The sequence below is a fragment of the Oncorhynchus nerka genome, linkage group LG10 (assembly GCF_034236695.1).
Source record: "Oncorhynchus nerka isolate Pitt River linkage group LG10, Oner_Uvic_2.0, whole genome shotgun sequence".
In the NCBI taxonomy this organism is placed as follows: Eukaryota; Metazoa; Chordata; class Actinopteri; order Salmoniformes; family Salmonidae; genus Oncorhynchus; species Oncorhynchus nerka.
This window is the reverse complement of record NC_088405.1, coordinates 80,091,243-80,218,790: the sequence shown is the minus strand read 5'-3', so window position 1 is coordinate 80,218,790 and position 127,548 is coordinate 80,091,243. Positions and strand designations below refer to the sequence as shown.

Sequence of the window (127,548 nt, the reverse complement as noted above, 5' to 3'; positions counted from 1 at the left end):
TTAAAAGCAGCTCTGCCAGTAGCCAGCACTCTCCTGGAGCCATGTGTGATGACAGACGTGCTGGTGAAGCTACGTCACAGAAGACAGGTCTCCAAGTTCATCAACGACAAATCAGAAAAAGACTTAACTGAGCTCAGGGTGGGTGAAACGGTGCGAATGAAGCCACTACCAGGGGACCGGACAGGCCTCTGGAGACTCGGATCCTGTGTACAGAAAGTGGCACCACGCTCCTACTTGGTCGAAGTTAATGGATCACTGTACCGTCGTAACAGGGTTGACCTTCGGATTGCTGAGCCAGCACCTACTCAGAACCCTGATGGCCAAAGGGGTCGCATGACAAAAGACAGAACCCCAGCAAGTCACATGGGGCCTGAGGCACTGGGCGAAGAGCCAGGGGATCACAGGTCGGCCGCTCCCTCGCCCATCAATTCTCCCCTTAGACATTCAGGTGACATGCCTGTGCGGGAACCCGCAGTCCTCGCAGACAAGCCCCCTGTCTTTTCACGCTGCGGGCGTCTGTCCCAGCCACCAAAAATACTTAATCTGTAGGTTTCCCATCATGGATTTTTGACAGAGATAAAAGTGAAGAGAATATCAAAATGTGTTGTTGTTACCTGAGAAAAAAAAGAGGAAAAAAAATTACTAAACTGTTCATGTTGGAAATTGTTACTAGGTTTTTTTTGTTAGTGAATTGACACCTTCTGTCCTATTTTATTAAATGGAAGATGTTATGGGTGTAAGATGGCACAGTGATGCCATCTGTTGGTAAATGTTCATTACTGCAACTCTTGTGTTTTACCGGGGTGCTTGAGATACCCGGATGGGTTGTGATGTACTGAACAAGACTGGTTACTCGCATCAATGCCTCTGTCTCGTCATTTAACATTCAAACAACAACCACCAGCAAAACAGTTCGTCTTTCAATCACCCATGTAGGTATAATCAATGAGGAGATGGCACGTGGGTACCTGCTTCTATAGAGGCAGGACTTTCAGCACGATCTGCGACAGAAATAGAAAGGAGTTCTATTTTAGCTCTTGGCATCGCAGACGCTCGTTGGTGTAACGGATGTAAAACGGCTAGCTTAGTTAGCGGTGGTGCGAGCTAAATATTGTTTCAATCGGTGACGTCACTTGCTCTGAGACCTTGAAGTAGTAGTTCCCCTTGCTCTGCAAGGGCCGCGGCTTTTGTGGAGTGATGGGTATCGATGCTTTGTGGGTGACTGTTGTTGATGTGTGCAGAGTTACATTGATGCTGTTGACCCGGATCACTGGTTGCTGCGGAAAAGGAGGAGGTCAAAAGGGGGGGTGAGTGTAACAGATGTGAAACGGCTAGCTTAGTTAGCGGTGGAATAGTGCGCTCTGCAAGGGCCGCGGCTTTTGTGGAGCGATGGGTAACGATGCTTCGTGGGTGACTGTTGTTGATGTGCGCAGAGGGTCCCTGGTTCACGCGCGAGCAGTGTGGGTGCAATAATTGAATAACATGGATTTCTAAATGTATTTTGCTACCTGTCAGGTCTGGTCAGCATGTTAGTAGTTTATAATTAGTTGGAATACTAGGTTTACATCATGCTTCCCCTTTTTTTTGCCTTGAAGTTGACTATTTTTCAAAAACTGAATCTATGGCATTATTTAGGATGCTTAAGACAGAAGCTTTTACTATACTAAATAAAACAAATGATTTAAACATTTGCATAAACATATTGTTCTCTAACATAAAGATAAATATATAGCCAATTATATATAAAATCGTGAAAACAGTCATAATAAAATGTAGAAAGTAATATTTCATGATCAACCGTGTCCGACGCTTTGGCTAAATCTAGAGGTATTCATTGTTGTTCAGGGCTGTAAAGATTTGATCCACAAGTTGCAAAAGAGCCATATCTGTGGAGTAGTTTTTACGAAAACCATATTGGTGCTCATATAGAATACAGTGTCGATTTAAATGTTTCAACATTCTCTTAATCACCAATTTTTCAATGAGTTTAGAAAAACATGCTAGTACAGATATTGAGCGATAATTTGTAAAAGATCTGGGATCGCAAGATTTATAGTGGTGAATAACTTTGGCAATTTTCAAATATTTAGGAACAATACCTGTTTGCATTGATTTGGTGAAGATATATTTCAGAGGCTCAGTAATCGAGGAAGACACTGATTTCCCCAGAGGAACCAATCTTGTCATGACCTGCTGCTGATATCTTAAAGTTAACAATTATCTCCATCACCTCCATTACATCAGGAGGATCAAACTGAAGCAGAGAAGGGAATGTAATCTTAATGTAATCCAAAGGATTTCCATCAGTTTTTTGTTTGACAGAGAGGAAGGAAACTACATTCACAAAAATGTTATACAATTAACATGAAATAACCTCAGGATCACTGTAGGTCCTCTTTTCAACAATAAATTGAGATGGAATAGTTGTAGATGTCTTTTTATTCAACAGTTGATTGAGGATTTTTGGAATTTGTTTGTAAAATAATTTTTGGGGGATATCCAAAGTAGATGAGTAAATGTGTTCTTATACTTTTTGTAATTTGCAGAATTCAGGGGAGAGGGATTTTGAAAAAGTTTTTATATAGGATTTTAACTGAGGATTTTTAAAAACCGGTTGTAAACCAAGGTTTCCAGCTCTCTTACGTGATTTAACTAAAGGAAAGCTGTGGTAAAATACAGAATTGAAAGATGTGAGGAAAGTATGGTAAGCAGACTATATTATCAATAAGGGTGGCAGATGAACTGGTCACTATTGTGGGCTGAGATGAGGGGATACATATAGCTGGAGTATAAAGTATTAAAACATCAGATGTCAGTGAGTGGTTCTTACTTTTAAATAAGGTATGTTGTAGTCACAAAATAGAAAACAAATCTAACCTTCATTATTAATCAAATCCAAAGTTGATGCGAGGATACCAATGAAGCCTTCCGAGTGGTGCAGCGTTTTTAGGCACTGATCAGTGCTAGAGGTGTCACTACAGATCTGGGTTCGATCCCGGGCTGTGTCGCAGCCAGCCGCGACCGGGAGACCCATGAGGCAACGCACAATTGGCCCAGCGTCGTTCGGGTTAGAGAAGGGTTTGGCCAGGTGGGTTGACCTTGTCCCATTGTGCTCTAGCGACTCCTTGTGGCGGCTGGGTGCATGTACGCTGGCTTCGGTTGCCAACTGTACGGTGTTTCCTCCGACACATTGGTGCGGCTGGGTTAAGTGAGTAGTGTGTCAAGAAGCAGTGCGGCTTGGAAGGGTCGTGTTTCGGAGGATGCATGGCTCTCGACCTTCGCCTCTCCCGAGTCCGCACGGGAGTTGCAGCGATGGGAAAAGACTGTAACTACCAATTGTGAAGAAAAAGGGCAAAAAAATATATCATAATAAATTTATAAAAGGATATCAATGAAACTACCAATGTCAGAATCTGGTGGCCGATACCAGGGAATTTCTACAAAATCAATGTCATCTGTAAGTGCGAGGTCCTCTCTTACAAAGAATTTAAAACATTTATGAACAAAAATTGACACTTCTCTACAGTGGTGAACAACATTATAAGGAGATATGTCATAAAGCAAGGTTGCCTCTTCAAGAGTATCCCAAAGTATTTTGCTCTCATTGTTAAAAACACAGTACCTCATATGGTTGACATCCCTCATTTGCCGTCATTACTGATTGATGGGCATGATTTCACAAGTGATAAATTGCCAAACAAATGAATCCATCAACTTTAAACCAACAATTTATTTCCTATGCAATTGAGCAAAAAATCCATATCTCTAATTTATTCGAAACCCATTATTAGGAAATGTATTAATTACTTGTCTTTTACTGTACCGCCTAAAGTGAAGGAATATATTTAATGATATATATCCCTCGAGAGAATTCCTTAGCCATAGATTCAATTTTGGTCACAATAACTGCATATTTTGTGTCTCAGAATTTGAAACTACAGACCATGTGTGTTTACAGCAATACATCCTGGAGTGATATGTATGACTGGTTAGAAGAAGAAGAAATCTTTCCAATAACCCAGTTTACTAGAGATAATGTTACTTTCAGTATAAAACTTGGAAGATAAGAACATAGAATTTCTATTGAATGTTTTACTTATTTTTGGTAAATGTTATATTCATGAAAAGTAAATATAGCCTTTGCTTATTGTTTTTCAGAAATAATATGTTAATTACTTCAATTCATTGAAATGTGTATGGAAAAAAAGTTGTCTAAAAGACTCTTGAAATGTCACATCTGCTCCTGCCATGCCCTCTGGTGTTCATCCGGTATCTTCTTGACCTGCAGTTACTCCCCCTGTACACACTTTCTCTCTCACTCTCCCTCTCTGTGTGATTGTGTGGTTGGAGACCGGTGTGCTGGAGTCAGAGCAGATCCCTACCAGCTGCAACTTGTTGCATAATCAAGACCTCTACAAACACTCAGTCCTGCCACTTCCACTCTGCCAGATCGTAATCTCTGCTCAGTCAGTTCATGATTCTAGCCATTTATGATTATGCAAGATCCTGTTACACTGCTGTGCCTGTTTCCCTGCCTGACACCGTTTATCCTCTCATTGTAGTTATCTCTCTGTCTCTGGCTCCTGTCTCCTGTTCCACATCTCACCACCCAACTACATTGCTCTGGATTTTACTCAACACCACTACCTTGGATTCCCCTCAGGACCTGTTTACCCTGTTCTACTCAGCTAGCTCCAACCTCAGTCTCCACATCTGTTTTTTCTGCAACTCATCCGAGCTTCCCGGATCTGCACTCCATGTGTAACAATTAATAACAATGAATACTTTGGTTCATTCATCCCAGTTTCCTCATCTGAGAATGCTCTTGGGTTCCCCTGTGTCTCACCGCTTAACATAAAATTGATTAATAGATTAGATTTATTAGAAGACCCCATATCTTAAGTTATGCCTAATTTGTAGCCCTTATTTTATTATGGTTTATTTATTTGCTTTTGTATTTTGGTTTGTTTATTTAGCTGTGATGTAACCCTTGTGTGCTCTGATTCCCACTGATTATTTGAATGCATGTCATGCCTTATTGTATTTGTTCATTGGCAATAAAATACATGTATACAAAAACGTTATCAGAAGCACGTGATAAATGACGTCCAAAGCTTCATTTTGTCGAACAACCACCTGATTGGTTTGGTAGTGATTTGTTAGAAGACAAAAAGCCTTCGATGCACACAAGCTACGGAGTGTGGGACATCATCTATAATGATTTGGCTGCTCTAAATTCTTTTGACCAGCAGGTGACACTCCTGAACACTGTTGATCAAAGCCTTGACTAATGAACCTATTTTAGACTAAATAGAGCTCGCCAGCTTGTGGTGCAAAAATGCAGGTTCATTCAGCTTTTATGAATTATGTGCTTTGTTTTTTATTACGTAAATGCTTAAAAATTCACAAAAAGTTACGTTAGGTGATGAAGGTTATCTCATAGAACAAAATGTAGTAAATCTCCTAAACCTGTGTATGGGGCCACAGTGTCTCCTGACCCCTCCTGTCTCAGCCTCCAGTATTTATGCTGCAGTAGTTTATGTGTCGGGGGGCTAGGGTCAGTTTGTTATATCTGGAGTACTTCTCCTGTCCTATTCGGTGTCCTGTGTGAATCTAAGTGTGCGTTCTCTAATTCTCTCCTCTCTTTCTTTCTCTCTCTCGGAGGACCTGAGCCCTAGGACCATGCCCCAGGACTACCTGACATGATGACTCCTTGCTGTCCCCAGTCCACCTGGCCATGCTGCTGCTCCAGTTTCAACTGGCCTGAGCCCTAGGACCATGTCCCAGGACTACCTGACATGATGACTCCTTGCTGTCCCCAGTCCACCTGGCCATGCTGCTGCTCCAGTTTAAACTGTTCTGCCTTACTATTATTCGACCATGCTGGTCATTTATGAACATTTGAACATCTTGGCCATGTTCTGTTATAATCTCCACCCGGCACAGCCAGAAGAGGACTGGCCACCCCACATATGCTCTCTCTAATTCTCTCTTTCTTTCTCTCTCTCGGAGGACCTGAGCCCTAGGACCGTGCCCCAGGACTACCTGACATGATGACTCCTTGCTGTCCCCAGTCCACCTGACTGTGCTGCTGTTCCAGTTTCAACTGTTCTGCCTTATTATTATTCGACCATGCTGGTCATTTATGAACATTTGAACATCTTTGCCATTTTCTGTTATAATCTCTACCCGGCACAGCCAGAAGAGGACTGGCCACCCCACATAGCCTGGTTCCTCTCTAGGTTTCTTCCTAGGTTTTGGCCTTTCTAGGGAGTTTTTCCTAGCCACCGTGCTTTTACACCTGCATTGCTTGCTGTTTTAGGCTGGGTTTCTGTACAGCACCTTGAGATATCAGCTGATGTACGAAGGGCTATATAAATAAATTTGATTTGATTTGTATACCACAACTTATTTTCAGCGTTTATCCAAAAACCCTACAAGAACGCAATATATTATATTGCACATCAATACAGGGACATTCCTGTAAAAATAAAACAAATTAACAGGTGAACACCCCACCCACACAGAAAATAAATAAATAATAATAATTCAGGACATCATTTATATGTGACAAGGCAATGAGACATTAACAGACGTTCAGAGGCGTAAATTCTAATAATTTTTCCAGCATTTCAACTTTCACAAATTTGAGGGATTTATAAGATTGTAACAGTTAAATGAAAAGAACAATAAAATAGGAATTTTTACACCCCATTTATATTTGTGAATATAATATTTGGCCAAGAGAATAATGTTAATAAAATAGTTATGGTTGGAATTACAAGGATAAGCATAATCCCATTTAACATCATCAAAGATAATTCTGGAGAATTTATACACAGCCATTCATGAATTTCAATCCATAGTTTACTAGAATGGCTGAATGAAAAAAATAAATGCTTTATAGATTCTGAATCAGAGGAACAAAAAACACAAGGCATTTTTCCAAAATTGAATATTTTGTGCAGGAAATCCTTAAAACAGGGTAGATGGAAGAAAATATTTTAAAATTAGTTTCAATATTATTTTTTTTACATAACTGGATAATTAAGGTTAAAGGTAGTCGTTTTTGACCATAGCATGGGTTGGTCACTTCCATAGCAATATATTGAATTATAAATATACTTCATTAACTGCCAATCGTATCCACTTATTGTAGATTTTTATTCATGTGTCATTCATTTGTAAACTTGGAAAAGAGGGAACAACCTCATAATATAACAGTGTTCTTAATAAGTCCAAGTAAAGGATGTGTAATTGCTTTGCAAACCTTCATATATTCTCTCTGAGTAATATTAACCTGAACTGTACCAATTAATTCATAAAACTACAGAAACTCCCCAGTGTTGTCGAACAGATCACATACAAAATTAATACCCTTGTCAAACCAAAGGCCTTTGAAAATGGATTTCCTATTAATTTTAATAACTCTATTATTCCAAATCAATGTTTTGTGCTTGAATATCATTTACCAGAAAAATCTAATTTGCTGGTGAAACTTAAACAGTTTCACAGGTCATTTTGGAGGGTCAAAATCGCATTTCATTCGGAATTTAAGTTCACGAAGTTTATAAAACCAACTGTTAGGGCTATGATACCACCTAGAGGTAGGATTAGACAGACAATTTCAACCATTTAATTCTAAAAGCACCCACTAACGACTCAAAATCAATAGCCTGTAAACCTCCACGGTCATAGTCTTTCACTAATTGAGATTCCCAACTATAATGTGTTTTATTCCTCCAAACAAATCTAAGTATAACAGAATTAACTGTTTTCGATGTTTTTAGAAGAAAGGTAAAGGGAGGGACTTGGGTAAATGATTCTAGATAAACCATCAGTCTTGGACAAAAGAATACGACCCAAAATGTAGATATCACGTTGCAGCCATTGACTTAATGAAACTCTCATGGAATTAATTTTATTACTGACGTTTAAAGATTCTCTATCTGAAACGTTTTTAGTGATAACAATTCCTAAATATTTAACTACCTTTTTAACAGGTATGGAGGCAATGTTGACGGAGTCACAGCAATGAATTGGCATGAGATCACATTTGTTAAATTTGAGAGTCAATTCAGAGGCCATTGAAAATGTCTTGATGCTGTCAAATAGCCAAGGGAATAGCCGCTCTATCCTTTAGGAAAAGGCCAGTAATCATCTGCAAATTGACTGATATTTATATCTTTACCAAAAATACGTATCCCTTTTAAATTCTCCGATTTTTTAAGAAATACGGCTAGTAAATCTGTGGCTAAAATAAATAAAAGAGAGGAGATTGGACAACCATGGTAGAGTTTAAAAGGGATACGCCATTACTATGTATTTCTATTGACAGGAGACACACAGCCAGAACAATTACCTCTTTCTCCAGTAGAGGGAACTAAAGGTGTCTCTCTTCAGATTCAATACATTGACCTACTTGTGCGTCTGTGAATTCTGAACATTAGTTTAATTTTTTGGAGAATATCTACACTTTGACATTACTTAGGTCAGGTTTATGGCTGATACAGCGAAACATGGAAATGCTTTTTCACTGTTTATTTCAGAGCCATGAAAAGCTACATATGGCTCTGGATTATATTAGATATATAAAAACATTGCGTCATAAAATGTTCGTTTTTCTGCTCCTGATAAGCATGATGTGTGATGAATCACAGTTATTCCATTATTCCAGTGTGTTCATAGGTCCTATATTCTCATTTGCATAACACTGGGGATTTTTTTTCATCAATGTGATTGGGAATTGTATTTAGTCATTTGCACAGTATTTCTCCACAACAATTTTTTGTCATCATCTGTAAAATATCTACAAAATGGACTTTTAAAAAGTGTTTTCTTTTGAGAGTTGATTGACTGTTCTTTTAAATTGCGTCACTTCCTCAACGAAGGAGGTGGGTCTTTGAGTGTCACCTAATATTTCCACTATAGTAAATATTACAGCCATAGCTGTAAACTACATCGTAAAATAACTTCTTGGTCTTAATATAAAGTTAGCAGTGTGGTTAAGGTTCCGGTTAGGCTTAAAATCATATTTTAAGAAGAGAAATTGTAGAAATAGGCGGGGTTTATGACTTTGTGGCTGTGTTGTAACTAGTGACGACCCTTACCTAACCGAACGAAAATAACAAACATTCGAAGTGAACGACAGAGAACGGTAAGTGGAATCGAATGTTCTCTCAATGCGTATTCGAAATATATATATTTCAATGGTCTGGCGGCGTAGGTATATTTCCCGATGATTTTTGTTAAGGACCATTGTTTTAGGTTACAACATATTCCCTAAATCATAGCTACAGTAGATGAGCATGGATGTACCGTATAAGTAGCCTACAACCTGTTACTTCACACACATATCATTGTCGCAATCAAATAATAATCTATTGATCTTGTCGATTTATACAGCTTGGTTTCAAAGCAATGTAATTTGATGCATTTTGGGTGTTTTTATTCACTGTCGATTTTTTTTCTTCTGGAATCATTCTGATTTCGAGGAAGGTTTTTCTCAATTCAAAAAATTGGCTGCGGCATAGCATGAAAACCGGTTCAGGATACATAAACGTATAGAACCGTGCAAGTTTTCTATACACATACAAAAAAAAATCCCCAAGAACTTGAGTTTATTCAAGTAGAATAGCAAGTTTCCTAGCAATGTAGGAAATCCACTGCAATTACGTCACAGTCACATTGGCCACGTTCAAGAATTATTAACTAATTGTTATATCTTGTTCTAATGCCCCCCCCATTACGCGTTGGGCCACAAAGGTGTTGTCATGGCAGCTGTGCGCATGACCCCTACCCCCACCTTCTCCCATAGGCCAACCATGTCCTCCGCTCTTCATTAATATACCCTACCGAAAAGAAAAAAAAATACAAAATAATAATAAATATACATACATATACCCTACCGGTAGTCTTTTGTGATGGAAGTCGTGCTCTATCGTTGAGTTTTGTCACATGTAACCTTGACATCCAAAACCTGTTTCTGTTGTGTCCTTATGATATGGCATATGCTCATGTTTTGAGGTAGTAGCCTATGTTTGAGCGTTACAGAATAGTGTTCACATTGTCAACAAACGTGTTAAAGAATTTGAGTTAACTCCAGTTATTATTGACGAGCATATCTCAAGTCTGGCTGACTTGTCAAGGCAAGCAGGCTATGGTTGTGGTTTAGAACCACAAAAATCACATTGCTATAGTCTATTTTATCGGACATACTTGAAAATACCAGCCAAGATCTCTTGGTAATGTAACTATAAACAAATGTTGCACCTGTAGTACCACTGTCACTCTCTTGGCCCTTACAATGAGCTAAAATACCCATGACTATCAGGGCTAATCTTCCTGAATTCATACTCAAACACAAAGTTATCTCAGTGTTAATCCCAGTTTGCCGTCAGAAGCACCTGATCTGGGCTATTAGGAGTCACGTCTTTGATCCCAGGTGTATCGAAGATTGAAACCAGAGGGTCTCTGATATGGGAAACCTTCTCTAACTGGACTTCACACAGGTTCTTGACAGAACCCTGTCTGTATGGTGTCATCATGTTGTCTCAGACGGCTCAGGGCTGGGAACAGAACCACTTGAGATATGCCTACTGGTTTATTGGCTGCTTTACACTCCTGAGCCAAGCTGAACTACGCTGGCCTGGTTACGTATCCACCATAGTGCTGGAAAGGGCAAAGTGAAAATAAAATGCCTGAGTTAGGCTAGTTCTGTATGGTTCGAGTCAGCATGATGGTGTGAAAAGGGTATGTTGTGAGTTCAGATTGGTCCAGGCCAGAGAATCAGTTTGCAGACAGACCGAGCTTAACCCAATCAGATACGGAAACCGATAAGTCTGATCATTTAGGAAGCACTGTAAGAATCCGACACCTGCTCAGACACCTGTGTTCTTACGAAAGGCATTACATATCTCTAACTTCATACCTGGAGAGCCACTGAGAGTGTAGGCTTTTGTTCCAGCCCAGCAGAAACACACCAGGCCTTGATTCAACAAATTGTGGTTCAGAGTCAGACTGAAGACCATCATTAGTTGATTATTTTAAATTGAAACAGTGCTGCCCTTACGAAAAAATATTGAAGTTAGAGTGCAGTATAACTGCAGTATGCAGCAAATACTGCATCCAGAATGTGTAACTGCAATTACTGCGTCCATAATACCACAGTCGACTGCAGTTACTGCCCTTTTACTGCAGTTTAAACACTGAAATCTTTGTAAGCTTTCACTAAAGCCTGTGTACCCAGTAGCACTCCATGACCGTTGGAGAGAGTGTATGGACTTTTCTTTTGACTCAACATATAGACTGTTGCGTAAACCTTATGCAGGCTAAGTGAACCACAAATGTTAGAGATCAGTGATTTCTGTCAGACTAGTATTAAATCAAATGAGAGTTGAACAGGATATGTTAAAGAACAGAGTAGAGTGAATCATTGTTACTTCTATTGAAAAGGTCATTATTATATCTATGGTTACTTCATTGAGATGATGTCACAATGTGGAAGGATAATGGGTTCACTCTTTTAGCTCATTTGACACGCTCTCTTTCTTTCCCCCCTCTTGGGCCCTCTCTCTCCCTAAGCCGCAGTGTACCAGGCCTGTGCTGCGTGAGCCACTGGCACTGCCTCCTCATCCACCAGGCCTGGCCGGTGCCAGAGAGGGCGAGAGACAGCAACCTCCTCACAATACTACAGCCCAGAGGTGTCTGTCTGTGGTCCACACCAACTTTACCCCTAGAGGAGTCATATTTGTGAGTCAATATTTCAAACATTCTCTGCTAACCTTAAGTCAATGTTTTGGTACGTGAACAAGATTTGACTTGTTAGCATGTATGCTAGCAGTAGACAAGTCAGTTGAAAGGGCATGTAACTAAAACCATGTGCTTTATCTGTAAAGACCTATAGCCTCTATATGCTATACCAAGTGTTTCCAAAGTCTGATTGGCATGGACATGTGGTGTACCCAACAAGTCCTACTGTACTTTGTAACCATACCCCTGGGTGTAAGCCTCTCGCTCTCTCTGATCAGACAGTTGGGGTCATGGAGTCCTCTGATGAAGAGGAGGGGCGCACCTTTGTCCAGGTGGTCAGTGAGAAGTACAACCCAGAGAATTTCCCATACTGTCGTGGGAACGGCATGGGTGTCGTGGTAGTGTCTCGTCCACAGGGGTCGCCCATCAAAGGTCAGAAATCAAGGTGTTTGTATCCGTAGCTTATGCTGCCTTCAAATGCTCCTCGCAAGTAGGAAATACGAGGTTCCGTGGGAATGTTGGAGATCATTTTACACTAGTTGTGACGATTATAAAGCAAATACATTTTTGACATTGTCAAACTTATCAATGTAGATAATGTAGCTAGTTTGACCATATTGGCAACGTTTATCATTAGCAACGTTAGCTAGCTCCTCTAGCTAGATAAAATCTCATTGTTTGAGGAATTATTCTGACTTCAAAACCACCTGAACACAGTCATATCGGACTTATGACTTCATAACTTTGAAGTTTTCCAGTTCCGACAAGCATTTGAAGGCCGCATTAGCGCGCTGACTTTGAGTAAAAACTCAGTGATATGGTGGCCTATGCATCTTTTCTCTGTAGCATTTGTTATGTTACGTGCTAAACTGAGTTGGTGGGTGCGATGTGATTTATACTCTAATGAACTGAAAAAGTTGTTATTTCTCAAGGTAGAAGAGTCAAGGGCCATACTTTACAGCCTACTTTCTGTTTTACAAAAACACCTGAATTAAGCGGTAATAACTCCATGTAGGCTTACTTGCATGTGTTATACAGGGAAATCACACAAGTTATCATCTTCTAGTTACCCAGGAATACTGCAAACTCCATGTACTTACCCTATAAGGGATATAGTGTATCTACACATCATGAGTCATTCTCTAATGCCTTAGCGCCCCAAGGATACTGCCTATGTAGTGATGCCAAAATAAGTAATGACAATAAGTGATACCAGGTTGTTGTCCCCTGTAATGTGAATGTGATTCTTATTGACGGTACAGTTTGATTAAATAAAGAACAATTATTCACTAGAAAGATTGTTGTCTCGCTCCAGATCGTCTGAACCTGCCCAGTGTGCTGGTCCTGGACGGCTGTGGCATCAGTAAAGCTGGGGACAAGGCTGAGGTGGCCACCTTTTGTGCCCATGTGGTGGAGCTGGACCTGTCCCACAACCAGCTGCAAGACTGGGGGGAGGTGGGTACTGTAGTTCTCCTCCTCACCCTTGTTACCATGTTATGCACCATTTTATTTATAAGCAGCTTGTTATTAGCACGAAGGCATGGTCAACACATTTCATTTACACATTTTTCATTGTTTTCATAATTTTCAGAGATTGTTAACTTTTTTGATAAAAGTTTGACTTATTTTCTACACGTCTAAGGTGTTGTTTTATCTGGACAGTTTTTACAAAATAACCAACTATTGTACTTTTTAAATGTCCAGCACCTCTTGGCTAGCATTAAAGAAGCATGTAGCAAATGGACCATACTGCCTTGTTCAGGGGCAGAACGACAGATTTTGTACCTTGTCAGCCCATTCCCATCCCCCATATTTAAATTTCTGTCACCCATGAGTTTGAAACCTACAGTTGAAGTCAGAAGTTTACATACACTTATGTTGGAGTCATTAAAACTAGCTTTTCAATCAACCCACAAATTACTTGTTAACAAACTATAGTTTTGGCAAGTCTGTTAGGACATCTACTTTGTGCATGACACAAGTACTTTTTCCAACAATTGTTAACAGACAGATTATTTCACTTATAATTCACTGTATCACAATTCCAGTGGGTCAGAAGTTTACATACACTAAGTTGACTGTGCCTTTCAAAAGCATGGAAAATTCCAGATAATTATGTCATGGCTTTAGAAGCTTCTGATAGGATAATTGACATCATTTGAGTAAATTGGAGGTGTAGCTGTGGATGTATTTCAAGGCCTACCTTCAAACTCAGTGCCTCTTTGCTTGACATCGTAGGAAAACCAAAAGAAATCAGCCAAGACCTCAGAAAAAAAATTATAGACCTCCACAAGTCTGGTTCATCCTTGGGAGAAATTTACAAACGCTTGAAGGTACCACGTTCATTTGTACAAACAATAGTACGCAAGTATTAACACCATGGGACCACGCAGCCGTCATACTGCTCAGGATGGAGATGCGTTCTGTCTCCTAGAGATGAATGTTTTTTGGTGAGAAAAGTGCAAATGAATCCCAGAACAACAGCAAAGGACCTTGTGAAGATGCTGGAGGAAACCGGTACAAAAGTATCTATATCCACAATAAAATGAGCCCTATATTAACAACCTGAAAGGCTGCTCGGCAAGGAAGAAACCACTGCTCCAAAACCGCCATAAAAATGCCAGACTATGGTTTGCAACTGCACATGGGGACAAAGATCGTACTTTTTGAAGAAATGTCCTCTGGTCTGATGAAACAAAAATAGAACTGTTTGGCCATAATGACCATTGTTATGTTTGGAGGAAAAACGGGGAGGCTTGCAAGCCGAAGATCGCCATCCCAACCATGAAGCACGGGGGTGGCAGCATCATGTTGTGGGGGTACTTTTCTGCAGGAGGGACAGGTGCACTTAACAAAATAGATGGCATCATGAGACAGGAAAATGATGTGAATATATTGAAGCAACATCTCAAGACATCAGTCAGGAAGTTAAAGCTTGGTCGCAAAAGGGTCTTCCAAATGGACAATGACCCCAAGCATACTTCCAAAGTTGTTGCAAAATGGCATAAGGACAACAAGGTATTAGAGTGGCCATCACAAAGCCCTGACCTCAATCATATAGAAAGTTTATGGGCAGAACTGAAAAAGTGTTTGTGAGCAAGGAGACCTACAAACCTGACTCAGTTACACCAGCTCTGTTAGGAGGAATGGGCCAAAATTCACCCAACTTGTGGAAGGCTACCCAAAATGTTTGACCCAAGTTAAAGAATTTAAAGGCAATGCTACCAAATACTAATTGAGTGTATGTGAACTTCTGACCCACTGGGAATGTGATGAAAGAAATAAAAGCTGAAATCAATCATTCTCTCTACTATTATTCTGACATTTCACATTCTTAAAATAATGTGGTGATTCTAACTGACCCAAGACAGTGGATTTTTACTCTGATTAAATGTCAGGAATCGTGAAACTGAGTTTAAATATATTTGGCTAAAGTGTATGTAAACGTCCGACTTCAACTGTACATGCCAAGTGTAGACTAATATATTGTGCTCCGTACAAGTTATAAAAAAAGAGCAGAAGTGCTGAGCCTAGCCGTTCAGACCCCAATCCTACCTACTTTTTGCTCTTTTAGTATTTGTTCAGGAGGTTTCTTTGAAGAAAGACCCAAAAAGAGAATAAAATAATAAAACCACTATAGTAAATAATACAGGAATTCAAAACCGGTCAACGTGTGTATAAATTATGTAAAGTATAAGGCTATATATTTAAAGGTGCACTCCACCATTTCAGTTTGTGACAAAACAAGCAATTATAGTGTAGAGAATCATTGTACCATCTAAACTGCTGTAAAATATATTTTCCATTACCAAAAATATTGTATTTTCAGCTATGGTGTTCAAAACCGCTGGTGTACAAAAGTAAAAGATTATAAAATATAAATGTAATAACGGGAAGCATATAAATAGCGCACATAGAAGAAATCTACTGTTTCTTACTTGCGTTCTATGAGCATGACAGATCTATAACTCACATTTGTGGGTCACCCAAAAAGTTACATATTGCTGCTTCAAAGGTTTAATAGAGTGACATAGACAGGCATATGCAAATGAGAAAACAGATGCCTTCCTCTAAGGGGTTCGCAGGGCAGACCTAAACACTTGTGTATTATCTTTTTGTGCTTTCACCCTTCCATGCCTGGAGCTAAAACATTAAATCAAGGATGAGACCTATGGTTTGAATAGACTATACATTTCAAATGTCTTGATTGCTTAAGGACACCATGACCTAGTTTATTGTTCAAGGTCCCAGGCCTTCCAATCGGGAATAATCATCAGAACATAATTCTTAACACAGTACACTACAGTGTATACTACAGTATACAGCTTCTACCCCAAAGCCATAAGACTGCTGAACAGTTAATCAAATGGCCACCTAGACTATTAACATTGACCCCTATGCACACTCACTGGACTCTACCCTCACATTCACACATGCTACGTTGACACTCCAGCGCACACACACACACACATATTATGCACAGTGCATATTGATGCCACAGACACACTTTCACACTCCACATATGTTGCTGCTATTCTATTTATCCTGATTGCCTAGTCACTTTTACCCCTACATACATGCAATGTTCCCTCAACTGCACACGCACCTCCTCCAGAACTGGCCACCGTGCACCTCCTCCAGGACTGCTGCGCAGAACGAATGCCATGCTGCACAGAGACGCACAAGATTGAACTTCACTGAGTTTTCCCCATTAGTTTGCACTATATTATCAACTTTTTTCTGTGGTCGAATCAATGTTATATCAGCCCCTTTTCAATGAAACAAACCAAAACCAATGTTATTTTGTGTTACTATTTGATTGTTTTTTTTGCTCATCCTTCTTCCTTTTTAACTCTGCGTTGTAGTGAAAGTCTACACCTGTTGTATTTGGTGCATGTGACATACAGTGTGATTTGTGCATAATATCTCCAATCTGTCTTTTATGTTGTCAGTTAAGTGTTTTGGCTCCAATCTGTCTTTTGGGTTGCCAGATCTGCACGATTGTGTCTAACATCCCCAACCTGGACTTCCTTAACCTGAGTATGAACCCTCTGAGTGGGATTGAACTGGAGCCAGGCCTGGCTGAGGTGTTCTCCCGAGTCCGCCGCCTGGTCCTCATCAACACGCGTGTCACCTGGGACACGGTACACACACTCACACGCCAGACCCCTGAGTAAGTCATGACAGATAGTGGACTGTGAATCACAAACCAGACACATGGCACACGTGAATACAATTCGGTGCCTTTTAAGAAGTGTAACTTGGTCCAAAATATATTTTTAATTTCACCTAATTTTAACATTGTCATAAAGAGGACATGTTCAACTTCATAAACACGTTTTCAATCTCAAGAGGTACAAAAAAAGCACTAGTACGTGCCTGTTAAGTGCCAAATAAAGTACCAGGGTTGACCTCACCAGTTTTTACACTATGATTTGACTATTACATGTTCAATGTTTGTTTATTTTTTTTATTTTTTTTAAAGATTTAGTTATACAGTATTAAAATGTGAGATCAGTTCACGTAACAGGGTTGACCATAAAACGAGGAACAAATGAATCACTAATCGCATTAAATAAATAGTAATCTTCAGAAATTACTTTATCAAAGCAACACAATAACTATGGCTTTACAATGATGGTAAAAACATGGATACATTTTGGGATTAAGTGGGTTGAAACTTCCTAGAAGTGTCACAGGGTTGACGGTGGGACATGTCAAAATGCAGAATTTGGCCACTTATTAAGTCTTTATATAAAACAAATTATATCTGTTTATTGAATTCTCCATGTGGTCTATATTAAAGGGCACTTCATTTAACATAACAGGCTTTTAAAATTCAATATTGGTGTACAAAGTGATATTTTAAGTGAAAACGGGATGCAAAAGGCACTCTTTGTGGAATGACCCAGCTACCTCTGATACTCATACTATCTCCCCCTGCAGATTGGAGGAGCTCTTCCTTTGTCTGAATGATTATGACCAGGTTGCTGAGTCCCCGGTCCCCTGCCCCTCCCTGCGCCTGCTCCAGATCACAGACAACCAGCTACAGGAGTGGAGTGAGGTCCGTAAGTTTGGGCCGATGTACCCGTGCCTGGACACCCTGGTGTTGTCCAACAACAGACTCAGCTCTGTGGAGGAGGACACACCTCAGGACACACTGCAGCGCCTGTTTCCTAACCTGCGCAGCATCAACCTCAACAACTCAGGTTTGCGAAGGGAGTCTCATACACATGCAAACACACACACACACACAGGTGCGCACACACACACAGCAGGAACATACTTAAGTGATAATGCTCGAGAAGCCTGTGTTTGGAGGATATATTGGCACGTGTGTTGTTAGGCCCAAGTCTTCATCTCTGGCAGGAAAACCGGGACAATATGTCCTCCAAACACCGGCTTTGAGGGCATTAACACTTTTACAATGGGTTACCAACATATTCAAATAAAGATTTGACATATTTTCATATTTTAAAATATTTTTGATTAATTTATTCATACTATTTCATCCTTCCACAAGATATAGTCCCAACACAAATCTAGGGTTGCTACCCAAGCCGGCTGGTCTAACATTCTATTGGTTCGGTTGCCAGAGACGCGACCCAGTCGTTCATTCTAAATGTTCCATTGCCATACTGGCTGCCAACGTTCTTATCCCTTGCTTGCTAGCCAGCCAACCAAGGCTAACTTACAGTCACGTCAAACAGTGCAGCCAGAATAACAGCAAAGTAGCTGCATTTGCGTTTGTTTAAGCTGTTTTCTTGTGACATTTATTTGGATACATCGGTAACAATGAGATAATGATGAGCGATTTCGCCTGGCGTAAAAAATGTGCTCTCTCGTCCGGACACCTATTCAGGCGAGTTAGCCAACAACACAGCTAACACAACCACTTAAACTGAAAATGGAAAGACTGCAAACTAGCTGCACTTTGTGTTTTACCTGTTTTCTATTGATAGTTCTTTGTACAGTCGTGGCCAAATGTTTTGAGAATGACACAAATATTAATTTCCACGAAGTTTGCTGCTTCAGTGTCTCTAGATATTTTTTTCAGATGATACTATTGAATATTGAAGTATAATTACAAGCATTTCAGAAGTGTCAAAGGCATTTATTGACAATTACATGAGGTTGATGCAAAGAGTCATTATTTGCAGTGTTGACCCTTTTCAAGACCTCTGCAATCCGCCTTGGCATGCTGTCAATTAACTTCTGGGCCACATCCTGACTGATGGTAGCCCATTCTTGCATAATCAATGCTTGGAGTTTGTCAGAATTTGTGGGTTTTTGTTTGTCCACCCGCCTCTTGAGGATTGACCACAAGTTCTCAATGGGATTAAGGTCTGGGGAGTTTCCTGGCCATGGACCCAAAATATCAATGTTTTGTTCCTTGAGCCACTTAGTTATCACTTTTGCCTTATGGCAAGGTGCTCCATCATGCTGGAAAAGGCATTGTTCGTCACCAAACTGTTCCTGGATGGTTGGGAGAAGTTGCTCTCGGAGGATGTGTTGGTACCATTCTTTATTCATAGCTGTGTTCTTAGGCAAAATTGTGAGTGAGCCCACTAGTCAATACTGTATCCTGGCCTTCCATAGAGAATGAGTGCTGATCATTTCCATATCCTTGGGTGTGTGCATGCATGCGTGTGTTTGCACATGTGTGTCCTAAAGGACTTAACCGATGGGAGGACATAGAGAGGCTGAATTTCTTCCCTAAACTGGAGGAGGCGAGGCTGATGGGGATTCCCTTACTGCAGCCTTACACCAACAAAGAGAGACGCAGCCTCACCGTGGCACAGTGAGTGTACACACACACACACATTTACATTTTAGTCTTATCCAGAGTGATTGAGTTAGTGCTTCATCTTAAGGTAGCTAGGAAAGGCAACCACATGTCACAATAGCATGTAAACATTTTCTTCAATTAAGCAGCTATCAGCAAAGTCACTACTAGTGGGAAAAGGCAAGTGTACAGGTGTTAGTGCAAGAAAAGTACAATGGTAGGGTGTTAATTATTTCTTTGAGTTTGGGGGGGGGGGGTATTCAACCTGTTGAAGAGGTTCACACAAACACAATTGAATACACACCTGTTTGATTTGTGTAAATGTGTCTCACACACACTCATAATCTTTGTCCTTTTGCAGGTTGCCATCTGTGACTGTGTTGAATGGGAGTGTGGTGACGGAAGGAGAGAGGGAAGACGCTGAGAGGTTCTTCATCAGACATTACCTGGACTGTTCTGAAGAGACGCTGCCTCAGAGGTACTGTTGACACACTCCACACTCTGTTGAGGTAAAGCTACTGTATGTCAGAGGAACTGTAAACACACGCACACATTTTTCTTCTGATATGAACCAGATGGAGGTTGTTCTTAATAGCACTATCATTCCTCTGAGACAACAACCTCAACAGCAGACAGGAATCACTGAGTCAGTACCTCTCAGATACCGCCTACCTCTCTCTGCTTATGTTAACACTCCCCTCAGTGTTCTAACACACCTGACGTCCCGTAACATATTGTCATCTCAGGACTTCCCATGATGGGAATTTTATTGGGGGGGGTTCGGGCCCATGCATAAAAATGAATCGGCCCACGCTTTTTGCCAGCCACATTCCACTTAACCTTAGGAGAATGTGATGGAAGGATTTTCGGGGGGAAAGCGCGCTCCTTGACTGGGGGAAAGTAACCTTTGCGAGACAATGGCACCAGTCACTGCCTACTCAATGACTTCTTTGTGCCTCTGAATACTCAGATCGGAAAACCGATACACAAGGTGGCAGGTAGATTATTTTTTTGACCTCCTCCTCCTTCACTCGTTCATTCGCTCTCTCTTTTCTTTTCCTTTAAGGGGGAGATTGAGAGCTTGACTCATTTCCCTGTGTAACCAGACCTGTTGTAGCTCGGCTCTGTGTGAATATTGTCCTCCTAATTATGTGGAGAAAGTGCCTTTTTTGGTGGGGGGGTGCTTGGGTTTTCTTTTTCTCTGCAGGTGTGTTTCTGCCAGTGGACCAATGACTCCAAACCAACACAGCGTCCCCACAGTGTCTCAGATTAATCAGGGTACTGCAATGGAAGTGTTTCAAAGCCGCAAACCGCTTTCTTGGTTTTCTTTTGCTCACTTTTCCTCTGTTTAATTATATTTCTCTCTCTCCTTGCTTTTTAAACAACTGGTGAACACGGCAGCCTGCACAGATTTGACGGACAGCTGCCTTTGAATAACCGTAGCCTAGTCTTAGTCATAGCTATAGATAAACAGATCACCTAAAAAATAATATATTATTATACTAATACAATTGCTCAGAGAAAGAGATTCTGTTTGCAATACTGTAGCACCCTCTCCTTGCGAGGATAACGACACTGAGTCTTTTTCTACAATGTTTTATGAGATTGGAGAACACGTTGGGAGGGTTCTTAGACCATTCCTCCAAACAGAATATTTCCAGATCCTTGATAGCCTTCGTCTGCTCTTAGACTGCCCTCTTCAATTCAAACCACAGGTTTTCAATGGGGTTCAAGACTGGAGACTGAGATGGCCATTGCAAAATGTGTGTTTTGTGGTCAATTAACCACTTTTTTTGTGGATTTTGATGTGTTTTGGCATATTTTCTTGCTGCAAGATCAACTTGTGGCCAAGTGTCAGTCTCATGGCAGAGGCAACCAGGTTTTTGGCTAAAATGCTCTGGTACTTAAAGTTTATGATGCCGTTGACCTTAAGGGATCCAGGACCAGTGGAAGTAAAATAAAATTAAAATAAAATCCCCATAACATCAAACATCCACCACCATATTTTACAGTAGGTATGAGCTACTTTTCTGCATATGCTTCTGTTTTTCAACACCAAAACCACCGCTGTTGTGCATGGCCAAAGATACTTATTTTCATGTCAACTGATCAAAGCACCGCCTGGAGTTTGATAAACGGACTTGGCACTTGGATTTGAACCAGTGCGATGGTCAGGTGACATGAAAATAGAGCTATTTGGTGGTTGTAAGCAGCTTTCTGAAACAGCTTGGGGAGATTGAAACGATGTGAGAGTGGAGAGACTGGGGAGGCTTGGGGTAAGGAGAGAGAGGAGGGGTTTACAAGAGGGGTGTGGAGAGGAGTGCACTTGAGGTAAGGAGAGAAAGAAGGGGCTACAGAGGGGTCTGGGTAAAGAAGGGGGGGTTATAAAGAGGAAGGGCCTTGTGATATGTAGAGATGGGGCATGGGGTCATTATTAAGAGACAGAGTAAGGGGATTGAGGGCATACCGGGGAAGTGAGGAAATGCAACGTAACACAAACCTTTTAGCACGTCATCTCTCAACCAGGCAGCTGAGGAGGATTAAAGAACAGAGAGTGAGAGTGGCATGAAATGCCAGACGATAAGTCCCTAAGAGATCTCGGGTAGATACAAGGTAAGGTATTAGCCCCAATACTTTTGGCCGTGTATAGAAACACGGGTATTAAATGAATGCCACCGCTTTTTTTCAGGCACCACAGGACCATTAAATATGGCATTTAGCATTACCATACCTCCATTATCTCTCGCAATGTAATTTACAGAGGTGTATGAGTGGTTAGTTACCACATTAAATGAGACCTTTAAGTGAGAGTAGAAATGGGCTTCTCACAGAATGGCACTTTGTGCACTGACTGGGGCCTTGGAGTAGAATTCCCATGGCGGTGGCACACACACACGCACTGAAACCCCGGCCAGGCGGGGTTTTGGGGGTGGGAAGGGGAAATTGCTTTGATTGGCCCAGATGGTATAGTAGCTTTGAAAAGAGAAAGGCTTTTTCTCTGGGATTTTATTTAATCGTTCCTTATCTCTACCTCAGTGTTCCCTTGAGGGGGGAGTGGGGGCTTTCTCACGGCTGAGAGAGGGGTAGAGGGCTCACTGTGTTTTCCAGCACACACAAACACACACTCATTCACTAACACATTTGTCCCAACTTACCCCCACAGTGTCAGAAAAAGCTTTTTTCTTAGATAATGATTAGACTATAAAATACTGCAAACCTTTTCACTATGTTTTCGCTGGTGTTATCGTTCAGATATATTCATTATGTATTAAACTGAAAAATAATATGCTTGTTTGAGAGAGAACAGTTTGTCTCAGTGTACATCACGTCTGCAAAACATGTGGGATTCAAATGGTCTGTTTCCCATAATGTACAATGCTTTCAGAAAGTATTCATACCCCTTGAATTATTCCACATTTTGTTGTTACAGCCTGAATTCAGAATTGATTTAAAGTGAATTGATTTGATTTTTCCCACCCTTTGACACACAATTAGTGAAAATGTGTTAGTATAAACTTTTGCAAATGTATTGATAATTAAATACGGAAATATATAATTTACATAAGTATTCACAACCCTGAGCAAATACATGTTAGAATCACCATTGGCAGCAATTACAGTTGAATGTCTTTCTGAGTAAGTCTCTAAGAGCTTTGCACATCTGGAGTGTACAATATTTGAACATTTATTATTTTAAAAATTCTTCAAGCTCTGTGAAGTAGGTTGTTGATCATTGCTAGACAGACATTTTCAAGCCAAAACTGTAACAAGGCTCCTCAGGAACATTCAGTGTCGTAAGCAACTCCAGTGTATATTTGGCCTATTGTCCTGATGAAAAGTGAATTTGTCTCCCAGTGTTTGTTAGAAAGCAGACTTTTCCTCTAAGATTTTGCATGTTCTTGACTCTATTATGTTTCTTTTATCTTAATTAACTCCCTAATCTTTGGTGATGACAAGCATACCCATAACATGATGCAGCCACCACCCTGCTTGAAAATATGAAGTGGTACTCAGTGATGTGTTGTAGGATTTGCCCCAAACATAAAGCTTTGTATTCAGGACCTAAAGTCAATTTCTTTGCCAGATTTTTAAAAAAGTTTTACTTTAGTGCCTTATTGCAAACAGGATGCATGTTTTGGAATATTTTTATTCTACACAGGCTTCCTTCTTTTCACTCTGTCATTTAGGTTAGTACTGTGGAGTAACAACAATGTTGTTGATCCATCCTCGGTTATCGCCTATCACAGCCATTAAAGGATGATGTCTGTATCTTTGTAGTGACTGGTTGCATTGATACACCATCCAAAGTGTAATTAATAACTTCACCATGCTCAAAGAGATATTCTTCAATGTCTGCTTTTTTTAAAACCCATCTACCAATAGGTGCCCTTCCTTGCGAGGCATTGGAAAACCTCACTGTTCTTTGTGATTGAATCTGTGTTTGAAATTTACTGCTCGACTCGGGGACCTTACAGACAAGTCTATGCGTGGGGTACAGAGATGAGATTGAATTTAATTTATTTTGGCTAACAGACATACAACAAAATGTACAGTGTGGACCAAGGATATCACTTAAATGTATTAATTAAAACACTTGTTTCCAACGTGGTTCTCGATTGGCAAATACAATAACACAAAAAAAATGAATAAAAGGCTAGACAAAATTACAAACTGCCATAAATACATTCATTTATATTGACATCCTAAAAAGTGTCACTATTCACTACACTTTTCCCTAACCTTAAAAATAAACCATATTCATTTCACATTTCAACCTTAAAAAACAATCTTCACTGCACATCATACCTATCATTCAAATAAATCCACCTGACCAGCAGTAGGGGACACAAGGGGCAGTGGAGGGGTTTCTCTTACTTAGACAACCATGTCCAAATGAAAAACCTTTGCCTGCTTTTTAAAGCTTATACTTTTTCTTTGCTTGATCTCCAAGGGGAGGCTATTCCATAGACAAATGCCTGTATAGAAAACGTGCTCCTCGCAGTACTGTTTACTCTTGGGGTTTTACAAGACATCACACTAGTGCTGGTATTGTGACTGTGTTGGTTAAGACCCATATCAATGTGGTTTTTCATATAGCCTCAAGCATGATCATTTAAGATGTCATACATACGATTAAATTTAAGTTGGTCCACTCTGCACTTCAAAGGTAACAAGCCCACCTCCTGTACCCCTATATGGGTCCTAGAGGGGACATTAAGCATATACCTGATAACATTATTTTGCATGACCAGCATTCTCTTTTTCAACTTTTTTCATACCCCACTATACCAAGCAGAGCAGTAATAATCAAAATGAATCGAGGTTGAGACCAGCAGTTTCTTAACTTTAATGTTAAAATATCTAGTGTTATCATATAAAAAATGTAAATTTGTTCACCATTTTAGAAATAATTTTAGCAGGTCTCCAGAAAGGGATTGATGTAGGGACAGACCATGATAAGGTACACTTGTTTTAGATTAATTATCCTGGCCTGCACAGTTTACCTTTTATCTTGTCAGCCCTAAGCAATCTAAGTTTTGTTCCAAACAAAATTAAGTTTTTCCTAAATGTAGCGACAATTTGTTGTCAGTCAACCAATCTCTAACAAAATGCATTTCCTTACTCAGGGTCTCCTCTATGTAAAATGTATCCTTCCCAGATACCACTATGGCTGAGTCATCAGCATAAAGTAGTAGTTTACACTTTACTGTTTCTGCCATATCATTAACGTATATTAGAAATAAGAGAGGCCCTAAAATGAATCCCTGCGGTATTCCACAGGATATTTATTTGGCCTCTGACAGAACATCACCAACATTACATACTTGTGTTCCGTTGTTCAGATAAGACCTATACCAATTCACTGCTACATCATTTATACCCATGCATTTTCAGTTTCATCAGGAGAATATCATGGTCCACAGTGTCAAATGCTTTCTGCAAGTCTAACATGACCATACCTGCATAGTTCCCCTTCTCACTTTCCTGCTTGACGCGGTCAAAAAGGTGTATAAGGCAAGTATCAGTAGAATGAGCTGTTGTAAAGCCAGATTTGAGTTCATAAAGAAGTTTGTGCTCGAAGGTATCCCTCAGGTTGATTTTAAAGACAATTCTCTCAACAACTTTGGATAAGGTGCTGAGGATCGACACAGGCCTGTTTTTTCCTAAATTTGTCTTACTGCTCTTCTTGTGGAGCGTAACCACCCAGACTTTTGAGATCATTGGGAAATGTACCAGCACTAATAGAAAGGTTTACAATATGTATTATCATTTTAGCAGTGACAAGCGCTATCCTTTATGAATCTTGCAGGAAGGTTATTCAGCCCATTTGCTTTGTTTGTGCTCATTAAGCATAGTAGATTGGAAACTTTGTCCTCTGTTACCATGCACAGCTCAAACATACCTTTGCTATGGTAAAAGTTATTAATGAAAGACTGGCCATAGTGTCCAGAGCAGGTGGGTAACTTCTTAACCAGAGATGAGGCTATAGTGGTAAAACCTTGTTCATAGCATAAAACATAATCAATATCCAGGCCAATATTACAGGATTTTACCTAATGGGGAGTTTTTGAGCCAATGTTCTTACATTTTCCACAGTTTACGAGGCTGGTGTAAGTTGTAATTATTAACAACGTCGTTATAATGTTGAGATTTGGCCTTATCTGTTTTGTATCTTTCCTATAGTTAATATAACCATCATAATTGTATTGTAGATTTGTCCTTTTGGCCAGGTAGTGATCCCTTTCCTTATAAGGTCTAAGATCTCGGATGTGATCCATTTCCCTGACCACTGTTTGAGTCAATTAGTTTCATCGGAGCCAGAGAGTCCAGTGCCGACAAACAGATCTTTAAAAAGATACCAAGCTTGATCAACATCACAGTTTAGTACATGAGCCCAATCCAAATTCCCAAGTACTTCTACAAAACATTCCTTTGAGTATTGTTTCATAGACCGTACCTTCATGAAGTTATTACCTGGCTCAAGCAGCATTTTGGATTTCTTACAGGTACAGTAGGTTACCATATGATTACTAAATGCAATATTTAAAAGTCTTGACTGACATATGTTCCCCTGGTTTGACACAATAATCAAGTCCAAAGTTTATTTACTGTCAATACATACCTGGGTTGGCTCAACAATCAGTTGTTTCAGTCCAAATAACTGATTAAAGTTATACAGGGCATTTACTTGTGTACTGTTCTTGGGTGATAACTGCACATTTTGTATTAAAATCACCAAGCAGAATACATTCTCTATCAGCAAATACTTTGATCACACCAATTTGATTCAAGTAAATCATAGACATTATTCTGCTTAGGAGGCCAATAGCAGACACCAACAGTGACAGGATGACATTTAGGAAGAAGTATATCTACCCATGCAACTTCAAGACCTATTTTCAGTTCTAAACAAGGGTTAAAAAACACTTAATACCAAGTAAAAACACACCGCCACCGTTTCTGTGAATTCTATGAATGCTATAACCCCGTTAGCTCAACGTTATTGTCCTCAATTGACCCGTCGAGCCATGTCACAGTCACAGCAACTACTGCAGCCCAGGTGTCAGAAGCGAGGTGTTTTAATTCCGATTGCAGGCTCCATGCGTTCACATGGATAACGTGAAGTCCTCTCCGATTGTAACAGTCAAACATGTCATTGTCTGTCCCCACTACTGATAAGTCGACTATCTCATCTAGATTGCACTCATCATCCCTGCTTGTGTCCAGCATCCCAATGTTTGGCGCTGCGTTTAAACAGCATACATTGCAAACAAGCTAAATGTTACTTTGAGACTTTACAGCTTCATTATATGACATGGGTTGTGTATCTCCATACTTTATGTGAACAAACACATCACAAATGTCACAGGCCACCGCTTTTGAGTTCTTCGGTCTTACCACTGTTTGGGCATAGTTTTTTAGCTTGCTTTGTGGTGTTTGGACCAGGACAGCGGTGTATATTGCCACAGAGTAGCAGACTGAAAGTAGCAAGCAGCTAGAGACGGACATTAAAAAATCATCTTAAAAACTTATTGCAACAGAGTGAGTCAATGCAACTTATTATGTGACTTGTTAAGCACATTTTTACTCTTGAACTTATTTAGGCCATAACAAAGGGTTGAATACTTATTGACATTTCAGCTTTTCATTTTGAATTAATTTATACACATTTCTAAAAACATAATTCCACTTTGACATTATGTGTAAGCCAATGACACAATCTCAATTGAATCCATTTTAAATTCAGGCTGTAACACAACAAAATGTGGAGAATGTCCAGGGGTGTAAATACTTTCTGAAGGCATTTGGAAAGTATTCACACCCCTGGACCTTCTCCACATTTTGTTGTGTTACAGCCTGAATTTAAAATGGATTCAATTGAGATTGTGTCATTGGCCTACACATAATTCCACTTTGACATTATGAGGTATTATGTTTTCAGAAATGTTTGCAAATCTATTAAAAATTATAAACGGATATCACATTTACATAAGGATTCAGACCCTTTACTCAGTACTTTGTTGAAGCACCTTTGGCAGTGATTACAGCCTCGTCCTCTTGGGTATGACTCTACAAGCTTGGCACACCTGTACTTGGGGAGTTTCTCCCATTCTTCTCTGCAGATCCTTTCAAGCTCTGTCAGTTGGACTGGGAGCGTTGCTACACAGCTATTTTCATGATGTTCGATCTGGTTCAAGTCCGGGCTCTGGCTGGACCACTCAAGGACATTCAGAGACTTGTCCCGAAGCCACTCCTGCATTGTCTTGGCTGTGTGCTTAGGGTCGTTGTCCTTTTGACAGGTGAACCTTTGCCCCAGTCTGAGGTCCTGAGTCTCTGGAACAGGTTTTCATCAAGTATGTCTCTACTTTGCTCCATTCATCTTTGCCTTAGTCCTGACTAGTCTCCCAGTCCCTGCCGCTAAAAAACCTCCCAGCAGCATGATGCTGCCACCACCGTGCTTCACTGTAAGGATGGTGCCAGGTTTCCACCACATGTGATGCTTGGCATTCAGGCCAAAGAGTTCAATCTTGGTTTCATCAGACCAGGGAATCTTGTTTCTCATGGTCTGAGAGTCTTTAGGTGCCTTTTGGCAAACTTCAAGCGGGACGTCATTTGCATTTTACTGAGGAGTGGCTTCCGTCTGGCCACTGTACCATAATGACCTGATTGGTGTGCAGAGATCTAGAGTTCTGTCAGAGTGACCATCAGGTTCTTGGTCACCTCCCTGACCAAGGCCCTTTGCCCCGATTGCTCAGTTTCACAGGGCAGCCAGCTCGGGACCTTTTATATAGACAGGTGTGTATCTTTCCAAATCATGTCCAATCAATTGAATTTACCACAGGTGGACTCCGATGAAGTTGTAGAAACATCTCAAGGATGATTAATCGAATAAGATGAACCTGAGCTCAATTTTGAGTCTCATTGCAAAGGGTCTGAATACTTATGTAAATAAGGTATTTCTGTTTTATTTATTTTTATTCATGTGCAAACATTTCAAAAAATAAATGTTTCACTTTGTCATTATGGAGTATTGCATGTAGATTTCTGAGGATTCTTTTATTTATTTTGATCAATTTTAGTATAAAGTTGTAACGTACCAAAATGTGGAAAAGCCAAGGGGTCTGAATACTTTCTGAGGGTACTGTATGTACAAGACTGCCTGTCAAATGACCAATCACCACTATTCTCGAACAAATTACCAATCCCAACCTCCCATCCATCCTGTCCTATCTCAAAAGGTACCACGTCCTGGTGTCCAAGTACGGGCAGCTTGCCCCGTTGGCAGAGGTGGACCTGCGTCCGCCCTGCACGGCCACCCTGGAGGTGCGCTGGGGCGAGCGGACGGAGGCGCTGAGCCTGCGGCTGGAGCAGACCGTTGGGGAGCTCAAGAAGGAGCTCAGGGCGCTGGTGGGGCTGCCAGCCAACGGCATGCGACTGTACTACATCGCCCGCGAGCTGGGCTCCGCGCTGGGACCTGAAGAGATGAAGTACAGCAGCCGGGCACTCCACTCGTACATGATCCAAGACGGGGATGAGATCCTGGTGGTGCCCAAAACCAAGAGCCGCACCATCTCATCCACCTCCTCGGACTCCTAAGAAGTGGTGTGTGTGTGTGTGTGGAGGACTCAGGGCTTAATTACAGACTGACCAGCTTCTGGCCACCAACTTTCTATGCAGTCTCTTTTTTTATTTTTTATTGTTTTATTCTGTTTCCTAAATTATGTTGATTGTAAAGATGTTTATTAGCAAAGCCTCTTACTGTACACACACCTACACACACACACACACACGACTCACGCATGTATGCTACATGCACACTATCACACTGAGGGCTCAATTTATGGCTAGTTGCACTGCGATTTGCCATTGCGTTTGGTCTGTCAAAAGAGAGCACAGAAGAGTCTTTTATCAGAAATATTTATGGTTTTTAAGTCATGTTAACCCAATAGCATAGTCCCCCTCTCTCCCACTCAGTCTTGAACCACGTGCTTCAGATGTCCTGAGATAACCTCTGAGTCCGAATTAGAGGGTGGTGCACTGAGAGACGCTCCATTGAGCTTTGAGGATGATAGAGCTTGTGACACACAGAGACCACACGGAACATCACTGACCTCAACTCACACAGGTGACCTGGCGGAAAGAGGAGGAGGGGAGGTGCACTGCACTCAGGTTGCTTCAGGTCGTCTTGCTGTCTGTTTCCTCATGAATGGAGCAGCTCTCTACCCCCTTGCTGAGGGGAGTGGGGATGGGATGTGAGGGGGAGTGGGTGTTGGAAGGAGAACCCCAGCCCAACCTCACTGGGTAACCACACACCGGCCGCTGTGTCACGGTCACTTCCTCTGTGCTTGGATTTCAATTGGTTCACCCAACAGGAGGTGGCCTTCCTCACCTCTCTCTATCGCTCCCTCTCTCGTCCTCTCTCCCCGTCTCACACCTCCACTGGAACCAGTGTCCATTGTTTTAGTCAACCCTGGGTCAATGATACACCCCTGGAATTTGTGCTCTCCCATTGGTGCATGTTGTCCAATAGGTGTCTTCAGATTCAGAGACTTTCTCCGATTGGTGGATAGATGTGAGAAATGACCAATGGGAAAACACATCTTGTTGTTCCCCAGTCCTATGGATAATTTCACTCAGCGTTTGTTTGCATCAGTTTGCATCTACTCTTATAGATGGGAGAAATCAGTAAACCAAGGTGAACCACATACTGGGTTTATTTACCAATTACTCTACCAATTACATTTCCCTTTTTAATCTAAATTCCTCTATGATGTTTTTTACATTCCATATTATGTGGAAAAACGTAAGAAAAGTACGTTTGCAAAAGCTGAATGAACGTGACTATCTGTCACAGCTAGGCTTTGTTTAAATAACTGGATGACTTTTGTCCTTTGGGAATTATTTTAGGTGAATCTCAGGTGCTTCTTGATCCTTTAATATGTTGTGTTTGCATGATTGGTAATGGTAAAGTGTGTAATATATGGTATGTGGGCTGGGACCATGGATTTTTTTTAAAGTGGGCCATTTAATATTTGGGATTGCATGGACTTTTAACTAATTAGAGGAACCTACACTAAAAGTGTATACTATAGTACATATGTGTTTATCTGATGTTACATGAAGTTATTGGAGGATGATCAGATCGATAACTATTGTTTAGTGATTTAAGATTTTTTCTGAAAGCTTCAATGCCTCCAGTACATTTTTTTAATGTTATTTTGTCTTTGGCTAAAATCAAATTGAATGCACACGTAGATAATTTATGTACCAATGTTTTCCTGCAGACTGTTAAATCTGACTATTTGTAGCACTGTAATTTACTTCTCTCTACAACCTTTTAACCATCGCCTTGATATCTGTAAATAAATGTTTTAGATACTTCTGGTTTTATGAGAATGTTTTGCTTTATTATGGTGGTGTTTTATGGTTTTCTCTTATGTTGGCAATGCTTTATTTTACAGCCCTATTTCAGATCGTATTTACCTAGAACTTCTTGTATAATGGAATTACGGGATAACGATGGATATTTTCTGCAACTTAATCTATGTACTTCAAGGAATTCAATATAGTTGGAAACATTCCACCAAATTGTGGTAGGTGTCTTTGTATCAATGAATGCCAAAGAAACCAAAAGGAAATTGTTATATAATTGTTTGTTTTATATTATTTCTAAGTAAATATTGGACTAAGGAATAAAGCATTGCATTTTTCTTTTACTTTTTCATATTAACTGTATGCTAACATAGAGGCTTAGAACCATATCGTCACATGGCTGTTTTAATGTTGTTGTTTATTTAACCAGGTAGGCCATTTGAGAACAAGTTCTCATTTACAATTGCAACCTGGCCAAGATAAAGCAAAGCAGTGCGACACAAACAACACAGAGCTACACATGGGATAAACAAACGTACAGTCAATAACACAATAGAAGCTCTGTATACAGTGTGTGCAAATTAAGTAAGGAGGTAAGGCAATAAATAGGCCATAGTGGCAAAGTTATTACAATTTAGCAATTAACACTGCAGTGATAGATGTGCAGATGAGGATGTGCAAGTATAAATACGGGTGTGCAAAAGAGCAGAAAAACAAATATGGGGATGATGTAGGTGGTTGGATGGGCTATTTACAGATGGGCTGTGTACAGCTGCAGAGATCGGTAAGCTGCTCTGACAGCTGATGCTTAAAGTTAGTGATGGAGATATGTCTCCAACTTCAGTGATTTTTGCCATTCGTTCCAGTCATTGGCAGCAGAGAACTTGAAGGAAAGGCGGCCAAAGTAGGTGTTTACTTTGGGGATGACAGGTGAAATATACCTGCTGGAGCGCATGCTATGGGTGGGTGTTGCTATGGTGACCAGTGAGCTGAGATAAGACAGAGCTTTACCTAGCAAAGACTTATAGACGACCTGGAGCCAGTGGGTTTGGTGACGAATATGTAGTGAGGACCAGCCAACGAGAGCGCACAGGTTGCAGTGGTGGGTAGTATATGGGGCTTTGGTGACAAAACGGGTGATACGGTGATAGACTGCATCCAGTTTGTTGAGTAGAGTGTTGGAGGCTATTTTATAAATGACATCATGGAGGATGGGTAGGATGGTCAGTTTTACGAGGGTATGTTTGGCAGCATGAATGAAGGAGGCTTTTCTATATGAATGAAGGAGGCTTTTCTAGCATGAAATAGGAAGCCAATTCTATATTTAATTTTGGATTGGAGATGCTTTAATGTGAGTCTGGAAGGAGAGTTTACAGTCTAGCCAGACACCTAGGTATTTATAGTTGTCCACATAATCCAAGTCAGAACCGTCCAGAGTAGAGATGCTAGTCTGACGGGTGGGTGTGGGCAGCGATCGGTTGAAGAGCATGCATTTAGTTTTACTAGCATTTAAGAGCAGTTGGAGGCCACGGAAGGAGTGTTGTATGGCATTGAAGCTCGTTTGGAGGTTTGTTACCACAGTGTCCAAAGAATGGACGGAAGTATACAGAATGGTGTCTGCATAGAGATTGATCAAAGAGTCACCCGCAGCAAGAGAGACATCATTGATATATACAGAGAAGAGTCTGCCCGAGAATTGAACCCTGTGGCACCCCCATAGAGACTGCCAGAGGTCCGTACAACAGGCGCTCCAATTTGACACACTGAACTCTATCTGAGAAGTAGTTGGTGAACCAGGCGAGGCAGTCATTAGAGAAACCAAGGCTGTTGAGTCTGCCGATAAGAATGTGATGATTGACAGAGCCGAAGCCTTGGTCAGGTTGATGAAGACGGCTGCACAGTACTGTCTTTTATCAATGGCGTTTAAGATATCGTTTTGGACCTTGGCGTGTGGCTGAGGTGCACTCGTGACCAGCTCAGAATCTGGATTGCAGAGCGGATAAGGTACTGTGGGATTCAAAACGGTCGGTGATCTGTTTAACTTCGCTTTTGAAGACTTTATAAAGGCAGGGCAGGATGGATTATAGGTCTGTAACAGTTTGGGTCTAGAGTGTCTCCCTCTGAAGAGGGGGATGACCACGGCTGCTTTTCAATCTAGAATTTTCAGACGATACGATGTAAGCACTTCCACTGACGATTTTGTAAACGCTGCCTGCAAACAGTCCAGCCAATGCAGCTCCATGTCATAGGCTGCAGTAGCCTTGTGGGCTCGGTAAGGTAGACACAGCCAGGTCCATTCCACAAACCTAGGTTCTCTCTCTCCGGCATTCATGTTTAAGCTTAGCTGCAGCTATGTTTCCATTCCATAGGTGCCAGGTGTTGGGTTTCTGGGGATTCCCCTCTCTACTCCCCTCCTTCATTTCCCACCAAAATGTATTTAATCCGGAGCCTATGAGTGGTATAGCTATGTCCACCACCACAAGACCCCTTCTCAAGGCAACTCAGTGCAACACTATCCCGGTGAAGGGTGTCAACTGGAACTCAAGACCCATTAGGGACTTCAGATTAGGCTCAGAGGTGCTTTTCATATCCCAAATGGGTCCACATTTAGTGGGATAGAGGTTATACAGGTCTGGGTGTGACTTGACAACTCTGTGGCATCTGAGGATATTCACAGACATGTATCATGTCACGTCATACCTTATTCACTTCTATCGAAATGGGAATCCTTCCTCAGGTGCATTCTCGTTGGCCTCGCACCTTTGTAAATTGAGTTGTCTGGTTCCTGATGCAAATGATGTCTGCACTCTTGTTGGCTGGTGTCTTTCTAACTGTGCCGTGTCTGCAAGACCTATCAAATTGTATTAGTCACATGCACCGAATACAACAGGTTTAGACCTTACAGTGAAATGCTTACTTACGAGCCCTTAACCAACAATGCAGTTTAAATAAAAATACGAATAAGAAATAAAAGTAACAAGTAATTAAAGAGCAGCAGTAAAATAACAATAGCAAAACTATATAAGGAGGGGTACCGGTACAGAGTCAATGTGCGGGGGCACTGGTTTGTTGAAGTAATATGTACATGTGGGTAGAGATATTAAAGTGGCTATGCATAGATGATAACAGCAGAGTAGCAGCGGTGTAAAAGGAGGGGAGCAATGCAAATAGTCTGGGTGGTTTTTGATTATGATCCACTGGCTTTAGGTCATACATTTCATAATTTATAGTTTTGACTGATAGGAAGTTGCTTTCCTGACCTGTTTTGTGGGAGACCTGAAAAAGCCAACTACTGCAGTCACCACCACGGAGCTCAAGTCTTCCAACTGGAGCCAGTCCCACAACCGCCTGGATCACTGCAACAACTTGGCTGCAAAATAATCAGGCTTAATTGGTGTCATCCAGCCTGGAGGTGCTGAAATCTCCACCTCCCCTCACTCCCCATCCTCCAGCCATGGTGTGACTGTGAACCACATGAGACACATTTGGCTGATGCCATCGCGACCTCCCTCAGCCAATTCAGCCGGCCGGCTCTAAATCCCAACTTCCAGCCCCAGCAGAAGCTCTGCCACCAGGCAGGGGTTTGAGCTGAGGTCTCCTTGGCCTGGGCCTTCTCTGACTGGAGCACCAGGCCCACCAGTTCCAGTTCTTCCATAGAGGGAAGTCTAGGCTTCTGGAGACAAACGGGCTGGTGATAGGGTTACCAGGCTGTGAAAACGAGGCTGCCCCGCTAATGCAGGGTCACGCAGAGGTTGGGAGGTGGTGGGGGGTGAGTTGTTGCGTTACCTCTTCACGCCCTTGTCCCGTATCTAAGACCTGGCCGGGCAGGCGGTATCCTGATCTCCCCCATTGCATTATGGAGCTGGACCAAGGGCTGGTTGGGCTGAACGGAGCCCATTGTGTGCCCAGGAGAAGGAGTCTTTTGGGAAGGTGGATTTGGGTTACCACAAGGAGGTTCTACATTGTGGAGGAAAGAAGAGGAGAGGAGGGCAAGGCCAACTGCTGGGCATAGGGGGAGGTTAGAGTGTTGATATGGAGTGGCCCCCTCTGGGGATTGGGTGACTGTTGTGCTGAGCTCACCCAGAATCCATGCCAGGATTATTTTTTTTGGAGGGTTGGTCAAGCTTGATGGGCTCTCCAGAACTTCTGATGTTTGATATGCCCGACTCTGTTCTCACCTGTCACTGTGGTCCCACATAAACGGTTGATGTAATGCTTTTTTACTTATTGAGGTAAATGGATCAGTCCGTTTCAACCATGACTTTTATTTTCTCAACTTTTTTACAATTGAAATGACAATCAGACCATTTAGTCATAGTTCAACCTCCTTAGGAAGACTATGTTCCTGGAAATATCTATGTCATCCTGTCCTCCATTTCGGCATAGATGTGTGCACACATTACATGGGGCAAATATGCAGTGTCACCTCAGCCGAGCTCAGTATGTAACAACCAATTTGATTATACAACACTGTCCCCATTCCCAGTGAGCTAAATGGAGAGGGAGCGACCATTATCCTCTCACTATCATGTCCTTGTTGTCTAAAGAATTTTGTTTGGGCAGATGAGAGTGTGAGTGAGTCCATGCGAGAGAGAGAGGGTTCAAGTGAAAATCCGGCCTATCGTCCCCATCTCAATTTCTCCCACTTCTCCTTGTCCTCGACATTTCCCAAAACACTGACCGTTAGCACAGGAGGATCCCGGTCCCGGCAGGCCCACTGGGATCATGTTGTTTTTTGTCCCCTTTTGTGTGTCGCTCTCTTTCACAGGTTGGTTAAGAGTATGTGCTTTTTACACAACAAGGCATGGGAGGTGTAAAAGAATCCTCCACAGAGAGCCCCTACACTGGTCAATGGGAGCCCCGGGTCGACCCTCAGTCCTGCAGCCTTTCACACATCCTGCTCCCACCTCTCCAGTTACCTCCACTGTCCCCCTTACAACAAAGACCCAAGTGACTCCCCTCTCCTTCCCAGACCCTATCAGCACGGATCCACCTACGATTTCCCTTATGCCTAATCTCTCCAGGATCTATGGAAATAAGGTGCGCTGTGTGTCCCTGTAAATGAGGCCGTCCCTAATTAAAGAGAAGCACACAGTGTGTCCTAAGTGACTCATGTTAATTCTGTAACTCAAACTACCCAAGGTCTTGAAAAAGCAAGGTTTTAGTATGTGTGTTTTTCTCTCTCTTTGTGTCCATAAAATAACCCAGAGTGAGACTGGGCTGCTTTGGCTGGGTCTGAGTCACTCCGGTAGAAAGCTTTAGCCATACATAGACAGACCCTGTCGACAGGGCTGATGGGGGGGGATCAGGGCCCAATCCAAGGGGCTGACATTTATGTCCAAATTCCTATTTGTTTAAACCGTTTTGCCTTCCATGCTTGGAGGGAAATAAGGTCTAGTTTCAATATTTTGCCTTTGCTTGTGTAGTATTTCCTCCCTCATTTCCAGGATCTCTTATTTGCTCTCTCCCTCACTTTCTACACACTCTCTCTCCCTCTTTCTGCACTCTCAAAGTCCCCCTCCCCACTTTCCCCTTTCCCCAAACACTGATTTCTGATTAAGTTGAACACTATCCCCGGTAAAGTTTGCACCTGCCTCTTTTAGTAAAGTTCCTTCCAGAGCTTCGGCAGGGGCTTACACTTTCTCTGCTCCTCTCATTCAAGTATTCTCTTTCTCCCTGCTCCTTTTGAAATCCATTGGATGCCCTAGGCGAGGATTCGGCTGTTTTCTGGGACTCCCATTATTGCAGTACCATTAATCCTGCTGGAAGTGGACGAGAAGTGCTCCTCTGTTTGGATGTCCACCCCCTCCCCTCCCACCACCATCACCACAACAACCACCACCACCCCTCAGTCTTTCTCCAGTCCTCTCCTCACTTCTTTTAAACTCTGTGGATGTTCCCAGCTGGATGGAACACAGCTGTGTACTGGAGGCAGCCTGGTGAGAGTGGTGAGGAGCTAAATGTCCATCTTCTGAAAGCAGGTGAGTGGTCAATCTATCTACCTCTTCCTCTATCTCTCTTTCACTCCAGCAGGTTCCTCACCGACAAGTGGACAGTTAAGGTGCACCTGAATCTGACTCCTGGATAGGTGTGTGTTTTATACTTGTTTATCCTTGGCATCTCATAGCTTTTTGAAGATAATCCACTGATAGACATGGTGTATACAGCATTTAAGGTATCAGGACATTTTATAGCGTCACCCATTTCAGCTCTTAGGAAATATGGACATGAGAGTATAGAGGGCGTCATATTGCTTTATGAGCATGTGTATGGTGATGTCTCACAGGGAAGATGACGGTGCTATCCTTGGCATTTGGTCTTGGAATAATGTAATGCCTTTCTTTCATTAGTTAATACTGTATTAAGATTATATGTTCAGTGTTATAACATTGCTACTGCTGAGCATCTGGCAATATAGTTTGACTTGACAAGTATGTGCTAATGAAGATGTGTGTTGAGAAGTTAATCAGTCTGTCGTTTTAATAGCATTTCAGTAACATTAGCCATCAGTCCCTAATCTACTTGTGTCTTCAGATACATGGCAATAATTATGCTATATTTGAATGTTCTGCTAGCTGTATTATTTCATGAATTGGATACTCCCACAATTGTTTGTGTTCTATTAGTTGTAGCTAGAGTAAACTCCTGATACATTCAGAAGTTTAGGGCACTGGAGTGTGAGCCCAGAGGGGTTGTGTTTACACCATTAGAAGAGCTCTTTCTTTTGAAAGTGCAGTCCCTGAGTGCATTCCCGGGCTTTATCGCCATTGTTCTGTTGAAACATTATGGAGTAAATGTCTGTCAGATAGTGTGGGGGGAACTGAAGGAGTGAAAATAGCAGTTGTGGTAATCTCTGTGTTGACAAAGCATGACGACAGGGCGATGACTGAACGATGATCCCCTCTCACCAGGGTCCACTAACCTTGGCACACCTGAACACAATTTACCATCAGGCTGAATACTGTACACGCATTAAAGAGATGACAGTGGAGATTTGGGAGAGACATACTTCATTCACATCACATTCCCCAGAGATCACAATGAGGATAACTGGGCATACCACATCATTTCAACATGGACATTTGGGTAATATTTGGTTGAGACGTTGTTCAATGAGATTTCAACCTTTATTCACCCACTCAAAAAGACTGTCAGAAGTTTGTTGAAATCCCATTGTGTTATCACTGGGCTTTCAACCATTTAATAGCACAACAGAGTTAAAATGGGAATACATTTGATCACTGTGCTTCATCTCATAGCACAACAGAGTTAAAATGGGAATACATTTGATCACTGTGCTTCATCTCATAGCACAACAGAGTTAAAATGGGAATACATTTGATCACTGCTTCATCTCATAGCACAACCAAATGACCTGAATTGCAGTTGAGATTGCATTACATAATGCAAGTGATCCAAGCTGTTTGAGATTCTGCGCATATTATTATAGCAGTTGTGAAGATCTCCACAGACCAGCGACCTGCATGCTATCTTGATTATGATTACATAAGTAGTTACTGTAGGCTTAACTCAAAATGTGGCCATGGATGTGTTACTCATTTTAATGTTGAATAAATACTGTTACATTAGTTTGTTAGCCTTAACTTTTTATGTGACTCCAACATCAATTATTAATTTGTAGATTAACTGAATATTGATTTCTGTTTGGTTGACAACGCAACCAAATATAAACATTTGAAAGGATATCCAACATATCAATTATTAATTTGTAGACTACCGGTAGATGGAATTAAAGCCAGACTAAGTCAGTGGCACAGATGGAACTATCCAAGCAGAAGATGAATCTCCTTCAAATGTTGGTAATTGGTTGTCTTGACAACCAAACACAATTCAATATCAAGTTTGTCTACAAATGAATCATTGATGTTAGATTCCTGTCTCCATCTCAACCAAAATCTAAGTGAAAGAATTGGACTACATTTAAGGACTAAACTTACATTGTTGGTTGAGATGGAGATGTGAATCCAACATTTTAATAATTAACTTGAAGATAACATTTGAAATCAACCAAAGCTTGAAACTCTAGGCCTATATGTATTGTCTGTATTCAGTTGAAATGAAAGCTGTTGATGACTTTGCAAATGCTATAAAGGCCTAATAAATAATATCATCGATATGAGACTTATAAAGTATGGTAACATTTCATTTGCTTTGTTAAACCCTTTGGAATGACTTCGATAGCTGGTGGTGCCTCCATGCATCTCACTTCAGCCTCTCGATGGACCCACTCTTCTCACGTAGAACCCCCCAGCCGCTATACATAAGGGTTAAACGGCAACATTCTGTGCATTACCTTGGAATAATGCTGCAGGACGAGGTGGAGCCCAGTCCCTTTGCAGAGTTAATTTTTTAAAGATAATGTACAGAACAGAGGCGTTTATCGTTAAATAAAGGTACAAATGTATTTTACTTTTTTTTTTTTTATAAATCGTGCTTATTCCACATTTGCATAAGAAAATAATATGAAAGCACTAATTTACCAGTATAAATATTTTTTTTGTTGATATTTTCATAAGCGACAGTGGGGACCAGAGAAATTCATGTTCATCACTCACCATGTTAGGTCATCAGATGCTCCAAAAAAAAGTATCTGCAAAAATAAATGAATGCTAGTTAGCTAGCTACGTTTTTTCCTTGTTGGACCTGCATTTACAATATATCCAATTTTGGTTTGGGTGGTTGTTGGTTTAGCTTTCTGTGACTTTGAAGCAAGTCCGGCCTGCATGTGAAGGTGCTTATTGCGTCATGATTGCAAGGTGTCCCAATGTCTTTTCCAACTGTCCCGATATCTTGTTTTAATGTCCATTCTAACCAATCAAAAACAAGCATTCAATAATGCTGTGGTATGATTTAATTTAATTCACAAGGTATTACAAACTGGCCACAGTATTTAACTGTCAGTTTTTCTCCAATTCATTTACAATGACATAATCCACATATTTTTGGTATGTTAGGGGAGGAGTAGGAGCTTAGAAGCCCTAAAAAGGCATAGCGCCTCAAAATAAAAAATACAGTTGAAGTTGGAAGTTTACATACACTTAGGTTGGAGTCATTAAAACTCATTTTTCAACCACTCCACAAATGTCTTGTTAACAAACTATAGTTTTGGCAAGTCGTTTAGGACATCTCCTTTGTGCATGCTTTTTCAGCTACTTTGACATAGGTAATTTTTCCAACAATTGTTTACAGACAGATTATTTCACTTATAATTCACTGTATCACAATTCCAGTGGGTCAGAAGTTCACATACACTAAGTTGACTGCCTTTAAACAGCTTGGAACATTCCAGAAAAGTATGTCATGGCTTTAGAAGCTTCTGATGGGCTAATTGACATAATTTGAGTCAATTGGATGTGTACCTGTGGATGTATTTCAAGGCCAACCTTCAAACTCAGTGCCTTTTTTGCTTGACATCATGGTAAAATGAAAAGAAATCAGCCAAGACCTCAGAAAAACAATTGTATACCTCCACAAGTCTGGTTCATCCTTGGGAGCAATTTCCAAACACCTGAAGGTATCACGTTCATCTGTACAAACAATAGTACGCAAGTATAAACACCATGGGACCACGCAGCCGTCATACCGCTCAGGAAGGAGACGCGTTCTGTCTCCTAGAGATGAACGTGCTTTGGTGCGAAAAGTGCGAATCAATCCCAGAACAACAGCAAAGGACCTTGTAAAGATGCTGGAGTAAACAGGTACAAAAGTATTTATATCCACAGTAAAACGAGTCCTATATCGCTGCTCCAAAACCGCCATAAAAAATGCCAGACTACGGTTTGCAACTGCACATGGGGACAAATACCATACTTTTTGGAGAAATGTCCTCTGGTCTAATGAAACAAAAATAGAACTGTTTGGCCATAATTACCATTGTTATGTTTGGAGGAAAAATGGGGAGGCTTGCAAGCTGAAGAACACCATCCCAACCATGACGCACGTAGGTGACAGCATCATGTTGTGGGGGTGCTTTGCTGCAAGTGGGGCTGGTGCACTTCACAAAATAGATGGGTTCATGAGGAAGGAAAATTATGTGGATATATTGAAGCAACATCTCAAGACATCAGTCAGGAAGTTAAAGCTTGGTTGCAAATGGGTCTTCCAAATGGACAATGACCCCAAGCATACTTCCAATGTTGTGGCAAAATGGCATAAGGACAACAAAGTCAAGGTATTGGAGTGGCCATCACAAAGCCCTGACCTCAATCCTATAGAAAATTTGTCAGCACAACTGAAAAAAATGTGCGCGAGCAAGGAGGCCTACAAACCTGACTCAGTTACACCAGCTCTGTCAGGAGGAACGGGCCAAAATTCACGCAACTTATTGTGCAAAGCTTGTGGAAGGCTACCCGAAATGTTTGACCCAAGTTAAAGAATTTAAAGGCAATGCTACCAAATACTAATTGAGTGTATGTAAATGTTTGACCCACTGGGAATGTGATGAAATAAATAAAAGCTGAAATAAATCACTCTCACTCTCTCACTCTCACTATTATTCTGACATTTCACATTCTTAAAATAAAGTGGTGATCCTAACTGACCTACGACAGATAATTTTTACTCTAATTAAATGTCAGGAATTGTGAAAATCTGAGTTGAAATGTATTTGGCTAAGGTTTATGTAAACTTCCGACTTCAACTGTAAGTATTGCTTTATGTAATTTGTTTTTTATGCAAGAGCTACACCTCAAAAAATGATAAATGTAATATTGAAAGATAATCTTGTTGGAGAGGCCTATGCTGCCACCTACTGTAGTAACAGAAGAGGTGTAGGCATCCTGATAAATAGGAATACACCTGTTTCCATTACTGTATATCCCAGCATACGGACCAAGAAGGACATTTTCTCATTTGAATTGTACCTTACATGAGGAAATATACACATTGATTTATATCCTCCCAGGTGCAAACCTGGTGTTTTGAGATATAATTCAAGCTATATTAGATCAACACCAGACTGGAACTATTATTTTAGCAGGTGATCAGCCATTTAGCAAGTTAGACAGATATGGCAATAAAAAAAAGTGAAATTCAAGGAACCTCCAAAGAGGCTGAACATTTTCATCTCTTCAAATATTTTACAGGAACTCTGCAGATTATTATTACCAACTACAAAATACTTTATTTTGTCTCAAAGTAAGGAAAGCTATTCAAGAATTGACTACATTTTGATTTACAAAAATGCACTCAACAATATACTGGGTTTTAAAATATATGATACGGTGCCTTCGGAAAATTTTCAGACCCCTTGACTTTTTCCACATTTTTTTTCTCTCAGTAATCTACACACAGTACCCCATAATGACAAAGCAAAAACAGGCTTTTAGAATTTTTGCTAATGTATAAAAAATGAACAGAAATACCTTGTTTACGTAAGAATTCAGACCCTTTGATATGAGACTTGAAAGTGAGCTCACGTTCATTCTGTTTCCGTTGATCATCCTTGAGATGTTTCTACAATTTGATTGGAGTCCACCTGTGTAAATTCAATTGATTGCACATGATTTGGAAAGGCACACACCTGTCTATACAAGGTCCCACAGATGACAGTGCATGTCAGAGCAACAACCAAGCCATGAGGTCGAAGGAATTGTTCGTAGAGCTCCGAGACAAGTTTGTGTCGAGGAGAGGCACAGATCTGGGGAAGGGTACCACAAAAGGTCTTCAGCATTGAAGGTCCCCAAGAACACAGTGGCCTCCATCATTCATAAATAGAAGAAGTTTGGAACCACCAAGACTCTTCCTAGAGCTGGCCACCTGGCCAAACTGCGCAATCGGGGGAGAAGGGCATTGGTCAGGGATGTGACCAAGAACCCAATGGTCACTCTGACAGAGCTCTAGAATTCCTCTGTGGAGATGGGAGAACCCTCTAGAAAACCATCTCTGCAGCACTCCGCCAATCAGGCCTTTATGCTAGTGGCCAGACGGAAGCCACTCCTCAGTAAAAGGCATGTGACAGCCCGCTTGGAGTTTACCAAAAGGCACCTAATGACTCTGACTAAGAAACAAGATTCTCCGGTCTGATGAAACCAAGATTGAACTCTTTGGCCTGAATGCCAAGCATCACATCTGGAGGAAACCTGGCACCATACTTATTGTGAAGCATGGTGGTGGTAGCATCATGCTGTGGTGGGAATGTTTTTCAGTGGCACGGACTCAAATCAAATCAAACTTTATTTGTCACATGCGCCTAATACAACAGGTGTAGACCGTACCGTGAAATGCTTACTTACAAGCCCTTAACCAACAGTGCAGTTCAAGAAGAGTTTACCAAATATTTACCAAATAAACTAAAGTAAAGAATAATTAAAAGTAACACAAAATAACAATAACGAGGCTATATGCAGGGGTGCCGGTACCGATTCAATGTCCAGGGGTACAGGTTATTCAAGGTCATTTGTACATGTTGAGATAGATGTTGAGTGACTGCATAGATAATAAACAGTGAGTAGCAGCAGTGTATAAAACAAATGGGGGGGGGGGGGGTCAATGTAAATAGTCCGGTGGCCATTTGATTACATTGTTCAGCAGTCTTATGGCTTGGGGGTAGAAGCTGTTAAGGAGCCTTTTGGTCCGGACTGGGAGACTAGTCAAGATCGAGGCAATATGCAAACATTTCTAAAAACCTGTTTTTGCTTTGTCATTATGGGGTATTGTGTGCAGATTGATGAGTGGGGGAAAACAATTTAATACATTTTAGAATAAGGCTGTAACTTAACAAAATGTGTAAAAGGTCAAGGGGTTGGAATACTTTCTGAATGCACTGTATAGTGATATTGGATCATTCTCCTGTATCGTACCCACAGAAAATACACTTAGTGACAGAATATGGAGAATGAACAGATTGCATCTTCAAGACCCAAAAGGTATTAAATGTGTAAATGAAAACAAAAATGAATTTTGTATTACAGATGTAGACCTAGAGGACAGAGAAAAGCTGACCCCCTACATAATTTGGGATGCATTTAAGATGTCCTTTAGGGGAATGATAGTCTCATACTCTGCAAAAGTTAAATCTGAGTTAGTTATTGATTTGTATTCATTTCTATTTTAGAAAAAAAAAAAAAAATCTTTACATGGTAAAGAAGATAATACCAATTCTGAACTTAAACAGGTACAGTGGGGCAAAAAAGTATTTAGTCAGCCACCAATTGTGCAAGTTCTCCCACTTAAAAATATGAGAGAGGCCTGTAATTTTCATCATAGGTACACTTCAACTATGACAGACAAAATGAGAAGATAAAAAATCCAGAAAATCACATTGTAGGATTTTATGAATATATTTGCAAATTATGGTGGAAAATAAGTATTTGGTCAATAACAAAAGTTTATCTCAGTACTTTGTTATATACCCTTTGTTGGCAATGACAGAGGTCAAACGTTTTCTGTAAGTCTTCACAAGGTTTTCACACACTGTTGCTGGTATTTTGGCCCATTCCTCCATGCAGATCTCCTCTAGAGCAGTGATGTTTTGGGGCTGATGCTGGGCAACACAAACTTTCAACTCCCTCCAAAGATTTTCTATGGGGATGAGATCTGGAGACTGGCTAGGCCACTCCAGGACCTTGAAATGCTTCTTACGAAGCCACTCCTTCGTTGCCCGGGCGGTGTGTTTGGGATCATTGTCATGCTGACAGACCCAGCCACGTTTCATCTTCAATGCCCTTGCTGATGGAAGGAGGTTTTCACTCAAAATCTCACGATACATGGCCCCATTCATTCTTTCCTTTACACGGATCAGTCGTCCTGGTCCCTTTGCAGAAAAACAGCCCCAAAGCATGATGTTTCCACCCCCATGTTTCACAGTAGGTATGGTGTTCTTTGGATGCAACTCAGCAATCTTTGCCCTCCAAACACGACGAGTTGAGTTTTTACCAAAAAGTTATATTTTGGTTTCATTTGACCATATGACATTCTCCCAATCTTCTTCTGGATCATCCAAATACTCTCTAGCAAATTTCAGACGGGCCTGGACATGTACTGGCTTAAGCAGGGGGACACGTCTAGCACTGCAGGATTTGAGTCCCTGGTGGCGTAGTGTGTTACTGATGGTAGGCTTTGTTACTTTGGTCCCAGCTCTCTGCAGGTCATTCACTAGGTCCCCCCGTGTGGTTCTGGGATTTTTGCTCACCGTTCTTGTGATCATTTTGACCCCACGGGGTAAGATCTTGCGTGGAGCCCCAGATCGAGGGAGATTATCAGTGGTCTTATATGTCTTCCATTTCCTAATAATTGCTCCCACACTTGATTTCTTCAAACCAAGCTGCTTACCTATTGCAGATCCAGTCTTCCCAGGCTGGTGCAGGTCTACACTTTTGTTTCTGGTGTCCTTTGACAGCTCTTTGGTCTTGGCCATAGTGGAGTTTGGAGTGTGACTGTTTGAGGTTGTGGACAGGTGTCTTTTATACTGGTAACAAGTTCAAACAGGTGCCATTAATACAGGTAACGAGTGGAGGACAGAGGAGCCTCTTAAAGAAGAAGTAAGTTACAGGTCAGTGAGAGCTAGAAATCTTGCTTGTTTGTAAGTGACCAAATACTTATTTTCCACCATAATTTGCAAATAAATTCATTAAAAATCCTACAATGTGATTTTTCTGGATTTCTTTTCTCATTTTGTCTGTCATAATTGAAGTGTACCTTAGATGAACATTACAGGCCTCTCCCATCTTTTTAAGTGGGAGAACTTGCACAATTGGTGGCTGACTAAATACTTTTTTGCCCCACTGTATATGATATTTTACTTTTGAAGAGAGCCAACAGCTTCAGGTTAAACTAAAAAAAGCATACTATTTTATGCCAAATAAACCTGGTAAACACCTCACAGCCCTCACAAAATGAGTACACACCAAACCAGTTTATAATTTTTAAAGATACAAATGCTTTAATTAGAAACAACAATGTCAGAGTCATGTCTTAAGTGTAAAACTAACACTAACTCAATAATTCATAACTTCTGCGAGAGCTGTCAAGTCCAAAAGTTAAAGGTAGAGTTAGAAAGTTGGATGTCAGAAGTTTGACAATGTAAATTGACTTTTAATCCACCCATCTGCATATTCCAAGACATGGCAAATGGGGGTGCGGTGAGATACCCAGTGGGTTGGACAATATTATTTTTGTGACAAACTGAAGATGCCATTACTTAAATACTGGGAGTCAAATGATACTCCAACGTTAAGAGAATGGAAGAATATACTGCTTCATTATTTTAGACAGAAATAAAACAAAATTTGTCATATGGGGTAGAGTCTTACAAGTATTAGAAACAACACTGAGTGTGGATACGATGGGAACTTGGGTCTGCGCAAGTGTGACATAAAAAAACTAAAACTAAAATACAATATATCAAAAAAGGAATGACTTCGATAGCAACAGTGAAATATATTCATTTATTAAGAGATCTCTCAATAATCATTCTCACAATAACACATTGTTAGTAGTGACAAAGCTAAACCAGGGCTTGGTTAAAATCCTGGATGGATAGCCAAACAAATAGCTGTAAATAGATCAACTCTCCAGTAGGATGTGTTGCCTCGCCGGTTGTTTGTTTTTTCTGATAGTGGATATAACATTGAAGGTCTGACATTGATTCAAAGGTACAAATTCAACATATTTTATACAAGGTTTGCCTATGTTGAAAATGGGTTACAATGATGACATAATCCTATGGTTGAAATTCCCCCAGTTTACGTTGATTACTTTTTTCAAATCCAATATATTTTCCACATAGATTCCACGTCACAATATGTTGTAAAATTACTTCGAAACAATGTTGGTTCAACCAGTTTGTGCCCAGAATGTTGCATATGATACTGTCTCTCATTCTTAGCAAAAAGGTCAAGAGCCACATGAACTAATACATTACATTTTTTTTTTTTTTTACATAGATCTAGTTTTATAAATGAAGTTTTTTTAAACTACATCTACAAACGCTTAATTTTGATTATGTAGAACAATGGGCATGGATATCAATTAACATTGTCCATTATGAATAAAACATGCTATTCTCTGTGATCACTTTCAAAGGCAATAAAAAAAACACCTATGCAAAAAAAGTACCTTGAGTTTTGGTTTTTCAAATCAGTAATGAAGTAATACCGTAACCATTGAACCCCTTTGGGACTTTCTCCAAGCGTCTTACAGGCACAAATCAGAGAGGACACAACGTTAAATGATATTTTTACATTCAATTGACGACAACCATTCAATCAACATTCAGCTACCATTCAATCAAATGTTGAATTGAATTAGATCAGGAATTTTCCCTTGGATGGACTTGGCTGTACATTCTGGTTTGGCAGTGGGAAGCCGGCCAAGCCAGGCACCGACGCAACCCCAGAGGGCCACAGTAAGAACCCTAGCAATTCAAGCCTGCTCAATTAAAGCTATTAGTGCTCCACTGTTTACGCTCCCCTCTCTTTAGCCAACAAGACATGGCTCCCAAACAGACGTAATGAGCTCCCAGGCCCAGCTCCCATCAAGGAGACTCTGGAGCGGAGAGGCTTGGGTTGGGCCGCAGGGTCCATGGCTTTGAGAGGGCACAGCCCCACCGTGGTCCACTCACACGGGACCGCAAGGCGAATGTGATCCTGACACATTGTTCCTGAATGCATAATGGGGCCTTTTCAGGGCTCCTTTAATGGGCCACCGCGGCGGGGAGAAAGGGGTACTCCCAAGGGAGACATGGGAGACTGATTTTAAAGAAGTTACGTGTCGTCGTCGTCGACCGGCTGGCCGGTACTCCCTTGCTCCCCAGTGCTCTTGTTAAATGCTCCTGTTTATGAGAAGTTGTCTCTGTGAGTCATTTGACCCTTCTTTGGTATCAGCCTCCTAGAAGACATAGGTTTTAGTTGCTGGCGCTGTTGTTCATGAGGTTTTGGGGGTCTATGGCTATGGAAGAATCCGAAAAACTCAATCAACAAGCCCTTCCTGAATAACTCTCGTTAAATGCTTTGTCCTGAATGAACTATTCTCACTCTCATTGTCCCCAGTGGACTTACTTCAATCCCCTCTTTCTCTTTCCTCCATCTAGGATGCTCAGGCCAGGCACTCCAGTCATTCTGTTCCACCTCTTTAGCTTCTTTACTCAAAGAGAAGGTGAGTGACCTGGATCCCATTCTGATTCACATGTTTTCTGTATCTTATATAGAGGTATCAGAGCAAATTACTCAATGACCTCTGTCTTATAGACCGTTATGAAAGAGTAAAAGTTCTGTATGTTTAGAAGGCATAAGTTATTTTCCCTTTCTTTCTGGTTTAACAAGCACAACATTGATCTTATCTTGATTGAATTCTCCAAAATGTCTCAGATGATATGAGTAGTCTATATAAAAATTTGACCAGTTGTTCTCACTTCTTTGCTAGATCTGTTACAATTGTCTCCCTCCTTCTTCCTTCAGCTCTTTCTCAAGAGATCATGTACCCTTATGGGCCCGTCCACCGAGATCTGGAGACACCCAAGATGGATGATGGAAGTTCCACTGAAATAATTATACTCATGCCATTCATTTTCTTTAATAACCCCTATCGATCAATCTATGTAAGCTCCTATATACCCTTCTTTCCTTCAATAATGGCAAATATCTCAGAGAAATGTTAATCCACCATATCATTCACCTAACGATTAATTGTTATTTTTATCACCAATCTGTTCATCAACACATCAATCAGGACCGTGCCTCCCTCTCAATCTCTGCAGGTCAACAACAACGGTGTGATCTCCTTCAACGTGCAGGTGAGCCAGTTCACCCCCGAGGCCTTCCCCCTGAGTGACAGCAGATCCTTCATCGCCCCACTATGGGCAGACGTGCACAACGGCATCCGCGGAGACGTGTACTACCGCGAGAGCGCAGACCCAGAGTTACTGGAGCGGGCCTCACAAGACATCCGCAAGTACTTCAAGAACATGCCCACCTTCACAGCCACCTGGATCTTCATCACAACCTGGCACCAGGTCACCTTCTACGGAGGCAGTCAGACCACCCCGGTAAAATAACCACAATCACTAATCACAGGGATTATTATGCTCCACACTCAAAACACCTCTAGGCACACACACAGGAAAAGAGATGGTACCTGAATTGGGGTTCTACAGTATGTGGCCTTAGTTGACGATGGCCACTGACAATACCATTTATCCCAGAAGAAATTTTAAAAATCATGTGTGTCTGTGATCCATAGCCAGAACTGAAGGTAAATGTTGCCTCAAATAGAAATCTCATTGAACCTCTAGGTAAGTATTTGTTTAGTCTAATGGATGGTTAATTGTTTAGGTTAAAAGGTCCGTTCTGCCAGGTGGTGAATCTTTGTTTATTTAGTCTCACTCAGGGTTTTTCTTTTCTCTCTCTTTGGGCTCATATTGAACTTACTATGTCTGCATATTCTCACCTCTCTATAGGTTAACACGTTTCAGGCTGTATTGATATCAGATGGTCTGTCATGCTTTTCCATGTTCAACTATGGAGAGATCAACTGGAGCACAGGCACTGCAAGTGGAGGAGACCCTCTGACTGGTTTAGGTGGAACCACAGCACAGGTAGTCCAATCATGATAACCTACATATACCACCAACGGCACACATCAAACCAATCACATTTCCCCATGTACTACCCCTAAAACACACCAAACCAACCAACCAACCATGATGTCCCATATACCTCCCCTAAAACCATATCAGACCAATCATGAAGTCCCACCTATGACCTCTAAAACACAGAAGACCAACCCCCCAGATATAGCTGAAATACAGCAGATCAATCTTGATGCCTCCCACCTCTAAGTAAGTGATAACCTCCTCACTTGCCTTTCCCCATCTCTCCCATTTCCAGTCAGGTTTTAATGGAGGAGACATTGGTCACTTCCTCAACCTGCCTGGGTCCCGCTCCAATGACGTGGTTGAAATCGAGCAGACGACCAATGTTAACCTGCCTGGCCGCTGGGTCTTCCGTATAGACACTGCCCTGATAGACCCAGCCAATGGCTGCAGTTACAATGGTGAGTATGAAGTGGAACATAACAAAGACTTGACACACTGGACAAATATCTAGGTTCGGGAAGACCCCATAGTCATTAGGAATGTCCATATCTTCTCCTAGGGCGGTTCTATCGCCGCGGCGAGATCTTCTGGCTGTCTGATCAGTGCTCCCAGCGGTGCCGCTGCCTAGACTTGGACAATGAGGTGCTCTGCCAGGAGGCGCCATGCGGCCAGCTGGAAACATGCGAGCAGCAGGAGGGTGCCTTCTACTGCCAGCCCACGCGCACCAGCACCTGCGTGGTTTTCGGTGACCCACACTACCATACCTTTGACGGCTTCCTCTACCACTTCCAGGGCACCTGCTCCTATTTGCTTGCGCGGCCATGCTGGGAGGTGGCCGGCCTGCCCTTCTTCAGCGTGGAGGCAAAGAACGAGAACCGCGGCGTGGCTTCCGTATCCTGGTTGAGGGACGTCACTGTGGAGGTGTACGGCCACCGCGTCACCCTGCCTAAGGGCAGCCAGGGCACTGTACAGGTGAGGCTAGGTACATAAAAGTGGTCTGATCAGGTAGTTTGACAGGTAAGACCAGCAGATTCTGTGTACCTCTCTATTGGTTATCGAATATGGTGTTTACGTGGTACTAAACTCCATAATCCACCCTGAATCTCCTAGCTCTTTCTTTTCCAGGTGGATGGGCTGGTAAAGACACTGCCAGTCCAACTCCAGCTGGGTGCGGTCAGGGTGTACCAGTCAGGTGTTGCTGTCGCCCTGGAGACCGACTTTGGCCTCCTGGTGTCTTACGACGGGCAGCACTATGCCTCTATCTCCCTGCCTAGCTCCTACTTCAACAACACATGCGGCCTGTGTGGTAACTATAACGATGACCCTGCTGACGACCCTGTGCTGCCCGACGGCTCGCTGGCCGAGAGCGTGGTGGAGCTAGGTGGCAGCTGGCGGGCAGAGGATGCTGACTGGCGCTGCACGGATGGCTGCGCTCAGAACTGCAGTATCTGTGACCCGTTGACCGAGGCGTTCTACTTCCGCCCGGACTACTGTGGACTCATCAACAAGACAGACGGGCCTTTCAGGGACTGCAGGGCAGTGGTGGACCCCACGGCCTTCGTCTATAGTTGTGTCTACGACATGTGCAGCAACAGGGACAACATTACCACCCTCTGTCAGGCCATCCAGGCCTATGCCTTAGCCTGTCAAGCCCTGGGGGTCACCATACGACCCTGGAGATCACGCACCTTCTGTGGTAGGTGCTCTTCTGTCCCACATGTATCTCCCACATATGTCGGGGTAGGAATGGTTTTGTTTGGACATGAAAGGGACTCATAGCTACTTATCACTAAAATAAAGATGTAATTTGATGTTTCTGTTAGATGTGGTTAATATTGCTTACTCCAACAGCTGTCTTTATCTCTCATTCTTTCTTTGCCCCCACAATATCATAATATAACTTACAGTAGTAATAATTTAACACATAACAGCATAACAATGTTTCATTAATATAATTTGTAATATAACATCCTCTTTCTCCTTTGATTTGCTGCCAGCCCTGACATGCCCTGAGTCCAGCCACTACCAGGTGTGCACCAGTGCCTGCCCGGCCTCTTGCTCAGACCTCACCGCTCACCTGTACTGTGCCCACCCCTGCACCGAGGGCTGCCAGTGCGACCCGGGCTACGTGCTGAGTGGCAGCCGCTGTGTCCGGCGGCAGAACTGCGGCTGCGAGCGTGACGGCCTTTACTACCCCCTCAACGACACTTTTTGGGCGGGCCCCACTGGTGAGGCCAGAGAGTGTACCCTGCGCTGTGTCTGTGGGCCCAACGGCGAAGTCTCCTGCTTCAACGACTCGTGTAGAGAAGGCGAGGTGTGTGTGGCGGAGGTCGGCCTGTTGGGTTGTTACCCCCGCAGGGAGGGAGTGTGTTCTCTGGGCCAGAACGTTGTGACGGCCTCCTTCGACGGGGCCTCCATGTTCTTTCCGGACGACAGCTCCTACTACCTGCTGAGGTCGTGCGGGCCGACGCCGGCCAACGTGTCGGCTGTGGAGGTGAAGATGGGCCGGCGGTTGGTGAACAAGGGTCCGGCCTGGATGAGGCCCGTGGTGGTCAGGGTGGCCAACCTGGAGGCCCAGATGGGTGGATCGGACTTTGACACAGTGAAGGTCAGTATTATAGCCTGGTGCTCTAGTCTGTTTGTGCTTTAGCCAACTTGTCTCTGTGTTTGTTCATTGTCATGCAAAACATACAGTATGGGACCAGGCTATTTTGGTACTACCTCAGTCTTATGATTGAGAGAAAACGTATGAGTCTCCAGACAGATAAAGAGATCTGTAAAGATTCTGTTGAAAATGTATTCAGAAAGCATCAGTATTGTGGGCCTCGTTGCCGGTCGGGTTTCCAGACCTAGGCTAACTTTACTTCTGGACTAAGAATCACTTCCAGTGGAGAAACTCCATTTGACATAATTTTACACCAGGGATAGGCTAATTATGAGTCTGGGAAACTCGCCCTGAAAGTCTAATGTCATCATGAGATACCTTTCTCATGCTCAAAGTAATTTAGCTGGAATATGTATATCCCAACACTACATTACAGTAATTGAATGTTGCTGCCGGGTAAATCTATTTCAATTAAATCGCTTTTTGACAACACCCCTCTCGATTTGAATGAAACCTTCCATAAATATTTGCCAATGGTATAAGTGCTCAGAAAGGGACAATGTTGACCAATTTCTTATACCCCACCATGTCATGTCGTCATCACTGGAAAAGATAAACAGTTGAGATTGATTTAAAAGCTTACAAACAGGGTTGTCAAATTATTTGATCATTTTTCTTGGACATATTTTTTAGTATTTTTTTTAACCTTAAACATCAATGATCTAAAAACACATGAACTAGAGTTTTCATATTCGCATATGTTGTAGCTTACACTTAATTTTACATCATCACCTTGTGTTGTGCTCGCCATTGGTTGCTCTCAACACGCTCTTGAATATGGGTGTCATGCTCAGGATGGGTGTCATTTACAAAAATGTTAAAAGCATTTACATTTGAACTTTCAAATGGTACCACAAAGATGGTTGGAGGTCCACACATCAGAGAATGTTGACTATGGATGGGAATATCTTTTGTTTCAAATAATACTGTCAATCTTCCATAGGAAACCTATTGAAATCATAGAAATATAGATAATAGAATAGACATGACCATTTAAGTTGACATTCAACGGTGGGTGATTCGGCGGCCATCTTTGTTGTAGTAATTGAAGTAAAAATGTAAATTCAATTTCAATGGTGTACTAGCTAAATTGCAGTTGTCTGAAGGGATAGGTCCAATCTATGAATTACATTTCTATGATCGAAATGACGCCCACCCTGTATTCAAGAGCATGTTGTATCAACCAATGGCAGGCACAAAAAAAACCCACAGATGATGTAAAGTAGGGTCTAAACTACAACATACGTGAATATGAAAACAATCAGAATTTACTAAATGTTTGAAAATTGACGTTTAAGGTAAAATAATGCTGTGTGTATATATATATATATATATATTTGAAAGAAATTATTATAAAATAGTTTGACAAACCCGTTTTGTAAACTTTTAAATGATATCAAACTCAACCATTTATCTTTCACAGTGATAAAGACATGGTTGTCTCAAGATATGGTGGGATATGCAAAATGGTTCAACTTTGAGCACCTTTATCTCCTGGTTTTTGCATTCAGGTCCAAAAAGTAACTTCCTGACCACTTCTTCCATGGGCAAACATGTATGGAAAATCTTGTTTAAATCAAAAGGGATGCTGTCAAAAAGTGATTGAATTCAAATGAATTTACCCTGCTCTTACCAGTCTGTGACACAATGTTATGATGTCTCTAATTCCCAGCTGAACGGTGAGCCGGTACTACTACCTTATATCCACCCTCTGGAGACCCTGATGATCTACCGCGCCCCGGGCAACGCCACCGTGGTGGAGTCCAGCGGATTGGTCCTAGTCCGCTACACCCGCCAGGGCTTCCTCAACATCTCCCTCTCTACCCTCTTTTACAACGCTACCTGTGGCCTGTGCGGCCTCTTCAACGGAAACGCCAGCGACGACCTCCGTCTACCCAACGGCCGTCTGGCCGAATCCCCCGAACTCTTTACCGAAGGATGGCGGGCCATCGCCGACGACCTGACATGTAACGGCGATTGCGACGACCTGTACCGCATGTGCACAGACCTGCGGCTCTACCAGAGCCCATGGATGTGCGGCAACATCAACGACCCGGGGAACAGCTCCTTCCTGGCGTGCCACGGTGCCGTCAACCCCTCACCTTTCTTCCGGAACTGCCTGTACAACATGTGCGTGCGGGAGGGAAACCGCTCGGCGCTCTGCTCTTCGCTGCAGGCGTATGCCTCAGCCTGTCAGGACGCCCAGGTGGGCCTTGCCGCCTGGAGGAGTGCTACCAATTGCCGTGAGTTAGTCCCCTCACCACCACCACCTTGGAATGTTGTTGAGTAATTGACTAACCATGTATTTTTCCTTTATGAACCACGCATTGAATCTGCTAATTCTTTTTGTTTCTCTTGTTTCTGTCTCTGTTCGACATCTGTCTTTATCTCTCTACTTTTTTCTCTTTCTTTCTTTCTCTCTCCCCCACCGCAGCCTTGCCCTGTCCAGAGAACAGTCACTTCGATGAGTGCACTAGCGCGTGCCAGCTGACCTGCGCCGGCCTTGACGAGCATGACGAGCCGTGCCCACTGCCCTGCCAGGAGGGTTGCCAGTGCGAGGAGGGCTTTGCGTTGCGCGATGGCCAGTGCGTGGCACGCAGTGACTGCGGCTGCCTCGACCTTGGCAGCCGGCAGCTGACCACCAACCAAACCTTCTGGACCGACTGGGAGTGCAAAGAGCGCTGCTACTGCAACGGCTCGGACAACAGCGTCTACTGCACTCTGGCACCATGTGGGGAGGGCGAGTACTGCCAGGAGGGCCTTGAGGGCCTCTACTTCTGTCAGCCGCGCACCGAGGCGCTATGTGTTGCTGCCGGTTACAGCCACTTCCTTCCGTTCGGTGGTGTGCCCTTCGAGCTACAGAGCAGCTGTACCTTGAGGCTGGCTACGACGGCGTGCAACGGCGGGGTGGTGGGGGATGATGGGGATCAGAGCCCCGCCACCCAGCCTGAGACGAGCAGCAGCGACACCTTCCCTCACTTCAAGCTGTCAGCCCGGAACGAGGAGAGGGACACGGGGCAGGCCATCTGGGTGAGAGGGTTCATCTTGGAGGTCTACGGCTATGAGATTGAGGTGTCTCGGAGCTACAAACACACCATCACGGTGAGTGGATTTCACACTACCTCTCCCTTTTCACACTACCTCCTGAACCAAACTGTACTGGCTCTGATATTGCCCTAGACCACTGCGCCACCTGGGAGGGCCGGCTCTGATATTTTTCTTTCACATTGTCCTTTGTGAAATGCTCAGTAATGCTTGGTTTGGTTTGAGTCAGTAGTGTGAAAAACTCTTGAGGCACAGTCAAGACTTTATTAGGAAGAAACCTCTGTGGTAAGTAATGGGAACAGGCCAATAATCTTACCAATGCCTTTCAGAGAATCCAACTGAAAAGTGACAGGGGAAATGTGTTCTTATTATGTCTTAATTTCAGTGCGTATTCATCCTTCCAATGTGACTGATGTATTGTGAAAGTCACAGTGGTTGGACGTGTAAGGGAGAGTTATTTGCTAATCAAGCCTATAGAATAACGGAGAAAAGTGTGAATTCCTCTTTGATTGGCTCAGGGTGGATCTTATTTCAATCAACATCTTTTATCGGGGTGGATTGGGCTCAGAGGAACGGCTGACCTGAGCGACATTTGGAAAGGGTTCACAAGCCAACCCAAAGATCTGAGAAAACCACAATACACACACTTGATCCTATACACTCACACCCACTAGATATAACACACACACACACACACACACTGTCATGGCTGAATCAGAATTAGTTAGGTAACATTAAACATTAAATTAAATGTTTTATTTACTTTCATAATATGCTTATGTGAGATACTTGTCCTTAGGATGTCTTTTTTTGGACTATACTGTCGGCAGTTGTATTTTCCTTTCTTCTCTAGGGAAAAGTCACTTGGGGCCCAGAGAGGGGAGAGGTCAGGCTTGTCTTTTACATGTCTGGTAATGTGCAGAATATCAGAAAGGGAGAAGTCAGAATTGAACTTTTTCTTCATATGTGAATGTATCTGTTATACCATGTGATGGGAAGATGTCGTGGAAAATTGCAAGATTATGTTATAGTGCTTGTAAGATTATTTTATAATCTTTGTATTGCATTAGAATGGTTGTTTTATTCGACAGAATAGAATATGTAGACTATTGTGTGTTCAGTGTTCCACTGAGGATGGGCCTCAATGAGATAGCACTGACAGGGGAGATTTACAATGTCTTTGGCCAATAAAGCCTAAAAAGCATTCCAGATAGTGAGGTAATGTTTTGGTACTATGAAGTACCAGGAACGAGATTAGAATCTTGTTTTAGAGACCAAACTGAACGATAATTTATAGCTAATGCCATCTGGCTATGAGATACTCATTTTTTAAGTAAAAGGCCCTTTGTGAAGAGTTCCTGAGATCTGTGGTTTGTCATGTAAGTTGAGAGGGGTGAATCTTTGCTATAAAAGATCTCAGTTGCCATTATGTTGACACCTTCAGAATTCATTCATAGACACTGAATTGATCTGAGAGTCACAGGGCTATGGTTAAGCTCATATTATTAAAAGTTTAAGTATAACTCTGACTTGTGTGTGGTTTGTAAACTCTCCTCATTTAGTAATACAGGAAATTACCACGACAACACACACAAACAAACAAATACAAACAAGCAGACATACAGAGCCATCATGATCATAGGTGGCACAAGGGCACGTGTCCCATTATATTTGTCCTGTTAAAAAAAATTAAATAAAAAAAAACATACAGTACCAGTCAACAGTTTGGACACTGGCTCATTCCAGGGTTTTTCTTTATTTTTTACTATTTTCTACATTGTAGAATACTAGAAGACATCAAAACTATGGAATCATGTAGTAACCAAAAAAAGTGTTAAATAAATCACAATATATTTTATATTTGAGATTCTACAAATAGCCACCATTTGCCTTGATGACAGCTTACACACTCTTGGCATTCTCTCAACCAGCTTCACCTGGAATGCTTTTCCAACAGTATTGAAGGAGTTCCCACATATGCTGAGCACTTGTTGGCTGCTTTTCCTTCACTCTGCGGTCCAACTCATCCCAAACCATCTCAATTGGGTTGTGGTTGGGGGATTGTGGAGGCCAGGTCATCTGATACAGCACTCCATCACTCTCCTTCTTGGTCAAATAGTCCTTACACAGCCTGCAGGTGTGTTGGGTCATTGTCCTGTTGAAAAATAAAAGATGGTCCCATTAAGCACAAACAAGATTGGTTGGTGTATCGCTACAGAATGGTGTTGTAGCCATGCTGGTTAAGTGTGCCTTGAATTCTAAATAAATCACAGACAGCTTGCCCTGACAGCTTTGCATACTCTTGGCATTCTCTCCACCAGCTTCATGAGGTAGTCACCTGGAATGCATTTCAATTAACAGGTGTGCCTTGTTAAAAGTGAATTTGTGGAATTTATTTCCTTCTTAATTCATTTTGAGACAATCAGTTGTGTTGCGACAAGGTAATGGTGGTATACAGAAGAAAGCCCTATTTGGTAAAAGATCACATCCATATTATGGCAAGAACATCTTAAATGAGCTAAGAGAAACGATAGTCCATCATTACTTTAAGACATGAAGGTCAGTCAATCCGGAAAATTTCAAGAACTTTGAAAGTTTCTTCAAGTGCAGTCGCAAAAACCATCAATTTGCATCCTGTAGCACAAACTCAAAGAAGTTCTGGGACACTGTAATGTCCATGGAGAATAAGAGCACCACCTCCCAGCTGCCCACTGCACTGAGGCTAGGAAACACTGTCACCACCGATAAATCCACTATAATTGAGAATATATTGAATATAAGCACATTTCTACGGCTGGCCATGATTTCAACCAGAATACCCCTACCCCAGTTAACAGCCCTGCACTCCCCACAGCAACTCGCTCAAGCCTCCCCCATTACTCCTTCACCCAAATCCAGACAGCTGATGTTCTGAAAGAGCTGCAAAATCTGGACCCCTAAAAATCAGCTGGGCTAGACAATCTGGACTCTCTCTTTCTAAAAAATGATCTGTCAAAATTGTTGCAACCCCTATTACCAGCCTGTTCAACCTCTCTTTCGTGTCGTCTGAGATTCCCAAAGATTGGAAATCTGCAGCGGTCATCCCCCTCTTCAAAGGGGGAGACACTCTAGACCCAAACTGCTACAGACTTATATCTTTCCCACCCTGCCTTTCTAAGGTCTTCGAAAGCCAACTCAACAAACAGATTACTGACCATTTTGAGGTCCAAAACGATATCATAACCGCCATCGATAAGAGACATTACTGTTCAGCCGTATTCATCGACCTGGCCAAGGCTTTCGACTCTGTCAATCAAATCAAATCAAATTTATTTATATAGCCCTTCGTACATCAGCTGATATCTCAAAGTGCTGTACAGAAACCCAGCCTAAAACCCCAAACAGCAAGCAATGCAGGTGTAGAAGCACGGTGGCTAGGAAAAACTCCCTAGAAAGGCCAAAACCTAGGAAGAAACCTAGAGAGGAACCAGGCTATGTGGGGTGGCCAGTCCTCTTCTGGCTGTGCCGGGTGGAGATTATAACAGAACATGGCCAAGATGTTCAAATGTTCATAAATGACCAGCATGGACCAATAATAATAAGGCAGAACAGTTGAAACTGGAGCAGCAGCGGCCAGGTGGACTGGGGACAGCAAGGAGTCATCATGTCAGGTAGTCCTGAGGCATGGTCCTAGGGCTCAGGTCCTCCGAGAGAGAGAAAGAAAGAAAGAGAGAATTAGAGAGAGCACACTTAAATTCACACAGGACACCGAATAGGACAGGAGAAGTACTCCAGATATAACAAACTGACCCTAGCCCCCCGACACATAAACTACTGCAGCATAAATACTGGAGGCTGAGACAGGAGGGGTCAATCACCACATTCTTATTGGCAGACTCAACAGCCTTGGTTTCTCAAATGATTGCCTCGCCTGGTTCACCAACTACTTCTCTGATAGAGTTCAGTGTGTTAAATCGGAGGGCCTGTTGTCCGGACCTCTGGCAGTCTCTATGGGGGAGCCACAGGGTTCAATTCTCGGGCCGACTCTCTTCTCTGTACATGTCAATGATGTCGCTCTTGCTGCTGGTGATTCTCTGATCCACCTCTATGCAGATGACACCATTCTGTATACTTCAGGCCCTTCTTTGGACACTGTGTTAACTAACCTCCAGACGAGCTTCAATGCCATACAACTCTCCCTTTGTGGCCTCCAACTGCTCTTAAATGCAAGTTAAACTAAATGCATGCTCTTCAACCAATCACTTTCCGCACCTGCCCGCCCGTCCAGCATCACTACTCTGGACTGTTCTGACTTAGAATATGTGGACAACTACAAATACCTAGGTGTCTGGTTAGACTGTGAACTCTCCTTCCAGACTCACATTAAGCATCTCCAATCCAAAATTAAATCTAGAATCAGCTTCCTATTGCTGCTAGGTAAAGCCCCGCCTCATCTCAGCTCACTGGTCACCATAGCAGCACCCACACATAGCACGCGCTCCAGCAGGTATATCTCACTGGTCACCCCCCAAGCCAATTCCTCCTTTGGCTGCCTTTCCTTCAAGTTCTCTGCTGCCAATGACTGGAACAAACTGCAAAAATCACTGAAGCTGGAGACTCATTTGTCCCTCACTAGCTTTAAGCACCAGCTGTCAGAGCAGCTCACATATCACTGCACCTGTACATAGCCCATCTGTAAACAGCCCATCCAACTACCGCATCCCCATACTGTATTTATTTATTTATCTTTCTCCTTTGCACATCTACCATTCCGGTGTTTAATTGCTATATTGTAATTACTTCGCCACCATGGCCTATTTATTGCCTTTACCTCCCTTATCTTACCTAATTTGCACACACTGTATATAGACTTTAAATATATATATATTTTCCTACTGTATTATTGACTGTATGTTTGTTTATTCCATGTGTAACTCTGTTGTATGTGTCAATCTGCTGTGCTTTATTTTGGCCAGGTCACAGTTGTAAATGAGAACTAGTTCTCAACTAGCCTACCTGGTTATATAAAGGTGAAATAAAATGTAAAAAATAAAAATGGCTCTCATGAGGACCATCACAGGAAAAGGAAGACCCAGAGTTATCTCTGCTGCAGAGGATAAGTTAATTAGAGTTACCAGCCTCAGAAATTGCAGCCCAAATAAATGCTTCAGAGTTTAAATAACGGACACATCCCAACATCAACTGTTCAGAGTAGACTGTTTAAATCAGGCCATGGTTCAATTGCTGCAAAGAACCCACTACTAAAGGACACCAATAATAAGAAGAGACTTGCTTGGGCCAAGAAACCTGAGCAATGAATATTAAACCGGTGGAAATCTGTCCATTTGGTCTGTGTCCAAATTTCAGATTTTTGGTTCCAACCGCCGTGTCTTTGTGAGACGCAGAGTTGGTGAACGGATGATCTCCGCATGGAGGAGGAGGTGTGTGTGCTTTGCTGGTAACACTATCAGTGATTTATTTAAAACTCAAGGCAAGCTTAACCAGCATGGCTACCAAGGGCATTCTGCAGCGATGCAGCTGAAGTCGGAAGTTTACATACACTTAGATTGGAAATATTAAAACTTGTTTTTCAGCCAATCCACAATTTCTTGTTAACAAACTATAGTTTTGGCAAGCCGGTTAGGACATCTACTTTGTGCATGACACAAGTAATTTTTCCAACAATTGTTTACAGACAGATTATTTCACTTATAATTCACTGTATCACAATTCCAATGGGTCAGAAGTTTATATACACTAAGTTGACTGTGCCTTTAAACAGCTTGGAAAATTCCAGAAAATTATGTCATGGCTTTAGATGCTCCTAATAGGTTAATTGACATCATTTGAGTCAATTGGAGGTGTACCTGTGGATGTATTTCAAGGCCTGCCTTCAAACTCAGTGCCTCTTCGCTTGACATCATGGGAAAACCAAAAGAAATCAGCCAAGATATCAGAAAAGACATTGTAGACCTCCACATGTCTGGTTCATCCTTGGGAGCAATTTCCAAACGCCTGAAGGTACCACGTTCATCTGTACAAACAATAGTATGCAAGTATTAACACATGGGACCACGCAGCCGTCATACCGCTCAGGAAGGAGACACGTTCTGTCTCCTAAGATGAACGTGCTTTGGTGCGAAAAGTGTGAATCAATCCCAGAACAACAGCAAAGGACCTTGTGAAGATGCTTTAGGAAACAGGTACAAAAGTATCTATATCCACAATAAAAATTAGTCCTATATCGACATAACCTGAATGGCCGCTCAGCAAGGAAGAAGCAACTGCTCCAAAACAGCCATAAACAAAAAGCCAGACTATGGTTTGCAACTGCACATGGGGACAAAGATTGTACTTTCTGGAGAAATGTCCTCTGGTCTGATGAAACAAAAATAGAACTGTTTGGCCATAATGACCAACGTTATGTTTGGAGGAAAAAGTGGGAGGCTTGAATGCCGAAGAACACCATCCCAGACATGAAGCATCATGTTGTGGGGGTGCTTTGCTGCAGGAGGGACAGCTGCACTTCACAATATAGATGGCAACGTGAGGAAGGAAAATGATGTAGATATATAGAAGCAACATCTCAAGACATCCATCAGGAAGTTAAAGCTTGGTTGCAAATGGCTCTTCCAAATGGACAATTACCCCAAGCAAATATTTCCAAAGTTGTGGCAAAATGACCTAAGGACAACAAAGTCAAGGTATTGGAGTGGCCATCACAAAGCCCTAACCTCAATCCTATAGAAAATGTATGGGCAGAACTGAAAAAGCGTGTGTGGGCAAGGAGGCTTACAAACCGGACTTATTGTGGGAAGCTTGTGGAAGTCTACCCGAAAAGTTTGACCCAAATTAAACCATTTAAAGGCAATGCTACCAAATACTAATTGAGTGCATGTACACTTCTGATCCACTGGGAATATGATGAAAGAAATAAAAGCTGAAATAAATATTATTCGGACATTTCACATTCTTAAAATAAAGTGGCGATCCTAACTGACCTAAGACAAGGACATTTTGCTATGATTAAATATGAGGAATTGTAAAAAAAAAAAAAAAACTGTTTTAAATGTATTTGCCTAAGGTGTATGTAAACTTCTGACTTCAACTGTACTTCATTCCATCTGGCTTGCGCTTAGTGGGACTATCATTTGTTTTTCAACAGGACAATGACCCAACACACCTCCAGGCTGTGTACAGGCTATTTGACCAAGAAGGAGAGTGATGGAGTGCTGCATCAGAGGTCCTGGCCTCCACAATCCCCCGACCTCAACCCAATTGAGATGGTTTGGGATGAGTTGGACCGCAGATGAAGCAAAAGCAGCCAACTCAGCATATGTGGGAACTCCTTCAAGACGGTTGGAAAAGCATTCAAGGTGAAGCTGGTTGAGAGAATGCCAAGAGTGTGCAAAGCTGTCATCAAGGCAAAGGGTGGCTATTTGAAGAATCTCAAATATGAAATATATTTTCATTTGTTTAACACTTGTTTGGTTACTACATGATTCCATATGTGTTATTTCATAGTTTTGATGTGTTCACTGTTAATGTAGAAAATAGTCAAAATAAAGAAAAACCCTTGAAAGAGTAGGTGTGTCCAAACGTTTGACTGTGCGTGTGTTGTGTGTGTGTGTACAGTACCGTTGAAAAGTTTGGGGTCACTTAGAAATGTCCTTGTTTTTGAAAAGCACATTATCCTTTAAATTAACATCAAATTGATCAGAAATACAGTGCTTGTAAATATCTATTCTAGCTGGAAATGCCTAATTTTTTATGGAAAATCTACATAGGCGTACAGAGACCCATTATCAGCAACCATCACTCCTGTTTTCCAATGGCAAGTTGTGTTAGCTTATCCAAGTTTATCATTTTAAAAGGCTTATTGATCATTAGAAAACCCTTTTGCAATTATTTTAGCACAGCTGAAAACTGTTCTGCTGATTAAAGAAGCAATAAAACTGGCCTTCTTTAGACTAGTTGTGTATTCGGAGCATCAGCATTTGTGGGTTCGATTACAGGCTCAAAATGGCTAGGAACAAAGACTTTCTTCTGAAACTTGTCAGTCTATTCTTGTTCTAAGAATTGAAGGCTATTCCATGCGAGAAATTGCCAAGAAACTGAAGATCTCGTACAACGCTGTGTACTACTCCCTTCACAGAACAGCGCAAACTGGCTTTAACCAGAATATAAAGAGGAGTGGGAGGCCCCGGTGCACAACTGAGCAAGAGGACAAATATATTAGAGTGTCTAGTTTGAGAAACAGACTGCTCACAAGTCCTCAACTGGCAGCTTCATTAAATAGTACCTGCAAAAAACACCCATCTCAATGTCTACAGTGAAGAGGCGACTCTGGGATGCTGGCCTTCTAGGCAGAGTTGCAAAGAAAAAGCCATATCTCAGACTGGCCAATAAAAAGTAAAGATTAAGATGGGCAAAAGAACACAGACACTGGACAGAGGAACTCTGCCTAGAAGGCCAGCATCCCTGATTTAGTATGACTAGCTTGCTAAAGGTTTGCCTGCATTGTTTAAATGTCGATTAATAGTGGAGCGATATGTAAACACTCCGAATTTTCTGTGAAAATATTAAGTAACTAATGTTAGGGAAGCAAAAGTAGCATATTTCACTATGGACTAAGCTAACAGGTTCATTTCCACCACTCACGGACTACACCCACCTTCCTTTGTGAAAAATTGGGTGACACATAACCTGCCCAGGGACTGCGGTTGAAAATGAGCTGGCTGGCTAAAACCGGCACTTTTACTGAAACGTTGATTAATGTGCACTGTCCCTGTAAAAATAAAATTAAAATAAAAAATAAACATACTGTCGCCCTTTTCTCTCTCCTGTCTTTTTTTTAGTTTATGGAAGCCAGATTTTTCTTTAGGAAGCGAGACATGATACTCTTCACTCACTGCTAGCAAGTACCTTTCCCGCACAGTTTGGGGGCAGGACAGAACCATTTCATGTAAACAGAGGCTCTCTGGATGTTTACTTTTAGCCAAAAACAAGAAAATAAAAATAAACTGTTAGTTTTATTTGTACATTGTAAATAAAATATTATATTAATGATGATAGGTACATTTTTTTCAATATTAAATTATTAACCTCATGTTCTAATAATTTTTTAGGGCCCCTGTCAGTCACAGGCCCTTAGAATCATCTTAACTTTCCCCCCCTATACGGCGTCCCTGCACACACACAGACACACAGCCATGACTCTCTCTCATGTTATCTCCTAGGTGAATAAGGAGCGTCTATACCTGCCTCTGAAGCTGGGACCAGGGAAGGTCCACATCTTCACCTTCGGCATGCAGCTGGTGTTGGAGACGGACTTTGGCCTGAAGGTAGCCTTCGACTGGAACACCCTGCTCCTGCTCACGCTGCCCAGAAGCCTCTACAACGCAACCTGCGGCCTGTGCCAGGGCATGCCACTCTCCTCTCCTCCCACCTTCACCACCAACGACTGGGGCATGGCCTGGGCCGATCGGGACACCTTCTGCCAGGTAGGCTGCGGCGACTCGTGCCCACGTTGTGGATTGGTCGAGAGAGGCCTCGGCGCCGTCGACGCCCCTCTCCTTGTCACGGATGCCAACGTGGAAGATGGGGCCCAAAATGTTGAGGGAGGAGGCATCAATGTTGAAGGCGGGGGCTACACGGGAATCCGATTCCACCTGGGTGACGGGCTGTACGTGTTTGTGGAGCCCGAGGCAGTGCGTCTGTGCGGGCTGATCGCGGACCGCGGTGGTGTGTTTGCACGCTGTCACAGCAAGGTGGCGCCAGCATTCTTTTACCAGAGCTGTCTGCAGGACACGTGCCTGGACCAGGGCGCCCCAGAAACTATTTGCAACTGGCTGCAGATCTACACCAGCACATGCCAGACCCAGGGGGTGCGCGTGTTAGGCTGGAGAAGTGACACGCCCTGTGGTGAGCACAATAATAATTGAGGCTCACATGGGACTACACTTCAATAGAAATAGCTTACTAGATAATAATAACTTATACTTTCTCAAAGGTTACATGGAGTTTGTCATATTATTAAGGAAGAGATTAAGGTAAATGAAAAAAGGTTTATCATGTCTGTCTAGTGCGCTACTGTACATAAGGAATAGGGTGCCATTTTGGTCTTAACCCACATCTTCGTTGAGGACATGATTAATTTTCTCCTTCCTCAGTGCTGACATGCCCAGCCAACAGCCACTACTCTGGCTGCATGTCAGTGTGCCAGCCGCAGTGTGCCCCAGCCCGAGGCCAGAGGGAGTGCACCCAGGACTGTGTGGAGGGCTGTCAGTGTGACCAGGGCTACGTCCTCAACGGCAAAGGCTGCATCCTGCCCCAGAACTGTGGCTGCTACACAGACGGCAAGTACTATGAGGTGAGTCAATCACACAGAGTAGTCTCTCTCCACAGACAATCATATACTGTTCACCTGACATGGTACCAGCAAACAAAAAGTTCCCAGAAAATACGTTAGGTCACGACAAATGTTCTCATAACACAAAAACTGTCCAGCTGTGCGGATGTTTATTGTGAGCGGACCAAGTAATTGGGCGTCACTCTAAAGCGGGAAGGTGGAATAAACGAGTCAGGAGTAGGTTTTCTTGATTGAACACAGTTCTCTATTGAGGGCATTTGGTCAACACAAACACTCCAACATAATCAATGAAAATCTTCCAAGGAACAACATACATCTTCTTCTCCAGATGAAACAGGAACACAATAGGCTTATCTTTAAACTACAACAAAAAGTCACGGGATTGTCACCGTCTTAGTGGTTCTTCCTGGATAGCTCCTCTCTCTCAGTGGCCATCTTCCAGAGATAGTTTCCCCCCCTCTCTCTGCTGGTTCCATTCTCTCTCTTATAGGGGAAGGAGAGTATGTCATTAGTACCGTCAGCTGTGCTTAATTGCCTCTGGTTACCTTGTCTCCCATGCCTTGTTGGGCTACTATCCATGAGCCCAGCCTGCCCTCTGGTGGTCCTTCCACATTATAGAATGTTTCTTTTAAGTGTTCCCAGAACATTTAATTTGGTTATGGGAACAGTGTGGGTATATTACAAGAGAGAGGTTACTAAAAAAACTAAATAGGCTCAGTTGTGATGAGATTCATACAATGTTTAAAGAAAAATTCCACCCCAAAACTATCTTTTGGTATTTGTTTCCTTAGTCCTTTGTTGATATAGTCCCAACATGTTTTGCATGCCAGCAATCAAGTTTTCAAGACATAACTTTCAAAATACCGAAATACAGCCGGTATGATGCATTTTGCATCATATGACACAAACTACCACATCATATGACACAAACTACCACATCATATGACACAAAATGCATCATACCGGCTGTATTTCTATACATGTTCGTGAGAGTCTCAGCTTTTCCTAGATAGCTTTTAATAGTTTGTATCTCAAACCATTCAGACTCGACAGACGTTTTTGTAAAATAAAAGACCTGGCCTAGCCCCTTCGGTATCTGCCCTTGTCTCACAAAGACCACTCTAGCAGCCCCTGTTAATCACACAGACTAATGGTTGATATCTACGGAGGCAGACGAAATAGACAAATCCAATAGTATAACCCAGTCTGTAGCTCAAACTGTAGTACACACGATCGTCTGTAGTTTAAAAGTGGTTAGAAGTCCTAAATCATGCTGGCATTATGGTGGGACTCATTGGGTCCCTCTGCACCACCATGGGATATCTGTATTGCAGTGTTCATTCAGGCTAATATGGTCAATCAGGACATAGAACATCATTTTTTTGTTATTAAGATGTTCCCATCCTCTTCACATGCTGTGTACTTGTAAAACTGTATTTGATGATTCCCTTTCTCCATCACATGTTGAAAGTATTATAAAATTGGATTTGAGTTTGATTGAGCTTCCTTTAAAGTGACTTGAATTCTTGCGAATTCATATGCTTCTTAAATACAGGCTCCAAACCATCAAACTAAATAAGAAAATAATTGGACCTTTTCTTATAAAAGCAAAAGCCATTCTGAAATATATAAAAACATATTGATGTTCAATGCAATAATCTTTTATTGATTTAAAGGTCCAATGCAACTGTTTTAATCTTAATATCAAATCATTTTGGGGTAACAATTAAGTACTTTACTGTTATTGTTTTCAATTAAAATTGTGAACACAACAAAAAATACAATAGCAAAGAGAAAAATCATAATATGCAGTGTTACAGTACACAGCATGTGAAGAGAATGGGAACATTTGAATAATTCAGAAAATGTGTTCTGTGTCCTGATAGACCATATTAGACTGAAAAAATCCTGCAAGGACAAAGATATCCACTGGTGGTGAAGAGGGTTAATGATCTAGTTGGAGATCCTAATATTACAGGTTCAATCCCACATATTTTTTAACCATGTTTCATTAAAAACAAAACAACAGTGAAGTTGAGGCACAGATATCCTCTACTGAAAGAGAGGATGTCTTTATTTGGTCCAGACTAGGTGTTATGTCAGCATTCTTATAGGAATGTCTTTTGTAACCTAGCTTTAATTTTTAGGAACGTTACCACAACAAAGCACATCTCTTATCAAATCAAATAAAAAAAATCAATCAAATTTTATTTGTCACATACACATGGTTAGCAGATGTTAATGCGAGTGTAGCGAAATGCTTGTGCTTCTAGTTCCGACAATGCAGTGATAACCAACAAGTAATCTAACTAACAATTCCAAAACTACTGTCTTATACACAGTGTAAGGGGATAAAGAATATGTACATAAGGATATATGAATGAGTGATGGTACAGAGCAGCATACAGTAGATGGTATCGAGTACAGTATATACATATGAGATGAGAATGTAGACAAAGTAAACAAAGTGGCATAGTTAAAGTGGCTAGTGATACATGTATTACATAAGGATGCAGTCGATGATGTAGAGTACAGTATATACGTATGCATATGAGATTAATAATGTAGGGTAAGTAACATTATATAAGGTAGCATTGTTTAAAGTGGCTAGTGATATATTTACAACATTTCCCATCAATTCCCATTATTAAAGTGGCTGGAGTTGGGTCAGTGTCAATGACAGTGTGTTGGCAGCAGCCACTCAATGTTAGTGGTGGCTGTTTAACAGTCTGATGGCCTTGAGATAGAAGCTGTTTTTCAGTCTCTCGGTCCCAGCTTTGATGCACCTGTACTGACCTCGCCTTCTGGATGATAGCGGGGTGAACAGGCAGTGGTTCGGGGTGGTTGATGTCCTTGATGATCTTTATGGCCTTCCTGTAACATCGGGTGGTGTAGGTGTCCTGGAGGGCAGGTAGTTTGCCCCCGGTGATGCGTTGTGCAGACCTCACTACCCTCTGGAGAGCCTTACGGTTGAGGGCGGAGCAGTTGCCGTACCAGGCGGTGATACAGCCCGCCAGGATGCTCTTGATTGTGCATCTGTAGAAGTTTGTGAGTGCTTTTGGTGACAAGCCAAATTTCTTCAGCCTCCTGAGGTTGAAGAGGCGCTGCTGCGCCTTCTTCACGACGCTGTCAGTGTGAGTGGACCAATTCAGTTTGTCTGTGATGTGTATGCCGAGGAACTTAAAACTTGCTACCCTCTCCACTACTGTTCCATCGATGTGGATAGGGGTGTTCCCTCTGCTGTTTCCTGAAGTCCACAATCATCTCCTTAGTTTTGTTGACGTTGAGTGTGAGGTTATTTTCCTGACACCACACTCCGAGGGCCCTCACCTCCTCCCTGTAGGCCGTCTCGTCGTTGTTGGTAATCAAGCCTACCACTGTTGTGTCGTCCGCAAACTTGATGATTGAGTTGGAGGCGTGCGTGGCCACGCAGTCGTGGGTGAACAGGGAGTACAGGAGAGGGCTCAGAACGCACCTTGTGGGGCCCCGTGTTGAGGATCAGCGGGGAGGAGATGTTGTTGCCTACCCTCACCACCTGGGGGCGGCCCGTCAGGAAGTCCAGTACCCAGTTGCACAGGGCGGGGTCGAGACCCAGGGTCTCGAGCTTGATGACGAGCTTGGAGGGTACTATGGTGTTGAATGCCGAGCTGTAGTCGATGAACAGCATTCTCACATAGGTATTCCTCTTGTCCAGGTGGGTTAGGGCAGTGTGCAGTGTGGTTGAGATTGCATCGTCTGTGGACCTATTTGGGCGGTAAGCAAATTGGAGTGGGTCTAGGGTGTCAGGTAGGGTGGAGGTGATATGGTCCTTGACTAGTCTCTCAAAGCACTTCATGATGACGGAAGTGAGTGCTACGGGGCACACTGTACTCACACTGTTCCCAAAGCCTAATTAAATGTTTTGAGAACCTTTTCTGTTAACATTTTTGCAACATTATATTTGTATTTTGTGCACACTAATACAAACATAATTTGAATGTCAGCACATCTGGATAGGTTCCCATAACACTAAAACTATCTCTTGTCATATCCCCAAAATGTTCCCACAACCTAAAGAAACTTTTTACAAACTTTTAAAGAACATACAACATTTGGTCTTGGAACATTCTTTTAACACTAGGTGAATAAAAGGCTAAAAAAATATATGTTGGCCATTCCTGTATAATCTGCACAACTCAACAGTTTTTTGTGTTTTGGGAACATATATTTTGTGATGTCCCCACAATGTTCCCAACAGACTCTTCCCACAACCTAATGAAAAATCAGGGCACTTTTAAGGAACAGACTAAATGTGTTCTGGGAATGTTATTGCAACATAAGGAGAATGTTTTATAAAAACATTATGATCATCATCATGACTAAACAGTTTTTGTGCTTTGAGAAAATTTGCTGGGAACTTTCGCAGAACAAATTTTGGTTGGCTGGGAAAATGTTACTGGTACATTGTTTTTACACTTCTTGGAAACCTAATGAGAACTTTGGGGGAAGGTTCTGTGGTGGTTGTTGTTACAGAACATTTTAGTGAATGTCAGGAGATATCTTATTTAAAACATTTTTATTTTGTATTTTCATCAAAAACATTATTAGAATGTTTTGGGGATGTTATCATCTTAATGTTAGATAAAACCCCAACTAGAGCTTAATGGGAATCTTAGCTAATGTTCTGGGAATGCTCCCAGTATTCTGGGTAGTTAGCTTGAGATTTCAATTATGTTTGGAGAGAGTACACAGACACTACTTAATGCAATTAATTGTCTGTTGTGTGAACTGAACATTATGGAATGGTATTCAGCCTTTGAAATCCTCACCTAGAGGTTTAAATATTGTAAAATTAAAACTGCACATACAGTGCTTTCAGAAAGTATTCACATCCCTTGACTTTTTCCAAATTTTGTTGTGTTACAGCCTGAATTTAAAATTGATTACATTTAGATTTTGTGTCACTGACCTACATGCAAAACTCCATAATGTCAAAGTTGAACCTTTATTATTAAAAATTAAAAGCTTAATTTCTTGAGTTAATAAGTAATTGAACCCCTTTGTTATTTACATTTACATTTACATTTATGTCATTTAGCAGACGCTCTTATCCAGAGCGACTTACAAATTGGTGCGTTCACCTTAAGACATCCAGTGGAACAGCCACTTTACAATAGTGCATCTAAATCTTTTAAGGGGGGTGAGAAGGATTACTTTATCCTATCCTAGGTATTCCTGAAAGAGGTGGGGTTTCAGGTGTCTCCGGAAGGTCGTGATTGACTCCGCTGTCCTGGCGTCGTGAGGGAGTTTGTTCCACCATTGGGGGGCCAGAGCAGCGAACAGTTTTGACTGGGCTGCGCGGGAACTGTACTTCCTCAGTGGTAGGGAGGCGAGCAGGCCAGAGGTGGATGAACGCAGAGCCCTTGTTTGGGTGTAGGGCCTGATCAGAGCCTGGAGGTACTGAGGTGCCGTTCCCCTCACAGCTCCGTAGGCAAGCACCATGGTCTTGTAGCGGATGCGAGCTTCAACTGGAAGCCAGTGGAGAGAGCGGAGGAGCGGGGTGACGTGAGAGAACTTGGGAAGGTTGAACACCAGACGGGCTGCGGCGTTCTGGATGAGTTGTAGGGGTTTAATGGCACAGGCAGGGAGCCCAGCCAACAGCGAGTTGCAGTAATCCAGACGGGAGATGACAAGTGCCTGGATTAGGACCTGCGCCGCTTCCTGTGTGAGGCAGGGTCGTACTCTGCGGATGTTGTAGAGCATGAACCTACAAGAACGGGCCACCGCCTTGATGTTAGTTGAGAACGACAGGGTGTTGTCCAGGATCACGCCAAGGTTCTTAGCGCTCTGGGAGGAGGACACAATGGAGTTGTCAACCGTGATGGCGAGATCATGGAACGGGCAGTCCTTCCCCGGGAGGAAGAGCAGCTCCGTCTTGCCGAGGTTCAGCTTGAGGTGGTGATCCGTCATCCACACTGATATGTCTGCCAGACATGCAGAGATGCGATTCGCCACCTGGTCATCAGAAGGGGAAAGGAGAAGATTAATTGTGTGTCGTCTGCATAGCAATGATAGGAGAGACCATGTGAGGTTATGACAGAGCCAAGTGACTTGGTGTATAGCGAGAATAGGAGAGGGCCTAGAACAGAGCCCTGGGGGACGCCAGTGGTGAGAGCGCGTGGTGAGGAGACAGATTCTCGCCACGCCACCTGGTAGGAGCGACCTGTCAGGTAGGACGCAATCCAAGCGTGGGCCGCGCCGGAGATGCCCAACTCGGAGAGGGTGGAGAGGAGAGGCTTGTTATGGCAAGCCTAAATAAGTTCAGGAGTAAAAATGTGTTTAACAACTCACATAATAATTTGCATGAACTCCCTCTGTGTGCAATAATAATGTCTAACATGATTTTTGAATGACTACCTCATCTCTGTACCCCACACATACAATTATCTATAAGGTCCCTCAGTTTAGCAGTAAATTTCAAACACAGATTCAACCACAAGACAAGGGAGGTTTTCCAATGCCTCACAAAGAAGGGCACCTATTGGTAGATGGGTAAAAAGCAGACATTGAATATCCGTTTGAGCATGGTGAAGTTATTAATTACACTTTGTATGGTGTATCAATAAACCCAGTCACTACAAAGACACAGGCATTCTTCCTAACTCAGTTGCCGGAGAGGAAGAAAACCGTTCAGGGATTTCTCCATGAGGCCAATGGTGACTTTAAAATAGTTACAGAGTTGAATGCCTGTGATAGGAGAAAACTGAGGATGGACCAACAACATTGTAGTTACTCCACAATACTAACCTAATTGAAAATAAGGAAGGCTGCACAGAATACAAATCTTCCAAAACATGCATCCAGTTTGCATCATGGCACTAAAGTAATAATGCAAATAAATGTGGCAAAGCAATTCACATTTTTTCCTGAATAAAAAGTGTTATGTTTGAGGAAATTCCAATACAAAGCATTTTTTATTTTTTATTTTACCTTTATTTAACTAGGCAAGTCAGTTAAAGAACAAATTCTTATTTTCAATGATGGCCAAGGAACAGTGGGTTAACTGCCTTGTTCAGGGGCAGAACGACATATTTTTACCTTGTCAGCTTGGGGATTTGATCTTGAAACCTTTCGGTTACTAGTCCAACGCTCTAACCACTAGGTCTACCTGCCGCATTACTGAGTACCACTCTCCATATTTTCAAGAATAGTGTTGGCTGCATCATGTTATGGGTATGCTTGTAATCATTAAGGACTGGGGAGTTTTTTCAGGATAAAGAAACGGAATGGAACTAAGCACAGTCAAAATCCTAGATGAAAACCTGGTTCAGTCTGCTCTTCACCAGACACTGGGAGATAAATTCCTTTTTCAGCAGGACAATAACATAAAACACAAGACCAAATCTATGCTGGAGTTGCTTACCAAGAAGACTGTGAATGTTCCTGCATGACCAAGTTACAGTTTTGACTTAAATCTACTTCAAAATCTATGGCAAGACCTGAAAATTGTTGTCTAGCAATGATCAACAACTAATTTGACAGAGCTTGAAGAATTTTGAAAAGAATAATGTGAAACTGTTGCACAATCCAGGTGTGGAAAGCTCTTAGAGACATACCCAGAAACAGTCACAGCTGTAATCGCTGCCAAAGGTGCTTCTACAAGGTATTGACTCAGGGGTGTGAATACTTAAGTCAATTAGATATTTCTGTATTTCACATTCAATACATTTGAAAACATTTCTAAAAACATGTTTTCACTCTGTCAGTATCGGGTAATATGTGTAGATAAAAAAAACAAATTTAAGTCATCCATTTTGAATTCAGGTTGTAACACAAAACATTTAGGAAAATTCAAGGGGTATGAATACTTTCTGAAGGCACTGTATTGTCATAACTTATGTTCCTCTTCGCCAGCCCAAACAGCTGTTCTGGAATGGCGACTGCACCAAGCGCTGCCAGTGCATCGGCCGCAACCTCATCCAGTGCGACCCGCGCCGCTGCAAAGCCGAGGAGGAGTGTGCCCTGCACCACGGTGTGCGTGGCTGCTTTGCCCGGCGCTCGCAGCACTGCGTGGCATCCGGCGGTGGTGTCTTCAGGACCTTTGACGGGGCGTCCTTGCGCCTGCCTGCCTCCTGCTCCTTCGTGCTGTCCACCAACTGCCACAAGCTACCTGACCTCTCCTTCCAGCTCATCGCCAACTTCGACAAGTGGAGCACGCCAAACCTCACCACCATCTCCCACGCATACCTCTATATCAACGAGGAGAATATACTGATTTCCGGGAGCACTGTGAAAGTGAGGAGAAAAGAGGGATAGAGATGGATGGTAGATAGATTAATAGATGAATTAATACATGGATGGATGGATGAGTTTTAGCATCACTTTATAATGTTTATTACGAAAAGAATGCATGTGGAATGTGTGTGTTTGTATTAGTTTGAAGTTAGATGGTGAGTTATGTGTATAGTTATTTTTTTATGTGTACTTAGTCTCACCACGTCAATGCGCACATGAATCTTCGCTATCTCATCCTCCTAACCAGGTGAACGGCACACCCGTATCGGTGCCATTCGTCACGGGTTTAATGACACGCGTCTCCACGTCGGAGGGCTTCCTGGTCATCGACACACCACAGGACATCCAGGTGCGCTACAACCGCTTCAACACGCTTAGTATCACCATGGGTCAGCGGCTGCAAAACAAGGTTTGTTGTTTTCCTTATGGTTGTAGAGCATTATATACGCTTTATGTAATGCATTATATGGTTATTGTAAAGCGTCTTTAGGTTTTAGAAAATAACTGTGAGAGCTATAAAAGAGCTATATATTATTATTATTAAGGTGTGTGGCCTTTGTGGCAACTTCAACGGAGACCCCACTGACGATTACATCACCTCCCGCGGGAAGCCAGCCATCAGCGCCCTGGAGCTGGCCCAGAGCTGGAAGACCAATGGCATGCAGAACAGGTGAATTGGAGAGGAGGCATGGGAAGGGGTGACATGGAAGAGATAGACAGTTGTTAAATTGACAGTAACATTTTAAAAAATGTTTTCGCTTATCACACCTAGGATTTTGTGGCTTCCTCCAAGCTGTTTTTAAATTTGTTTGCTGGTTATTTGTCAGTGTCCAGAATCTTCTCGGATTTCTGGAGAATGTTGTGGTGCTAGTTTAAACAGATTTGTGCATTCAAAAGCATGGATGGATCTTCCCATCTCAACCTCTTATCTCCCATCTCTTCACCCTCTCCCCAGCTGTGACGAGACCCAGTACGTGGCACTGGCCCAGTCATGCGAGAACACGGCCGTGCTTGGCCTCCAGGGCGAGGAGGGGTGCCAGAAGCTCACCCAAATGAAGGGCTTCTTCCAGCCCTGCCACGGCCTGCTGGACCCCAGGCCATTCTACCAGTCCTGCTACCTGGACGGCTGCTACAACCACCGCAAGGCCCAGGTGTGCGGCTCGCTCGCTGCCTATGGCGAGGCCTGCCGCTCCCTGGGCACGCTCACAACAAAATGGATTGCGCAGGAGAACTGCTGTAAGGGCACGGGATGGGGACGGTCATGGGGGCATGGTGGAAAGAATGGCTTTCTGGAGGAGGGGTATAAAGGGAGGCACGATGGTGAATAGGTACCAATTTGTGCAGTTTGATAAAATTGTATTTAGAACACTAAGAGTTCTAAGAGTTCTGCAGGGGTAAGTCCTTGGACCATTATTGTTCCTACTAAGCTGTACATGCTACCAATGGGCGATGTAACACACAAACATATTTTGCAATGGCTCTCATTGTTTCAAACTTGAGCTACAGTGCCTTCAGAAGCTACTCAAACCCCATAACTTATTCTACATTTTGTTGTTACAGCCTGAATTCAAAAATGGATTACATTAAAAAAAAAATCTCACCCACCTACACAAATAGTAAATTGAAAACATATTTTTAGAAATGTTAGCAAATTTATTGAAAATAAAATATAGAAAAATCTGATTTGCATAAGTATTCACACCCCTGGGACAATACTTTGTAGAAGCACCTTTGGCGGCGATAACGGTTTTGAGTCGTCTTGGGTATGTCTTTATCAGCTTTGCACATCTGGATTTAGGGATTTTCTCCCATTCTTCCTTGTAGATTTTCTCAAGCTCTGTTAAATTAGATGGGGAGCATAAGTGAACAGCAATCTTCAAGTCTTTCCACAGATATTTAATGGGATTCAAGTCTGGGCTTTGGCTGGGCTACCCTAGGACTGTTTTGGCTGTATGCTTGGGGTCAATGTCCTGTTGGAACATATACTAAACAAAAATATAAATGCAACATGGAACAATTTTTACAGTTTACAGTTTATATAAGGAAATCAGTCTATTGAAAATAATTCATTAGGCCCCAATCTATGGATTTCATATGACTGGGAATACAGATATGCATTTGTTGATCACAGATGCCTGTAAAAAAAAGTAGGAGCGTGGATCAGAAAACAGGTCACCTCATGCAGTCTAGCGTGACCACCATTTACATCTCCTTCGAATAGAGTTGATCAGGCTGTTGATTGTGGCCTGTGTAATGTTGTACCAGTGAAATACGCTGTTGTACAGGTCGATCCAGAGAATCCCAAACATGCTCAATGGGTGACATGTCTGGTGAGTATGCAGGCCAAGGAAGAACTGGGAAATGTTCAGCTTCCAGGAATTGTATACAGATCCTTGCGACATGGGGCCGTGCATTATCACGCTGAAACATGAGGTGATGGTAAAGGATGAATGGCATGACAATGGGCCTTAGGATCTCGTCACGGTATCTCTGTGCATTCAAACTGCCATCAATAAAATACAATTGTGTTCATTATCTGTAGTTTATGCCTGCCCATACCAGAACCATGGAGCACTCTGTTCTCAACATTGGCATCAGCAAATTGCTCGCCCACGCGACTCCATACAAGTGGTCTGCGGCTGTGAGGCAGGTTGGACGAACTGTCAAATTCTCTTTAAAAAACTTATGGTATAGAAATTAACATAAGGTTTTCTGGCAACAGAGAATGTGTTGTGTGACAAAACTGCACATTTTAGATTGGCCTTGTATTGTCCCCAGCACAAGGTGCACCTGTGTAATGAGCATGCTGTTTAATCATGTTCTTGATATACCACACCTGTCAGGTGGGTGGATTATCTTTGCAAAGGAGAAATGCTCACTGACAGGGATGTAAACATATTTGCACAAAATTTGAGAGAAAGCTTTTTTGTGCATATGGAACATTTCTGCTATCTTTTATTTCAGCTCATGAAACATTGGATTTATATTTTTTATTTTTTGTTCAGTGTAAATCTTCGCCCCGGTCTAAGGTCATTTGCACTCTGAATCATCATCTCATCAATGATTTGCCTGTATTTGGTTCCATTCATTGTACCCTCTATCCTTACCAGTCTCCCAGTCCCTGCTGCTGAAAAGCATCCCCATAGCATGATGCTGCCACCACCACGCTTCACAGTAGGGATGGTGTTAGACTGTTAGACAGGTAATGAGTTGTGCAAAGTTAAGGAACATTTTTGTCTCCTCAGACCACAGAATCTTTTGCCTTTATGGTCTGTCTTTCACATGACTGTTTGCATACTCCAGACGATCAAAGGAAATTGGATGCACCTGAGCTCAATTTGTAACATCATAGCCAAGCGGTGTTAATACTTTATATCCTTTTCAATACATTTGCAAAAATGTCCAAAAATTACTTTGTCATTATGGGTTATGTCATTATGTCTAGATGGGTGAGATAAAAATACATTTGATCTATTTTAAATTCCGTCTGTAACACAACAAAATGTGCAATAAGTCAAAGGATATTAATACTGAAGGCACTTTATATACAGGTAACTTGAACTTGGAGCATGTGTTAATGACTGGGTGGTTTGCAGGAAAATGTTTGTTACATTTATAAAACATAGCATTAGGCTCTTCAAGAATAACAGTCAGTACAATTGGTTGGATGAGGTGGTGTGACAGCTAACATTGTGCCTGGATCTGTCTTTAGCAGAATGGATCTACGACCCCTGTGCAGGAGAGATCTGCACCAACAACACGTGTGAGCAGGAAAACGGGGGAGACCTGTGTGGCTGCCCCGAGCTGCCCAACAACGCTGGGGGTGAGTGTGTGGAGGGAGGGAGGGGAGGGGAGTCAGGGAAGGGGGATGAGCGAGGGGGTGGTGGTAATCGTTAGGCTATACAGGATAAATATATATTTTATCTCTATTTTTAATCTTAATAATGAATTTATCCAGCTCAGTCTTATTTTGATCAAATCTTTTACAAGAATACATTGGTCGTGTTCGTTAGGAACACCATTAGCTGTTGGGAAAGCAGCAGCTACACTTCCTGGGGTCCATGCAAAACATGAAACACTGCATAATACAGAATATTAATAGACAAGAACAGCTCAAGGACAGAACTACTTGCATCCTGACGTGTTGTATCACTGTCTGGTATGGCAACTGCTCTGCCTCTGACCACAAAACACTACAGAGGGTAGTGCATACGGCCCAGTACATCACCGGGGCCAAGCTTCCTGCCATCCAGGACCTCTATACCAGGCGGTGTAAGAGGAAGGCCCTAAAAATTGTCAGACTCCAGCCACCCTAGTCAAGGACTGTTCTCTCTGCTACCGCACGACAAGCGGTACCGGAGCGCCAAGTCTAGGTCCAAGACGCTTCTAAACAGCATCTACCCCCAAGACATAAGACTCCTGAACATCGAATCAAATGTCTACCCAGACTATTTGCATTGCCTGACCCCCCTCCCCTTCTACGCTGCTGCTACTCTCTGTTATTATCTATGCATAGTCACTTTAATAACTCTACCTACATGTACATATTACCTCGACACCGTTGACATTGACTCTGTACCGGTACCCCATGTATAAAGCCCCACTATTGCTATTTACTGCTGCTCTTTAATTATTTGTTATTCTTATCTCTTACTATTTTTTTGTGGTATTTTCTTAAAACTGCATTGTTGGTTAAGGTTTTTTCAGTAAGCATTTCACTGTAAGGTCTACTACACCTGTTGTATTCAGCGCATGTGACAAATACGATTTGATTTGATTCAAGTTTGAACACGACCCAAGCCCAAGTCTAGCATCTGTATTCAAGTTAGCTACCGTAGTCTTATGATTCTCAACCCCTGTGTTTTCCCACTAGACGAGGATGACATCATCCAGGCAGAGGTGACGTGTAAACACGCCCAGATGGAGGTGTCCATCTCCAAGTGTAAGCTCTTCCAGCTGGGCTTCGAGCGTGAGGACGTGAGGATCAACGACCAGCACTGCCCCGGCATCGAGGGAGAGGACTTCATCTCCTTTCACATCAACAACACTAAGGGCCATTGCGGCTCCATCGTACAGGTAATTAACCACAGATCTAGGATCAGTGGATAATTATTAAAACCTGACCTTAATCATTAGGGATGTGATAATACAGTTGAAGTCGGAAGTGTACATACAGTTAAGTGTACATACACTCAGTTGACTGTGCCTTTAAACAGCTCGGAAAATTACCAAAAATGATGTAATTGCTTTAGAAGGTTCTGATTGACAGGAGGTGTACCTGTGGATGTATTTCAAGGCCTACCTTCAAACTCAGTACCTTTTTGCTTGACATCATGGGAAAATCAATAGAAATCAGCCAAGATCTAAAAAAAAAAAATTGTAGACCACAAGTCTGGTTCATCCTTGGGAGCAATTTCCAAAGGCCTGAAGGTACCACGTTCATCTGTACAAACAATAGTACGCAAGTATAAACACCATGGGACCACGCAGCTGTCATACCGCTCAGGAAGGAGACGTGTTCTGTCTCCTAGAGATGAACGTACTTTGGTGCGAAAAGTTCAAATCAATCCTAGAACAACAGCAAAGAACCTTGTGAAGATGCTGGAGGAAACGGGTACAAAAGTATCTATATCCACAGTAAAACGAGTCCTATATCGACATAACCTGAAAGGCCACTCAGCAAGGAAGAAGCCACTGCTCCAAAACCGCCATAAAAATGCCAGACTACGGTTTGCAACTGCACATGGGGACAAAGATTGTACTTTTTGGAGAAATGTCCTCTGTCCCGATGAAACAGAAATAGAACTGTTATGTTTGGAGGAAAAAGGGGGGGCTTGCAAGCTGAAGAACACCATCCCAACTGTGAAGCACGGGGGTGGCAGCATCCTGTTGTGGGGGTACTTTGCTGCAGGAGGGACTGGTACACTTCACAAAATAGAGGAGGGAAAGTTATGTGGATATATTGAAGCAACATCTCAAGACATCAGTCTTGTTAAAGCTTGGTCGCAAATGGGTCTCCAAATGGACAATTACCCCAAGCAAAGTTGTGGCAAAATGGCATAAGGACAACAAAGTCAAGATATTGGAGTGGCCATTACAAAGCCCTGACCTCAATCCTATAGAACATTTGTGGGCAGAACTGAAAAAGTGTGCGCGAGCAAGGAGGCCTACAAACCTTACTCAGTTTCACCAGCTCTGTCAGGAGGAATGGGACAAAATTCACCCAACTTATTGTGGGAAGCTTGTGGAAGGCTACCTGAAATGTTTGACCCAAGTTAAACAATTTAAAGGCAATGCTACCAAATACTAATTGGGTGTATGTAAACTTCTGACCCACTGGGAATGTGATGAAAGAAATACAAGCTGAAATTAATAATTCTCTCTACTATTATTCTGACATTTCACATTCTTAAAATAAAGTGGTGATCCTAACTGACCTAAGACAGGGATTTCTACTCTGATTAAATGTCAGGAATTGTGAAAAACTAAGTTCAAATGTATTTGGCTAAGGTGTATGTAAACGTCCGACTTCAACTGTGTATCTGACCCTATATCAGTGATCTCCTTCTACATTAACAACACCAGGGGCCACGTGGCTGTAACGTAAAGGTTGCCACAGATCTGTAGTCAGATTATTTTACCTTTAATCATAACTAGTCATTAGGGGGATTGAAAAATATCTGATTCTGGAGTAGTGGTTAGTGCTACTTCCACCTACTGGTGCCAAACACATGCCTTAGGCTTGTGACTCATCACCAAGGGGCAATAGGACTTAATTTTATTGGTGAGAAACTGTATAGCCAATAGGATAAATAGGATAGACCTGTCATTTCCTATCGCAAGGGCCAGTAGGGCTCCATGTTACTGAGGAAATCTCTTCCCCGGCCAATACGCATACTATACTTACTGTAATAATGTTTATTGTCCAGCATATCTGCCATTTTTATTTTCTACCAGTCCAACAGCACACACATCATGTACAAGAACACGGTGTGGATTGAGAGCGTGAACAACACTGGCAACCTCATTACCAGGGACAAGACAATCAACGTGGAGTTTTCCTGCGCCTACGAGCTGGACCTCAAAATATCTCTGGAGACCGTGCTTAGGCCCATGCTCAGGTTAGAGGACCTACTTTTTCTCAACTTTCCCCAAATTCCCAGGTTTTCCAATCTAATCTAAGCAGGAAATCTGGAATCCTCAAATCATAACTTCCTGGGAATTTTGGGAGAGTTAGCAGAATTTTGCAACCCTACTGTGATTGTTTTCAATTAAAATGGTCAAAAAGAAACTAAAATAGCTTCTTGGCAAAGACTAATTTCTCAAGGAAGAATTTTACTAGCACTGTTTGGGAGTGGTCTGAGTGGGAAGGGGAAAACTGAAAACTACCTGTTATTGGCAGAGGTTTGGAACCCTTTTTTCTTATTGGTCTATTAACTAATCTACCACCAGGTAGCTCAAAACTCCATCACACAGGCTGAAATTTCAGGCAGTCTTTTTAAACAGCTTTTACACTAAAAGGGCATTATCATTTCACAATTTCACAGTATTATTCCAACCCCATAGTGTGGAAATGTATATAAAACACTAGAAATCAAGTTTTTGACTGCACTAGGCCTTTAAAGGACAAGTTCACTTTTTTTAACCAAAAATTTATTTGGCATGTTATAGAAGTGTCCAGACACTTTTTTTTTGCGATTTAACTTGGTTTGGAGAAACCTGCCCACCAGTGATACACTTTCTCATGCTCGTTGTATGTTCATGTTGTACACATGAAATTGTGTCATTACAACTTTATCCGCAACGTTATAGCATTCCGTTGGTCTCAAGCGATACTTCTCTGTGTAGCCCACGCATGTGTGTACAGAAAAGTACTGCTCCACACAAGACCAATGATATCCCTCACCTTCTCTCCCCCCTTCCTGTATCTCTCTCTCTCCCTAAACCCTTTCTCCAGTGTGATCAACCTCACCCTCCCCACCCAGGAGGGTAACTTCATCACTAAGATGGCACTGTACAAGAACTCGTCGTACCACCAGCCGTACCGCGAGGGCGAGGTGGTGCTGAGCACGCGGGACATCCTCTTCGTGGGGGTGTTTGTGGAGGGAGCCGACGAGAACCAGCTCATCCTTATCGTCAATATGTGCTGGGCCACGCCGTCCCGCTACAGCAGCGACCGTCTCCGCTACATCATCATAGAAAGAGGGTAGGCTCAAAATAACATACCACATGTCTGCAGCCAATATAGAACCCTATCCCCTATAAATTGCACAAATGACAGACAGACGGATGGACAGACGTTAGGAACAGACGTTAGGTTGTATTGTACGAAAACAAAGGACCACACTAACTTCTCTTTCTTTATCTATGAAGTTGTCCCAACATCAAGGATAACACCATAGGCATGGCTGAGAACGGGGTGTCCCTCACCTGCCGCTTCCACGTCACAGTCTTCAAGTTCATTGGGGACTATGACGAGGTCCACCTCCACTGTGACGTGTCGCTGTGTGACCACGAGATCAATGCCTGCAAAGTGGTGAGGAAACCCTGAACATGGTGATGAACACTGAATTAAATCCGGAACCAGTTTTGTCTTTGTCCAGTTTTTATAAGCGGCAAATGATAACAAATCTAACATGTTGTGAAGCATGCTTAGAATAGCTAAGCTTACAATGGCTATGTTATGCCACCTTAATACAAGTGTGTGTGGTGTATGTGTGTGTGTGTATGTGTGTGTGTGTGTGTATGTGTGTGTGTAGAACTGTCCCCATAACAGGAGGATGTACACGGACTACAGCAATCACAAGGAGCAGATCCTCACTGTAGGACCCATCAGAAGGAGAGGTACAGATCAGTGTTCCCCTAGTGTGTGTGTGCGTGCATGTATGTGATACAGACATGTCGCCTTAGTGTATGCATGCACTTGTGTAAATACCAGTATGTGTGCGATTCACAATTTTGTGTATATTAGAGTCGGACTGGTGTGAGGTGGGGAACGGGGGCTGTGAGCAGATCTGCACCAGTAAAGGCATGGGAGCTGTGTGTAGCTGTGTGACTGGGATGCTGCAGAGGGACGGAAAGAGCTGTAGAGGTAAACACACATCCTATACATTGCTATATGGGTCATTCTATGAATAAAGTGCCTTTTAAGTATTGTAATTTTGTTTAAAAAAAATACTATTTCACATCATTTTAACCTTCTTCGTAACAATGTTATCCCATCTCAACAGTGTGACTGGAGTTGCAAAATTCCGGTAACTTTCCCAAAATTCCCAAATCTGGATTTCTGCATAACTTGGGAATTGTGCAAACAAAAATGCACATACACTCTACAAAGGTTGGGGTCAATTCTATTATAATTGACTGAATTTAAATGCAATTTATCCCACGCACTGTACTGTGGGCACACACTCTGTCTTAATTTTGAAGGTACTGTACTTGCAAGTAAGTGATGTGTAGAGGAAGTCCTGTGTAGCTCAGTTGGTAGAGCATGGCACTTGCAAAGCCAGGGTTGTGGGTTTGATTCCCATGGGGGACCAGTATAGGGAGATTGTTTTTAATGAAAATGTCTGCACTCACTACTGTAAGTTGCTGTGGATAAAAGCGTCTGCTAAATGACTAAAATGTCAAATGTAAATGTAGAGTGTGACAAGCACAAAGAGTGAGCATGTGACTTCCTCGTTCAAAGAAGTTTTTTTACAGTATTTACAGTACTTTTCCTCTGGTATTAACTTGGTGTGTTTACTAGGAAAAATATGTGGTATCAATGGTTACTTTCTGGTACTTATTCAACACAATTGGTAACTACTTGTTACCTAAAGATAACCAGTTGTGCTTGTTTTAATCAATCCTCAACAAACGAGCACGTAAATCATTAATACTGTGTTATTAACATGTCACCGTCTATTTTGAAGTAATATCTGGTCATTTCAGTACCGTAAAGTAAGTGCTACCAAAAAATAATGTTTACGTCCAAAGGCACTGGGGTTCTCTTCTTTCTCATCTGACCAGGGGTGAAAGTACGGGACCTCCTATGTGTGCACATGCTTAATCATAGAATTACATTTAGAATCCCTATTACTTCAGTAGGATCTCTGTGGGCCTAGTCGTAAAGATTTATAATTTAACTTTTTAAATGTATTACATTTTATTGTGGCATAAACACAACCAGTCTTGATGTTTTTAGTCACTTCAAAGAAGCTCCTTTACTAGGCTACCCATACACGTTCATCCACTAGAAACATATTTCCAGCCTCCAAGCAGTGGTGAATGGAAAGAGACATCTGTTCCTCAAACACCACAAAGTGTAATGACATTTTGTCATTAGGCCAGAATTTATGTATCCACTACTGTCCGTGTGCGTCTTGGTGTCGGCAATTCATCTCTTCCTTGGCAAAATTTCAGTGTTCTCGTCTAACCACATTGCATGTTAGGGCGTAGGCTATACCAACTGTTTACTTGTCCATTCACTCATTTTTCATGCCTCTGACATGCGGTAGCCTAATGATAAATAGGGGTGTAATAGCCTCCAGTTTTCTTGACATTTGGTTTTAGTTATTGTGATAGGCTCATGTTTTACCAGTATGGCGTACCCCCACTATTTATTTTGCTGGGACGCCGTACCGGACCGCCTTACTTTCACCCCTGCATCTGACCCTTTATTCTGTCCTTCATAAGACATCCTTCTTCATTTCTTTTTTATTCCCTCCATCCAGCTGTCAGCTCCAGCGTTGACCTACGACCCCTCGTTCTCCCTCTGGCCCTTAGCACGGTGGTCTCCGTGCTCCATGCTCACTCACACACTTTTCTCTTCTCCTAACACTTGGAGGACAGTTAGAGAGACAGATAAAAAGAGAAGAGGAGAGCAATGTAACACGAAATAACAGCAAAATATAGAACAGGCAGCTACAGTTCCTGCTCACGGTCACAGAGACATCCACAGCAACCAATCACAGAGACAAGAAGCCCTTCCCTCTGGATGGACTTGACAACAGCAACAACTCACAAGGCCCTGGATCACAACAACAACAACTCACAAGGCCCTGGATCACAAAAACAACAACCACAAGGCCCTGGATCACAACAACAACTCACAAGGCCCTGGATCACAACAACAACAACAACCCACAAGGCCCTGGATCACAACAACTCACAAGGCCCTGGATCACAACAACAACAACTCACAAGGCCCTGGATCACATTAACAACAACTCACAAGGCCCTGGTTCACAATGAAAAAGCCCCCTAAAGAATATTTTTACTCACATAAACTTTAGCTAGACACAAGAAAGTCAGTATATTTCATTTAAAAACAGCTTAGTGAGTTAGTATTAGATAAAGCGTTTTTTTATGAAAGGTGAGGGCATAGTTTGCCCTACATTTATCTTTGATGGCAAAGCTTGGTTTCCAAAATGATTAAAAATATATGTTATCATTATTTATGTGTAAAGTCTAAGGCTGTGTATGTGAATTGATTACCTTTTCTCCACTCAACCCCTTATCCCCAACTCTGAAAATATCGAATGAGTCTCAATAACATACAATGTGCTGGTAGATGTGCCTTGACTACCAAAGGGTTTGGTCATGTCACACTGCCATTCTATGTGCCTACTCATGTGCCAGCCTCAATCAGAAACAGTTCTAAAATAATTTGTATGTTCAAAATGATACTCCTAGAAACATTTGATTGAAAAATAATGAATATTGTGAAAGTTAAATTACATCTCAAAAAGTTTTTTTTTGTGCACAACATACATTTTGTAAAAACCAATGCAGGTCCAGTTCTCCAGAACAGTTCTCCAAAAAAGCAATGTGACCTGTGTCAAAATACGCCTACCTAGGCTACTGTTATCAGCATGTGAAATAAGCAATGTTTTTGTACAATGACACAGAAAGAAGCTCATCCCACTCCATATAGCTAGCAATAACCATTTATGTTAGAAAATATTGGAGTATCTCATAACATTTTCATTATGTACAAATGTATACTGAACAAAAATATAAATGTAACCTGTAAAGTGTTGGTCCCATGTTTCATGAGCTGAAATAAAATATCCCAGAAATGTTCCATACGCACAAAAAGCTTATTTCTTTCCAATGTTGTTCACAAATATGTTTACATTCCTGTTACTGATCTTTTCTCCTTTGCCAAGATAATCCATCCACCTGACAGGTGTTGCATATCAAGAAGCTGATTAAACACATGTGGACAATAAAAGGCCACTCTAAAATGTGCAACACAATGTCACAGATGTTTCAAGTTTTGAGGGAGCGTGCGATTGGCATGCTGACTGCAGGAATGTCCAACAGAGGTGTTGCCAGTGAATTGAATGTTCATTTCTCTACCATAAACTGCCTCCAATGTCGTTTTAGATAATTTGGCAGTACATCCAACCGGCCTCACAACCGCAGACCACGTCTATGGCGTTGTGTGATCGAGCAGTTAGCTGATGTCAATGTTATGAACAGAGTGCCCCATGGTGGGGTTAGGGTATGGGCAGGCATAAGCTATGGACAACGAACAAAATTTACATTTTATCAACGGCAATTGGAATGCACAGCGATCGATACCGTGATGAGATCCTGAGGCCCATTGTTGTGCCATTCATCCGTTGCCATCACCTCATGTTTCAACATGATAATGTTGCAAGGATCTGTACACAATTTCTGAAAGCTGAAAGTGTCCCAGTGCTTCCATGGCCTGCATACTCACCAGACCTTTCACCCATTGAGCTTGTTTGAGATGCTCTGGATCGACGTATAAGACAGCGTGTTCCAGTTCACGCCAATGTCCAGCTACTTCGCACAGCCATTGAAGAGGAGTGGGACACCATTCCACAGGCCACAATCAACAGCCTGATCAACTCACGCTGCATGAGGCAAATGGTGGTCACACCAGATACTGACTGTTTTTCTGATCCTCGCACCTACTTTATTTATTTATTAAGGTATTTGTGACAAACAGCTGCATATCTGTATTCCCAGTCACGCGAAATCCATAGATTAAACCTAATTATTTTATTATAATTGACTAATTTGCTTATATGAACTGTAACTCAATAAAATATTTTTAATTGTTTCGTGTTGCATTTATATTTTTGTTTAGTATACATATTGTTGGTACAGGCTTTTTTGTTGTGATATTGTATGAATTTCAATTGGCATTTCAATATTGAGTTTGCACAATTAATTGACCCAAAAAGGCAGCAAGGGGAGGCAATTATCCAATTTTAGAAAAGCAATAACATTTCAAGAATAAACTGAACAGCTCTCATAATTGACCATTGTGTCTGTTTTGTCTCTTCAAAAGTTCCACATAAGCCTACATGCATTCATGCCTCAATGATTTTATAAAACCATACACTTAATTAATATGCTAAACGTAGGCTATGTGAAAGAGCTACAAATGTTAACATGCTTACTGTTAATTTGGGGTTGTATAGTTGTGCAATAAATAGGCGCGAATTTGGACTATAGACGAGCGTGTGCATGGGTATCCCGTCACCAAGGCGACCGCGTGATACCGGGTCTAAAATACTTTAAAAACGAAAATAGACCTAGCTACTGTACATGCATGCAATATACACAGCTTAAGGATACGGCAACTTTACCGCTATATTGATGGAAGGTGGAATATGTTATATATAATGTGCAGATATAGATAAGGGCAAAATAAATATTGGTTTGACATCGACGCAGAAGCTACATTTGCTTTTGGACACTGCAGAAAAGTGAAGACTTCGAAGGTGAGAGAGAACCTACTTTATGTAGTCTACTGTACACTAATAGCTCATTGCAATGATGTAACTGGCTAAGCGTAAATCTAACGTTGGTTACCGACTGTCTTTAAGCCCGGTTCCATGTAAAAGAGCATGGGTGGACAAGACTACTGATGCTATGATACTGTAACGACCCTGAGTTTGCGCTCTTTGGAAGGAGGGAGTAGTGTTTCCGCACGAGCATGGTGTCAGAAGTGATCGGACCTCGCATCCACGACAGTGCGTGTGCTTGGCCGGTGAGCGCGTTCCTGTAAGACGTAGAGCCGCAAGCTAGCGCGAGGACGCGCTCTTTGAACTGAGGGAGTAGTGCTTTTGCGGCCCAGTCGATAGCGCGCCGGACCTCGGGCTCGAAGGTCGAGGGATCGAGACCTGCTCCCTGCTGTTTCATTACAATACTTTTTAACCCCCTCTAATGTATTGCACCTACTAGGCCAGCTGTCTTCCCAACCTGCAGACTATGTTTATAGCAACTACATAACTACAGCAACAGGGGTTTGTTTGAGTTGATTTTGATTTATGCATTAGCAAAAAGCGACAATTAGGGGGCCTGCGTCTTGTGACCATAGCGTACGTGTAGGTATGTACGGCAGGACCAAATCGGAAAGATAGGTAGGAGCAAGCCCATGTAATGCTTTGTAGGTTAAAAAAACCCAGTCCTTGCCTTAACAGGAAGCCAGTGTAGGGAGGCTAGCACTGGAGTAATATGATCACATTTTTTGGTTCTAGTCAAGATTCTAGCAGCCATATTTAGCACTAACTGAAGTTTATTTAGTGTTTTATCCGGGTAGCCAGAAAGTAGAGCATTGCAGTAGTCTAACCTTGAAGTAACAAAAGCATAGATGAATTTTTCTGCATTATTTTTTGGACACAAAGTTTCTGATTTTTGCAATGTTACATACATGGAAAAAAACGTCCTTGAAAAAGCCTTGATATGTTTGTCAAAATAGAGATCAGGGTCCAGAGTAACGCTGAGGACCTTCACAGTTTTATTTGAGACAACTGTACAGCCATCAAGATTCATTGTCAGATTCAACAGAAGATCTCTTTGCTTCTTGGGACCTAGAACAAGCATCTCTGTTTTGTCCGAGTTTAAAAGTAGAACGTTTGCAGCCATCCACTTCCTTATGTCTGAAACACATGCTTCTAGCGAGGGCAATTTTGGGGCTTCACCATGTTTCATTGAAATGTACAGCTCTGTGTCATCCACATAGCAGTGAAAGTTAACATTATGTTTTCGAATGACATCCCCAAGAGGTAAAATATATAGTGAAAACAATAGTGGTCCTAAAACGGAACCTTGAATATCACTGAAATGTACAGTTGATTTGTCAGAGGACGAACCATTCACAGAGACAAACTGATATCTTTCTGACAGATAAGATCTAAACCAGGCCAAAAGAATGTGGTGATCGATGGTATCAAAAGCAGCACTAAGGTCTAGGAGCACGAGGACAGATGCAGAGCCTCGGTCTGACGCCATTAAAAGGTAATTTACCACCTTCACAAGTGCAGTCTCAGTGCTATGATGGGGTCTAAAACCAGACTGCGCAACAGCTTTTTCTAAAATGTTTGAGAGGAATGGAAGATTCGATATAGGCCGACAGTTTTTTATATTTTCTGGGTCAACATTTGGCTTTTTCAAGAGAGGCTTTATTACTGCCACTTTTAGTGAGTTTGGTACACATCAGTTCTTCTATACACACAGTCTTCTATTAATGAATTGTTCTTTACCTCAGTCTCATTCCAAACGTCATAAATTGTTGGTTATCTGTACGAACCCAGTCTAGACTATGAATCATCCGTACACCAATTGCCTTAATCATTTATTTACTAACTAACTAAATAATCACAGAAATACATAACAAACAGTAGATATTGGTTACTAACAATGATAGGGGAGATCCACTATTGGGCTAAACCGATATGACGGCCTGCTATACAAAGAAAAGGGGGTGTGGAGCGAGAAAGACAAGACAAAATGGATCACTACACACAGTGGATGCTAATCCTTTGCACATGAACGCTCGCTCATTCGGGAATAATTGCAATCAATATATTTACGCCCCTATTGTCGCTATTGGAATTGTCGGTCCGTCTGCTGGAGAGTCAGTTCATCAGAGATTCTCTGGTTACTCAAGGTGGTAGCTCTGTCGGTGGCTCCTGATAGTGTCTGTTGTAAAGAATATGTCAGGCGTTCATTGTTCTTAGAGTAGATGTTTTGGTGGTTGTCCTTTGTTTACATAATTTCTAGCTGAAGTCTAGTAATTAGTATCTAAGATTTGCTCTTATTCTGTAGGGATCGATAGTTTGAGTTTGAGTTTATTTTATTTTTACAGGGACAGTGCACATTAATCAACGTTTCAGTAAAAGTGCCAGTTTTAGCCAGCCGGCTAATTTTCAACCGCAGTCCCTGGGCAGGTTATTAAAAACAATTACAAAATAGACAATAGCAACATAGGACAAGCAAGACATAGCATACAGACAGAGCAACATAGGACAAGCAAGACGTAGCATACAGACAGAGCAACATAGCACACGTAAGATGTAGCATACAGACAGAGCAACATAGGACAAGCAAGATGTAGCATACAGACATAGCAACACAGAACAAAAAGCAGAAAGACTAAATTCATAAAAGCAACAAAGTGTTTCCACACCTCACAAGCTACAACAGATAACATGGAAAGCGGCAACACACAGCTAGGGATTATGTTCACAAATCTGATTGACCTTTAGCCATGTCTTCAAGCATTTTGTGAAAGTGTGATATGTGGTGCAGTTATGTGTGTCTGATGGCAGTGTATTCCAGACATGGGAAGCTCTCACAGAGAAAACGGATTTACTAAAGGTGCTTTTCCTTAAGGGAACTATACAGTCACCTCTCATGGCAGACCTTGTGGATCTGCTGCCATATGTTTGGGTTTTCTGTTGAACAAAAATACTGACTGGAGGGGGAGCCAGGCCATTTAGGATCTTGAATACAATACCTGCTTCGGTGTATTGCACAAGATTTTCCCAACTCAGGAGCTCATGCTTTCTGAGGATGTAACAGTGATAATGGCTATTGGACTTCCTATCTAGCACTTTGAAAGCCTGTTTGTAGAGAGACTGAATAGGTTTTAATGTTGTACAGCAAGCTTGGGCCCAACTAGTCAAGCAGTATGTTAAGTGAGGGAGTATCATAGATTTGAAGTACAGTTTTGCTACCTCTGTAGTCAAACAATTTCGTATAAATCGGAAATTAGCTAGGTTGAATTTGGTTATTTGAATTACCTTTTTCACATGCTTTTTAAAAGAGAGGTTGGAATCAAGTATGATGCCAAGGTACTTAAAATCAGATACCACCTGGAGCTTGTCCCCTGACACATAGACATCTGGCTCAGTAGCATCTGTTGCCCTCTTTGTGAAGAACATGCAAACAGTTTTTTTCACATTGAGATGCAAACACGAGTCACTGAGTCACTTTGTAACCTGGACCATTACAGTAGTGAGGTCTTGTGCAGCTTGTTGTTTGCTCTTTGCGTGCACATATATCACTGTATCATCCGCATACATTTTAACTTCAGACCCAGTACAGACAGAATGCAGATTATTAATGTACAGGCTGAACAGGAGGGGCCCCAGTATTGACCCTTGGGGCACGCCCACATCATAGCTAAGAGTGGGCGACAGTGGTGGTCACTCTGACACACTAAGTTCTGCCTTCAAGGTATGATTTCATCCATCTCAAGGCATCAGGGGAAAAGTTGAACTTGGACAGTTTTGTGATGATTATCTCATGGTTAACAGTATCAAAAGCCTTCCTTAGGTCCAGAAACACAGCCCCAACAACGCCCCCTTTGTCCATCTTGGACTTCACATTTTCCAGAAGAAAGCAGTTGGCCGTATCTGTGGAGTGTTTCACTCTGAAGCCAAACTGCATGGAGTGTAATGTGAAGGTGCTGTTGTTGAGGTGGGCAATCAGTTGTTCTGCTACACACTTTTCAACAACCTTTGACACCACAGGTAGTATACTAATGGGCCTGTAGTTACTCACGTCAGCAGAGTCGCCTGATTTAAAGATGGCCGTTATTATGGCCGACTTCCATACCCTTGGAAACACCCCGAGACCAATAGATGTGTTGGTGACCTTAGTAATGGGGCCAATGAGTGACTCTTTGTAGTCAGTACCCTGACAGAGTCAATAAAGTAGGAATTGAAGGCTATTGCTATTTCGACTGCATCCTGTGTTAGATTGTTATTCAACATGATTTCTAGTCTTTTTGCAGTGTTACTATGGTCTTTCCCTGTTAACTCTTTTAGATTCTCCCAGATCAGTTTAGAATTTCCCTTTGCTTCACCAATTATGTTAATAAAAAGGTTTGCCTTGGCCTGTCTGATTTCTTTCATCACCTTATTTCTCAACATGGTAAACCTACGTCTGTCATGCTCTAATTTGGACAGTACCCCCCCCAAAGGTGCGGACTCTGGACGCAAACCTGACACTATAGGGGAGGGTCCGGGTGGGCATCTATCTTGGTGGCGGCTCCGGTGCGGGACGCCTACCCCGCTCCACCTCTGGCTCCCCCACTTTGGTGGCGCCTCTGGTGCGGGGACCCTCGTTGCCTACACCGGAATGGGGACCCTCTCCGCAGGCCCCGGACTGGGGACGCTTGCCGCAGGCCCCGGACTGGGGACCCTCGCCGTAGGCTTCGGACTGGGGACCCTCGCTGCAGGCCCTGGACTGGGGACCGTCGCTGGAGGCTCCGGACTGTGGACCGTCGCTGGAGTCCCCGGACTGGAGACCGTCACTGGAGGCTCCGAACCTGGGACTGTCGCTGGAGGCTCCGGACCGGAGACCGTCGCTGGAGGCTCCGGACCGGACACCGTCGCTGCAGGCTCCGGACCGGGGACCGTCGCTGGAGGCTCCGGACCGCAGATCGACGCTGGAGGCTCCGGACTGCGGATCGACGCTGGAGGCTCCGTGCCATGGATCATCACTGGAGGCTTCATGCCATGGATCATCACTGGAGGCTTCGTGCCATGGATCATCAATTAGAGGCTTCGTGCCATGGATCCTCACTGGAGGCTTCGTGTCATGGATCATCACTGGAGGCTTCGTGCCATGGATCATCACTGGAGGCTTCGTGCCATGGATCATCACTGGAGGCTTCGTGCCATGGATCATCACTGGAGGCTTCGGGCCATGGATCATCACTGGAGGCTTCCTACGTGGAGCCGGAACAGGTCTCACTGGACTGAGGAGACGTACTGGAAGCGTGGTGTGTGGAGCTGCCACAGGGCTTACCAGGCTGGGGAGACATACTGGAGGCCTGGTACGTGGAATCGGAACAGGTCTCACCGGACTGGAGAGATGCACTGGAAGCCTGGTGTGTGGAGCAGGCACAGTACCTCCCCCCAAAGGTGCGGACCCCGGACGCAAACCTGACACTATAGGGGAGGGTCCGGGTGGGCATCTATCTTGGTGGCATAACACGGTGCCTGACCAGTACCATGCTCCCCACAGTAAGCACGGGGAGTTGGCTCAGGTCTAAACCCTGACTCCGCCAATCTCCCCGTGTGCCACCCCCTCCCCCCAAACCTTTTTTGTTTTAGGGCTTCTGTGCTAGCCGTGACCCTGTGTAACGCTGGGCCCCTTTACCAGCTGCCTCCGCCTTCCTCGCTGCTTCCACGGCAGGCAATCCTTTCCAGCCAGGATCTCCTCCCACGTCTAGGATCCCTTTCCTTCCAGCCTGTCTTCCCATGTCCATTTTGTCTGCTCCTCCCGGCCACGCCGCTTGGTCTGTTTGTGGTGGGTAGTTCTGTCACGATCGCTGTCATCGTGGAAATGACCGGACCAAGGTGCAGCATGGTGAGCGTACATTTCTTTTGTTGATAAATGTCTCCAACAAAACAAAGAACAAGGAAACGACCGTGAAGCTTACTTAGGCTATAATGCCACTAACAAAGATAACTACCCACAAATACAAAAAGGAAAAGGCTGCCTAAGTATGATTCCCAATCAGAGACAACGATAGACAGCTGTCCCTGATTGAGAACCATACCCGGCCAAAACATAGAAACAAAGAACATAGAGTTTCCCACCCGAGTCACACCCTGACCAAACAGACATAGAGAATAAAAGGATCTCTACGGTCTGGGAGTGACAGGTTCCATGACGCCAGATTATGTCTGTGCTCACGGGGGCGTGGCCGCTGACTAGTTAAACTTTACAGGGAATACAATTCTCTCATTCTAAAGGTTAACATCACATTACATAATTTCACAAATAGTTTAATCTATTCATCTATACTCATTCATTTCATACAAGAATTATATGAAAACCCCATAATTGAGAAGTGTACACATTCAGAGAGATAGTTATGTGAGTTTCCTGTCCACCATGAGTTCACCAAATGAAACACACTCGTCATACCCGCCCTTTAAGTGTCCACGGATCATTCCCACAAGTGGGAATATAGTTTAATTACCCCATTTTGGGGATTTAGGAGTTTGGCCAAGTGAAATCCTTTGTTCACTCTGTGGTGTCTCTCTCTGCATAACCAGAGATAGCAGAACCTGGGTGTAGGGAGAGAGGGGGAGCCATGATTTACACCTAGAAAGGGTCACGTCATGACAGTGGTTCCAGACTTGTTCCATTTAAGAATGATGGAGGCCACTGTGTTCTTGGGGACCTTCAATGGTGCATACATTTTTTGGTACCCTTCCCCAGATCTGTGCCTCGACACTCCTGTCTTGGAGCTCTACGGACAATTCCTTCGACCTCATGGCTTGGTTATTGCTCCAACATGCACTGTCAACTGTGGGAACTTATATAGATAGGTTTATGCCTTTCCAAATCATGTCCAATCAATTGAATTTACCACAAGTGGAGTCCAAGTTGTAGATCTCAAGGATGATCAATGGTAACAGGATACACCTGAGCTCAATTTCTAGTCTCATAGCAAAGGGTCTGAATACTTAGGCAAATAAGGTATTTCTGTTTTTTATTTTTAATACATTTACAAACATTTAAAAAAAATTGCTTTGTCATTATGGGGTCTTGTGTGTAGATTGATGAGGAAAAACATTTATTTAATACATTTCAGAATACGTAACAAAATATGGAAAAAGTCAAGGGGTCTGAATACTTTCCGAAAGCATTGTAAATACATCATACTCTGAGAGCCAATCTGTAGTTGATTCATAGTGCCTTTAAAGTGGCACAACAGATAAAGGTAATGATAGCAATACGACTTGGATGTTCCTTGGTGGCATAGGGTGCTAGCTATGCTTGCCTCCATCCAGCTGTCAGCTCCAGCGTTGACCTACGACCCCTCGTTCTCCCTCTGGCCCTTAGCACGGTGGTCTCCGTGCTCCATGCTCACTCACACACTTTTCTCTTCTCCTAACACTGGGAGGACAGTTAGAGAGACAGATAAAAAGAGAAGAGGAGAGCAATGTAACACGAAATAACAGCAAAATATAGAACAGGCAGCTACAGTTCCTGCTCACGGTCACAGAGACATCCACAGCAACCAATCACAGAGACAAGAAGCCCTTCCCTCTGGATGGACTTGACAACAGCAACAACTCACAAGGCCCTGGATCACAACAACAACAACTCACAAGGCCCTGGATCACAAAAACAACAACCACAAGGCCCTGGATCACAACAACAACTCACAAGGCCCTGGATCACAACAACAACAACAACCCACAAGGCCCTGGATCACAACATCTCACAAGGCCCTGGATCACAACAACAACAACTCACAAGGCCCTGGATCACATTAACAACAACTCACAAGGCCCTGGTTCACAATGAAAAAAGCCCCCCTAAAGAATATTTTTACTCACATAAACTTTAGCTAGACACAAGAAAGTCAGTATATTTCATTTAAAAAACAGCTTAGTGAGTTAGTATTAGATAAAGCGTTTTTTTATGAAAGGTGAGGGCATAGTTTGCCCTACATTTATCTTTGATGGCAAAGCTTGGTTTCCAAAATGATTAAAAAATATATGTTATCATTATTTATGTGTAAAGTCTAAGGCTGTGTATGTGAATTGATTACCTTTTCTCCACTCAACCCCTTATCCCCAACTCTGAAAATATCGAATGAGTCTCAATAACATACAATGTGCTGGTAGATGTGCCTTGACTACCAAAGGGTTTGGTCATGTCACACTGCCATTCTATGTGCCTACTCATGTGCCAGCCTCAATCAGAAACAGTTCTAAAATAATTTGTATGTTCAAAATGATACTCCTAGAAACATTTGATTGAAAAATAATGAATATTGTGAAAGTTAAATTACATCTCAAAAAGTTTTTTTTTGTGCACAACATACATTTTGTAAAAACCAATGCAGGTCCAGTTCTCCAGAACAGTTCTCCAAAAAAGCAATGTGACCTGTGTCAAAATACGCCTACCTAGGCTACTGTTATCAGCATGTGAAATAAGCAATGTTTTTGTACAATGACACAGAAAGAAGCTCATCCCACTCCATATAGCTAGCAATAACCATTTATGTTAGAAAATATTGGAGTATCTCATAACATTTTCATTATGTACAAATGTATACTGAACAAAAATATAAATGTAACCTGTAAAGTGTTGGTCCCATGTTTCATGAGCTGAAATAAAATATCCCAGAAATGTTCCATACGCACAAAAAGCTTATTTCTTTCCAATGTTGTTCACAAATATGTTTACATTCCTGTTACTGATCTTTTCTCCTTTGCCAAGATAATCCATCCACCTGACAGGTGTTGCATATCAAGAAGCTGATTAAACACATGTGGACAATAAAAGGCCACTCTAAAATGTGCAACACAATGTCACAGATGTTTCAAGTTTTGAGGGAGCGTGCGATTGGCATGCTGACTGCAGGAATGTCCAACAGAGGTGTTGCCAGTGAATTGAATGTTCATTTCTCTACCATAAACTGCCTCCAATGTCGTTTTAGATAATTTGGCAGTACATCCAACCGGCCTCACAACCGCAGACCACGTCTATGGCGTTGTGTGATCGAGCAGTTAGCTGATGTCAATGTTATGAACAGAGTGCCCCATGGTGGGGTTAGGGTATGGGCAGGCATAAGCTATGGACAACGAACAAAATTTACATTTTATCAACGGCAATTGGAATGCACAGCGATCGATACCGTGATGAGATCCTGAGGCCCATTGTTGTGCCATTCATCCGTTGCCATCACCTCATGTTTCAACATGATAATGTTGCAAGGATCTGTACACAATTTCTGAAAGCTGAAAGTGTCCCAGTGCTTCCATGGCCTGCATACTCACCAGACCTTTCACCCATTGAGCTTGTTTGAGATGCTCTGGATCGACGTATAAGACAGCGTGTTCCAGTTCACGCCAATGTCCAGCTACTTCGCACAGCCATTGAAGAGGAGTGGGACACCATTCCACAGGCCACAATCAACAGCCTGATCAACTCACGCTGCATGAGGCAAATGGTGGTCACACCAGATACTGACTGTTTTTCTGATCCTCGCACCTACTTTATTTATTTATTAAGGTATTTGTGACAAACAGCTGCATATCTGTATTCCCAGTCACGCGAAATCCATAGATTAAACCTAATTATTTTATTATAATTGACTAATTTGCTTATATGAACTGTAACTCAATAAAATATTTTTAATTGTTTCGTGTTGCATTTATATTTTTGTTTAGTATACATATTGTTGGTACAGGCTTTTTGTTGTGATATTGTATGAATTTCAATTGGCATTTCAATATTGAGTTTGCACAATTAATTGACCCAAAAAGGCAGCAAGGGGAGGCAATTATCCAATTTTAGAAAAGCAATAACATTTCAAGAATAAACTGAACAGCTCTCATAATTGACCATTGTGTCTGTTTTGTCTCTTCAAAAGTTCCACATAAGCCTACATGCATTCATGCCTCAATGATTTTATAAAACCATACACTTAATTAATATGCTAAACGTAGGCTATGTGAAAGAGCTACAAATGTTAACATGCTTACTGTTAATTTGGGGTTGTATAGTTGTGCAATAAATAGGCGCGAATTTGGACTATAGACGAGCGTGTGCATGGGTATCCCGTCACCAAGGCGACCGCGTGATACCGGGTCTAAAATACTTTAAAAACGAAAATAGACCTAGCTACTGTACATGCATGCAATATACACAGCTTAAGGATACGGCAACTTTACCGCTATATTGATGGAAGGTGGAATATGTTATATATAATGTGCAGATATAGATAAGGGCAAAATAAATATTGGTTTGACATCGACGCAGAAGCTACATTTGCTTTTTGGACACTGCAGAAAAGTGAAGACTTCGAAGGTGAGAGAGAACCTACTTTATGTAGTCTACTGTACACTAATAGCTCATTGCAATGATGTAACTGGCTAAGCGTAAATCTAACGTTGGTTACCGACTGTCTTTAAGCCCGGTTCCATGTAAAAGAGCATGGGTGGACAAGACTACTGATGCTATGATACTGTAACGACCCTGAGTTTGCGCTCTTTGGAAGGAGGGAGTAGTGTTTCCGCACGAGCATGGTGTCAGAAGTGATCGGACCTCGCATCCACGACAGTGCGTGTGCTTGGCCGGTGAGCGCGTTCCTGTAAGACGTAGAGCCGCAAGCTAGCGCGAGGACGCGCTCTTTGAACTGAGGGAGTAGTGCTTTTGCGGCCCAGTCGATAGCGCGCCGGACCTCGGGCTCGAAGGTCGAGGGATCGAGACCTGCTCCCTGCTGTTTCATTACAATACTTTTTAACCCCCTCTAATGTATTGCACCTACTAGGCCAGCTGTCTTCCCAACCTGCAGACTATGTTTATAGCAACTACATAACTACAGCAACAGGGGTTTGTTTGAGTTGATTTTGATTTATGCATTAGCATAGCGTACGTGTAGGTATGTACGGCAGGACCAAATCGGAAAGATAGGTAGGAGCAAGCCCATGTAATGCTTTGTAGGTTAAAAAAACCCAGTCCTTGCCTTAACAGGAAGCCAGTGTAGGGAGGCTAGCACTGGAGTAATATGATCACATTTTTTGGTTCTAGTCAAGATTCTAGCAGCCATATTTAGCACTAACTGAAGTTTATTTAGTGTTTTATCCGGGTAGCCAGAAAGTAGAGCATTGCAGTAGTCTAACCTTGAAGTAACAAAAGCATAGATGAATTTTTCTGCATTATTTTTTGGACACAAAGTTTCTGATTTTTGCAATGTTACATACATGGAAAAAAACGTCCTTGAAAAAGCCTTGATATGTTTGTCAAAATAGAGATCAGGGTCCAGAGTAACGCTGAGGACCTTCACAGTTTTATTTGAGACAACTGTACAGCCATCAAGATTCATTGTCAGATTCAACAGAAGATCTCTTTGCTTCTTGGGACCTAGAACAAGCATCTCTGTTTTGTCCGAGTTTAAAAGTAGAACGTTTGCAGCCATCCACTTCCTTATGTCTGAAACACATGCTTCTAGCGAGGGCAATTTTGGGGCTTCACCATGTTTCATTGAAATGTACAGCTCTGTGTCATCCACATAGCAGTGAAAGTTAACATTATGTTTTCGAATGACATCCCCAAGAGGTAAAATATATAGTGAAAACAATAGTGGTCCTAAAACGGAACCTTGAATATCACTGAAATGTACAGTTGATTTGTCAGAGGACGAACCATTCACAGAGACAAACTGATATCTTTCTGACAGATAAGATCTAAACCAGGCCAAAAGAATGTGGTGATCGATGGTATCAAAAGCAGCACTAAGGTCTAGGAGCACGAGGACAGATGCAGAGCCTCGGTCTGACGCCATTAAAAGGTAATTTACCACCTTCACAAGTGCAGTCTCAGTGCTATGATGGGGTCTAAAACCAGACTGCGCAACAGCTTTTTCTAAAATGTTTGAGAGGAATGGAAGATTCGATATAGGCCGACAGTTTTTTATATTTTCTGGGTCAACATTTGGCTTTTTCAAGAGAGGCTTTATTACTGCCACTTTTAGTGAGTTTGGTACACATCAGTTCTTCTATACACACAGTCTTCTATTAATGAATTGTTCTTTACCTCAGTCTCATTCCAAACGTCATAAATTGTTGGTTATCTGTACGAACCCAGTCTAGACTATGAATCATCCGTACACCAATTGCCTTAATCATTTATTTACTAACTAACTAAATAATCACAGAAATACATAACAAACAGTAGATATTGGTTACTAACAATGATAGGGGAGATCCACTATTGGGCTAAACCGATATGACGGCCTGCTATACAAAGAAAAGGGGGTGTGGAGCGAGAAAGACAAGACAAAATGGATCACTACACACAGTGGATGCTAATCCTTTGCACATGAACGCTCGCTCATTCGGGAATAATTGCAATCAATATATTTACGCCCCTATTGTCGCTATTGGAATTGTCGGTCCGTCTGCTGGAGAGTCAGTTCATCAGAGATTCTCTGGTTACTCAAGGTGGTAGCTCTGTCGGTGGCTCCTGATAGTGTCTGTTGTAAAGAATATGTCAGGCGTTCATTGTTCTTAGAGTAGATGTTTTGGTGGTTGTCCTTTGTTTACATAATTTCTAGCTGAAGTCTAGTAATTAGTATCTAAGATTTGCTCTTATTCTGTAGGGATCGATAGTTTGAGTTTGAGTTTATTTTATTTTTACAGGGACAGTGCACATTAATCAACGTTTCAGTAAAAGTGCCAGTTTTAGCCAGCCGGCTAATTTTCAACCGCAGTCCCTGGGCAGGTTATTAAAAACAATTACAAAATAGACAATAGCAACATAGGACAAGCAAGACATAGCATACAGACAGAGCAACATAGGACAAGCAAGACGTAGCATACAGACAGAGCAACATAGCACACGTAAGATGTAGCATACAGACAGAGCAACATAGGACAAGCAAGATGTAGCATACAGACATAGCAACACAGAACAAAAAGCAGAAAGACTAAATTCATAAAAGCAACAAAGTGTTTCCACACCTCACAAGCTACAACAGATAACATGGAAAGCGGCAACACACAGCTAGGGATTATGTTCACAAATCTGATTGACCTTTAGCCATGTCTTCAAGCATTTTGTGAAAGTGTGATATGTGGTGCAGTTATGTGTGTCTGATGGCAGTGTATTCCAGACATGGGAAGCTCTCACAGAGAAAACGGATTTACTAAAGGTGCTTTTCCTTAAGGGAACTATACAGTCACCTCTCATGGCAGACCTTGTGGATCTGCTGCCATATGTTTGGGTTTTCTGTTGAACAAAAATACTGACTGGAGGGGGAGCCAGGCCATTTAGGATCTTGAATACAATACCTGCTTCGGTGTATTGCACAAGATTTTCCCAACTCAGGAGCTCATGCTTTCTGAGGATGTAACAGTGATAATGGCTATTGGACTTCCTATCTAGCACTTTGAAAGCCTGTTTGTAGAGAGACTGAATAGGTTTTAATGTTGTACAGCAAGCTTGGGCCCAACTAGTCAAGCAGTATGTTAAGTGAGGGAGTATCATAGATTTGAAGTACAGTTTTGCTACCTCTGTAGTCAAACAATTTCGTATAAATCGGAAATTAGCTAGGTTGAATTTGGTTATTTGAATTACCTTTTCACATGCTTTTTAAAAGAGAGGTTGGAATCAAGTATGATGCCAAGGTACTTAAAATCAGATACCACCTGGAGCTTGTCCCCTGACACATAGACATCTGGCTCAGTAGCATCTGTTGCCCTCTTTGTGAAGAACATGCAAACAGTTTTTTCACATTGAGATGCAAACACGAGTCACTGAGTCACTTTGTAACCTGGACCATTACAGTAGTGAGGTCTTGTGCAGCTTGTTGTTTGCTCTTTGCGTGCACATATATCACTGTATCATCCGCATACATTTTAACTTCAGACCCAGTACAGACAGAATGCAGATTATTAATGTACAGGCTGAACAGGAGGGGCCCCAGTATTGACCCTTGGGGCACGCCCACATCATAGCTAAGAGTGGGCGACAGTGGTGGTCACTCTGACACACTAAGTTCTGCCTTCAAGGTATGATTTCATCCATCTCAAGGCATCAGGGGAAAAGTTGAACTTGGACAGTTTTGTGATGATTATCTCATGGTTAACAGTATCAAAAGCCTTCCTTAGGTCCAGAAACACAGCCCCAACAACGCCCCCTTTGTCCATCTTGGACTTCACATTTTCCAGAAGAAAGCAGTTGGCCGTATCTGTGGAGTGTTTCACTCTGAAGCCAAACTGCATGGAGTGTAATGTGAAGGTGCTGTTGTTGAGGTGGGCAATCAGTTGTTCTGCTACACACTTTTCAACAACCTTTGACACCACAGGTAGTATACTAATGGGCCTGTAGTTACTCACGTCAGCAGAGTCGCCTGATTTAAAGATGGCCGTTATTATGGCCGACTTCCATACCCTTGGAAACACCCCGAGACCAATAGATGTGTTGGTGACCTTAGTAATGGGGCCAATGAGTGACTCTTTGTAGTTTTTAAGAAAGGTAGAGTCCAGCCCAAACACATCTTTGGCTTTAGAGTTCTTTAGTGAGCTAATCACCTTGTTCACATTTGACTCAGAAACCTCCCTTATGATGAAGACAGGTTGAGCATAATTTACTAGCACTGAGCCCAAGAAACCAGTGGAGGGGTTCTGTGTCAGTACCCTGACAGAGTCAATAAAGTAGGAATTGAAGGCTATTGCTATTTCGACTGCATCCTGTGTTAGATTGTTATTCAACATGATTTCTAGTCTTTTTGCAGTGTTACTATGGTCTTTCCCTGTTAACTCTTTTAGATTCTCCCAGATCAGTTTAGAATTTCCCTTTGCTTCACCAATTATGTTAATAAAAAGGTTTGCCTTGGCCTGTCTGATTTCTTTCATCACCTTATTTCTCAACATGGTAAACCTACGTCTGTCATGCTCTAATTTGGACAGTACCCCCCCCAAAGGTGCGGACTCTGGACGCAAACCTGACACTATAGGGGAGGGTCCGGGTGGGCATCTATCTTGGTGGCGGCTCCGGTGCGGGACGCCTACCCCGCTCCACCTCTGGCTCCCCCCACTTTGGTGGCGCCTCTGGTGCGGGGACCCTCGTTGCCTACACCGGAATGGGGACCCTCTCCGCAGGCCCCGGACTGGGGACGCTTGCCGCAGGCCCCGGACTGGGGACCCTCGCCGTAGGCTTCGGACTGGGGACCCTCGCTGCAGGCCCTGGACTGGGGACCGTCGCTGGAGGCTCCGGACTGTGGACCGTCGCTGGAGTCCCCGGACTGGAGACCGTCACTGGAGGCTCCGAACCTGGGACTGTCGCTGGAGGCTCCGGACCGGAGACCGTCGCTGGAGGCTCCGGACCGGACACCGTCGCTGCAGGCTCCGGACCGGGGACCGTCGCTGGAGGCTCCGGACCGCAGATCGACGCTGGAGGCTCCGGACTGCGGATCGACGCTGGAGGCTCCGTGCCATGGATCATCACTGGAGGCTTCATGCCATGGATCATCACTGGAGGCTTCGTGCCATGGATCATCAATTAGAGGCTTCGTGCCATGGATCCTCACTGGAGGCTTCGTGTCATGGATCATCACTGGAGGCTTCGTGCCATGGATCATCACTGGAGGCTTCGTGCCATGGATCATCACTGGAGGCTTCGTGCCATGGATCATCACTGGAGGCTTCGGGCCATGGATCATCACTGGAGGCTTCCTACGTGGAGCCGGAACAGGTCTCACTGGACTGAGGAGACGTACTGGAAGCGTGGTGTGTGGAGCTGCCACAGGGCTTACCAGGCTGGGGAGACATACTGGAGGCCTGGTACGTGGAATCGGAACAGGTCTCACCGGACTGGAGAGATGCACTGGAAGCCTGGTGTGTGGAGCAGGCACAGTACCTCCCCCCAAAGGTGCGGACCCCGGACGCAAACCTGACACTATAGGGGAGGGTCCGGGTGGGCATCTATCTTGGTGGCATAACACGGTGCCTGACCAGTACCATGCTCCCCACAGTAAGCACGGGGAGTTGGCTCAGGTCTAAACCCTGACTCCGCCAATCTCCCCGTGTGCCACCCCTCCCCCAAACCTTTTTTGTTTTAGGGCTTCTGTGCTAGCCGTGACCCTGTGTAACGCTGGGCCCCTTTACCAGCTGCCTCCGCCTTCCTCGCTGCTTCCACGGCAGGCAATCCTTTCCAGCCAGGATCTCCTCCCACGTCTAGGATCCCTTTCCTTCCAGCCTGTCTTCCCATGTCCATTTTGTCTGCTCCTCCCGGCCACGCCGCTTGGTCTGTTTGTGGTGGGTAGTTCTGTCACGATCGCTGTCATCGTGGAAATGACCGGACCAAGGTGCAGCATGGTGAGCGTACATTTCTTTTGTTGATAAATGTCTCCAACAAAACAAAGAACAAGGAAACGACCGTGAAGCTTACTTAGGCTATAATGCCACTAACAAAGATAACTACCCACAAATACAAAAAGGAAAAGGCTGCCTAAGTATGATTCCCAATCAGAGACAACGATAGACAGCTGTCCCTGATTGAGAACCATACCCGGCCAAAACATAGAAACAAAGAACATAGAGTTTCCCACCCGAGTCACACCCTGACCAAACAGACATAGAGAATAAAAGGATCTCTACGGTCTGGGAGTGACAGGTTCCATGACGCCAGATTATGTCTGTGCTCACGGGGGCGTGGCCGCTGACTAGTTAAACTTTACAGGGAATACAATTCTCTCATTCTAAAGGTTAACATCACATTACATAATTTCACAAATAGTTTAATCTATTCATCTATACTCATTCATTTCATACAAGAATTATATGAAAACCCCATAATTGAGAAGTGTACACATTCAGAGAGATAGTTATGTGAGTTTCCTGTCCACCATGAGTTCACCAAATGAAACACACTCGTCATACCCGCCCTTTAAGTGTCCACGGATCATTCCCACAAGTGGGAATATAGTTTAATTACCCCATTTTGGGGATTTAGGAGTTTGGCCAAGTGAAATCCTTTGTTCACTCTGTGGTGTCTCTCTCTGCATAACCAGAGATAGCAGAACCTGGGTGTAGGAGAGAGAGGGGGAGCCATGATTTACACCTAGAAAGGGTCACGTCATGACAGTGGTTCCAGACTTGTTCCATTTAAGAATGATGGAGGCCACTGTGTTCTTGGGGACCTTCAATGGTGCATACATTTTTTGGTACCCTTCCCCAGATCTGTGCCTCGACACTCCTGTCTTGGAGCTCTACGGACAATTCCTTCGACCTCATGGCTTGGTTATTGCTCCAACATGCACTGTCAACTGTGGGAACTTATATAGATAGGTTTATGCCTTTCCAAATCATGTCCAATCAATTGAATTTACCACAAGTGGAGTCCAAGTTGTAGATCTCAAGGATGATCAATGGTAACAGGATACACCTGAGCTCAATTTCTAGTCTCATAGCAAAGGGTCTGAATACTTAGGCAAATAAGGTATTTCTGTTTTTTATTTTTAATACATTTACAAACATTTAAAAAAAATTGCTTTGTCATTATGGGGTCTTGTGTGTAGATTGATGAGGAAAAACATTTATTTAATACATTTCAGAATACGTAACAAAATATGGAAAAAGTCAAGGGGTCTGAATACTTTCCGAAAGCATTGTAAATACATCATACTCTGAGAGCCAATCTGTAGTTGATTCATAGTGCCTTTAAAGTGGCACAACAGATAAAGGTAATGATAGCAATACGACTTGGATGTTCCTTGGTGGCATAGGGTGCTAGCTATGCTTGCCATGCCTCTTGGCCCTCAAGACAGGGCTGGTGGTGAAAGCAAACACAAGGACACTGAGTTGAAATAATTAGGTATCTATGCAATTCTCACTGTATACCACTAGATAGCAACCTTCCCTATGTACAGCAGAGGGCAGCAAATTATTATTTTATACAGTGGCAGGTTCTCCTCAGGATATTTTAACAAGATGGTGCTGCTGAGTACGGCATTTTTGAACACCTGTAAATGCCATTTCCTGCAATCTAGAGCAAAAAAAAAAACTCTATTGGGTGTGGTTTCTGGCCTTGAATAATAACAAATAAAGTACAATTTCATAGTTTACTTAGTGGTGCAGCCAGTCCACAAAGTGGCGCAGCTCCCATCTTACATTCTTTGGGGAGAACCCTGAGTAGTACCAAAGTAGTAGAGACTAAAGGGCGCTGAACAACTTCAACCCTTCACACAAAACGTCCATTGACACCAATGTATGATATCCACCAAACTTTTGAGTTATGCGCAATTGCGCATGTCTCTCAAGTTAGGATTCAACCCTGTATTGTAAGGATCTAGGCAGGTTTTAATGACTGTTCGGCCCCACATTTTGAATCTCCCGAAAATAGTTAGTCAACTGTGAGGAAATGACATTTTTATTCACCTCACTGACCTCAATTGTAAATGTCCATGAAAGACTGGAATGATATGCAAAACAGAATGAAAAGCTGCCATTACATTTCTGATCACAAAATGTTCTGACCACATTATTATTCACATTATTACCTACTATACAGAGGACTTAGAAAACCCTCACTGTATTAAAGAACTGCATTCAAATCACCTTTGATAGATGTTATTTAAATGTAACATTCTAGGTGAGACAGGGTGTGCTCTTTCCCCCCAACCCTCTCTCTCTCTCTCAGATATGAAGTGATTTGTGTTGACTGTTGATATACCACTGTTTTGAATATTCTGGCCTGGCTTTGCCTTACATAAGCGTGTGTGACCTGGGGAGGGGCCACTACTTCAGAATGACAACAAGACTGAGAAATATAGACTGTAGACATTCAGCCTATGCCATAGTCATGGTAGATTGTATTTATACAGGGTTTTATACAGCCTTTTCATGGGTTAAGTGGAGGGAGTTCACTGTGTCCTTTATGTCCCAAGTAGGTAAGTTTACTTGGTTTCAAAGCATTTTATTTTTATTGTAAGGGAAGACTAGCCTCATTCACAGTGACATTCACAACAACATGTTAGCCTATTCCACCTGGTTGTATTATCATCAAGTGACATTGAGCTACTATGAGCTGAATTTAATGTATGAGTTTGCCTTGATGGAGAGGTTAACTAATGGTTGTTTGGATATGGGGGGATGTAGTCGTAAAATATAGGTGGATAAACCCTGAGCACTGTGGGTCAATAGGTGGGTAAACCCTAAATGTATAAAAACTCTATAAAGAACCCTATTCACAAAATAAGGTGTGTCTACCCCCTCTACATCAGTTGTTATTGGGTGTTTGTTGTTTGTAATCATTCCAGATGAGCATATGTATGACTATTAATCCATATCTTCCTAGTGGCCAATGTGAGTCATCTAGCCTGATCTAATGTTGTGCTGTCTTGTTTGGTTTCCGGGGTGATGATACCTTACCTAGTAGAAGTACAACAGGATTCCCAGGTAGGGCATTTCCCACAGAGGCTTCCCTGGAATTATGTGAATGTCTTGTAATGTATACTAAGGTGTGCTTGTGTGTACATCACTATTATTGTGTGTGTGTGTGTGTGTGTGTGTGTGTGTGTGTGTGTGTGTGTGTGTGTGTGTGTGTGTGTGTGTGTGTGTGTGTGTGTGTGTCACGGCCTGACCGTAGATTGCTTTGTATGTTTCTATTTTTAGTTTGGTCAGGGTGTGATGTGGGTGGGTTGTTTTTGTTCTATGTTTGTATTTCTATGTGTTTGGCCTGGTATGGTTCCCAATCAGAGGCAGCTGTCAATCGTTGTCTCTGATTGAGAACATACTTAGGCAGCCTGGTTTCGCCCTTGAGTTGTGGGTAGTTGTTTTCTGTTGTGTGTCTGCACCAGCCAGAACTGTTTCGGTCGTTTGCGTTGTTATTTTTGTGATTTCAGTGTTCATTAAATAAATATGGACACATACCATGCTGCACCTTGGTCCTCTCCTTCCAATAGCCATTACAGTGTGTGTCTGTGTGTGCGCGTCTGTGTGTGCTTCTGTGTGTTTGTGTGTGCATGCAGCCATGCACCCATATGCATATTGCCAAGTTTGCATTACAGTCTTATTGCATACGTGTGTTGTCAATTAAGATTTTTACTGCATTTTTGTAATGTTTCTGATTTTACAACGATTCTTAGAGACCTTATCATCAATGAGGCACATTCTGTCTTTACTTTAGGTTCCAGTATTTCCAGAAAGACAACGCACCTCTTCCCTTTCCTTCACAGAGAAGGACTGAGAGCATAGTCATGTTCATTAGGCACCAAATGGAAGAAACCGACAAAGTGTGAGCACTACTTGGACTATGAGAAATGCTTATTTTCATTGGCGTTACATTTTCTTTCTCCGTTGCATGAATTACGACCCAGGATTTTGTAGGTAATGGAATTGTCACCAAAATGAATAATGTTTCCATTATTTTTTACAGAAATACACTATATATACAAAGTATGTGGACACCCCTTCAAATGAGTGGGTTTGACTATTTCAGCCACATCTGTAGCTGACAGGTGTATAAAATTGAGCACACAGCCATGCAAGCTCCATAGATAAACATTGGCAGTAGAATGGCCTTACTGGAGAGCTCAGTGACTTTCAATGTGACACCGTCATATGATGCCACCTTTCCAACAAGTCAGTTCTTCAAATTTCTGCCCTGCTAGAGCTGCACCGGTCAACTGTAAGTGTTGTTATTGTGAAGTGGAAACGTCTACGAGCAACAATGGCTCAGCCGCAAAGTGGTTGGCCACACAAGCTCACAGAAAGGACCGCCGATTCAAAATTGTCTGTCCTCAGTTGCAACACTCACTACCGAGTTCCAAACTGCCACTGGAAGCAAAGTCAGCACAAGAACTGTTCGTCTGGAGCTTCATAAAATGGTTTTCCATGGTCGAGCAGCCTAAGATCCCTATGCCCAATGCCAAGCGTTGGCTGGAGTGGTGTATAGCTTGCCGCCATTGGACTCTGGAGCAGTGGAAACGCATTCTTTGGAGTGATGTATCACACTTCATCATCTGGCAGTCTGACTGACAAAGCTGGGTTTGGCAGATGCCAGGAGAACACTACTGCCCCAATGCATTGTGCCAACTGCAAAGTTTGGTGGAGGAATTAAATCAAATAAAATGTATTTATATAGCCCTTCTTACATCAGCTGATATCTCAAAGTGCTGTACAGACACCCAGCCTAAAACCCCAAACAGCAAGCAATGCAGGTGTAGAAGCACGGTGGCAAGGAAAAACTCTCTAAAAAGGCCAAAACGTAGGAAAAAACCTAGAGAGGAACCAGGCTATGAGGGGTGGCCAGTCCTCTTCTGGCTGTGTCGGGTGAAGATTATAACAGAACATGGCCAAGATGTTCAAATGTTCGTAAATGACCAGCATGGTCAAATAATAATAATCACAGTAGATGTCGAGGATGCAGCCAGTCAGCACCTCAGGAGTAAATGTCAGTTGGCTTTTCATAGCCGATCATTAAGAGTATCTCTACCGCTCCTGCTGTCTCTAGAGAGTTGAAAACAGCAGGTCTGGGACAGGTAGCACGTGCGGTGAACAGGTTAGGGTTCCATAGCCGCTGGCAGAACAGTTGAAACTGGAGCAGCAGCATGGCCAGGGGGACTGGGGACAGCAAGGAGTCATCATGCCAGGTAGTCCTGAGGCATGGTCCTAGGGCTCAGGTCCTCCAAGAGAGAGAAAGAAAGAGAGAAAGAGAGAATTAGAGAGCATACTTAAATTCACACAGGACACCGGATAAGACAGGAGAAATACTCCAGATATAACAGACTGATCCTAGCCACCCAACACATAAACTACTGCAGCATAAATACTGGAGGATGAGACAGGAGGGGTCAGGAGACACTGTGGCCCCATCCGATGATACCTCCGGACAGGGCCAAAAGCACAGCCCCCACAACACTAGAGGGATATCTTCAACCACCAACTTACCATCCCGAGGACGAGGTATAGCCCACAAAGATCTCCGCCACGGCACAACCCAAGGGGGGGCGCCAACCCAGACAGGAAGATCACGTCAGTGACTCAACCCACTCAAGTGACGCACCCCTCCTAGGGACGGTATGGAAGAGCACCAGTAAGCTAGTGACTCAGCCCCTGTAATAGGGTTAGAGGCAGAGAATCCCAGTGGAGAGAGGGGAACTGGCCAGGCAGAGACAGCAAGGGCGGTTCGTTGCTCCAGAGCCTTTCCGTTCACTTTCACACTCCTGGGCCAGACTTGACTCAATCATATGACCCACTGAAGAGATGAGTCTTCAGTAAAGACTTAAAGGTTGAGACCAATTCTGCGTCTCTCACATGGGTAGGCAGACCATTCCACAAAAATGGAGCTCTATAGGAGAAAGCCCTGCCTCCAGCTGTTTGCTTAGAAATTCTAGGGACAATTAGGAGGCTTGCATCTTGTGACCTTAGCGTACGTGTAGGTATGTACGGCAGGACCAAATCGGAAAGATAGGTAGGAGCAAGCCCATGTACTGTTTTGTAGGTTAGCAGTAAAACATTGAAATCAGCCCTTGTCTTAACAGGAAGCCAGTGTAGGGATGCTAGCACTGGAGTAATATGATCACAGTTTTTGGTTCTAGTCAGGATTCTAGCAGCCGTATTTAGCACTAACTGAAGTTTATTTAGTGCTTTATCTGGGTAGCCGGAAAGTAGAGCATTGCCTAGAAGTAACACAAGCCTAGAAGTAACAAAAGCATGGATTAATTTTTCTGCATCATTTTTGAACAGAAAGTTTCAGATTTTTGCAATGTTACATAGATGGAAAAAGCTGTCCTTGAAACAGTCTTAATATGTTCGTCAAAAGAGAGATCAGGGACCAGAGTAACGCCGAGGACCTTCACAGTTTTATTTGAGACGACTGTACAACCATCAAGATTAATTGTCAGATTCAACAGAAGATCTCTTTGTTTCTTGGGACCTAGAACAAGCATCTCTGTTTTGTCCGAGTTTAAAAGTTGAAAGTTTGCAGCCATCCACTTCCTTATGTCTGAAACACAGGCTTCTAGCGAGGGCAATTTTGGAGCTTCACCATGTTTCATTGAAATGTACAGCTGTGTCTCATCCACATAGCAGTGAAAGTTAACATTATGTTTTCGAATGACATCCCCAAGAGGTAAAATATATAGTGAAAACAATAGTGGTCCTAAAACGGAACCTTGAGGAACACCAAAATGTATAGTTGATTTGTCAGAGGACAAAGCATTCACAGAGACAAACTGATATCTTTCCGACAGATAAGATCTAAACCAGGCCAGAACTGGTCCATTTAGAACAATTTGAGTTTCCAATCTCTCCAAAAGAATGTGGTAATCGATGGTATCAAAAGCAGCGCTAAGGTCTAGGAGCACGAGGACAGATGCAGATCCTCGGTCTGACGCCACTAAAAGGTAATTTACCACCTTCACAAGTGCAGTCTCAGTGCTATGATGGGGTCTAAAACCAGACTGAAGCATTTCATATACATTGTTTGTCTTCAGGAAGGCAGTGAGTTGCTGCGCAACAGCTCTTTCTAACATTTTTGAGAGGACTGGAAGATTCGATATAGGCTGATTGTTTTTTATATTTTCTGGGTCAAGGTTTGACTTTTTCAAGAGAGGCTTTATTACTGCCACTTTTAGTGAGTTTGGTACACATCCGGTGGATAGAGAGACGTTTATTATGTTCAACATAGGAGGGCCAAGCACAGGAAGCAGCTCTTTCAGTTGTTTAGTTGGAAGAGGGTCCAGTATACAGCTTGAAGGTTTAGAGGCCATGATTATTTTCATCATTGTGTCAAGAGATATAGTACTAAAACACTTGAGTGAGTTGTGCAGACTCAGGACAACTGAGCTTTGGACGAATACGCAAATTTAAAGAGGAGTCCGTAATTTGCTTTCTAATGATCATGATCTTTTCCTCAAAGAAGTTCATGAATTTATCATTGCTGAAGTGAAAGCCATCCTCTCTGGAGGAATGCTGCTTTTTAGTTAGCTTTGCGACAGTATCAAAAATACATTTTGTATTGTTCTTATTTTCCTCAATTAAGTTGGAAAAATAGGACGATCGAGCAGCAGTGAGGGCTCTTCGATACTTGCACGGTACTGCCTTTCCAAGCTAGTCGGAAGACTTCCAGTTTGATGTGGCGCCATTTCCGTTCCAATTTTCTGGAAGCTTGCTTCAGAGCTCGGGTATTTTCTGTATACCAGGGAGCTAGTTTCTTATGACAAATGTTTTTAAGGGGTGCAACTGTGTGTGTGTTTGCATAGACGTGCACGCGTGTAATGTTCTGTACTGTGATTGTGTGTGTGTGTGTGTGTGTGTGTGTGTGTGTGTGTGTGTGTGTGTGTGTGTGTGTGTGTGTGTGAGTGTGAGATCAAGGACCTCTCACTTACGACGCATATCCATCCAATACTACCTGATTCATCAACAAACTACAAGTTACGTGGCTATGGCATTGGACTCTGCCCAGCGCGCACTTAATGACCAGGCCACCCAGCTATAAGCTGTAAACTGTACCTGTCTCAATGGAGGTCTGTAAAGAGCTGTTAAGTTTACAAGGACAAATCAAGGACAATTGCTGCTGTCCTCTGCACTTTTCTGTGGTAAACCTAGCTATATAGATAGATGTCAAGGCCAATGGGTTCTCCTAGGATGACGGCTTCTAGTCTAACTAGCAGGGCTCATTCATGGTTCCTGTGTGTGCGTGTGCACGCATGCGTGTGACCGTTAACCTGCTCTTAATGTAAATGTCCACCTCTGACAGAACCCAGAGAGACCAGAGACTGGTGAGGTCCATATGGAATCTAGCATGTATGCAATGAACTTACCTTCTTGTACAAAAGCTGAAGGACATACACACATCCAGGTACTTTTTGCAGGTGCTGGAGTTATAGGTGAATTCATGAAAATGAAAATGAAAATGCAGCACACTGCTACTCATGCTCCTAGGTTTCGACCCCCTATATCGGTATGGATGCCTGATGAAAAGCTAAGGGTCTCAGCAGTGTTATAATAAAATCAGCTGGGAGCATGAGCAGCAGTTTGCAGCATTTTCCTTTTTATTTTTCATGTATTTCCTTCTTACAAGAAACAGTTTGTTTTTATCTGGTGTTTACTTGGAAATTATTTGGTAACAGCTTTATTACCTCATGATTACCTGCTTAAATTCCTTTCGAATGTTGTGGGATTCAGTGAAACAAGTATGAAATAAACCACTTGGTTTCAGGTAGTTTTCTCAATAAGCACCAGAAAGTAATTGATTCTCTCACTTTCTATATCGTCTTTTCTTTATCTCTGTCTTATCCTCTCTAGCCTTCCTCTCTGTCTTTCCCCTCTTTCTCTCCTCTCTCTCTGTCTTTCCCCTCTTTCTCTCCTCTCTCTCTCTCCTCTCTCTGTCTTTCCCCTCTTTCTCTCTCTCTCTCTCTCTCTCTCTCTCTCACCTCTCTCTGTCTTTCCCCTCTTTCTCTCCTCTCTCTCCCGCCTCTCTCTGTCTTTCCCCTCTTTCTCTCCTCTCTCTCTCACCTCTCTCTGTCTTTCCCCTCTTTCTCGCCTCTCTCTCTCACCTCTCTCTGTCTTTCCCCTCTTTCTCTCCTCTCTCTCTGTCTTTCCCCTCTTTCTCTCCTCTCTCTCTGTCTTTCCCCTCTTTCTCTCCTCTCTCTCTGTCTTTCCCCTCTTTCTCTCCTCTCTCTCTGTCTTTCCCCTCTTTCTCGCCTCTCTCTCTGTCTTTCCCCTCTTTCTCTCCTCTCTCTCCTCTCTCTCTCACCTCTCTCTGTCTTTCCCCTCTTTCTCTCCTCGCTCTCTCACCTCTCTCTGTCTTTCCCCTCTTCCTCTCCTCTCTCTCTCACCTCTCTCTGTCTTTCCCCTCTTTCTCTCCTCTCTCTCTCACCTCTCTCTGTCTTTCCCCTCTTTCTCTCCTCTCTCTCTCACCTCTCTCTGTCTTTCCCCTCTTTCTCTCCTCTCTTTCTCTACTCTCTCTTTCCCCTCTTTCTCTCCTCTCTCTCTCACCTCTCTCTGTCTTTCCCCTCTTTCTCTCCTCTCTCTCTCACCTCTCTCTGTCTTTCCCCTCTTTCTCTCCTCTCTTTTTCTACTCTCTCTTTCCCCTCTTTCTCTCCTCTCTCTCTCGCCTCTCTCTGTCTTTCCCCCCTTTCTCTCCTTTCTCTCTCGCCTCTCTCTCTGTCTTTCCCCTCTTTCTCTCCTCTCTCACTCCTCTCTCTCTGTCTTTCCCCCTTTCTCTCCTCTCTCTCCTCTCTCTCTCTCGCATCTCTCTCTGTCTTTCCCCTCTTTCTCTCCTCTCTCTCTCGCCTCTCTCTGTCTTTCCCCTCTTTCTCTCCTCTCTCTCGCCTCTCTCTCTGTCTTTCCCCTCTTTCTCTCCTCTGTCTCCTCTCTCTCTCGCATCTCTCTCTCTTTCCCCTCTTTCTCTCCTTTCTCTCTCTCGCCTCTCTCTCTGTCTTTCCCCTCTTTCTCTCCTCTCTCTCTCGCCTCTCTCTCTCTTTCCCCTCTTTCTCACCTCTCTCTCTCGCCTCTCTCTCTGTCTTTCCCCTCTTTCTCTCCTCTCTCTCTCTCCTCTCTCTGTCTTTCCCCCCTTTCTCTCCAATCTCTCTCGCCACTCTCTGTCTTTCCCCTCTTTCTCTCCTCTCTCTCTCCTCTCTCTCTCTGTCTTTCCCCTCTTTCTCTCCTCTCTCTCTCCTCTCTCTCTCTGTCTTTCCCCTCTTTCTCGCCTCTCTCTCTCGCATCTCTCTCTGTCTTTCCCCTCTTTCTCTCCTCTCTCTCTCGCCTCTCTCTGTCTTTCCCCTCTTTCTCTCCTCTCTCTCGCCTCTCTCTCTGTCTTTCCCCTCTTTCTCTCCTCTGTCTCCTCTCTCTCTCGCATCTCTCTCTGTCTTTCCCCTCTTTCTCTCCTCTCTCTCTCGCCTCTCTCTGTCTTTCCCCTCTTTCTCTCCTCTCTCTCTCGCCTCTCTCTCTTTCCCCTCTTCCTCTCCTCTCTCTCTCGCCTCTCTCTGTCTTTCCCCTCTTTCTCTCCTCTCTCTCTCGCCTCTCTCTGTCTTTCCCCTCTTCCTCTCCTCTCTCTCTCGCCTCTCTCTGTCTTTCCCCTCTTTCTCTCCTCTCTCTCGCCTCTCTCTCTGTCTTTCCCCTCTTTCTCTCCTCTGTCTCCTCTCTCTCTCGCATCTCTCGCTGTCTTTCCCCTCTTTCTCTCCTCTCTCTCTCGCCTCTCTCTGTCTTTCCCCTCTTTCTCTCCTCTCTCTCTCGCCTCTCTCTGTCTTTCCCCTCTTCCTCTCCTCTCTCTCTCGCCTCTCTCTGTCTTTCCCCTCTTTCTCTCCTCTGTCTCCTCTCTCTCTCGCATCTCTCTCTGTCTTTCCCCTCTTTCTCTCTCTCTCTCTCACCTCTCTCTGTCTTTCCCCTCTTTCTCTCCTCTCTCTCTCGCCTCTCTCTCTGTCTTTCCCCTCTTCCTCTCCTCTCTCTCTCGCCTCTCTCTGTCTTCCCCTCTTTCTCTCCTCTCTCTCTCACCTCTCTCTGTCTTTCCCCTCTTTCTCTCCTCTCTTTCTCTACTCTCTCTTTCCCCTCTTTCTCTCCTCTCTCTCTCGCCTCTCTCTGTCTTTCCCCTCTTTCTCTCCTTTCTCTCTCGCCTCTCTCTGTCTTTCCCCTCTTTCTCTCCTCTCTTTCTCTACTCTCTCTTTCCCCTCTTTCTCTCCTCTCTCTGTCTTTCCCCTCTTTCTCTCCTTTCTCTCTCGCCTCTCTCTCTGTCTTTCCCCTCTTTCTCTCCTCTCTCACTCCTCTCTCTCTGTCTTTCCCCTCTTTCTCTCCTCTCTCTCCTCTCTCTCGCATCTCTCTCTGTCTTTCCCCTCTTTCTCTCCTCTCTCTCTCGCCTCTCTCTGTCTTTCCCCTCTTTCTCTCCTCTCTCTCCTCTCTCTGTCTTTCCCCTCTTTCTCTCCTCTCACCTCTCTCTGTCTTTCCCCTCTTTCTCTCCTCTCTCTGTCTCTCTCTCTCACCTCTCTCTGTCTTTCCCCTCTTTCTCTCCTCTCTCTCACCTCTCTCTGTCTTTCCCCTCTTTCTCTCCTCGCTCTCTCACCTCTCTCTGTCTTTCCCCCTTTCTCTTTCTCTCCTCTGTCTTTCCCCTCTTTCTCTCCTCTCTCTCACCTCTCTCTGTCTTTTCCCTCTTTCTCTCCTCTCTCTCTCTCGCTCCTCTCTCTGTCTTTCCCTTTCTCTCTCTCTCTCTCTCTTTCTTTCCCCTCTCTCTCTTCTTTCCCTGTCTCTTTCTCTCCTCTCTCCCGCCTCTCTCTGTCATTCCCTCTCTGTCATTCCCCTCTTTCTCTCCTTTCTCTCTCGCCTCTCTCTCTGTCTTTCCCCTCTTTCTCTCCTCTCTCTCTCCTATCTCTCTCTGTATTTCCATCTTTCTCTCCTCTCTCTCCCGCCTCTCTCTGTCATTCCCCTCTTTCTCTCCTTTCTCTCTCGCATCTCTCTCTGTCTTTCTCCTCTTTCTCTCCTCTCTCTCTCGCCTCTCTCTGTCTTTCCCCTCTTTCTCACCTCTCTCTCGCCTCTCTCTCTGTCTTTCTCCTCTTTCTCTCCTCTCTCTCTCTCTCTCTCTCTCGCCTCTCTCTGTCATTCCCCTCTTTCTCTCCTCTCTCTCGCCTCTCTCTCTGTCTTTCCCCTCTTTCTCTCCTCTCTCTCTCGCCTCCCTCTCTCTGTCTTTCCCCTCTTTCTCTCCTCTCTCTCTCGCTCGCCTCCCTCTCTCTGTCTTTCCCTTCTTTCTCTCCTCTCTCTCTCTCTCCTCTCTCTATCGCCTCTCTCTCTCCTCTCTCTCTCTCCTCTCTCTCTCTCTCCTCTCTCTCTCTCTCTCTCGCCTCCCTCTCTCTGTCTTTCCCCTCTTTCTCCCCTCTCTCTCTCGCCTCTCTCTCTGTCTTTCCCCTTTTTCTCACCTCTCTCTCTCTCTTTCTTTCCCCTCTTTCTCTCCTCTCTCTCGCCTCTCTCTCTCTTTCTTTCCCCTCTTTCTCGCCTCTCTCTCTCGCCTCTCTCTCTCTTTCTTTCCCCTCTTTCTCGCCTCTCTCTCTCGCCTCTCTCTCTGTCTTTCCCCTCTTTCTCTCCTCTCTCTCTCGCCTCTCTCTCTGTCTTTCCCTCTTTCTCTACTCTCTCTCCTCTCTCTCTCGCCTCTCTCTCTGTCTTTCCCTCTTTCTCTCCTCTCTCTTTCACTCGCTCTCTTTCACTCGCTCTCTCCATAAAGAAATTCAAGCAGAAAGATCATCAGAGACTATGTATTGCCACGTTCTGTAAGTTGCACATTATATCATGAAGTCAAATTTAATAGTTTAAATGCATGAGGCGCCCAAAAGCCACCCTATTGGTTGGTAGTAAAGGCGCTGACACTCATCAACCAATCAAAACCCCAGGACCACAACCAGCTGATGATCCACCTTAAAGTGTGGTATTGTGGGAGATTACTTTGTAGCAATAGGGGTGATTGACAGCAGGCTGGGAGCAGAGAGTAGAGTGTGGGTGGTGGGGATGATGTCAGAAGACTAGAGACCTTGTGATGAGGAACTGTGGTGCTGCTTCTCAATTGGCAACCTCTTCCCTAGATGGTGCTCTACTTCTGACCAGGGCCCATAGAGATCTGGTCAAAAGTAGTGCACTAAATACGGAATAGGGTGTCATTTGGGACGTAGTCTGTGATTATTATCAAATGTATTCTTCACAGTTCAGCACAGGCCAGACTCTGGGTTACTGTTGAAATGCACAGGAATAGCACAGAGTACAACATGTTTTGGGTAAGCAGCAGGGCAGATCTTTTACACGCCGATCCACACATTCTACCATTCCAGTGTTTAATTGCTATATTGTAATTGCTTCACAACCATGGCCTATTTATTGCCTTACCTCCCTTATCCTACCTCATTTGCACATGCTGTATATAGATTTTTCTACTGTATTATTGATTGTATGTGTGTTTATTCCATGTGTAACTCTGTGTTGCTGTATGTGTCAAACTGCTTTGCTTTATTCTTAGCCAGGTTGCAATTGCAAATGAGAACTTGTTCTCAACTAGCCTACCTGGTTAAATAAAGGTAAAATAAAAAATACATTAAAATTAAAAATATGCCTGCAGCTAATGTCTCTTTTTATGAAGAGGAGTTGAAAAGATATCTCTTCAAGGTCTCGCCAGGGCATTTGTGTTTGATGTTTAAGATCAGTTTGTTTGGTGGAAGTGGTGTTTATCCTGTATGTGTGTGTGTGTGTGTCTACAAGGTGAAAACCAGACTTGTCCTAGTTTAAGGCACAGGAATTACACAGTCAGACAGTCAGATGTCTTGAAAGAAATGGCAAGAGAGAACAGAGGTGTTAAGGTCCCCCAGGGCTCTGTTCTAGGCCCTCTCCTATTCTCGCTATACACCAAGTCACTTGGCTCTGTCATAACCTCACATGGTCTCTCCTATCATTGCTATGCAGACGACACACAATTAATCTTCTCCTTTCCCCCTTCTGATGACCAGGTGGCGAATCGCATCTCTGCATGTCTGGCAGACATATCAGTGTGGATGACGGATCACCACCTCAAGCTGAACCTCGGCAAGACGGAGCTGCTCTTCCTCCCGGGGAAGGACTGCCCGTTCCATGATCTCGCCATCACGGTTGACAACTCCATTGTGTCCTCCTCCCAGAGCGCTAAGAACCTTGGCGTGATCCTGGACAACACCCTGTCGTTCTCAACTAACATCAAGGCGGTGGCCCGTTCCTGTAGGTTCATGCTCTACAACATCCGCAGAGTACGACCCTGCCTCACACAGGAAGCGGCGCAGGTCCTAATCCAGGCACTTGTCATCTCCCGTCTGGATTACTGCAACTCGCTGTTGGCTGGGCTCCCTGCCTGTGCCATTAAACCCCTACAACTCATCCAGAACGCCGCAGCCCGTCTGGTGTTCAACCTTCCCAAGTTCTCTCACGTCACCCCGCTCCTCCGCTCTCTCCACTGGCTTCCAGTTGAAGCTCGCATCCGCTACAAGACCATGGTGCTTGCCTACGGAGCTGTGAGGGGAACGGCACCTCACTACCTCCAGGCTCTGATCAGGCCCTACACCCAAACAAGGGCACTGCGTTCATCCACCTCTGGCCTGCTCGCCTCCCTACCACTGAGGAAGTACAGTTCCCGCTCAGCCCAGTCAAAACTGTTCGCTGCTCTGGCCCCCAATGGTGGAACAAACTCCTCACGACGCCAGGACAGCGGAGTCAATCACCACCTTCCGGAGACACCTGAAACCCCACCTCTTTAAGGAATACCTAGGATAGGATAAAGTAATCCCTCACCCCCCCCTTAAAAGATTTAGATGCACTACTGTTCCACTGGATGTCATAAGGTGAATGCACCAATTTGTAAGTCGCTCTGGATAAGAGCGTCTGCTAAATGACTTAAATGTAAATGTAAATGTAAGGTGACACTTTGCTGAGTTGTCTCTCCCATAGTAACTTTTATGCCAGTGATACACATAACTGCAATGTGTGTTTTCTTGTCCAGCACAAAGATTTGACAGGTTTGCTTAGTAGGAATGCACATTTGATTTTCATGCACACACCACACACAAGGTCCTTGAAAAATATATACCACACTTTACTTAGTCAGCCATTGATTTGCAATTGTCTAGTACAAGGGTGTCAAGATCCAGAGGGCTATACTGAAAATGTGTTATATTTCCTCACAGTCCAAATTTGCAAAACATAGTAATCTATCCATTGTTTTTGGAATTTCCAATGCACCCTGACTGTCTCGATTTTTTTCTCTGTAATTGATAGCGAGCTGGACAGAGTGAAGAGACTCACATGGAGGTCCATCATCATGTCTACACTGTTTAAATTTGGTTTTGGTCATTGAGGTCGTTTTCCCCCAGAATTTTGTATATATTTATTTTTACACACACTGCTTGGCATCAACACGACATGGAGCAAGTCGCATTTTATCGTATTACCAAACACTCTTGGATAATATCCCAACTTTAGCCCCAAACTGACCGGAAGACTTCAAAAAACCCACCTCAAACAGACTGTTTAATAAATGTAATGTTGGCTCATTGGTTGAGCTGGCCAATCAACGGTCTACTTGTATGACATTTTTTTAGGACCGGTAACTCAAGTTGAAGGCCAACAGGGGCATTGCAGGTTACCTTTAGCAATTATTGTAAATTATCGTTATAACTTCTTCTGTGTGTGATTTTAAAAGAATCGGTTCAAGGACATACATCTGGTCTATTAGAGGCAATTATTGGTACCATGATTGTCTTCAAATTGTTTCGTTTTTTCCACTAACATTGCCCACGTAATTTTTCCATTCACTATAATGGGGAATCCTGTTTTCTGCTAACAATGCCTGCATTACCACGGTCAGCCTTGATCTTCCGTGGTTTCAATGAGAGGGGGTAGTCGTTCCCCCCTAATTCAAACAGGCCCCATTTCAAAGGAAACAAGCGCTCGTTAAGATCAGCTGTGGCCAATTAATGGGTGTGGCCAACACACCTCAACACACTTTACAAGATAGAGGGTGGAGTCTTTTCTGAACATTACTAAAGTTTTCTTGTGTTTTTTATGGAAATTTCTCTGCTTGTTCTGAGAATGGAATTTAGAGCTTATTGATGTTAATGCGTACAATTACATGTTTTTTTACATTCCCAGAATATTGCTAAGATCTGACAAAGAGAACCTTACATTCTCTGAACGTTTTGAGAACATTGCTTAAGTCACACCATTTTTGAGAAGGTTCCCAGAATGTAGTAAAAATATGACATTAAATATAACTACATGGGAACTTGTGTGGAATGTTCTGTGGAAGTACTGAAATTCACACAGAAGAAGGCTGTTTCTTAACGTTCTTGGAACAATTTCAGAATGACTTTAAATGGAATCACAATGAAACATGCTGAGTTACTGAAATTCCCACAGAAGAACATTGTTTGACTCGGTACCGGTACCCCCTGTATATAGCCTCGTTATTTTATTGTTGCTCATTTCTTTTTTACTTTTGTTTATTTAGTAAATATTTCCTTAACTCTTATTTTTCTTAAAACTGCATTTTCGTTTAAGGGCTTGTAATTAAGCATTTCACAGTAAGATCTACACCTGTTGTATTTGGCGCATGTGACAAATCCATTTTTATTTGATATGTTTCTTAACGTTCTCTGAACTATTTGAGAACTTTTCCAATGTGAAACAAGTCGGAGAACGTAAATGTAAACATGTTTCAACAACTCTGTTAAAGTTTTTTTTGTGAAGTTCCTTAAATGTTCCTTAAATGTTCCAAAGCCAAGCAACTGTCCCAGAACATTGTGGGAAGGTTGTATGCAAAATAACCATAGGACAACCACCCTAACACCATGCTCTAAGAAAAATATGGTTCTTAGAATGTTCTGTGCTTGCTTGGCTATTTCAATCATATTGTAGTTAAAAGTCATATTTCATAGAAATCAGGAAACACTTTTTTTATGGAATTGTTGAGACGAAAACACACTTGGATGTGTATATACACACACACACACACACACACATTTCTTGTTGGTAGGTGAACAAGCACTATGAGGACAAAGACACACACACACACACAGACACAGTGATGCAGGCACACAACCAGTGACATCGAGTTTGTTCCTAGAGTTTGTTGTGGACACACGGGTCTATTCCATGGCAGTCTGAGAAACACTGCTCTTAAATCTCTCTCTCGCTCTCTTGCTCTCTCTCTGTCGCTCTCCACCCACTCCACACTCTCATTCATCTCTTTTCCCTTTCATTAATTTCCTCCCTACTTTATTCGCCCCCTCTAGCTCGCTCTCTCTCCCTCTCTGTCCATCCACCCCTCTCGGCAACAGTCCAGATGTGGAGTCCATCCAGCACAATGGGTCACATGCCTCCATGACTGTTTCCCCCTATTAGCATTTGTTAAGAGCTTAATGCTCTAACACCACGTGTCTGTGTGTGTGTGTGTGTGTGTGTGTGTGTGTGTGTGTGTGTGTGTGTGTGTGTGTGTGTGTGTGTGTGTGTGTGTGTGTGTGTGTGTGTGTGTGTGTGTGTGTGTGTGTGTGTGTGTGTGTGTGTGTGTGTGTGTGTGTGTGCGCTGCACTTTAAACCCCATTCATGTTATGTAACTATTAATAGCCGGCCAGCAGCAGCTGACAAGACTTTTACCGGCGTAATTGAGGCCAGAATCCCTTCAGATTTCCTCTCTGAGTCAAAGGTATACTTCGGCCCCCTACCATATTTAGTAGCATATACACCAGTACCACTAGACTGCATTTTAACAAGGGCTTCAAGCACCCCAAAAATCAGAGAGGGCACAGTACTTGAGGATGGCTGGGGTAGGTGGGTCGGATGTTAAATACTGTTGAAGTAATATGGCTACAGGTTCATTTGCCTCACCTGAAGCCCATTCTTGTAGGAAGCTGCTATAGACCACCAAGTGCTAACAGTCAGTATCTGGATAATATGTGTGAAATGCTTGATAATGTACAGTACCAGTCAAAAGTTTGGACACACCTACTCAATCCAGGGTTTTTCTTTATTTTTACTATTTTTTACATTGTCAAATTATGTTGAAGACATCAAAAATATGAAATAACACATGGATCATGTAGTAACCCAAAAAGTTTTAAACATATCAAAATATATTTGAGATTCTTCAAAGTAGCCACCCTTTGCCTTGATGACAGCTTTGCACACTCTTGGCATTCTCTCAACAAGCTTCATGAGGTAGTCATCTGAAATGCATTTCAATTAACAGGTGTGACTTGTTGAAAGTGAATTTGTGGAATTTCTTTCCTTAATGCGTTTGAACCAATCAGTTGTTTTGTGACAAGGTAGGGTTGGTATACAGAAGATAGCCCTATTTGGTAAAAGACAGAGTCTATATAATCGCAAAAACCATGAAGCGCAATGATGAAACTGGCTCTCATGAAGACCACCACAGGAAAGGAAGACCCAGAGTTTAGTCTGCTGCAGAAATTGCAGCCCAAATTTTTTTTTTTACGGAGTTCAAGTAACAGACACATCTTAAAATCAACTGTTCAGATGAGACTGCGTGAATCAGGCCTTCATGGTCGAATTGCTACCAAGAAACCACTACTAAAGGTCACCAATAAGAAGACCAAAATAAATGGCGCCGACAGATAGGGCTGCCGTGCTTCTATCTCTTAGGAGATTTTGCAGTATTTTTTGTTGTTGTTGAGTGTGTTATTTCTTACATTATTAGCCCAGAATTGTTTTTGTGTTATTACATACAGTCGGGAAGAACTTTTGGATATATTTGATTTGTTTAACACTTTATTTGGTTACTACATGATTCCATATGTGTTATTTCATAGTTTTGATGTCTTCACTATTATTCTACAATGTAGAAAATAGTCAAAATAAAGAAAAACCCAGGAATGAGTAGGTGTGTCCAAACTTTTGACTGGTACTGTACATATAAGTAACAGTATAGCTTCCATCCCTCTCCTCGCCCCTACCTGGGCTCGAACCAGGGACCCTCTGCACACATCGACAACAGACACCCTCGAAGCATCGTTACCCATCGCTCCACAAAACCCACGGTCCTTGCAGAGCAAGGGGAACAACTATTTCAAGGTCTCAGAGCGAGTGACGTCACCGCTTGCAACGCTATTAGCGCGCACCCCGCTAACTAGCTAGCCATTTCACATTGGTTACATATACATACACATATAAATACATACATATAAATACACACACACATATATATATATATATATATATATACGTGTCTTTAAAAAAATATTTTATTTTATTACTTTCTAACCCTACCACCCCTCCCCTAATTGGAGTAAACTAGTGAACAACAACGCTTAGGCTTCTACTTCCAGCTTATACATACAGTTGAAGTCTGAAGTTTACATACGCCCTAGCCAAATACATTTAAACTCAGTTTTTCACAATTCCTCACATTTAAGCCTAGTAAAAATTCCCTGCCTTAGGTCAGTTAGGATCACCACTTTATTTTAAGAATGTGAAATGTCAGAATTTTAGTAGAGAGAATTATTTATTTCAGCTTTTATTTCTTTCATCACATCCCAGTTGGTCAGAAGTTTACATACACGCAATTAGTATTTGGGAGCATTGCCTTTAAATTGTTGAACTTGTGTCAAACGTTTTGAGTAGCCTTCCACAAGCTTCTCACAATAAGTTTGGGGAATTTTGTCCCATTCTTCCTGACAGAGCTGGTGAAACTGAGTAAGGTTTGTAGGCCTCCTTGCTCGCGCACACTTTTTCAGTTCTGCCCACAAATTTTCTATAGGATTTAGGTCAGGGCTTTGTGATGGCCCCTCCAATATCTTGACTTTGTTGTCCTTAAGCCATTTTGCCACGACTTTGGAAGTATGCTTGGGGTCATTGTCCATTTGGAAGAACCATTTGCGACCAAGCTTTAACTTCCTGACTGGTGTCTTGAGATGTTGCTTCAATTTATCCACATAATAGATGCCAGCTATTTTGTGAAGTACACCTGTCTCTCCTGCAGCAAAGCACCCCCACAACATGATGCTGCCACCCCCGTGCATCACAGTTGGGATGAAGTTCTTCAGCTTGCAAGCCTCCCCCTTTTTCTTCCAAACATAACAATGGTCATTATGGCCAAACAGTTTTATTTTTGTTTCATCAGACCAGAGGACATTTCTCCAAAAAGTACGATCTTTGTCCCCATGTGATGTTGCAAACCATAGTCTGGGTTTTTATGGGGGTTTTGGAGCAGTGGCTTCTTCCTTGCTGAGCAGCCTTTCAGGTTATGTCGATATAGGACTCGTTTTACTGTGGATATAGATACTTTTGTACCCGTTCCCTCCAGCATCTTCACAAGGTCCTTTGCTGTTGTTCTGGGATTGATTTGCACTTTTCGCACCAAAGTACGTTAATCTCTAGGACACAGAATGCGTCTCCTTCCTGAGCGGGATGTTTATACTTGCGTACTATTGTTTGTACAGATGAACGTGGTACTTTCAGGCATTTGGAAATTGCTCCCAACGATGAACCAGACTTGTCGAGGTCTACAAATTTTTTTCTGAGGTCTTGGCTGATATCTTTTGATTTTCCCATGATGTCAAGCAAAGAGGCACTGAGTTTGAAGGTAGGCCTTGAAATACATCCACAGGTACACCTCCAATTGACTCAAATGATATCAATTAGCCTATAAGAAGCTTCTAAAGCCATGACCTAATTTTCTGGAATTTTCCAAGCTGTTTAAAGGGGCAGTCATTTTAGTTTATGTAAACTTCTGACCCACTGGAATTATGACACGGTGAATTATAAGTGAAATAATCTGTCTGTAAATAAATTGTTGGAAAAATTACTTGTGTCATGCACAAAGTAGATGTCTTAACAGACTTTCCAAAACTATTGTTTTTTAACAAGAAATTTGTGGAGTTGTTGATAAACGAGTTTTAATGACTCCAACCGAACTGTATTGTAACGGTTTTCTTCCGTCGAAGGAGATGAGGACCAAAATGCAGCGTGGTTAGAGTTGATGGTTTTTAATAAGAGAAACTAAACCTGAACACAATTACAAAAACAACAAACATGGCAAAAACCAAAACAGTCCTATCTGGTGCATAAACACAAAGACAGGAAACAACCACCAACAAACCCCAACACAAAACAAGCTACCTAAATATGGTTCCCAATCAGAGACAATGACTAACACCTGCCTCTGATTGAGAACCATATCAGGCCATACATAGAAACGGACAAACTAGACACACAACATAGAATGCCCACCCAGGTCACGTCCTGACCAACACTTGAACAAGGAAAACACAAAAGAACTATGGTCAGAATGTGACATGTATGTAAACTTCTCACTTCAACTGTAGTATATACATTTTATGGACACAGTCTATTTTACAATATTTCTATTTTGTTTGTTTTTACTCCTGTCCTTCCTCTACCCTCAACCTCTTCCATCTATTTCTGATGTCCATCCGGTTCTATTTGCCATATCTTTCACACTGTGCTCTTTCACTAAAGTTCTGAACCTATATACGTTTTTTGGACACAGTGTCACGTTCTGACCTTTATTTCCTTTGTTTTGTCATTATTTAGTATGGTCAGGGCGTGAGTTGGGTGGGCAGTCTATGTTTGTTTTTCTATGTTTTGGGGTATTTCTATGTTTCGGCCTAGTATGGTTCTCAATCAGAGGCAGGTGTCATTAGTTGTCTCTGATTGAGAATCATACTTAGGTAGCCTGGGTTTCACTGTGTGTTTGTGGGTGATTGTTCCTGTCTCTGTGTTTGCACCAGATAGGACTGTTTTTGGTTTTCCACATTTATTGTTTTGTTAGTTATTTCATGTCTAGTTCCTTTATTAAAGAACATGAATAACCACCATGCTGCATTTTGGTCCGCTTCTCCTTCACCACAGGAAAAACCCTTACACACAGTATGTTTTACATTGGTTATCTTGTTGTTAGTTATTAGTCCCAACCTTCATCTCCATTCAACCCCTCCCCTCTATCTCTTAACACCGTCCATAGTGGATTTCTATTTGCCATATATTTTTCAACTGTGATGTTTCACAAAAGCTCTGAACCTTTCTAAAGCTAAAAGTATTCTTATTTTATTTATTGACTGAATATGACTTTTCACATTACCCAGTGACTTAAATGTACTTACAGTATGTACAGAAATAATGTACAGTAATGTATTAAACAGTATAATGATGCACTGGATCCATTGATTCTTGAAGAATATATCTTAGAAATGCCTCATGAACTACATTTCTCCAGCACTCAGCTTTATAGCAAACCAAGTGGCGAGGCTGGCCATTTAATGTTTTCATTTTTTATCATTTTCTTTTTACAGAGTGGACCTCCTCCCTGTCTGTCGGTAGAGGATTTAGCCTGCAGCTGTGGCTGGTGTACACAGAGTCCAATGGTCTATTTTACATTCCTATTGGTTTGACTTGGGATGTACTTTACCGGAGTCACGTTCATAAATGATGAAGTGGATGGCGCCGAGGTAATGTTGCAGCCAGAGAGCAAGGAGGGACAGAGTTTCGCTTTCATACTGTACTTTCAGGCTCATTCCAAGGTTAACTATGTCTATTCTGGCTGTGGCGTTTGCATAGACTCAATGAGTTAGCTCTGTCTATATTTCTGTCCTGAAAACAAAGTAGCTGTGAGAGACCCTCTATATCAGGGATCATCAACTAGATTCAGCCGTGGGCCAATTTTTTTTCTTGAGCGGATGGTCGGGAGGCAGGAACATAATTACATATAATTTGTAGACTGCAAATTAACCGTGCTGAAGCCCAAACAGATATAATATTTGATTGAAATAATAATTTCAAACCTTGCTTACATTTGTATACAATCAAGTGTCTCTCTATTATGTGTGGGAATACTTGGAAACAAATTTCCAATATCACTTGGAGCTGATTTCCTGGTTTTCTTTTTACAGTCGTTTGTCCGGCATCGAGCACTATATCGGCATTGCCTGGATCTTTCATTTAAAGACCCTTTCCCCCTTCGGTCTCAACGTAGAGTTTGATCTGAAG

The 127,548-nt window shown here is 42.7% G+C and overlaps 2 protein-coding genes and 1 non-coding gene across 7 annotated transcripts; all 3 read left to right on the top strand.

The window, feature by feature from the left end:
• The first annotated feature begins 8,883 nt into the window (after nucleotides 1-8,883).
• Nucleotides 8,884-31,424, top strand: tbcelb (tubulin folding cofactor E-like b). 3 transcript variants are annotated; one of them, XM_029671486.2, is made up of 9 exons: nucleotides 8,884-9,157; nucleotides 11,590-11,751; nucleotides 12,030-12,183; nucleotides 13,067-13,206; nucleotides 16,743-16,924; nucleotides 17,698-17,960; nucleotides 19,426-19,552; nucleotides 19,899-20,015; nucleotides 29,278-31,424. In XM_029671486.2, exons 3-9 carry the CDS (start codon nucleotides 12,042-12,044, stop codon nucleotides 29,633-29,635), a joined length of 1,329 nt encoding a protein of 442 aa, XP_029527346.1. In that variant the 5' UTR covers nucleotides 8,884-9,157; nucleotides 11,590-11,751; nucleotides 12,030-12,041; the 3' UTR covers nucleotides 29,636-31,424. The 3 variants fall into 3 exon arrangements, with proteins under 3 accessions (XP_029527346.1, XP_029527347.1, XP_029527345.1); XM_029671487.2 differs by having other exon boundaries at nucleotides 11,584-11,751; nucleotides 12,034-12,183; XM_029671485.2 differs by having other exon boundaries at nucleotides 11,584-11,751.
• LOC115136540 (U7 small nuclear RNA) lies at nucleotides 15,308-15,361 on the top strand. The gene has a single exon (XR_003864649.1). It is a non-coding gene; the product is annotated as a U7 small nuclear RNA (small nuclear RNA).
• Nucleotides 31,425-36,721: 5,297 nt separating the features above from the next.
• LOC115136082 (alpha-tectorin-like) lies at nucleotides 36,722-86,366 on the top strand. Of its 3 annotated transcripts, none has more exons than XM_029671483.2 (26): nucleotides 36,722-36,803; nucleotides 37,120-37,392; nucleotides 48,462-48,526; nucleotides 48,829-48,968; nucleotides 49,128-49,415; nucleotides 49,827-49,964; nucleotides 50,257-50,422; nucleotides 50,524-50,936; nucleotides 51,090-51,660; nucleotides 51,962-52,572; nucleotides 54,302-54,872; nucleotides 55,064-55,731; nucleotides 64,893-65,577; nucleotides 65,826-66,025; nucleotides 73,919-74,299; nucleotides 74,547-74,708; nucleotides 74,845-74,969; nucleotides 75,255-75,535; nucleotides 78,012-78,122; nucleotides 79,173-79,375; nucleotides 81,257-81,420; nucleotides 82,257-82,505; nucleotides 82,673-82,835; nucleotides 83,059-83,143; nucleotides 83,271-83,390; nucleotides 85,015-86,366. In XM_029671483.2, exons 3-26 carry the CDS (start codon nucleotides 48,463-48,465, stop codon nucleotides 85,116-85,118), a joined length of 6,663 nt encoding a protein of 2,220 aa, XP_029527343.2. In that variant the 5' UTR covers nucleotides 36,722-36,803; nucleotides 37,120-37,392; nucleotide 48,462; the 3' UTR covers nucleotides 85,119-86,366. The 3 variants fall into 3 exon arrangements, 2 of the variants coding, with proteins under 2 accessions (XP_029527343.2, XP_064879857.1); XR_003864567.2 differs by lacking the exon at nucleotides 36,722-36,803 and adding an exon at nucleotides 83,530-83,636 and having other exon boundaries at nucleotides 36,844-37,392; nucleotides 85,015-85,100; XM_065023785.1 differs by lacking the exon at nucleotides 36,722-36,803 and having other exon boundaries at nucleotides 36,846-37,392.
• The last annotated feature ends 41,182 nt before the right edge of the window (nucleotides 86,367-127,548 follow it).

What these genes read in the sequence shown, in the direction of transcription:
- LOC115136082 (XM_029671483.2), top strand. Translation starts at nt 48,463, where the DNA reads ATGCTCAGGCCAGGCACTCCAGTCATTCTGTTCCACCTCTTTAGCTTC. An exon ending in ACCAATGGCATGCAGAACAG is followed by an intron (nt 74,970 to 75,254) that starts GTGAATTGGAGA and finishes CCCTCTCCCCAG; the next exon opens with CTGTGACGAGACCCAGTACG. An exon ending in ATTGCGGCTCCATCGTACAG is followed by an intron (nt 79,376 to 81,256) that starts GTAATTAACCAC and finishes ATTTTCTACCAG; the next exon opens with TCCAACAGCACACACATCAT.
- tbcelb (XM_029671486.2), top strand. Translation starts at nt 12,042, where the DNA reads ATGGAGTCCTCTGATGAAGAGGAGGGGCGCACCTTTGTCCAGGTGGTC. An exon ending in CTCACACGCCAGACCCCTGA is followed by an intron (nt 16,925 to 17,697) that starts GTAAGTCATGAC and finishes CTCCCCCTGCAG; the next exon opens with ATTGGAGGAGCTCTTCCTTT. An exon ending in CGCAGCCTCACCGTGGCACA is followed by an intron (nt 19,553 to 19,898) that starts GTGAGTGTACAC and finishes GTCCTTTTGCAG; the next exon opens with GTTGCCATCTGTGACTGTGT.